This window comes from Xiphophorus maculatus, chromosome 5 (assembly GCF_002775205.1).
Source record: "Xiphophorus maculatus strain JP 163 A chromosome 5, X_maculatus-5.0-male, whole genome shotgun sequence".
In the NCBI taxonomy this organism is placed as follows: Eukaryota; Metazoa; Chordata; class Actinopteri; order Cyprinodontiformes; family Poeciliidae; genus Xiphophorus; species Xiphophorus maculatus.
Window position 1 is genome coordinate 1,994,136 of NC_036447.1, and position 144,179 is coordinate 2,138,314.

The 144,179-nt window shown below is 39.7% G+C and overlaps 4 protein-coding genes across 7 annotated transcripts in view; 3 read left to right on the forward strand and 1 right to left on the reverse strand.

The window, feature by feature from the left end:
* Positions 1 to 511: 511 nt before the first annotated feature.
* On the forward strand, positions 512 to 39,578 carry LOC102219454 (sodium/potassium/calcium exchanger 3-like). Its single transcript, XM_023334705.1, has 17 exons — positions 512 to 1,472; positions 6,231 to 6,353; positions 20,486 to 20,562; positions 24,547 to 24,621; positions 26,044 to 26,128; positions 26,809 to 26,912; positions 31,132 to 31,206; positions 31,443 to 31,468; positions 31,545 to 31,598; positions 31,676 to 31,809; positions 32,788 to 32,948; positions 33,029 to 33,287; positions 33,534 to 33,700; positions 34,967 to 35,081; positions 35,224 to 35,336; positions 35,449 to 35,514; positions 36,568 to 39,578. Exons 1-17 carry the CDS (start codon positions 1,286 to 1,288, stop codon positions 36,718 to 36,720), a joined length of 1,974 nt encoding a protein of 657 aa, XP_023190473.1. The 5' UTR covers positions 512 to 1,285; the 3' UTR covers positions 36,721 to 39,578.
* Positions 39,579 to 40,554: 976 nt separating this feature from the next.
* On the forward strand, positions 40,555 to 76,909 carry rin2 (Ras and Rab interactor 2). 3 transcript variants are annotated; one of them, XM_023334023.1, is made up of 13 exons: positions 40,555 to 40,675; positions 48,754 to 48,868; positions 54,906 to 55,000; positions 56,839 to 57,028; positions 57,112 to 57,220; positions 58,567 to 58,639; positions 59,170 to 59,261; positions 63,382 to 64,668; positions 69,465 to 69,547; positions 69,643 to 69,868; positions 69,947 to 70,078; positions 74,066 to 74,229; positions 76,023 to 76,909. In XM_023334023.1, the coding sequence occupies exons 2-13, from the start codon at positions 48,800 to 48,802 to the stop codon at positions 76,347 to 76,349; spliced, it is 2,847 nt and encodes a 948-aa protein (XP_023189791.1). In that variant the 5' UTR covers positions 40,555 to 40,675; positions 48,754 to 48,799; the 3' UTR covers positions 76,350 to 76,909. The 3 variants fall into 3 exon arrangements, with proteins under 3 accessions (XP_023189791.1, XP_023189792.1, XP_023189793.1); XM_023334024.1 differs by having other exon boundaries at positions 74,066 to 74,269; positions 76,023 to 76,109; XM_023334025.1 differs by lacking the exons at positions 40,555 to 40,675; positions 48,754 to 48,868; positions 54,906 to 55,000; ... (2 more) ...; positions 58,567 to 58,639; positions 59,170 to 59,261 and adding an exon at positions 60,516 to 60,711.
* A 1,350-nt stretch (positions 76,910 to 78,259) lies between these two features.
* Positions 78,260 to 92,039, forward strand: aimp1 (aminoacyl tRNA synthetase complex interacting multifunctional protein 1). The gene is made up of 7 exons (XM_005797625.3): positions 78,260 to 78,359; positions 82,245 to 82,375; positions 84,376 to 84,489; positions 86,317 to 86,478; positions 87,379 to 87,587; positions 89,444 to 89,612; positions 91,765 to 92,039. Coding segments are annotated over exons 1-7 (954 nt in total). The 5' UTR covers positions 78,260 to 78,357; the 3' UTR covers positions 91,932 to 92,039.
* A 33,230-nt stretch (positions 92,040 to 125,269) lies between these two features.
* Positions 125,270 to 144,179, reverse strand: part of dkk2 (dickkopf WNT signaling pathway inhibitor 2) — a 20,163-nt gene continuing 1,253 nt past the window's right edge. The window contains exons 2-4 of one of the 2 annotated variants that reach the window (XM_023333230.1): positions 130,952 to 131,102; positions 127,264 to 127,395; positions 125,270 to 125,967 (exon numbers count right to left, since the gene is read on the reverse strand). In XM_023333230.1, the coding sequence (XP_023188998.1) occupies positions 125,717 to 125,967; positions 127,264 to 127,395; positions 130,952 to 131,102 (534 nt within the window). In that variant the 3' untranslated portion in view covers positions 125,270 to 125,716. Of the gene's footprint in view, positions 125,968 to 127,263; positions 127,396 to 130,951; positions 131,106 to 144,179 lie in introns of both variants that reach the window. The other variant, XM_005797655.2, reaches the window with a different exon arrangement.

Genomic DNA, 144,179 nt, shown 5'->3' on the forward strand with positions numbered 1-144,179 from the left:
ATGCTAAAGCAGAAGTTCGGATTTTGCAGTACTTCTGTTTAAGCAAAACGCTAAAATGGAAGTTTGCAGAAGTTTATTACAAAAAAATGAAAATAAAAAAACAGAACTAATATAAAAACGGAAGTTAAGCTAGAAAGTTTAGCATAAGTTTGTCATGTTCTGTGTTTTTCCTGTGTATTTATTTAGAGTTTTCTGTGTCCCTGAGTCTTCGTCTTGTCCTGTCTTCCCCTTGATTGTTTCCCAGGTGTGTCTTGTTTCTGTGATTACCCTCCTGTGTATTTAATGTCACCTGTGTCTCAGCGTCGGGTCCTTGTCAATGTGTCTTGTCCATGTAGCCTGTTGCTACCAGTGCTGAGCCCTAGCCTGCCGCTCGACTGTGCTGCCAGGTTTTGTGGACTTTGGAATTTATTTTCACCAATAAATCACCATAATCATCTTATCCTGGGTCTGCTGCGTCTGCCTCACCACCATTCACCACACCATCTCATGACAAAGTTGTGTTTTAGTGGCACATTAATTTTAGCATAACTTCTTTTGTTTTGTGGTTTTTGCATTTTGTCATCCCTTCTGGGTCATCTTAGAAAAATGGCTTTTGTTGTTAATTGCTGCTAAGTAAATGAACAGGATAATGACCTTTGTTAATGCTTGTAACATTGTAAATCAAATTATTTACATGCCCATCATTGGTCTGCATGTGTATCGAATTACATGTGTTAGAACATTCCTTCAGTGCTTCTAACTGGTTTTAATGTGAGTGAGTTCATTTCTGGGTTGGGCCCCAGTGAATCCTAGGAACGCCTCTGGAAAGAAAACCTAAAACACATGTAAAGGTGCTGAAGGTTGAGAGAGACAGACAGCGGCCGGCCTGTGAGATTTATTGTTTCTTTGTTTCTTTATTTATTCGCAGCAGTGCTCAGCCTCCAGATTATTGCGTGCCTGTGAGAGTGCGCGCTCCCCGCACCTCGCTCTCCCTCTCTGTTTCTCAGCAGCAGACACGCATCCATGGAGCGCTCCCGCAGCCGCCCGCAGCCTCCCCGCCTCGGAAACCAGATTCTAACATGACATTAGGAGACAACCCGGCTCTCTGAAACAGGAGCTCAGTTCGGTTCGGCCCGCTTTGCCTCACAGAACCTCCCCGGTATCACTGCCCAACTTTTTACCCCCCTCTCCTTCACTTCGGGGGGCAGAAAGCTGCTTCCCTGGGATTACCGGAGCTCCTGCTTCATCCCTGCTCTGGTTCTGTGGCGGCTTCAGGCGGCAGGAGGAAGGGGTGGGGGAGATTCGTATGGATGAGGCAGCCGAACAGGAGATGTCTCCGCCGGGTATCCGGCGCCGGGATGGAGCGACGCCGAACCGGAGGAGGATGAAGGCGAGACGGAAAAGGCGAAAGGAGCTGGTTTTGATCCAGATCTGCTTGTTCGGAGGATTCCTGCTGGCAGCGAAGGGCTTGTCATACTTTAGGGAAGATCCAGGTGAGAACTGAAGATTGATTATTACACTGTGTCCTTTCAGCATCTCTTCCCCTTCATGTTCAAACCCTGAATCATTTATTTTCTATCTGTATTTTTAAAACGAGAACAAACTTCATGGATCTCCGATAAGAAACAGCTGAGAAACATGATGAAATGAATCATCTAAAAATAAAAATGCAAAACAGAGATAAACAAATGAAAAAAGCGTTTATTTCAGTTCATTTAAATGATTAGAGCATAGAGCTAATAAAACCCAAACTAGAATTTTTGGTTTGGGTTACTGGTTAAAAAAAAAATCCCTTTAACATAGAAACTGTATGTTTTACAGCAGGGACGTCAAACTCAACTCGTTTTCATTTTGAGCCATATCAAGATGATAAATATCCTCAAAGAGCCAATTGTGGCAGAAAATACTGAAAAAACCTGCCAACAAAGTGAAAAATATGAATAATGGCGCACTCTGCATTCAGTGAAAACATCGTAATATTTAATAATTTTGAAAATCTTTTCTCGTTGATGTAATTTGGCCCTATACAGAAAAAAATCAGCTTCAAGCTAAACAGCCACAGCTGTTTACCTTGAAGGTTGTATTTATGTGGCCCTTTAGAGTCACATGGCGGGCCAGATTTGGCCCCCAAACCTTGAGTTTGACACATGTATTCTACTCAGTCAAGACAGGTCAGTAACACCCTGCACAGGGAGAGGTGGTCACAAGAAGAACCAAATTAGTCACAGAAGGGCTTATCCAAGCACATGTATGGAAAGTTTAGTGGAAGGAAAAACTGTGGAGATGCACAATCATGATGGATAATCAGAGAGTAGAATGGATAGTAAAGCAAATATGTTTTTAAGAGTTTGAGGGAGATTTACCAGAGATGGACTGGAGTCAGTGCTTGAGGTCAGACCTCACAGACAAGTCAGCGACTTGGACTAGACCAGGGGTCTCAAACTCCAGTCCTCGAGGGCCGCAGACCTACAGTTTTTAGATGTGCCACAGGTACAAAACACTGGAATGAAATGGATTAATGACCTCCTCCTTGTGTAGATCAATTCTCCAGAACCTTAATGACCTCATTATTCTATTCAGGTGCTGCAGCAGAGGCACATCTAAAAGCTGCAGGACTGCAGCCCTTCAGGACTGGAGTTTGAGACCCCTGGACTAGACCCACCAAAGTCCTTGAGTTGAGCCACTAATGGACCAGAGACAATGTTAGAAGCATCTTAGCTAAGGAGAACCAGAACTGGTTTGAAGTTCTCTTTTCAGATGAAAGTGAAGTTTGTATTTTGTTTGTAAGTCAGGGTCCCAGAGTCTGAGGAGAAGTTTCAGTCAGTGATGATCTGCTGGTTCTGGTCCACTGGGTTTTCTGAAGTCCACAGTCAGCCAGGACATTTTACAGCATTTAAAGCTTCCCTTTGCTGGCAGACTTTATGGAGATGCTAATTTTATTTTCCAGCAGGACTTGTAACGGGTCCGCATGCCAAATGGACCGTACCTGCTTTTATGACCAACCAATCACTGCAAACTCACCTGAACCCGACAGGAAGTCGGTGTTACATCACCTGCCTGCCTCAGCAGAGCGACACGCTGGGCTCCTCCGTGTCACACTGGATGGACGCATTAATTCACGCAAAAGCAGCCCAGTCCAGATATTAAGTTCATTCTCTGTACAGAACTTAGTTTTCTGCACAGTTTTCTGTATTGGTGTTTGTTTTATTCAGGTGTTTTACCTGCAGAGCTGTGAAATCAGGCCAGACGAACACACTCTGCAGCCTGATTGGTTCCTGCAAACAGATCACACACAGCTGAAGTTAACGACGCCTTGTTGTCCAGATTGTCTCCATCGTCTCTCAGTTTTCCTCCAAACTCCAAACTGGATGTGAGTCGGCGGCGAATCGCGTCAGATGATTTTAACATTTTTATGGTTGGGACAGCAGAATAGTTGTGATTTATGCTTCATCAGTGAGTCCAGCTTTACGGCCACAAGTTTCTGCAGTGACTCATTATTATTGGATTGCAATGCAGGCCGATCGCATTAATATGAAATTATTGCAAAGAGCTTTATTGGCTTGTTTTTGTTGTTGATTTCTGGATTATTAAGAATTTAAAGTTGAGATGTTCAGCTGCAGAGCAGAAGGTTTCAGGATGTCTAAGATGTTCTTGTGAACTCCTGGATCGTCTTGTTTGTGTGACGTTACTTCTCATCCAACTTTTCTCAAACATCCAGGAGTTTGGTGTTGATCTGTGTGTTTTTCACAATGAACTAAATCAACCAAAGAACACTGAGGTTTTAGACCTGTGGTCAGAAAACTCTGGAGACCAGGTTTTCTGGACTTTCCATGAGATTTGAAGAGTTGGTTCTGATTTTGAATGAGCCGAGTTTATTTGCGTATCACATTTCATCAACAAAGGAGTTCAAAGTGCTTCACAGAATGAAAACCACCTGTGAAATAAGCAGCAAACATTTCAAAGTCATCAAGCAAATATGCAATATATTGATTAATGTTCCAGTTGCATCAAAGGTGGTAGAGTTTTAGTCTTGATTTAAAGGGTCTCCGTTTTTCAGCATCTTTGCAGTTTTCTGGCAGTTTGTGCCAGACTTGTGGTGCAGAAAAGGTGAATGCTGCTTCTCAAACTTTTTTAAAGACTGAGAAAGTGAAAAACATGCTGCAGGTTTAATTATGGAAGAGATGGCAGTTTTAAAGAAAAAATGAAGGAATTCCAGGATTATTCCCATTTAATCGTCGAACCAGATGCAGCAGAGCACAGACTCCAGAGCAAAGCTCTGAGACTCGGGTCCATGTGGGTCAGGAGGAACACAACTTCAGGAGGAAGTTGTGTTCAGGCTGCAGAAGGTGAACCGTTCATAATTTAAGTTTAATTGTTTCATTTCACAGTTTATATTGTTGGGGCCACGGTCAGTAGTTGCTGTCACCATTGAGAAAAAGTTACATGGATTCATCAGCTTGATGTGTGATGGCACCATGTGGATTCTTTGTTCAGCTTGTTGAATATTAAACTGAGTAAAAATTAAATGATTTTAAAAACTGACAGGAAAAATAGATTAGAGCAGGATTGTTTTTGATGGCGTCATCAAAGACTGAGGAAAAACTGATCTCTGGTGAATTGATTGGTCCATCTCCGCTTTAACCCGACAGAGAAGCTCAGGCCTGGACCCAAAGAGCAGGAGGAGAAAAAGAAGCTAAAAACACTCCAAGAGCGAAGATGTTGGGAATGTTTCATCATCAGAAAGGGTTTGGTCCAGGAGTCCATATCCAGCTGGTCAGAGTAAACTGCAGAAGTTATGAAGTAGCATCAGCGCTGGTAACATGGACTCTTCCAATAAATTCCTTACATTTCCTGATAAATTAGTTTAAAACTTGAGGAATTGTTTAAATTGTCCTTCAGTAACACGGAGAAGCACAAAAATGTAGCATTTATGTCACGTCTGGCTCCCCTGGCTGTGACTCTAAGCGTATCAGCTCTGCACACATTTCCAACAAACCCGATGCGCTTTGTTAACCAGCTTATAGGAATATAAGTTTAATATTTATGATGCAAATAATAAAGTTATGCGGGAGTACAGCACTCCTCGCCAAACCACTCTAATCATTCCCACTCCTCCTTGCGCTCCGTGCAGAAGGTCGGGACAGATAGGAGGAGGGCGGAGCAGCTGAGCGGTGGCCTCTGCTGCGTTTGCTGCGGCGGAGGTGAAGATAGGTGAGGAGTTCACTCGTCCCCCCAGGCTTGTTGAGCGGCTCCTTCACTCCGGCTGAATCCCTGTTTTGGGTTGGGTCTGTGGTTGGCAGGGTGGAAAAGGGCAGCGCGCTCCTGCCGGGCTCATGAAGGATGAAACGAATTCTGTGGAGCTGCTGCTTTCTGGAAGAATGTGCAGATGTAGCCACAGTGGGAGCCGCACTTTGTGGGCTGTGCTGTTGCTCCACTCCCCTCCCAGGAGGATTTTGTTTTGGAAAATCATGAATTTCCCCGTTTAGTGAGTGAATTAGCAGGTCAGATAAACCCGAAGTATTCCAGCAACTCACTTCCCACACAGACACAGAAGCCTCAAGGCATCCATCATATTTTCCTCTCAATCAATCAGAGCATCTCTGAAATGAGTTTTGATCAACAGTTCTGACTAATAATGAGAGAAAAAGTCCAGAAAGGCCAAGAAACCCTCTAAAAAATCTCCAGGAGCCCAAAGAACTCCTGATCACAACATCTGTCTGCTGGGGAGGAAAGCAAAGTGCTGTGGAAAGTAGTAATTTTCCTTCAACACATTTCTTCAGATTTTGTTATTCTTAACATTTCATCAAACAAATGTTAGATATCATGAAAACCGGTCTAATATTATGAATGACTGGCCTTTAAATCCACTGTATTAGATTCTTGAAACAGGATTTAAACACCTGCACAGAAAAAATGGTAATGAAGAAGTTCATCCAGAAGGAAACCTCCAGCTTCCCTTTCTGTAGCGATTCCTATGTTTATTATGCTGATACTTGGTTTTAGCAAGAAGAAGCCAGAGCAGACACAGGAATACCACCGAAGTTCTGGTCCAGAAGTTCTGATCTATATCTGATGACCAGAACTTGCTGCATTACTGCAGGCGAGTCTCTGCACTGCCATCCTCTCTCCTTCTCTCTCCTGCAGTTAAAAATCATACAAAATGTCCCACCTGAGGATGTGCATTCAGGCTTTCAACTCAAAGCGTTCTAAACTTTATGTGAAATTAAATGTTTAAAAATGTCTTCCTCCAGATTTTCCCGCCTCGGCTGAGGGCCAGGAGAGGCGCGTTGGACGGAAGCTGCTGCAGGAGACGTCCAACAGCAGCCTGGAGGAAGAGGAGATTGATGAAGAGCCGAAGAACTGCACCGCTCCAGGTAAGGCAGGATGAAAGAAAGAGGACACAAGTGTTCTCTGCTTTCCTTTGCTCCAGAATAGAGAGAGGAGGCTAAAATAAGAAAAGTGAAAAATGGGAAACAAATCATTCTCCCTGTTTCTCTCGTCTTCGGTTCCCCTAATGTAGACTAACCTAGTTTGGACGGTCATATGATTTCCAGCAGGCGGTGACGTTCATGCTGCTGGTTTTTCACAGTCCCCAGCACTTCACTGGGATTATTCTCACCTTCTACTGACTGTCTCCATCTCACCTTGTTCCTCCCTTCATGTTTCCACACTGATGCTGGCGCTACAGCGAAGTATCATCCAACTTTGATGTGTTGCCATAGGATTTCAGGTGTTCAGGAAAATCAAAGCAGTGTATGGTTCTGAAGTGGAGGGATAAAAATAATTAATGGTTGAAGACATTTAAACAGGATTTGCCAAAGTGTCAGATCTGAATCAGGCATTCTGATACCCAAAATGAATAACAATCCCAAAGTTAGCTAAGATGTAGTTAATAGCATGTGGGTAATCACTGACTTACATTAACTCGCTCCATTCAATATGCTAGCCTCAGTTAATAGTTCAAAAATTAAATAAAATGCTTAGTTTAGCTCTAAGGCTAACATTAGCATGATAGCTAATCACTATCATGTAGAGCGACTAGCATGTAGACATAACCTACAGAATGTGTCTCTGGCATCATTACACATCTGGATGTCAACATTTCTACCCATCAGTACTTTGGCTAACACCGTTAGCTCATCCAGATTGGATGCGGAGCGTATGTGCACATCATTTTTTAATTCTTCCTCCAGATTCTCAAGTGAACCTACATTCAGACTTTGACTAGACTGTTCTAACACATGAATGTACTTTCATTGAAACCATCTGTTTAATGTGATGCAAATGTATTTACTGCGTGAGCACAAAGCTCTGACCGCTGGCATTTCCTTTTATAAAACTGACGCTCTCGCTGGAATATTTTGCTTGCTTTAGTGGGCGGTAACTCTTCTGATTGATCTGATTGGTTGTGAATAAATACGAACTATGCGCTCTGTTGGTTGTTAACAGAGTTGAGCAGGAACTAGTTACATTTACTAAGTTATATTGACTTGAGTAACTATTTAGAGACAAAAAATGTACTCCTCTTCATCCAGCTCAGTCTGCTGGTTTCAGTGAAGCTCTGCTAACTGTGCTGCAGATTCACATAAAAGTTTCAGGCTGGGACAAAATGAAAAATAAAAAGTTTTAGCGTTGTGAATACTTTTGTAAAACTAAAACAGGTTTTTGATGTGTGAACTTTGAAATACTTAAATGAAGGAGAGGATCGGTCACCTCTCTCAAGAGTTTGTGTCGCAAAATCATCAATCTCCCGTCTCACTTTCCAAGGTTACCTGCCTCCATCTATAAACGGAGCGAGGGTCAAAGTTCACCTTACTCTTCTCCCTTGCTGATGACGCAGGAGCTGCTCTTTTCCTCCTCTTGCTGCTAAATTTAAAGCGGCCCAACCCGGCGGCTTTAACCCGCGCTTCCCTCCTGAGGACAGCGCCGCTCCTGCTCAATAACCTCCATTTGCTCAGAGTCCTGTCCTGCTTTGGTGGTCCATCCTCTTGAGACGGAGAAACACCTGTTTGGGGGTAATTGTCATCCTTCACCTGATAATTAAGAGAAAGTTAAGGAGATATTTAAAAACCCATGATTGAATGAGAAGAAGGGTAAAACAAGCATCTTATTGTCGACAAAGCTGGTTTATTTGATGGAATGTCCTCTACTGGGAAGACTGGGAGCTGTCTTAAACGTCGTCCTCTAGTTAGTAACCGTTGTCTCAGCAGAATGATGGATGGATTTCAAATTATTTGCAAGCAGCCAGAAACCCTTCACAGATTGATGGACAGCAATTGCTGCTAAAGCTGCAAAAAGACAGAAGTCCTGTTTCTATAGAGACTCACACTTGATCAATACTCCTGATTAGTGTCACCTGACTTCTAGTTTCCATCAAAAATCCCACAGAAGTAGCTAGGAGTGGCCTTTTTCATCTTAACTTCTTTTATACAATTGCTGATCTGAGTGTGTTTTTTAAATAAATGTTCCATTTGAATCTCCAGTTAAGAATGAATTGATGACCAAAGTAGATGACAATTATTTCAATAGTTGATTAATCATGATCAATCGTTTCAGTCCAACATTATTATATAAATTACTCACAGAAAATTTGCCTATTGACATATTTTTTGTCCTAGAGTAAATCTAAATTAATTAAAAGAATTAAGAGAATTTGGTTTCCTTGGTTCTGATTGGCTGAACCCCAAAGATGTTAGCTTCTGTTAGCTCCACAACAGTTTCCACTGGGTGAATTCATGTTTTTTAAAGTATTTTTGGTGTTTGAACTATTAAAATGGATATTTTTAGACAGAATTTCAAGTATTTTAGCAATTAACGAGTGGTTGTGGTCCTAAACACCCACAAATAATTTTTTTAATTCACCTTTCAAATCAAAAAAGTATTTTTAAACTGAAATATTTGAATCCCGGGGTGCGCTGTACTTTACTGTTTTTATCTCATCATCCACTGCAGGCCGACTACTGATCTTGTTTTTATTCATTACTAATAAAGTGATTGTGCAATCATACATCTGATCATGTGGCATGCTTCATATGTATTTCCTGAGAGTGCTAGTTGATGATGCGAACTCTTCACCTCCAGCTGATTGTCGCCTGAAATTAGAAACCTGCTGATCAAGAGCTGGGAAGCAGAGGGGAAGGAAGAGCTTCTCGTTTGCTAATTTTTCTCCTCTCCAAAACGCCTCCATGAGTTTGATCATGAGATCCCCGCTGCTTCTGTTGATTTCAGGCTCTTGTTTATTGTCTTCTCCTCTTCATCACCGCATCATTTATCAGTGAAGATGGAAAAAAGAACAGTTGTTTCTGGGAATTTGTTCTGGGAGTTGCCGTTTTCTGCTAATGAAGTGATATTTATGAGCTTTTGTTTAATGTTGTAAAAGTTGTTAATTTTAGCACTTCTGAGCCCAGATTTGTCTCAGAAGGGTAATGTTTCTTTATCGAAATATTACAATAAACTGTAGGTCCCATCTGCAGTAAATAGTACTGCAGAGTTTTATTCTGCAATATCTGACCATTGTAGATAGAAAAAAAGTTGTAAATTTCTGCCACAAAATCTCATTTGAAAAAAAAGGAAATTTCTGAGCCATATTTTTACTAGAAAAAAACAAATTTTGATATTAATCTTAGAAATAAAAAAAACACGGAAATTTCTGAGTTTAAAAAGTAAAAAATCTGCTAGAAAAACTCAGATATTTTGAGATTAATTTCATTTTTAAGAACAAAACTTAGAAATTTCTGAGTCACAAAAGTCAAAATATTTTCACCTTTGAAACTCAAAACATTTCCAAATGTCAAACATTTTCTGAGATTAATCCCAAAACATTTCAGTTTTTGACAGAAATGTATTCCTATCTTTCCTGTCTTTAACAAGCCGTGGTAGAAATCCCATCTAAATGCTCAGCGGTGAACCTGCCTGTGCTTCGGCGGCCCTCCTTCCATGTGACTGCTCTCTCCAGGGGTGTTTTCCTCCTCTGTTATTAAAAGCGAGCTGCAGTGACTTAATCGGGGCTTCCCTGTGAGGAATGCGGTGTGTGTTGGAGCGCCTGAGGTTTTTGGCTGAAAGTTTTGGAGCAGTATTGATTAATGCGAGGGAGCTGCCGGGTTCTGCAGCGAGTCGCAGAGCGCGTCGGCGTGCTCGCCTCGCTTCACGTGGGATTCCTCCAGGCTCTTCCTCACGTGTCTGCAGCGAGCGAGTGTTTGATGAATTAATCAGAAGACGGAAGGGGTCTCACCCTCAGCCCGTCATCAATCAAATCTTAAGCTGACCCACAGAGCGGCCCGGACCGGCTTCCTCTGAGGAATCGGTGCTTTGGTGTTGCAGTGACATCACTGGGCTGCTGCTACTGATGATGGCAAAGTTCTTTCATAACTGCCAAACGTGCAGCTTGGCAAAGTCATCCTGTTTTGTTATTGCAGGATCAGGAGCTTGGAGCTCAGGGGACCTGGACCAATCCATCACTGCAATTAGCCGAGCCGAGTCAGAACCTTCCCTCTACATCAGCTCCTGCTGGTTCTGGGCTTGTTTTAGTGGCTGTACAACATTAATCCATGGTGACATTTTGTTTGTTTCTCACTGCTTTTCTTTTCATTTTCCTCCGGTTTTTCGCTCAGGGATGTACAGGCAGGCATGACCAACGGTTTTGCCTTTAACATGCTTAGTTTTTAAAAAAATATCTCTGTGGTACACTGATAACACGTTTTAAAGGTTTCTGTTGGCAAATATGTTAAATTTATGTGGAAAAATGTTCCTTCAGAGACACACAGAGGAATCAGTGAAGTTATGATTAGTAATGCGACTCAAATCTGACTTTTTCACGGCAGACTGAACGTCCTGATTCAGATCTTTTCACCCTAAAAAACCTGATGCGCGCTACTTCTATATGTGGAACTAAATCAGATACGTAATCCTCCACAAAAGGCCGTTGCTATGACTTGTTGACGCTCTAAAGACAAACGCATGGATGAGTTTCTCTAGATCTTGTTGGGACATTAGTCCTTTAATCCTGGAAATGTTCTTCAAGTGATAGAAGGCTGACTTTGTAGTCGTCTTTATGCATTTTGAAGGTTCAGGTCCATCATTACATCCAGATTTCAGGCCTGATCTCCAGTTTCTAGCAGTGATAACTGAAGCTGTTAACCAGGGAACACACCTTAGCTGAACGCAACATAACACCCCTCAGTGTGGAAGCTGTTACTATGGGAAGAAGACAAAGTTTGCTATTTTCAGAATCATTGATCAAATCATCAGCAGAACAAGAAAAACAACAGTGACACTTGAGAATAATAAACTTCAGAGATACATATTTTGCGCTGATATTCTAGTGAGTCATTATGGAAGCGTTTAACTGCCAGAGATAGAAAATTAATAATTCATCAGCAGAATGTTACTAAAGCAAAAAATGGTATTTCTATAGCGAGATACAAAATTCGCTAAATAAGAAAGTTTATGGTTCTATCGAGATTTATATCTTGTTAAAACCAAAAATATGTTCTTATTTTATTGCTATGACCAATAGTGGAAACATTTGTGCTAATCGGCTAACAGGAGAGCTACATTAAAATCACTGTACCATCTGTACTTTTAACTCATTTGTTCATGCACTAAAGAAAATAATTCTACATTATTAAAATGTAGATCTGCAAAGCATGGCATATTTATTTGTGATATTAAATAATGACAATGTTATAATTATCTTAAATGTGGTCTTAGAACATCTTCTTACATTAGCATATTTTTCTTAGCTCTCTTTTATTGCACTACTGTTTCAGTTGTTACTTTTGGTATACATTGTTTGTTTCTTTTTACCTTACAGTGAAAGGCCATTTTAAATAAAATGCATTACTATTACTATTACTATTCATTAATAATAATAATTGTCATACTTAAGCTCAAAGATTATAGTTCAGTAGAAAATCGGACCATTTTAATTCAAAGTGATGATCATCTAATTAGACTAACGTTGTGATTTCAGCTCAGCTCCTTCCCAGCTTCACTTCTGCCAACATTCTGACCTTGCTGACTGAAAGAAATATTTTAAACCCATAAATTTCTTTGCACTGATTTAACATTCATCTCATCACTGCACAGCAATTCAAAAATTTAACGGAAGCACCAAGGTAGCAGCAAAACACAACACAGGAGGTTTTGCCCTCTGAATTATGGAGCTCTGGTTGTTTACCAGGAGCAGAAGAGACTCAACATGCCTTTAGAGATTTTTCCCGCTGCTGCGACTGCGAGCGATGCCGAGACTTTCCTGAGTTCAGCGGGCGTCGTCCTGTTACTGCTGCAGTCCCAGGAGCTTCAGAGGACATGCAGGCTTCCACACACAGTGTTTCTGTGAGCCTCCATGTTTATGAACTACTTACAGCAGTGCTGACATGAACAAGCTCCATCCAGACTGACTCTCTACATTTCAAACAATTTTAACCTTTAAATCACAATGTTGTTAGTAATGGTTCCAAAATGTCATTAACTGCCTGACTAACTGGTTTTGATGCTGTTTTTGTAAACAGATGAATTCTAGCAGCAAAACCAATGTGGTCCCATGAGTATTTTGTTTTTACCTTTAAAATGCAGCATTTTACTGTAGAGTCCCTCCAAGCTGCAGGAACTCCAGTACAGTCACTAATTTAAACTGGGAATAAAGCCAAATGTGTTGGGAAGCGTTATGATCTCAGCTGGTCATCGATATTATAAAGCAGCAGGTATATTCAGTGGCTGTTTCACTGGATGCAGACATTCGTCAAATGGGCTCAACTGAGATATCTGCTGCCATCTACTCAGTAAGGAAAGTCGCTATTCGCTGCAATAAAGTTATTTAAATTTGCATAATTGGTCATATAAATAAAATAAGCAAGTAAAAACACCTTAGGTATGCAGAAGCTCATTACATGTGAAGTTATTCATCTCGATGATGTGCAGTTCTGCATTTTTAATCTTATTATGTGTTTATTTATACATTCCTTTCATGCAGTATGCTATAATAATTAAAATGTTTTTATAATATTTCCCCAGGCTTTTCGAAGATGGTTTAATAAATTGTTTTACTCTTTCACTCTTTGGTCTGGTGCATTTTCAGAGGATTATGATGAAAATGCACCATGAATAGAACCATAAGCTGAAAAGTTCATAAGTGCAATATGAACATAACTGCTGTTATTATACTTCGCTCATCCTGCAGTGTCCAAATATTTAAACATTTTCAATCTTTTCTGTTGAGTGCTGCTTGCTTGAACAGCATACAGTACGTTGCTAACACAAATTGCCCACAGACGCATACAGATCAACTGGAAAAATATTGAATTTTATAATGATAAGATCATAATAAATAATAACGTCTACATTTCTAGCAGATATCTTTGTCTTTAACCTAAAGGTGTCTCAGCAGAAGTATTTATTCACTCAGTGTGACTAAATGAAAATGTTTAATTGGTAAATTTTCCTTCCACTTTGCAGTAAAAAGTACAGGAGCTGATCAGCAGCAGGATGTCGTCTCTCAGGTTCTGTGTCAGGCGTTTCAGAGTAGGACTGTCTCCTTTCCTTATTTATTTCAAGCACAAACTGCAGAATATTTGGTCATGGTCAGGTTCAAAGCCTGCACTGACAACATGCAAAGTAGCCAAAGTCCAAGAAGAAACTCAGATTTTTTTTAAGAAGTGAAAGTTGTTGGAAGTGAAAGTTTAAATTGGAGGGAAAATCCCCATCGTTGTTGTGGACGGTGATATCAGAGCTGGAGCCTCGTCAGCAGCGGCCGTGAGGTGCAGCGCTGCGTCCTTTTAACACAACTCTGCAGATGTGTCAGTATTTTCTTTTCAAAGCTGAGCGGGCGTCCTGCTGAGGTCATTACAACGTGGGATTAATGTGTTACTGTAAAAAAGCCAAAAACGCCCATATATTACTGAAGTTCTCTTTTAGCTCATATCCAGATCCTGCAGTTTCTTTCAAAGCATTTATTTATAGTCTCTCTGATGACTCACCACGTTTCACAAACTCACGGCCTTCATTGATGCGTCTTGTCACTTAACTGAGTTTAGATCACCACTCTGCCTCGCCTCATGTGAACGCTGCAGTCACTTCGTCCAGAGATGAGTCACCCGGAGGTGAGCTTTGTCCACAGCCAGGCTGCGGCGCCTGCGTTGCCATGGTTTACCGGTGATTCACCGCCGTTACGCCGAGAGGCCGGGGTTGTGCCCGGACTCTGCCACGTGAGCACCGACTGATCTGGTTGTTGTGTGTTGAGAAATGCAGCATAGACGCTGGATGCGGTTGCCACGGAAACAGCTTCTAACAAAACACGCTCCGATGCTTTCCGAGGTAGAGAGCTCTGCTGTTTTCTGTGAAGACACAAATAACTTTACAAGTTTATCCCTGAGGAGTTGCTTGTTTTGAATGATCATCTTCAGACATCCGGAGGTTTTCTGGCATCATGGTGCAGGAAGCCACTGATGAGCTTCAGAAAACCAAACCACTGCCTCATACAAACTGCTGAGGAAACATAATTATTATGCTGGACACCGCTAACTAAAAAATGAGATGCGCTAACCCTAAAGCACTACTCATAAACATTAGTTGTAGCTAATGCTAAGTACTAAACTTTCTCTAAGTTTAGCACACTTAACTTAGGAAAAGTTAAGTGTGCTAAACATTTTCAAAATTATTCAAAATGCTAAACGAAGACTTAGCTCAGCTAACAGCACATTAGCTTCCCTTTAAGCAGAACATGGTGGATGGACATCGTCATTTCATTTGATCTCTGTTCAGAAGTAAGATGGACTTTCAGTAAAAATGGACACAAAGTAATGCTCAGTGTATTTTTACCATCCATCATCATCCATCTTATCATTTCACTTCACTGCTGCTGCAGCTGTGCATTCATAAACTACGACTCCACACACGTGACGACCGAGGAAACAGAGGGGAATCTGTCACATTCACGCCGGGCAGAAAGGAGCTGCATCCTTGCATCAGCGCACGCCGCATGCACGCCGCGGGCCGCAAAGAGGAGACTGAGGGGGAACAAAGCAGGAGTCCTTAAATGTCAGACATTACTCAGCACGGTAACTACGATGGCGTGTCAGCCCACATCATCGTCACACACCCAGCACCCCAATGAGCATGTGCAGAACAGGCCCCCAGCCGTCCATGTATGCTCAGTATTTGCATGGGAATTGCACGAGGGGGAACTTGTAAACAGACCCCCAGCAGTGGCAAAAGATGCTTTAATGATTTCTTTGTGTCTTTGTGTGTTAACGCCGGCCCTGCTGTTCCTCTGGAAGGGGTGAAAGGTCGGCAGCAACATGGCTGAACTTCAGAAGACGTTCCAGACTCTTCAATTTACGTTAAATCACTATTTTCTTTTTTGTCTTTCTCCAAGCTGAAGGATGGAAAACATAAAATTCTGCAGCTGTTGGAATAATCTGTCATTTTCATCCAGATGAATGGATTGAGAGAGCAAATAACCGGTCTCCCCGATAAACACAAACTGCTGGATGTTTGGAGATAAATTTGTTTTTCCAACAGCTGCGTGACGCTTCGGCACACAGCTGTTGGAAAGTCAATATTAGTCCTGCTCTTCTCTTTTTTTCTGTCCTGCACGCTTCAGCGAACGTATTCTCTTCGGATATAAAATAAGCTTTCTTGCCAGCTGTGGCGTATATTTATGCATCATTTAGACATGTGCGTTTTAGAGCCGCTGGAAAATGTTTGCACGGATGTGGGTCCTCCTCAGGGTGATGAGACAAATGCAAAAACAGGGATGAAACGATCAGAATCTGACAATTCTGTCAAACAGAACCTCGTCAGCTTGACTTTAAATCACTCCGAGGTTTTATCAAGAAGGAGAAACATTTACAAACAGTTAATAAGCCAGAACTCAGTGGCACCATTTGGCTGCTTTCTGTCTAGCTTGTAAATGTTTGTCTGGGTCCACAGACATCCCGCTCCTCATCAACCTCCTCCAACCCATCCCAGGGGATTCTGAGTCATTCCTGAACCACCAGTGATAAAGAGTCAACTTCCATTTGTTCATGGCTTTTCTGTGCACCAAAATATGTGCTGAAAATTCACCTATTTATAATTTTTTTTTAATATCCAAAGGGAAATGCGGTTTGAGAAGATGAAATACCTGAACTAGCAAAACAGCCAATTTAGGAACACTATTTAAATGCTTGACCTCACAAAGCTCCACCCATTTACCCATAGCTCCTCCCCAGCTCAGCTCCGCCCACAGAGTGCCCCTCCCCAACGCTTCACCATTCAACTTAATCACTTTTGATAACAATATTCAATTCCCTTTGTCATGAAATGATTAAATGTTTCTTTGTCATTGTGGAATAGAAATACCGCATCTTTATTCTTTAGACTCTTAAGTGTGATTAATAATAAAATAATTCTTGATTATGTTGATGAACATAATCATCAACTCAAGTGTTGACCCTAAATAAATTAGAAATAATAACAAATCTCTCAATGCTTTTGTTTCTCAGACCTTCACATCTGATTTTTGGTTTGTGAATATTAATACATTTTAATCACGTTCTTCTAAATCCCATTCTTCATCTTTCTGTTGTTTTTTATTGTTATTGTCTTATTTTATGTTGAAGGAAAACACACACACAGATACACCCCATTCTTACTCATCCCTTCTCCCCTCACACCAAATCCAGCAGTGATACATGTCCATCTCCATGGCAACAATCAAAAAGCGTTATGTCATAACTTAGAGTGGAGTTGTGCAGGATTTACTTTTTCTTTTTTTTTTTCACTCTCAATCCTTGACACACGCGTCACACACTCCCCCTCGCCGCTCCGGCGGAGCACACGGAGCCTCGGCGGCGTTACGTAACAGTCCTGCTTACCGAGAAGCGATGACATCATCAGCCGTCGCAGAGATGATGGGCTGGGCAGCGGTTGAAAACATTAGGAGGGATGAATATCCTAACCCTCCAGCTCCTTCAGTTTAATTTTTATGGCCCATTTGTGAATATAAGATTTAAATTTTCCTTTCATGAATTTTCCTTTCAGTTTAACTTCTTTGAGAAAATGAAGAAACTTGTTTTGTTTGTTTGCTGTTTAACCTTTAAAATAAATATTGGCTTCCCTTTGCCATGACCCTGAACCAAAGTCATGCTCTTCCTCTTTATTTTTCTTGCATAAGTTGAAGCTGTGAATCTCCTGAGAGGCTGGAAGGTTTGATACGTCTGCAATCTGAACATGATCTCTAGTCCAGTTCTTCTTCCTGCTCTGGCACTTGGTCCTTCATGCAACATGAAGCAGAACAGCCCAGAGCCGTCATCGTCTGGGGGGAAATCTTCTGGCCTCTTTTGGGAGCCTTTGAGCTACCTCAGCAACCTCTGCCAGATTGTTGAACTCATCTGATGGGAACGGTTTTGTTGTAGAGTCTTGCGTAAAGCAGAAGCCAAGGTGCAGCATACGTGAGACGCTGAATAGGAGTGATCCAACAGAGACGAGGCCATGCTGCATCCTGATTCGGCGCTTGTCCTCTGTGGCTCACAGCGGCTCTGCTAAATGAGGCTGGGATGATGCTGGCAGCAGGGAACGCGTTCCCCCGTGAACCGATGCCTGATTGCTGATTGATACATTGACGGCAGCTGATTGTGCGTCACGAGGAACGAGGAAGCCGACCCGATTGGAGAACAGGAAACAATCTTGCTGCTCTTGTTTGAGTTTGTTTCAGGGAGTTCTGAGTTGTTTGCTTCAGGCAGCAGGAGTCATTATCAGCAGCTGAAACTTCATCCCAGTGACCCCATTCACAACTGCACTAATTACTGATTAAAAAACTTCAAACGCTCTGATATGTCAGCAGGAAGACTGAAGGAATATTATCAGCTGAGCTGCTGTGTTCTGGTAGCATCATTAGCTCTGGAAGGCCTCATCCATCCATTCATCCCTCCCCCTCTCTCTCTCTCCTACCATGAATAATCCACAGACATCGTGTATTTCCTCCGGTCTCCAAACATCATCCATAATGCACCACATCTTGGCCTCGCCTCTGCTTGTTCTACATTGACTAACATCACTAAGTGTTCGTCCTGGCAGCTGTGGCTGCAGCGTTGGAGCGACCCCCTTTTCATTCTGGGCCCAGCAGCCTTTCTCCGTCTGCCTCCAGGAAACACTCGCTCTATTCTGACCTGCTCATGTTGAAATAAATATTATTTCCTAAAAAATCTGTCTAATCTGAGATTAAATGGTTCAGTTAAAACCCAAATTCTGCTGCAAAGTGAGCTCTGGTTGCTGGAGATTGTAGAGAACGCTGTGCTTTGCAAAAGTTTTCATACCTATTGAACATTTTGCACATTTTGTCACATAATAACCACTAACTTCAGCGTATTTCATGTGAGAACAACAAAAAGCATTGCATAGTTGTAAAGTAGAAAAACGGTACAATAATTGGCAATAATATACAATAAAACTGGAACTCTAAGTGGAGGAATCAAAAGAATCACCATCTGCAAACACAAATGAGGACATTTCTCAAATCTCCACTTTGGTCACCATGAAGAAGTTTGGTTTGTATCACTAAACTGTACATATTAACTGCATTTGTTAATATGTTTGGATTTATTGATATTTACTGATACACTCATTGAACAAACAGTGGAAAAAATAGTTAAACTAGCAATCACAATGATATGGACATCATTAATGGTGAGAACGACAAATAAAAATTCTTCTCACAATGCGAGTTTTATCATGATAAACGATACGATAAATGCCCCCTCCCTGAAATCAGAGGGAATTTATGTAGGAACTCATAAACTGTTGCCTCTGACTCGGTGAAGGGGAACCTGTCAGTGTTGATGTGTATGAAAATGTCTTGAAGGTTCGGTGGGAATCTGCAGCTCTTCCCCATCACTCTGGCTGATCTCCGCCGGGACTCTGGGCTTCACGCTTTTTGGAGACATGATGAGCTCTTTGGGATTTAGCTTCTTCTCAACAGGATTTTTCCTGAGTGTTGAGTTGAATTTTGTTTCTTGACTCTGTGATGTGTTTGTTTGTTTGCCAGCCTGGTATCTGGGCTGGATGGAGCTCACACCGGCTCCTAGCAGTTAATATTAAACACATCCAGCTGTCACCTTTAGACGACTGTGTGCTCTGCGGCTTTTTACAAGCTGCTCTGGGTTGTTTCAGGCTTGTGAAGTCTTCAGCAGAACATAAAGCCGAGGAGGGCTGCAGAAAGTTGGAAGAGTGGGAGAAGAAGGCAGTGGGAAAGTTGTAAACTATTCTTTCTGTTTCATGTTGGAACTGAAGGTCCATGAAAATGGAGGTGAAATAAAAAAAGCTCTCTACACACAAACAGATTTCTTCTTTCAGTCTCATCAAAGGTTGATTACGTTCACCTTATGGGCTTTTAATGTTCCAGAAAGAACCTGGTGTTCCTTCACAGCCTGTAAAACGCTGGAATGTTTGCAGTTAGATTATTTTCCAGATCAACGCAAGTAAGAAAGAAGAAACTAAAATGTATGGAAACATCCATCCATCCTTCCTTCCTTCTAGTGCTGGGTCTGTCGCAGATGTTTCACGTGTTTGAAGTGAGCCGGCTCCTCGCTCAGCGCCGAGGGAGGGGCTACGAACACATCAGCACAGCGAGCCACAGCCAACAGGACGGAGAGAGAAAGCGGACATTTTTCTCCATTTTGCTGCTCAGCTCTCCCTCTCAGTGGCTCCGCCCTGCCTTGTTTTGATTGGTAGCATGACAGCTTTGTGGCCAATCACATGTGAGGATGTGGGATCATACCATTATGTGAAAACAGAGAGGGGGACGAACCTGCCAGTTTTTTATTCATTTATTTTTGTGTTGAACAAAAATTAAACGTTTGACTGAAATATTATTCAAAAGTAAAAATGCCTGCTTCTAAAATTGAACAAATAGATATTTTTCCATCCTACCTTCTTTTTATCTATCTTTCCTTTCCTTCTTTCCAACTTTCCTTCCTTCCTTCTTTCTGTCTTTCCTTCCATCTTTCTTCCTTCCTTTCTTTCTTTCTTTCTTTCTTTCTTTCTTTCTTCCTTTCTTTCCTTCTTTCTTTCTTTCTTTCTTTCTTTCTTTCTTTCTTTCTTTCTTTCTTTCTTTCTTTCTTTCTTTCTTTCTTTCTTTCTTTCTTTCTTTCTTTCTTTCTTTCTTTCTTTTATTCTTACCTTCTTTAATTCCTTCTTCCTTCCTTCCTTCCTTTTTTCCCACATTTCAGTATCAAACCTCAGTTTTGGACTCATGCAGTCTGAGGAATGATCTGATTTTCCAATCCAGATTTAACAGGATTAAAAATCTTCACCTGTTCCAAACATTTGTTTTTGCAGCCAAATAACTTCATTTATTTTTTTTTATTATAAAATAAAATCCCTCCTAATTTCTCCCAGGATTTTTGTTGTTCCTTCCTGTATTATTCTTTCACACAGAAACATGTTCCTCTGGAGAGAAACGTTACGAATAAGCCTGTTTCCAAGGGAAACGTTTTCTGTTCTAACTGCAGGTTTCTATCTCTTCCAGCTCTACACGAGTTTCCAACCGACTTCTTCACAAACAAGGAGAGAACTGAAGGAGCTGTGGCTCTGCATGTGCTCTGTGTAAGTCCAGTTTCATTAGCATGAGCTAACAAACATCTTTTCTTCTCAAAACTAACATAAAGGCTCAAACAAGCTGTTTTTTATAGTATAGTAAGATTCCTGAATAATTAGTGGATGTCTGATGAAAAAGCAGTAAAAGTCTGGAGGATTCCTGATTAAATGGCATCAATGGAAGAATAAGGCTGTAAGATTCTCTCAGACATCTTTTCACTGAGTTAATTAATAAGTCTGGAAATATGAAATGCAGGCATTAATTAATGAACTAAGCCGTTTGTCAATAAAAGCAAACGTTTAGCAGTTTGTTTTGTTTGGTTGAATATCCATTGGTCTCTTTTTCAGAGACCAATGGCATAAGAAATGCTATTTTGTTTTCCATTCAGTGAGTTTTTTTTCATTAGGAGGAAAGAAATCAAAACTTAAGTGAATATAAATAGAAAACAGTCATGAAAAACATTTTATATACTAAAAGCAAAGTCTTAACTGCTAAGCATCTTAGCAGGTTGAGGTGTTTTGTAGAATAGATTTTACTTTAAGATTTTATTTTAATTTTTGCTCTAAAACCCAGAGAACAGAAAAACACTGTTTCTTTAATTTAACCAGAAAACATACATTTTACAGCTTATTTAGTAAAACTGCAAACATTATTTTCCGTTCTTTGAGTGTTGTGTTACTGTAGTTACAACTTGATGCTACACGTTTTTTCTTTGTGTTTGATCTCGGTTTGTTCTCAAATTATTTCTGATTATTTATTTTTAAAGTCGTCCGTTAAGCTCCGCCCCCTTTCCCAGATTCCACTGCCTGAACAGCCTCAAGGCCCCATAAAACCTTCAGTCCTTTCTTTGTAATTCCAGTGTGTTTTTTTTAAAACTCGGTTTAAAGTGATTTGCTACTAATCTGGAACATATTTATTAACCTTTATTTATTCCTCGTTTTTAGAGCTTGATCTGTTATCAGTTTGGACCTTCATCTTCACTCTGTTGCTTTTTTTGAGTTGACAGGTGATCTAAATACTCATATTCCGGGTTATGCCTAATTTCTGCCGGTTCAGATATTAAGATTAGGAGTCAGCAGAACGTGAAAAGTAAGAATGGTTTATACCTGTAAGGCAGAAGTTTCTGTGTTTATGCAGAAAACTTGAAATGCATTTAAAGCTCCTCTTTCCTGTGGAGTCTCCTCAAGGTTTAACTCTTGGCCCTATCTTTTTTTTTGTTTTATCTTCTCCTTTTAGGGTTGATGGGTTTTAAACTTCATTTGGATCCTTTTTATGATAAGGTCTTTTTTTTACTGGCAGCGTGTTTTTCCAGTTTGCAAACCATGTTGGCAGCTCTTCTTGCACCTACTGAGTCACTTTATTACTGTTAATCACACAGTAGCCGTGCAAATCCTCTGCCTGTTAAACTCGAGATCCTTAAAATAAAAAAACAATCCGGCTTTCTGACCAATCAGAAGCAGGATGTGGGTTTCTCTCCACCTGCAGCTGCTCGTCTCCAGTGAAAACCAAACGGCACCTGGAATGCTTGCATCCCTGCTAATTTAGTGGATGAAGATGGAAACAAGCAGGCATTTAAAGCCATGGAAAATAACATAAATGTGAACAGATGCCACATCGCTGCGCAGCTCATGTGGCCTGAATAACGTAGCATTTGCTGCAGCATATGGTCTTTGTTAGGGATTTTGACTCAAACACTGGATTGAATCCAGATGCTTCCATTTTTCTAAAGCTGCTATTAAGAGATTTTAATAAAGACGTCTATCCATTTGTTTCTAGAATTACAAAAAAAGAACTGCTAATCTCTGAAATGTAAAGTTCTCCCTTCTTCACAGCTGAAATTCAGAGCATTAAAGTTTCCTTCAGCCGTTTTCACTGTGCAGCCATTCATTGTGGTATGACTAGTGTCCGAGCGTCTACCATCTGACCCAAACTGGTGAAAGGAAACTGCTGAGGATGTTCAGGAAAAACTCAGGAAATGCTGATAAACTGGAAACTTTTGGAGAAGTTAATCCTTTCTCCTGAAGCTCCACCTTTAAACTCAGCTGACATTTTCAGCCTAGATAGACCAGCTGAATGCCCTCTGAAGAGAAGCTTCTGAGACATTTGGCCAAACAGACAAGAGGCTTCAGAGAGAAGAACCAACTGTCAGGCATGGAGGTGGTGGTATCATCCTGAGGGCTTGGTTAAGTCTAGTGAAACTGATGCATTGCTGGAAGTGAATGGAATTAGGGTAGAATCTAATAATCAGATTAATCATCATTAATTGGTTATTGAAATAATCAAGTAATTCTCTAATTGATGAATCATTAACGTGTGTACATAAAAAGGCCAATTTGATGAAACAACATTCTCAGAAGCTGAAGCTTTACAAAATATTACAAACATTTCGCATTTAAAATGAAATTATAATTACATCTTACTGAAAACTCCTCGGTTTTAGATTCAAATTGTGTAAAAGAAAAATCTCCTATTGAGTGCCTTTTGCTTTCCAATTATTAAATTGGCTAATTGAAAAAATGATCAACAGATCATCCCTGCACTCTGTCGATGTGAAGTCCAGCAGAAAGGCCTGAGCTTTTCACATGTTGATGTTACAGGTATTTTTTAGCTGCTTTGCTACAAATGATCAAGTGTTTGTTAATGGGATGTTTATTTTATTATTTAAGAAATGGTTTGAATCATTCTATTTGCATATGCTTATTATTTCTACTATTGTATGACGAGTACCAATTTTTCTTAAATCTGATTAATCATCATAATAATCAATTAACCTGAACTTCACTGAAAATATGTAAACTATGCTTAAAAACTGAATCATCAGCTGGAAACTAAACAGTTTAAATGAGCTTCAACAACTGGGCGAACATCTGACCAGGATGATGCCAGACTTTTGTTGATAACAAAAAAAAGCGTTTGGTCAAGTAGAAACTTTTTAAAGGGACATTTGACCAAATATTAGAGAAAAAAAACACAAAAGCAGCAGAAAGATTTAAATAAATCTTCAAAAGCTCCAAACTAAGGTCAGACTCTGACTGGTCATGAAGTCTTTGATCTAAATCACAGGCTGGTGTTAAAGATTTGCTTGTTGTTCAGGATAAACCTGAACGTCCATTTCCCTGGATGCTGCAACATCCTTACTCCTTTCCCACATGCTTGACTCTCACACACATCTCACTCAGGTGCTGAGAGCTTCAGCTGTGCTTTCAAACCTGATGACTCTTCATTTCTCACTAACGTGACTCACAGCTAAACACAGTTAGCAACGCTCCCTCATGTTGCCAGTCCTCCTGTGAACAGCCTGTGAAAGCTTCTTACTGCCATGTGTGTAAAAATTTAGATTCCTCTGTTGTTCACATTTCCTGTCTCTCTAGAACATTCCCCAGGATTTGTACTTCCTCATCGTGTGACATTTATCAGTGTGTCCAGGATGGACGGATGGATGGATGGATGGATGGATGGATGGACATAAATAAAGTCTCGTGTCATTTCCTTATATGGGCGTCTCGGAGCTCTTGCTGCTTTGCTTCTTGACAGTTTTTTGGGGAATCAGGATCATGTCTATAAATAGCTCCCCCTGCTGGACTCTCACTGCCCAGCAGGGCATTAAACTCAGAGCTGAGTTCCTTATTTAAACTGTGTGGGATCGTAGTTATGTTGCTCATTCAGTTTTACTGATCCATGAACGATGAACTTCTCTTAACTATGAAATCAGATCAGTGACTCATCAGTCTCACTGAAACAGTAACAGTAGGAATCCAGATGTTTTTCTCCACTGAAACATTCAGTTTCTTCTTCTAAAACGCAGAGCAAAGGTTTCTGAATATGGAAAATATGACCATTATAAAGCATCAGCTGATTCAGAGGTTTCCTCAGACAGACTGTTATGGAGCTCGTCTTCATCGGGAGTTCTCACCCGGCTTCACGTGGATGAATCACATCTCACATGCTTCTCACGCTTCGCTTCTTCCTGTAATATTTATCTCTCCTCGCAGACCGTCTACATGTTCTGCGCTCTGGCGCTGGTCTGCGATGACTACTTCGTCCCTTCCATGGAGAAGATCTGTGAGGTATGAAGCAGCAACACTTTGCCACACAGCGCCGATATGTGGAAGAAAGTTTGTCACTTATTAAACAAACTGAAAAACTCAGGATTTTTCTTCCTTAAATCTAAAGGAATTTAGATTCTGAATCTAAATTAGAAATGTAGAATTTAGATTTAAGGCAACCTTGAGAAATCATTTTTCAGGTTTTCGACAGATTTCTAGAAATGAGTAAAAACACAGCTGGAGCTGTGAAAGACCTTTATAACTTCAGGGACAGATGGATAGGAGGGACAGATTTTTGATCAGCCGGGTCTCTTTGAAGATTAAAAACATCTCCAATGAGACCAGAAGATCAAATACATTTATCTCCTTTTTCTTTTGATTTTCACTTTGTATGATTTTGGGTTTTCGTTCCCATAAAAGGTGAAAAATGATTCCACACTAAATATCAAATTTGTAATAGAATAGGTTAGAAACAGAATAGAAATTCCTTCTATTTTCACACAATGCAGATTTTTTTTTTTTTTGCAACAGCAGCAAAGTGACTGTAAAGAAATCAAAGCCAGAAGCTTCAACAAAGATATGCAAACAAAAAAAACTGAATAAAGAATAAAACTACAGTAAGGGCCAAGTTTCAATGCAGAAACTGTGCATTTATTAGAAATAATGTACCAAACCCATAATCCCCTTCATGAGACTAGATAAACAGAATGTCTTCAGTCAGTCTTCTTGAAATTCACTGTAACACAGACTGCTACAGGAGATCCTTTCTGCCCACAGACATCACCATCTACAATAAATCTTATTTCCCTTTGAGATTAATAAAGTATTTTTGAATTGAACGGAACTGAAAAGATTGTGCAACTGGGATGAATTTTAGAAACAATGTTCAAAATGTGCAAGTTTGTTTGGGTATTTAAAAAAACCTGCAGACTAATTCCATAAGTGGCAATAAAACTGCAGAGATGTGCAGATACAGGCAGAAATATGTAAAATGAGTAAAAACCGTTCAAATAAACATGTAAATTCAACCGTGTGTTTGAATTTTTATTGAGTTTTTGGAGCATTGATGGATCTGGGAGAAAGATCGGCAGTAAAGCTCCTTTGTGCATCAGTCAGAGACCACATGGTGAAATCTGTGTTCAGGGAATGAGGTTAATATTATTTTTAAAAACCGGATGTGGCTGACCTCCTGGTTTCGTGTTTCTGGGCCTCCACCTGGCCGAGGAGGGTTAGCTGGCATCAGGAGAGTTTGGATTGGGTCGTTGCAGTCATGAGAGCAGAAATCCTAACATTTCACCACCTGGTTTTCTCCAGTGTCAGACTCATAAAACCCCGTACTGCTGCACGTTTCCGCAGGACTGAGCTCCAGTTAGATTTCATCAGAAGAGTTGAAGTTGCAGCTGTTTTTTCCTAAATGCTGCCTTTTGTCCTGCTTTCCCTCAGCGCCTCCATCTGAGCGAAGACGTGGCGGGAGCGACCTTCATGGCGGCTGGCAGCTCGGCTCCAGAGCTCTTCACCTCTATAATCGGTAACATCAGGGAGGTCCAAACCTCCATGGACCGCCACACACTCTGCAGCGTTTTCTGGCTTTAACTCCACATTAACCTCGTCTTACGTAACGAGATTCACTGATGACGTCTGATGTGTCTGACTTAGAAACAACAGAGAGCTAAGAGTCCCTGACCTAATGTTCAAAGAGACGAGTTCTTATGTGTTTTTGGATGTTTATGGAAAATAGTTCTGGAAATCTTTTGTCCCACTCATCGCTCCCAGCTTCATTCATTAAAAGATTGTCTGAACTTTGTGTCCCTAAAACAGGAGAGTCTAATCCACAAAGCTCTCGTCAAGTTAATAGCATCTTTTCATGCTCATACCTTTCACCACATTTAAATGATTAAACCACCAAGAGTACCCAGAAAGAACCCAACATGCACAGGGAGAACATGTAAACTCCATGCAGAAAGACATCCGGCCGGGAATCGAACCCAGGACCTTCTTGCTGCAAAGCATCAGTTCTACCAGCTGCCCCACTCTGCAGCCCGCAGAAATAATTTTCTAGACTAAAAAATTTTAACATATTTTGTGTTCTTTTTATCCTGGTGGGACGTATTTTTTCTGAATTGGGAAAAAAATCTCGATGTACAAACGTTGACCAGCTGTGCTTCTCCATGAATCCTGCTGGAGTCGTCTATGTTTCTGCCTCCTCAGGCGTGTTCATCACCAAAGGAGACGTCGGGGTCGGCACCATCGTGGGCTCCGCCGTCTTCAACATCCTCTGCATCATCGGCGTGTGTGGCTTCTTCGCTGGCCAGGTAGGACCTCACAGCCGACCTGGTGGCGTTAGATAAGAGAAGTTAAGAAAGATTCAATCAAAGGTTGTGTGTTTATATGTTGCTTATGTGCCTTTGGATGATTGTAAATGTGACCTTTTGAAGAGCTATAGCTTGAAATCAAAGTCGGTGGCCCCAGTACAGTAGAAGTAAGAAATACTGCCACCTACAGGTGATTTGTACGGTGGCCGACAGGTGCAAATGCGCAGCAAAAGAGAAAACATGCAAACAAAAAAGAAGACACCCCCGAATGAAATGCAGCAAATAAAAAGAGAGACGCAAACACCCCCGAATGAAATGCAGCAAATAAAAAGAGAGACGCAAACACCCCCGAATGAAATGCAGCAAATAAAAAGTGAGACGCAAACACCCCCGAATGAAATGCAGCAAATAAAAAGAGAGACGCAAACACCCCCGAATGAAATGCAGCAAATAAAAAGTGAGACGCAAACACCCCCGAATGAAATGCAGCAAATAAAAAGTGTTGAAAACGGAAGTGCTCCAGACCACTAGGGGGAGTCAAAGAAAATAGTATTCATTTCTATGGGACCAGATGCAAGATTCAGAGAAAGAAATTTGAAAGAAAGTAAAGGTATCTCTCTGAATCTTGCATCTGGAAAGTGTGATTATTGTGAGAAGTCTGAAACAATAGAGCATGTTATTTTAGAGTGTTGTAAGTATGAAGAAGAGAGAAGATGCATGCTGAGAGAGTGTGTAGGTATTAAAGAAAGGTTTAATTTAATAGAATTTTTGAGGAGAGATTTCGGGAGTAGACATATTCAAATAATTATTCGGTATCTTAAAAAAACAAAGCTATTTCATAGGATATGAGTAGAGCAAGTTGGGTGTGAGTGTGTAAAGAATATCAAAGAGGGGTATATAAAGTTATAAGCAAGTTGGATAATATAAGCAGGTGTGTATGTGTGGGGGTATGTTTAATCAGGAGTTAATGGAGGGAAAAGGTAGAAAGTGAAAGTTTATAGACCATCTCGAACCACACTCCATACTGGTAAGTGGCGGTAATGCTACTGTAAGTTTGTTGCCAACCGCCAATAAATACCAAGAAGAAGAAGAAGAAGAATCTTGCATCTGGTCCCATAGAAATGAATACTATTTTCTTTGACTCCCCCTAGTGGTCTGGAGCACTTCCGTTTTCAACACTTTTTATTTGCTGCATTTCATTCGGGGGTGTTTGCGTCTCTCTTTTTGTTTGCTGCATTTCATTCGGGGGTGTTTGCGTCTCTCTTTTTGTTTGCTGCATTTCATTCGGGGGTGTTTGCGTCTCTCTTTTTATTTGCTGCATTTCATTCGGGGGTGTTTGCGTCTCTCTTTTTATTTGCTGCATTTCATTCGGGGGTGTTTGCGTCTCTCTTTTTATTTGCTGCATTTCATTCGGGGGTGTCTTCTTTTTTGTTTGCATGTTTTCTCTTTTGCTGCGCATTTGCACCTGTCGGCCACCGTAGATTTGGTTTGACTTTAGTGTAATAAAAAAATTAACAAAGTTATGTACAAACAAAGTACATTTGTAATACAAGCACAGCAAACAAAAGAACAGAAGTAAAGTATATTGATACATTCAAACTCAATGTTTTTGACCAGTTCTGTGGAAAATGATGCATTTGTGCGAAAATATGCAGGATTCTGTTGATTTTGTGTGAATTTCTGTGATTTGTGAAGAACTGGAGCAACTGATTTGATGAGATTTCTGGGAAGATTGAAAAATGAGCTCTTTGGCTGACTGATCAGCAGTTAGAGTTACTCCTCTAAGGCCGATATGTTCCTGCCATTCTGTTCAAACACTCGTTTGCTCCAGACAATCAAACCAGCAAATCGTCTGCTGTTAAAGATTCCTGACGCTCGGCTATGAGGTCCTTCAGTTTCCATAAGACGGGATTTGTTCCACTTTGCTGCTGTGTTTCAGCACAACTCTGATCATTTTAATACGGACACCGTAAAGCTGCTTGCTTTTGCTCATCTCAGCTTCCACATAATGGGGATCATGTTAATATTTTTGAAGTCCTGATGTATAAACGTGATATTGTAGGAGATTTTATCATTTTTTAGCACGACTACCTTCCTTGCATGAGAAGTTTGCCCAGAGCAGCTTCTCTCTGATGCCATCTGACGCGCCACTGATACGGAAATGAGTTGAGCTCAAGGATAAGCTCTCTGCTCTTAAAAGTATGTCTGAACTGCAAGCAGTGATGCAACTGATTGCATATTATGTAACTGTGCTGAGATAATGACCGTCTAATGGAGCTGGGATGGTTCAGTTCAGATCCAGGTTCTTCCCTGCTGTCCGCTCTCCTCGCATGTTTTCAGTTTCTCTGCTGTGCAACAAAATGCAATGGAAGCACATTGAAGATTTACTATTATTATTGTTCTTCCTCGACCTGTGATTTCCCAGCTGGGAGTGGAAGGTTCAAAATGTGACGTTTTTCCCCTTCTCTGATTCGCTAAGCTTTGTGTGGAAGATTTATCCTCTTCATTGTTTGGTCCTCTGTCCTGTTGGGCTGCAAAAGGTCAACAAACTCACCAGCACTCCGATGATTCAGAGCGGGTGGCTTTTACAGTGGTGGTGCTTTCGGGGTTCAACGTAAATCTCAAATATGTCATCAGGCGCAGGAACAAAGGAATCAAATCCAAGAACCAGCAGAAAGGAGTAAATTCAGCTGGGTGAAAATCGCCAGAGCCAGGATGAAGGCTGAAACGCTGGAGGCAAACTGGCACAAGAAAACCGCACAGAGGGGCAAACGGCAGACAAAGAAAGACACAAGCAGCTTTTCCATTACTGAAAAAGCTGTCAATATTCCACTAATGTTGAAAAAACACAATTTCTCAATTGTGGTGTTTCCATTAAATAAGAAGCACAATTAAAATCACATGTGAATACATTTGTTCACGCGATAAGTCATTAAAAATATGCAGTGTCATCATCCTCCTCTTACTATTAGTGATGCAGCCAAAAAAACCCCTCCTCATTCAAACCCAAACATTTTATTGGAAAACATGGCTTTTTTTTCAAAATTGGCGAGTTTCCTCTGAGCAAATTTATTTTTGTAATTCCAATTTGCACAATTATGTGGTCAATGGAAGCACAGCCAAAGAGACACAGTTGGACAATTTAGGATGATTACAGGAGGGAGTTTTGAGGTTCCATTTGTAAAGTTACTGGAAAAATGAACAGCAATAATTTGGGTTATTTAATCTTTCATCAGAGAACATAAAGCTAGTTGTCGCCATGTTGTTTATTCATTTCTAAATGTCACTGTTTCAAACCAAATTTTAAGTTAGAAAGCTCAATGTTTAGTAAACCAGCTCCATTCTTAGCTAGCTCAGAACATGTCCAACATTTCAGCTTAAATCAAACAACGAGCCGTTTTAGTGGCAGCACAGACGTTTAGAACTGTGACATTTATAAATGAATGAATAAGCGAGTGAAAATATGACCCCCATTTTTCCCTCTAAGTTCTAAAACAAATTTTTTGGCCTGAACCATATTGTGATAAAACAATTTGCTAGTCAATTCTTTCTTTTTTCACAAATCTGTCCATGAACTGCTTTATAAACAGACAGGATGTGAGAAAGTAGAAGAGTTTCTGCAGCTCTACGTTTAAATCCACAAACTGTGAATCCTTCACTTCGTTGCAGCATTCTAACTCTCACCCGGTGCTGTTTTATTGACACAGCTGTTTTAAAAATCAGAATTATAAATATAAGCAACAGCTACTGAACATTAAACAGACAACACCCAGAACAAACCCGAACTTTGCTGCTGCGCTCACAGGAGGTTTTTGAAGAAGTCGTCCAGGTCCTTAGATTTCATACCAAACATATTTTCTCTACAAACCCTGATGCAGAGTCCCATCAGGTGAGCTGGTGATCCTTCAGCACTGTCCATTACACGCCTGCTTTCACACTGCAGTAACAATTTAACCTCAGGATGGGTCATAGTAACCAGATAGAAGGGCTTCCTGAAACTTATGAGAAAAACATATCATACTCAAAATTTCAATAAACATTTTAATTTACAATAAATATCTCTATTTTGTCATTTAAAGTTGGCTTAAACTTGTTAAAAATGTAAAACAGTGAAACGTTTTAATGTGATTAAAATCCCCAGATTGTGACTGAACCCAGGATTTCTCTGTAAGATGTTTCAAACCTTCTCGTCGCTGTGGTTTCTGTTTCCGTCCTGCAGGCTGTGAAGCTGTCTCACTGGGCTCTGCTCAGAGATTCCATCTATTACACATTTTCCATCATAGCGCTAATTGTGGTAAGATCTTTTTCTGTGGATTCTTGTAGACATAAACCTGGTTAATCTGGAAACATAGCAGCATAACTTCTAGACCGTTTCATTTCTGAAACTGGGATTACTGGGATTCTGTAATCTGAAGCAAGTTTGATGTTTTCACAGTTGGATAATAAAGGAATCAATAGATACACTATAAACAAATACTTTGACTTGTCTCTAAAATGCCACATTGTTGTCCCTTTGTCTCCCCTGCTTAGTTCATCTATGATGAGAAGGTGTGCTGGTGCGTATCATATTCACTCTGCAACCAAAATTACACTGACGGACGGTGTGTAAATGTCTAACTATCATGTTTGCAGGTGGGAATCTCTTGTTCTGATCCTCATGTATGCCGTCTACATCCTCATCATGAAGTGAGTGTCGTTAAAACTGCAGCAGCTCCGTCAACTGACTTTTTATGGTAAATATCGGAACGCATGTCGTGTTTCAGGTTCAACGGAAAGGCTCATCGTTACTTCAGCCGGAGGAAGAAAGGTTCTGGGAACCTGGCGAACGGGCTGACAGGAAGTACGGATCTGGAGGACAACGTCTCGTACGACGCAACGGCAGTTCTGCTGAAGAAAGGTACCAGAGCTGATCTGCAGACGCTTTTCTGTCTACAACTTCAGTCTTCTAAGGATTCCTAAACTTTTATCATGTATAGTAAATATTAATCTGTGTTCATGCTAGTTGTGCTTTATGTGCGTTAAACAGTATCTTACCCAGAGAAATTTACTACAATATTGTTGCAAATAAACAACACATTTCCAAAATTGAAATTTAAAAAAAAAAGCATTTTGAAAAAGAAAGTTTGTTGTGAAAGTATCTTACAATGGGTTTGCAATAGTTGAATGTACATGTATGCATTTCGCTATTTTTACTGACTTTATGGTTATAAATAATTTTAAGATTTTATTTTTAACCTTCTTTTCAGATTTTATTTTTCTTATTATTTTTAAAGATTATTTAAATTATTTTTAAATGTTATTTTCATTATTATTTTTCAGATTGATTTTATTTTATCAAATGCAAAATTAAAACAATTTTTTAGAATTTATTTCAGATTTTTTTTTTTTTTTTAATTGAGACCTAGTGGAACAAATTGCATTCTGGAAACCAATAAAAATGCTGTTGCTAAATGCATCCCTCCTCAAAAAGTGTGAAACGTAAAAACAATTTGTTAAACTCAATCTCAAAACGTTTTGAAAAAATTATTCGAAACAAGCAAACATAGAATGTTTACTGCTGCAAACATCGTTCTCTCCAAATGTTTATTTTTATTTTTTTTGGTTACGTTTTTTAAAGTTTCTTTTTTAAATGCATTTTCTTATTTTTATTATAAAAACATGTTCTTTGCTTGCAAACATATAGGAATAAATTTCTCTCCATACAGTAAACTAACTTGAAATAAGTGCCATGTTTATAAGCTCTATAAATCAGGACCAGCTTTACTCACCAATTTTGTGCTACATGTTATAAAAACCAGTCATAATCTGCTGGAGGGATTATTTTTAGGGTAGTTTTCATAAATTCAGCAGTTAGACTGTTTGTGCTTCTTTGCAGCTAACTTTCACTGTCCGCCGTCGGTGCTGATGGTGGACGAGCTGCTCTCCGCGTACCCCCACCAGCTGACCTTCTCTGAGGCCGGCATGAGGATCATGATCACCAGTCATTTCTCCCCCAGGACTCGCCTCACCATGGCGTCCCGCATGCTCATCAACGAGGTAAGAAAGACTGCAGCTAAACTAAAATAAGGGAGGATCTGGGCAGGAGTCGTATGTTATCATCTGTGTTGACGTTCCAGAGACAGAGGCTGATCAACACCACGGAGACTCGGGTTAACTGCATCACCAACGGCGACTCGGACTCTGCCACCCGAGGTCTGGGGAGGCGGGGCCTAGAGAACGGGATGGGTGGAGCTGAGCAGGGCTTCAACGGGAAGCTGCAGCGGCTGGAGTCAGGCAACGAGACGGAAAACGAGGACAACGAAAACAACGAGAACGACGAGGAAGGAGAGGGAGAAGAGGAGAACGAAGGGCCGCTGGTGCCATTTAAAGTCCCAGGTACCAAACTGCACCCAAATGACACTCATAGTTGGCATTCAAGACGCTTTCTTAACACAACCACTGCCACAGAATAACAGTAAAGATAAATCACAACTTTACATGCGGTCTGTCTGCATGTAGTTTTCATTTCCTGTGCATGTGTGGGTCCTCTCTGGGTACTCCAGCTTCCTACCCCACACCAAAAACATGACTGTCAGGTCAATAGGTCTTTCTTCCACTAACCCTAACTGTGTAATCCTCCAGCGGGCGTCTGTAACAAACTCAAGTGGCTGCTGATGTGGCCGCTGTCGCTGCTGCTCTTCTTCACCATCCCAAACTGTGCCAAGCGGCGCTGGGAGCGATGGTTCATGGTCTCCTTCTTCACCGCCACCATCTGGATCGCTGGCCTCTCCTACATCATGGTCTGGATGGTGAGTTAATCCACGCAGAGCAGCGTTAAACACACGGATCGGCTGCTTGCCTGGTGTAATCTCAACATGTTTCACTGAGTTGAGGTCAGTTAAGGTCATCCTTCTCTGGGATGTTGTGTCAGAGTTTCAACCATCTGGACATTAATTTGATGATGTTTCTGCCACCGTTCTTCAGAGTCGATGCAGTTTTCTTGGTCTGAAAATCTCAAACATGATTCATGCCTCTCAGTCGTTCTCTCATCGAAACATGAAACTTTTTTTCAGAAGACATTCGACTCGTCCAGGTGGGAAACTGTGAATTTCAGTGAAGTTTGAAGTTGTTTATTTTGAAGCAGTGGTTTCTTCCTTGGTTGGTGCCCTCCCAGTCCATGGTAATGGGAAACTGGCTGTTGGAACTGGCACTCCACAAGTTTCCAGTGTATTGCAGGCTTGGTTATTGGGTTGTTCCTGAACATCTTAACCAATATTCTTTAATACAAGGCCATAAAATGTGGTTTAGAGGATTGAAAATTGGATGTAATCTGGCCCAGCTAGAAAATGATCCCAAACATACATCAGAACTGGTTTTCAAATGGACAAATTGGGCTTCAGCGCGGCTTTGCCAAAACACTGAGCTCAACCTTTCTGAGGTTTGTGGGTAAACTTAACAGCCAAAGCCCTGCCAAAAAATGAACTCTGCTGATTCTGCCAAGAAGGGAATTGAAGAAAATATCCAGCCAGGATTATAACACAGGACAAGTAAAGAAAGTCTGTCAGGAAGTTCTGATGGAGCATTTATTTAGGAAATTATTAAACCTGCAGAACACGGGCCCTGATGTATGACAGAGGATTAGGGACAGAATAAGAGATTTGCATATAAATTACAGGAATAATGTAATAATATTAGTAGAATAAAGGTACAATATTACCAGAAAAAAGATGAAAAATGATGAGAAAATCATTTTTTTAATGAGAGCAAAGCTTTGATAAAGTTACAAGATCTTTATACTGGAAATGTTATTACTTTATTCTCATATTACTTTGACTTTATTTTTGTGTTATTCCAACTTTATTCTCATTTTGTTACAAGTTTATTCTCCCATAATTACTATTTTATCTTGTTTTATTAAAACTTTATTCTCAAAATAAAAACAAAAAAGCTAAATTCATCTCGGCGTACCTGAACCCCTGCAGACCGTTTCTCAACAGAAGGGAGCAGAGAAACCCTGTGGATGTCCTGATTTCCGGATCCGAACTCTGAGATGTTCTCTGTGTTTCTGCTTCCAGGTGACTGTGATCGGCTTCACTCTCGGCATTCCCGATGTCATCATGGGAATCACCTTCCTGGCGGCCGGCACCAGCGTCCCAGACTGCATGGCCAGCGTGATCGTGGCCCGCCAAGGTACGAACACCTGAGGGGACCGTGCTGCTCATCAGCCAGCCCCAGGCTGTTGCTCTGGTGCCTGTTTCTGTATTTTGATGCCTGCCTGCTGCAAACCAGTTTCCCTCTGGGATGTGAATAAAAGTGAAACTGAATGTCTCAGGTTTGGGAGACATGGCCATCTCCAACTCCATCGGCAGCAACGTGTTCGACATCCTGGTGGGTCTGGGGCTTCCCTGGGCGCTGCAGACGCTCTGCATCGACTACGGCTCCAACGTGAGTGTTTGTGACCCAGAATCACACTGGATCGGATCAGAACAGATCAGGAGGAGTTTTCTTTAACATTCAAGCTCATTCAAACCATTTTGTGTAACATGTGTCCCCTCAGGTCCTTCTGAACAGCAGAGGACTCATTTTCTCTGTAGGAATTTTACTCGCCTCAGTGTTCTTTACAGTAAGTCTATGTTTTTCATTTTTATGCATTATTTTAGGGGAGCATTCTTCTTTTTTACCAACTAGGTTACAATTTTTGCAGAATATTATTTTCTCTCTCCAGGCTTTAGCTGAATTACAACCTCCAACATGAATGTCAAAAAGAATATATAATAGTCCCAGGTTATTGTGGAAAAATCGATGTCAACACATCCACGCATTTTTTTTTCATAATTCATAACTGTGAGTTTATCGGGCAGCGAAAAGGACAGCGAAAAGCAGATATCTCAAAATTCCTTTGACATATTTCTAAACGCAACAGAATCAGTTGTTTTGATTGCTTAAAACACACACACACACACACACACACACACTCACACACACAACTCAGAGACTAATAGAATCAGATCGCTGAGAAGTCGCAAGAACAAACTCAAAACCCAAACGTGCTTCTTGACAGGCTGAGAAAAGTTCAGAAAAAATGTATAAAAAATGTCAAACATTAAAACATGTCAGCCTTCTTTAAATCCTCCATCTGCAGCTCCAACCAGAGAAAAGCTAAACACAGAAGCACTGGGCCAGGAGATCTTTCTATGAGAAAGAAAAAAACTACGAGTAAACAAAGTTGATACCTAAATTCTCCATCAGTGGATCCACTCAGGGAAGAGAGAAAACTGGACACATTAAAAGCTCCAGCAACTCCTCCAGGACGGAAACTCAGAAAAACAGGAACGGTGAGCCTGGAGTACTTCCTGTCAGGAGGAAACAAAGGGAGCACAAAGGGAATGGTTAGAATAATTATTAAGATGGTCTTACCACAGAATGGTTCTGGAAATATTTTGTAGAAAAACTACATTCTGGAGGAAGATAGAAAGTTTGCTTTGTGGCTGGAATAAAACAGTTTTCAGCTCCTGCAGTTTCTCCAGATGTGGTTAAACATTAGCAAGAATCCAGGAGAGACATAAACTGACAGCTGTTTGTATTTATTCTCCTCATTCAGACACTGTTTCTCCAGATCGCGGGTGTTTTTACAGGAATGGTTGAGTTGAAGTTCTTGCGTCCCTCCGTCCTGCAGGTCCTCGGCGTCCATCTGAACAAATGGACTCTGGACTGGCGGCTGGGCCTGGCCTGCCTCGTCATGTACGCCATCTTCCTCTGCTTCTCCGTCCTCATCGAGTTCAACGTCTTCATCTTCGTCAACCTCCCCATGTGCAGAGACATCCACTGACCCCCGCCGCCCCTCTGCCTCTTCCTCCTCATCCTCCTCCTTGTCATCGTGCGCTGGCTTGCGGAGGGAGAGAAACTCAACCTGGCTTCCGGTTTGTCGGCGCCTCGGAATCGAGTCCGACCTTTTCTTTGTTTAGGAAACCACAGCTTCGTTTGAAACGTCTTGAGGAAGACGCGGAAGGTTTGGGTTCGCTTCTGGAACCGGATCGGATGGCCAAAGATGGCGCCCCGGCGGCGGAGGTTGTTGCCAGTCGCGAACCAACCAGTTTCGGCTGAACTGAACAGCTTCATGGCGACAGTTAGGCGAGCAGCTCCTGTTATGTAAGAGAGGAATCAGCGATTTTTAGCATTTTTACAAGTTTGGGTTTAAGCACAAAATTAAGGTATTTTTAAGTGGAATAGAGATTTCTCTGTATATATTTGAGGATTATATAGGAACTTATTTTAGCTGTTGAAATTGAGTCTTTTCTGCACAACTGAAGGACCCGAGGAAGCAGTTAAGTGATATTTGGTGTTGCTTCAACTTGTCCTCCGTTGCATGCTGTTCGCCACAGCGGTCGCTTCGCTCTCACAGAGAATCTACACGTTTAACACTTTTAATATTTAGGCCGTTTTCTTCCATATCCAAGTAGATGTGGTTTTACCAAACCGACGAATGAAAGGGACCTACTCCAGCACTGTCACTTTAACCTAGAGAAATCTATTTCTGTAAGAGCGGTCTGCGGTTTTCTGGAAGTGTGTATCTGCTGCCTGTAGACCTCCTGTTAATCTTTTAGTTGTTGTTTAAAACCAAAAAAGTATTTTTAGGGTAAAGGTCATAGATTGACCGTGTGTGTGTGTTTGTGTGTGTGTGTGTGGATACCACTGCTTCTGGGAAGACATCATCATGATTTATTTATGAATTAACTTATTCAAAGATCATGTCTGAACAGTAGTCAGTGCTCTCCGAGGCGCACGGTGAACTCTGCGATGCGCCACACCTAACATTTAATCTAACTACTGATGTTGTTTTTACAGATCTTTATAATTTATAAGTTTTGTACAGTTTAGTTCAAACACATGAGACATCGTGGAGCATCCTCCTCCTCCTCGCGTTAAAATAGTGATGAACTGTGGCTGTAAAAGATTGGTTTAAGGAGAACAGGAAGTGACGGCATGCCAGCGTTTGAGCTTTTACAGCGTGTTATTCCTCTGCCGTCTCTTATATTTCAGACTTTAATGCTAGAGGCAGGAGTTAAGATGCATTAATGTTATATCAGCTTTAGGGTTTTAGGGTTTTTCTTATTTATTTGAACTTTGTTTTGCTTCTCTTCTCTTTTTCTCAGGGTGGAATAATGAGAGAACATTCAACTGCAATTATTTTTGAAAAGCAAAACCTGCAGTAATTTGAATATATTGTAGATTTTCACCATTAATATTTAATCAAATATCTGCATAACTTTGGCTGAAAATATGTGATTTTCTGTATCTCGTAATGCAATAAAGCATCAAGAAAGCCCTGCAGAGGATAGTGAGGGGAGCTGAGAAGATCATTACCTGCATTTCTATTGACCATATAATTGCACATTTTGAAAATAAACTAATTTGCTTAATGGAAACACACCAATTTAAAAGAAGCTCTTGTTTTTTGTTTAAAATAATGTTTGGACATTAGGACGAGCTGCTTTTTCGCCGTATCAAAATTGGTTTATTTCGCTAAACTGCAGTGGAAACACCTTTTCACATCACGAGTCACATGGTCAACAACCGGATGTTTCCATTGACGCAAACCATGAACACGACAGGAAGTAGTTGGAGGATCATGGCGTTTGGGTCATATTCATGTTGTTTAATGACTTATTGCAATTATTCACATGTGATTTTATTTGCTTTTCTTATTCAATGAAAACACAGCAATTGGAAAATTGTGTCCTTTTTGTCGTTAGCAGAATATTGACAAAGTATTTGAGGCAAACAGGAACCTAAAAAAATAATTTAAAAACTACAGTAGTTATTTGAATCTGAGAAAAAAGGCTGAGTAACAATTTTCCCAACTAAATCTACAGTTTTCTCTAATGTCATTTCACTCTCACTGTTTTGGATATTATTGTGTTAAGCTTTTATGCTGCCAAAGAAAGAACCAGATGCTGCCATTCAGCAGTTATTCAACCTGGTTATTTTCAAATTAAAATACCTGCAGAGCTAGGTGAATGTATGCATATATTTGAGTCAGAGTGCATTTGTGCATTTTTCTATGTTGTCTTCAAAAATCACTGCAGTTTTTTGACGTATAATTATTCCACCCTAGAGAAACTCTGATAAATCGCCAAATGCCTAGAATGATTACATGATGAATACTGTTTAGAAAAAAATTAAAGATCCTTTTTACAGTATTACTTCTGTTTCCGCATGTGTTTAAACTAAATATGGAAGTATTTGTTGCTATTTATTTTTATGAGATTCATACCTGAAGCATCTGATGGATGTGCAGCTGCTCCCCCAGTTCCCACCAGAGGGCGCCGCTGAGCATCTTTACACATCCACTAAAGCAGCTGGATTGGTTTTATTTTCCAACACAGAGACAGATGCTTTTTTGCATGCCTCTATAACTATTAAAGTTACTTTGTGTGATTTTAACGCGTTTCTAACACCAGGTAGGCGCTGACTGCTTGGGTTATGCTGTACATATCAGGGGGAAGTTGCTACTTTAAAATCTGGAAACAGATTTCTTTAGAACATAGATCTGCAGCAGTTAGATCTGTTTATTATTGTTGTCAAAAGTCTTTTGGATAGTTTGTAAAAGATCCATTTTTGTTGACCTCTGGGAAGAACCAGAAGGAGAAGAAAATGTTCTCGCAATAAACTGACTTGCATAAGCTAGAAGTGTCCAGTTTGACTTACTGCTTGATTTCTTCTTCTTTCTCCTTGTTGTTGGGCTTTTTTTTTTTACCTTCTCAGACATCCTGTTGCTAAGCAGAAAATGGATAAAAGTATCTAAATATTGTCAGAGTAGAATAATGATTGTTCCCTCTGAGTCAGAGTTCGTCTCCATCCAGGATTATTGTGATGGCAGAATGGAGCAGAAGACGGATCGATGAGTTAAGGTTCAGGAAACGTTCCTGCATTATAGCGAAAGAAAGAAGTAAAACATTATATTCAGAATCTAAAAAATCATAAACTTCTTTATAGTAACATCCCAAGTTGATTTAAAGCAATGCTCTTACTGGTCCATCAGTTCAACATACTACTTTATATATATATCAAAAATCAAAAAACATATTTTGACAAAATAAACATTTTCAATTCAAAACTATTTTTACTGCCAGATTACTGAATAAACAGATATATGAGCTCATAAACAAAGATATTATTGTTCTTAATTTGGTTATTCAACTATCAGGTTGATGCAAAATGATATTATACCAACAGTCATTATCCATAAATTAAATGTGTTCCAGTGAAACTCATTTGTTGGACGCCTTTTGAAAACGGACAACCCTAAGCAGGTATTAATCAAACATTTCACTCAGGCTACATTTCTATATTAAATTGTTTTTTTATCCATGTGATGTAATATTCTGATTTTAAATGTTTTTATTAGCTGTAAGTGGAAAATCATCATAATTAACAGAAATAAAGTTTGTCAAACATCCCTCTGTGCGTAATTGTTTCACTTACTGGTAAAGTTTCTTAAATAAATTGATTATTCTATAATACAATTTATTGATTGGGTCTTTTTTCAGCTTCTAGATGTTGGACATGAAAAGTAAAAGAGAGAAAGCGCAGTCTCTGCATTCAGCCAGCAGGGGGCGACATACGCGCCTGTTCTCTGTCTCCTCCTCCTCTCTGACCCTCGGCTTGCCTTTGTGTTTGTCTCTAAACCATGGGACTGTCGGTGTTTTGACCAGAGGCGGACCTGATGGTTTTCATCCCGCACAGCAGCGCAGAACAACAACAGGAACTCAGAGAAGTTTCAGGTGAGTGGAAACTGCAGTTTTCCTGCTTTAGTCTGAGCAGAACGGCTCATTTCCAGCCTGGAGCGAGTCAGATGAGCTGCGTGTTTACTGGTCCATCAGGCAGGTTACTGAACTTGATCGCAACACTTTAAAGTTCAACATAAAAAAGTTACTATTTTCTCCAATATCTCTCTAACACGCAGGGTTTGGCTTCCTGGTGAAGCAAATACAACTGCAAAGGTTTAAAAGTTGGTATAAAAGTTTAAAATAGCCTTTTACCCTCCAATTAACTTTCCCCTGAAAAGAGTTTATCGAAGAAATTTGCAAAAAAGCAATAAAAATTCAAAGCTAATCTTTTTATAAAAGGTTTCAGAAATTCTGGGGAACAAGACTCAGAACTCAAAACATCCCAGAGTTTTTCAGTTCTTCACTCTGCCCCTCCACAGAGCTATGAAGCATTAGGTCAGTTTTGAGCTTTAAAACTAAACTTTTGTTTTCTTTGGACTCTCTTGTACCTTCACTCCTCCTCTGGACTCTTACAACGTCCCAGAAACAAAAAAACAAAGAACTTCTAGTCATAATTGTGCAATACAGACAATTAGTCCACGTTTCCTTTTGAACAAGATAAAAATCTGGATTTCTAAACACTAATGCTTCCGTGTGGATTAGATCTAAAACAGCCATATTACTCTCACACAGTGACTGGTTTTCAATATTTTAATGATGTTTGGAGCTTACAGACATTAAGGCTCCAACAAGGGTAGAGATACCGAAAGTACATTTTCAGAATTGCTAAAATGGCCAAAATGTCTACAAAGAAAAGGTTTAATCTGGACAAACCTTTTAGCATCATCCAGACTTACGATTTTTACAAAGAAATTAGAATTAGTACTGTTATAAATTTGTGTTTTAATATTTGGAGAACATGGCAACCCCAGTATTATCCCCTTTATAGAAAAGAGGCAAGACGAACGCCAAAGATAAGTGAAACAATATAAACTGAATTGTATTGAACTGAGTCTAACTTCTAAGTAATTTCTCTATCGTGTTGCTTTTTTGTTTAATATAGCAGTAAAAAAAGTCCCTCTAATCAAAGCCAGGCTCTCCTCTGCTCGTTACTTTCACGTGTTTGACCTTTCAATGAGCCAGATTCCAAGCTCTCCTGGATTTTTCCCATTCCGACCTCATTCCTGCTGACACTGAGAGATGTTTTCCTGCAGAAACATGTCTGTACCTGACTACCTGTCATCCTCTGCGACTCTCTGCACATTTATTAGACTCTAAACTTCCTCGATTTGCTCATTTTAACCCTCTATGGAATCTGCTGAAGAGATTAGCTAAAGAGAAAAAACAACATTTGGCTCAGAGAGCTGCAGTTCCATCCTGCGATGGGGAAAGACTCAGCGGAAAGGCATTGAAATAAGAAACATACGTAACTGAGCTTGTTGGTTTTTGGGTCATGAAGCTGATTAGTGTTTCTTTCAGGGTTTTGATGGCAGCTTTCTTCTGTTTTCCTGCTAAAGCTGCTTCTTTCTGGGATAGAACCGAAGTCTGCAGGTTTATGAAAAGTGATCTCATTTTGGTTTGGAATCAGCAGCTGCAGTTACAGAAAACTGACCCTGTGGGGAATGTTGAACTGTGCAGACGAACATGTAATCAGGCCGTCTGTTTACGGTCAGTCTGCAGGTTTTCTGCGGGTTTAGAGTCTGTGGAGTCAAATGGGTCACTTTGTGTCTGGAGAATCATTTCTGCAAAGAGTTGCTCACATGTTTTCAATTATTATCCTTACAGAAAAAACAATGATGATCTATTTTCAGTTTTCAGTCAGAGGTAGAAATATTTTTATTCAAAAATATTTGACACTTTTCAAAGAGTTTGTGACAAGGTTCCCAGGCAGAGAAACAGGCCCGCAGCATCATGGATCCTCCACCATAATCACCAATAGGCTATCGGTGGGCATTAATCATATCATATCGTTTATTATTTATGATAAATTTCTTTTTATGAGCAGTATTTCTGTTTGTGGTGCTATAAACAAGCAATCATATCCATACATTTCCCTAAAAATGAATGAATAAATAAATAAATAAATAAATAAATAAATAGTTAATTTTCATTGTTATTACAATAGTATCACTGAATATTATGATAAAACATTGGAGTCCATATTGCTAACCCCACATATCCTCCACTGTTCCAGTTAGAGTCTCTGTAAAGTCTAGTAAACTCATAATGTTTAACATTTTCATGGCAGAAAATACACAGGTCCTCGGGCTCAATTAGATCTTTCTCTCTTTTTTGCTGAAATCTGATTTATTTTTTGCGTGGTCGTTCATCTACATAATCTGACCGCAATCAGGGGTCTGTGTGAATCATTTCTCTTTGGGGAATGATGGCAAACTTCTAAAACTCCGAGCTACGATCAGTTTATTCTGGCTGTAACTTTTCCCTCCTGTAGAAATGTTGCTTCACTGTGAAGTTGGGATTTGAATGTAGAGGATCTTCGTCCAGTCTGTCTGTTTTCTCTTCTGTGAAGAGACGATTTTCATCTCCACCTTCTCTAGTCGTTCTTCTTTCTTCTTCTTTTCTTCCATGAAAATGTGAATAAAGTCCAGAACTAGATCAGAGCTCAACCTCATTCAGAGATTCTGAAGCAGATTTAAAGAAAAGTTGTTGACAAAAAAGGATCCAAGTCTTTTCTCAGCTGACCTTCAGTGTGGAAAGTTGGTGCTGGTGGAGGGCGGTGCTGGAGCCTGACATAGTTTCCAACCATTATTTAGAGCAGAAGTTTTCTTATTGCATGAGCAGCATGATTTATAATGTGATTTATTTTCAGTTTGCTATTATAAGAGCCTGAAAGCTGTAATTAGAGGTTAGAGTTGGTTAGCGTGGTGTTTGATGGACAGAAGATGCACAAACAAATCTTGGAAAACCCTCCTCTTGTATAAAACTGAGTGAACACATTCCTGAAGTTTTTTCCTTCCTAGTTTAAGCAACAGCTTCAGCTGGGCTCAGCAAGAACCAGTGACCCACATTCTGCTCTGCTCACTGACCCTTTCAGAGTCCGTACCCCCTGCCTGGATCTGTTTGCTGTTTCCTGTGGATGCTCACATCCACAGCGTCATCTGGTTTGTTTCAGACACTAACGGGACCCATGTGGGAGTTTTTTTTATCTGCTGCAGGTTTATGCAGCTGTTCTGACAGCAGCAGGGAGTCAGCTGACCTCCGTATGAAAAACAAGCCCCACTTCAGGCTCTTTGCAGTTTAAACAGGCATTTATTGGATGTAAGTTAATGCCAAAGCTGATGAATTGAACCATGAGGCAGGTGGAAGAGTCTGGTAGGTCGGTTTCAGGGTTTCTACACACTTTGGTAAATAAAGTCGTGTTTTACAGACATTTAGGCACAGCTGGCTGATGAAGTGCTTTACATTCCCAGCTGTGATGAATTTACCTGTTTTCAAAGCAAGACTCATTCCTGGAGAATGAAGGTTTAAAATAGTTCAATTGGACCAACAGATGCTTAAGGTTTGGCATGAGAATAGCGATTTTCTAGTGGTGGGACACGATTAAAATTTTTATATGGGTTAATTTTAGGATCAATGATTAAATAGCCACAATTAGTCACATTTTATTGACAAAATAAGCAACATTTTACATAAAAAAACCAAACATTTCTGCTGCTAAATTATTTAATAAATACACATATGAGCTCAACAACAAATATACTGTATTTATTTCTTCTGGTGCAAAGTAATGTTATTGTTTCATGGAGCCACTTTAGAAATGTGGACTGTGGTCGATGATATTAGCATTAGCAACATTTTTACCACTGAGATGCTATTTTAGACTTCAAAGCTTTTGTGAGACAAACTCATTTTAGTACAACTTGAACACATCACCAGTCTTTGCCAGTCTCAGATTGGTTTCTGAAGCACAAAATCCAGAGAAGCAGCTTCATTGATCATCGCGGATGTCGCCTGTGCATCAGATTTACAGGTGTACCAGAAACAAACAAAAACAAAGGTTCCTTCCTGGGAATTTTGCAATTAATCTTGCTAAAATTAATTAATTTTGCTAAAAATTTTAATGCATTAAAATCTACATAATTAGTTCAAATCATTGACTCATGGCACTCACTCCTCCTGGACCAGGACGTGTCGTTGACTTTACAGCAGTTCATCATTTTGAGCATGCATGTAGTGACAGTGGAGAGGAAAACAGTCATTCACTAAACTCAAAATGAGTCAAAAGCAATCAGTCTTAAAACTTTTGATTAAGACCACTTTTAAAGATTACATAACATTTTGGCAATTTGGAAGACAATTTTTTTAAGCTTTGGAAATAAGTGGTGCTTTGTTAAGGTCAAGTTTGCTTTTGTGGCGACTTTTTTGTCGCCACGCTGTTTTCTGTTTGTGGAAATGAAACTGTCAGTGCAGACTATCACTTCATGTCTGAAATGATGAGGAAACAGCAGATAGGCCTTTACAGTAGTAAATATCAGCTACTGTGAGTGGGATCAGCAGCTGTGTCATAACTCATTGATAATCTGAAATTAATTTGTCACTAGAATTTATTTTATCTGAACAATGACCTTTTTAAGAGATTTTTATACCTTTATGATTAATATGTAAAGAATCAAATAAGGCAGGTCAACTAGGTAAAATAGCATGCAGGTAATTAAGCTGTTGTAAGTTTGATTGCAGTTCATTCCAATAGTTTTCATTTATTTTTATTGCTTCCCAGTCTCCCTACCAAATGTTTAAAAATCTGATTTAGAAAATTAAAAAGATGCCTGTTTAGACATAAGTTTAACCTGACACCTAAAAGTTATCAAAAATCTTGTTGATTCTGAGATATCAAGAGAAAGAAGTTCACCGACTGCTTTCTCCAGGTAGATGGTTCCACACCTGGGAATGAACCACCGCAGCTCCAACCACTGTGGTGGTAGTTGGAGCCACAGCTATTTGTCTTGGAACAAATAGCAGCTTAGTGGGTCAGCATGGACCAACATTGTTTAATTCTTCTACAGCAACGAATCCTAGGATGTCAGCTTCTCACTTTGAGCTCAAAGTGGTTTTGGTCTGGTGGTTTTTTTAAAGCTTGTGTGAAGTGCTTTAAAAAAACCACCAGAGGCTCAAAAACATTTCTCAAAGTAAAACCAAAAGATGAATCTTCACTTAGAAGACAATCATTGCACCTTTACACCGTATAGGTGCTCTCACTGCATGACTGGGTCCTTTTGTCATTTTATGGACAAACGTTTCCAAAGAGTTCAGTTCTGTGCCTTCAAACAGCACAACCTCTCGCTGGCCGAAGTCTCTGGGAGAGGAGCCATCACATGGGACTCATCGTCCAATCAGAAACAGTTTTTGGTGTTACTATGGTAACGAGTTCATGAGCTGTGTTCACACTGCAGCCTGAAGGGACCCATTTCCGATTTTTTTTTCTTCTTCCCGCTTGTTCATATCAGGACGCAGAATAGTGAGATTTGTCGAGTATCAGTGACGTTCAGGTCAGATGAATCCGACCTGGAGGTCACATTAGGTCACATGTGAATCGGATACCCAAGTGACCTGGGTCACTTCGAAAAGCATCCGGCTTGTGTTGTTCAGACTGTCATGAGAAGATTGGATACAAGTCGCCTTACGTTTAAAAACAAACAAACAAACAAACAAAAATAAAACTTGGAATTGGGTCACTTCAGTCTGCAGTGTGAATAGTTAACATTGAGTCTCAAAGATGTGGACTCTGTTCAACTTGCCTAATATTAATTAAACTGAGTTAAAATTAAATGCAGTTGGATAATATAATCATTTTCAAAATTGATGAGTAAAAATAAATTATGAGAAGATTTTATGGGCCCCATCAGTAAAGCGAGAACCATTTCTCATTAGTTCAGTTCTTCAGGATTAGCCCGTCTGGGTCAAGGTTATTGCATGACGTCATTTACGTGATGACGTAACGTTCAGTATTTTGATTTAGAAAATATCCAAGATGAGGCTGCACAGTGGCGCAGGTGGTAAAACTGTTGCCCTGCAGCAAAAAGGTCCTGGGTTCGATTCCCGGCCCGGGGACTTTCTGCACGGAGTTTGCATGTTCTCCCTGTGCATGGTGGGTTCTCTCCGGGTACTCCAGCTTCCTCCCACAGTCCAAAAACATGACTGGTAAATTGGTCTCTCTAAATTCTCCCTTGGTGTGAGTGTGTGTGTGCATGGCTGATTCTGTGTTGCCCTGCAACAGACTGGCGACCTGTCCAGGTGACCCTGCCTCTCGCCCGGAACGATGGCTGGAGAGGCACCAGCCGCCCTCCCGACTCCTCTAGGGGACAAGGGTGTTAGAAAATGGATGGATGGAAAATATCCAAGATGGCGTCACCAAAAAAACTACTAGGGCCAGTTGCAACATGTGGAGAGCTTTGAATCAAAATAAAAGTAGAAAATACCTCCAACATTCTGAAATAGTTGACCACACAGCATGAAACTGATTTGCGTATATTTAAAGCGTTTGATAAGTTGCTTAGCAACAGCGATAACTTGAGGAAGGAGCTCAGCGTCTTCTGCCATGAATGTCCCAGGTAAAGTTAAACTTCTCCACCTCCTGGTTATTATTACTGTTGGCTCTGTATTGTATCAATAATCTGCATCTCGTATTAACATTTACGTGTCAAACATATTTTTAATTAGGCCCACATTTCTCCATTAGGAATGTTTTTAATTGGTCTGGTCTAATATTCTAATCTTAAATATGTTTTCAGCAAGAAATTATCATCTTTAGTATAAATAAAAGCTTTAAAATATCAGTTCAACTGGAATCGGTAATTTTTATGAGCTGAGTTACTGAAATACATGAACTTTTCATTTATATTCTGATTTATGGAATAAGAGGTTAGTAGACGATTCAAATTGTCTGCACAGAAACTGTTGATGTGTGAAAAGTTGCATTTTATGTTAATATGTTCATTTGACAGAGAAATTCTTATTTTTTAAGCCAGTTTTAATTTTCCTTTGAATCAAATACAATGTGGTGCATATTTTGAACTAAAGTTTATTTCCTACATTTTTTGAGAATCAATTACAGAATCAATAAGTGAGATCAATAATGAAATTGATATAGCTAATTTCTTATCAATTCCTATCCATACCCATAGACAGAAAGTCTGTCTGAGACAAAACTTATCAGATCAACAATCACATTAATCAGATTGTGGTGATTTTATACAGAGCAAAACAAAACAACAGTCAGAAAACTTTTATTTTCCAGTAATGGTTAAACTGGATTCCAGTGTCTAGTCCAATGTTTAGTTTACGCTACATAAGTCGCTGCTTGTTCAACCACAAACTGTAAACTACAGTCAACTTTGGTTTTTAAAGCCCGTGGCACATAAATCATTTGGAGATTTAGTTGCAAATCCTGCAAAACCAAAACCCTCCAGACTTTAGTGGCACATTTACATCCCTGCAGTCCACAGCTGAGTTTGTGGAGATGTTGCACACTTCCTGCCTGTGTTAGATGAAAGCATCTGTGTGGATCAGTGGACAAATGGGCCGACTCGTGAGCTCTGTGATCCTCTGCCAGGAAGGGAAGGGCTGCGTTAATGGCTTCAGTCTGGCTGGAGAGGGAATCAAACGCATCTCAAGGAGTCATTTATAAACATAATCACAGAGAAGAAAACTGTAAAGGCAAAAAGATGTGAAAAGAAAAAGTTGTGACTTTCTGAGTAAAGTTATGTGTTGAAATGCATTTTGATGTCTGGTTCTGTCGATGGGTGGGGGGAGAAAGCAGCTTTGCTGGAATACAGTCTGAGATGGAAAATGAGTTTAAAGGAGCAGAAAGTGGGAATGAAGTGGCAGAAAATGTGAAGAAAAACAGAAACAGGTAACCAGACGGCAAGACCAAGAATCAATGAATGAAGCAGTTATCCTGGATCGGGTGGAAAAAGAGGCGGATGCTCAGAGAGCACAGTGAAAGAAAAGTCGGTCATAATAAAGTCACCCGAGCTGGGCAGCAGCTTCACAGAGCCGACTGTGGCTGAAGCAGGAATTTCCTCAGGCTGCACCACAGCTCAAAGCGTCTGAGTTGAAATGTTTCTGACCCACAGATCTCCATCTGCTCCGGGCTGGAACGGCCGCCGACAGGAAGACGACATGGACTCTGACTCGCCACCAGGAAGCCCTTCCTGCGGCCTCACCAACCGGAGCAGCAGCTTCTTTAAGGTAAGGCCTGCATCAGAGCAGATGGCACTTCCTGTCCCACAAAATGTTTGTTTTTCTAGGAAGATGTGACTCAACACGGAGGCTGTCTGGAGTAAAACAGGAAACAGGCTGTAAAACGGAGCCATTTCCCTTCTGAAGAAGTAAAACCAAAACCAGACAAATTCGGTTGATATCAATCAGTAGGGGGTTTCATTAGTGCCAAAAATATGTTTGTGCACAAGTATGTATTAGCTTGATTTTCTAAAAGTTGTAATGTGAAAAAGAAAGAAAATCCAGCAACAAAACTGAACTTTATCAAACTATTGAATACAATTTCTAAATAAGTTTTCTTCAACGGTCCATCTTGGTTCTCTGTGGTTCCCTGGGGTCCCAGAACCTTAAAGGGCCCTTAAGAAATGGGTTGTGAACCCTTTCTGCACTGATGGATCACAAGGACTTTAATTCTCATATTTTCTTGTTTTGTTTTTTGTTTGTTTGTTTTTAGCTAGCTTTAGCTTCTTGGAATGCTATATGTTTCTTTACATATAACATATGTAAAGAAACATAAACTTTTAAAATGTTTAGTGTTTTTATTCTCAATTTTATTCATTGTTCAATAAATATTACATTCATTTAGCATAAATTCTGCCTCATATCTTCTGGTTTTAATGGATCAGAAGTACTTTGGGTTTTCTGCAGCAGTATGGCTGCTGGACATTTCCTTCTGTCTTTTTCTTGACCACAAATTTCCCCTTCGAGTTTGCTATGCTAGCTTGAAGTAGGTTGATCATTTTGACAAATGACATTTCAGTAAATTTTAATGTATGTTATGTAAAGATAATTAAAAAACAGATTATACATAAAAAAAGAAAATTATAATTGAAGATTTATTATTAGAATTTTGTTTTGGTTTACTTTGTTTATATGTTTGCATCTTTTTCCTCATCTTCTCTTCAGCTTTTTGAGGCCCCTTAGCGCCTCCTGGTGGACACCTCTTTTAAAAGCAATGTTTCAGTCTACAGTATGTCATGTTGTCAGACAGGTTCTGCTTGGTGGATTATGTAATTCTACCGGTCAGCTGGTAATCAGTTCTGTGTGTGTGACAAAAACAACAGACATTCAGGAGGAAGAAAATGCTTTTCACAGTATTAAATATCCATATTTATATATATTTTTTAAAAACACTGATTTAAGACAGGATATTACAGTCAGTTTTGGACAGATATTTATCTATTTATTGTAACTTGTGTCCTATTTTCTCATTCTCTGCATCTTTCCAGCATATATAACAACACAATGAAACCCTTGTAGGTGTGCCTCCTGGGTGAGGTTTGGGATCCTTCATTTTTCAAAGAATTTATGATCAAATAGTAACAATGAACAGACCTTCTGCACACAGTTAGTCCCTTTAAAGTCTTTGACTAGTGACTGAAGATGAAAGCAGGAGCAGAGAAGAAACAGATTCTCCAGAAACAGCAAGTTTTAAGTGAAACAAAGGAATCTGGTGGAAAACAAGCCTGATTTAGTGCTAATTAGAGACATGAACAACAATATCTGGGATGTGGGAAAAGACAAAAATGATGACAGGAAAGGGAGCCAGAGGGACGGAGGGGGGAGGGACTTTCACAGCTTCTCTGAGAGGGTTAGAGATCTCCCACAGCTGGCATCGATCTTTTCCAGCATTCATTTGGTTTGTGGCACAAAGTGAAATAATTCAGTCAAGACAAAGCTCAAACTGAACAGTTTCAGAATCACTGCTCTGCTGCAGATGGAAGTCCGTTCTTTAGATAAAACCATGTCTCCATCTTCCAGCACAGAGCTACTCTGTAAACATGTTTCATGCTTTTTTGTCTATTTTTAATCTCTCATGTAAACTAGTTTTTCTTTTCTCAAATTGCTATTTTAGTTGCAGTATAAAAATAGAAATCTGGAATCCAACACATAAAGCTACATTTTGATTTGAGGTTTTGCTTTCTGGTAGTTTTGCACGGTTGTCAGTCTTTAGCTGAGGTCTTTGCAGAATGTCTGCTCTTTCTGTCAGACATTTAAATTAAGTTGCAAAGGCTATAAACCTACAATGCCTTAAAGTATTCATATGTCTTGGTGCACAGGTTGACTTTTATTATTTACTGATATAAACATCAAACGTGGCCTGAGGAGTTGCAGTTAACTTTCATATTTTGCTTGGATTTCTGTAGACTGACACAAGTGGTGCACAGTTGGTTTGTTGCTGGAAGTCTTTTAGGGTCTACCTGCTTTACAAGTTTAGGGAATAAAATTCTTCCCTTCCTTCTTTGTAGAACAACACCTTTCACTCAATCTATTCTACTCTGCACTCCTTTTACATTTGAAAGTTTTTTCTGATCATCTAATATAGCATACTATTAAATTTAATGACTTCTTCATGTAAAAAGATGCATTGATGGTAAAATAACCAATAGTTTTTGTTATAAATTTGGTTTGCAGACATTGGGTGAGTTTTAAATGAAATTCAGGCGACTCTGTAAAAGCCTCATGAAGTTTGTTTGACGCAGTCAGGTTTTAATATTCCTGAGTTAAAAGGATGACAATATTTCCTTTACAGCTTTTTTTTTCTATCTTTACCAACTTTGACAGAAGTGTCTCTGTACGCGGGTCAAAATCAAACTCATAGTTTCCCACTGACTCCATCTACGGCTCCAGCAGCCCAGACAGAGAAACTCCTGCACAGACCTGGAGGAGCAAACAGCTTCTGTGTTTCTGAGCGCTGCAGCTCTATAATTAGCTCTGTTTAGCTCTGCAGCTCTCCTCCTGACGACTGACAGTAGAAACAAACCCAGAAGAACGATGGTCCATAAATGTCAGTGAAGTACAAACCTTTGCTGCTGAGTTCTGTTTATCAGAACCCAGATCGAGTCGTTTAATGTCCGCTGACCTTCACGTCATCTATCAGGAACCTCCCTCATGTTTTCCACAGACTGATGAATCGCTCCGTCTCCTGGCCAGAGGTGGAAGCTGTCACCCTGCTTCACCTGGCAGAAAACTATTTAATCCCCAAACAATCTGTAGACAGAGCGTTGACTCCATGTTTTCCTGGAAGTGTTTTAGTTAAATTAAAAATGTATTTAAACTCACACCTGTTACAGAGTGGATCTAAAAGATGACCTGCTACATATTTACTATCATTAGAATGACAATAAAAATGCCATTTTTTGATTATTGACACACAAACGGATATTTTCAAGCTTTTATTTCTGTTAATTATAGAAATTTTGTTGCTTACAAACAATGAAAGCACGTTTAAGATTAAAATATTAATCAAGACCAATAAAAACATTTTCATGCAGAAATATAGGCTTAATGTAGATTTAGTAAGTTTAATCTAATCTTCAAATTGTAGCACATAGTAGATTTAATTTATGTAATAACTGTATCTCACACCATACTGTTATGACATAGTGATAGTTTTATTTAATATAAAAGTTACATACGGCTCCAATAAGTGTTTACATCTCTGCTCACATTTTTCACTTTTTGTTGCAGTATTTTAGCTTTTTTTTCTTTTGCTCTTTTTTGTGCACAGATATTCAAATTAAAATCATGTAATTTTTATTTTACCTTACTCAGTTGCACATTGCTTTTGATCTCAATATTTTATTTTTAATTACTGTACAGTTTGTTTTATACTTTAACTTTGTCCTTACTATTACCTATTTTTCTTTTTTTAATCTTGGTTTGATTCTACATGTTTCCATTGTCCGTAACTTTCTACTGGGACTGAATTCCCACATTGTGGGAAAATAAATTATATTTCTATTCTATTCTATTCTACAAGCTCTATTTAAGGAAAATGAACCCGTGCATGATGCAGCCACAGCCTTGCTTCACTATGGGTGTTATGTTCTTTTAATGATATGGAGGCTTGACTTTGTGCCAAAAGTGATTTTTTTGTCAAAAAATCTGTTTTGCCTCCATCAGATTTGCCAAAGTTATGAAGCATCTGATTAACTTGCATCTCTTTGCTGTTGTTTGAACTCATGAACTCTGCAGTTGTTTACCAATGTCTCCCAGCTTGTGTCCATCTCCATTTCTCCTTCAATCTTCTTGAGCCCAGTAACTTTTTATGCTGCAGAGACAAAATTACCTGCTGCAATCAGTCCTTGTTTCTAAGCAGAGCTTGATGGGGTTTTTATTGCCTTTTTTATTCATCACCGCTTATAAAACATAGAGGTGAGTGTGTAATACTTGAGCCTGCTTGCATAATCTTTTTTCTAATCCTCTATGGGGATTAGAAAAATAATCAACAAAAAACATCCAAAACTTCTGCTCCTCATTCTTCATTATCAAAGTTAACAATTAAAGGCCTAGAATGATTGTTGCTTTAATGCTCAAGATGAGTGGATATGAGCAGGTTGCAACTGTACATGTCACATCTTTTCAGTTCATGAAGAAGTGACGCTAAAATGACAACAGTGACAAAAATAGCAGCTCAGGAAGTGACAGTGTGAACGTGTCTGCAGCTCATGAGCAGAACAGAAAGACGAGCAGATCTGGTTTGTGATCCTGCAGGATTCTCGCTTTTTAAACGACCTCTTTCGGTGTAACATCTGGTTTTAAGGATCTCAGCTTGTAGCTAAAAAATTGGGTGGCTGTGAAGTTTTGGTTGCTTCTGCTCAGGACAACTCATCACTGGTCTCTTTCTTGCTGGTCCTAACTGGGCTGCTTGAAGCTCCCAGTAAAGAACTCGGGTTGGGAAATTGAGTTCTTACCTGCCACTGAGCTGAGTTAAAGCTCAGTGGAACCAGCTGAGCTGTAACTCAGCTGGTTCCACTTAGTCCTGCGTGGGGAGGTGACTGTGGTCTGGCTTCAAGCCTTTGTTATTGGTGAAAAGGCGCCTCCTTGTGGTTAAAACCTGCAGTCGCCTTATTGCATCGTTTAACCGCTCTGCTAATTACTGTTGGCACATGAGAGAAGGTGTCCTTGACCCTGATGCTGGCGTTCATGTTGTGATGAAATGGGAAACTCCAGGGTGTGGAGTTTGTTTTCCTTCCGTCTGGAAAAGCCCAAATACAGAAGCAGGATCTGATATTTACAGATAAATGCTGCAGTTAAACGCCAGCATGATTTAAATGATGCTACATCAATGAAAGCATCTAGAAATGAAACCTGGCAGAACAGGGAGCAAAGTTTTTCTTGCACCAAGCGAAGAGTTTAAAACATATACAAAGATCTACTTTAGAAAACTACAGCAGAAAGTGACATTTTAGGCTCATAAAGTTTGTATAAGATTTAGTAAAAACACACAAATCGAAGAATAATGTCTGCCATCATAATAAAAAGAAACACGAGAAGTTTGTGAAATTGGCCCCTAAACATAAAGCATCAAACAAAGAGTGAATTATGTTGTCTTTAAGCTCTGGTGATGGCTCCGTCATGCTGTGGGCCCGTTTCTTTAAGATACAGAGACATTTTAAATAAAATCCAGTGGAAGTGAGTTGTCATCACATGAGAGGATCCACAGAGAATTGTTCACCGGAGATAAAATCCACCTGGGTAAAAAGTCATTTCCGTCTCAGTCTCACCTGTTTGAGAGCATCAGTGAGATCTGGAGAAGTTCTGCAAAGATAAATAATCAAAGTTCCCTCTTCCCAGAACAGTTACCGTAATAACTGAAAAGATGCACCAAACATGTCCAGCTGCAGCCTGTCACTGTTACACATCCAGCCTAATTGAAACTTTGATTTAAACTCATGATGTTAGTTCATGATGACATGAGATGAACCTGTGAAACCTGCCTGGCCTTCCTGTCCCAGTGTTCATGTTTCAGTCTCTGCAGCGTGGGAATGCCCCCCTCCACTCCTCCGAGCGTCACGCTGCTCATTTCGTTGATGATTCTCCGTCTCCATGTTTCCTGCCTGGAGGAAACGACACAGGAAAATGAATCACTGCTTCCTCTGTCCCACATAAGAGTCTTTGTGTTGTAAACTTTGTTTGTGCAATGCCTTCGGTTCGTTTGCTCCCATTCCTCGTCTCCTCTTCTCCTCCGTCAGTCAAAGCTCCTCGTTCTGTCCGTTTTCAGCTGATTGACACCTTTGCGCTGGAGATCGGGGAGCTGAAGAAGGAGATGGTCCAAACGGCGCCGGCTCTGGACAAGGAGCCACTGGAGATACAAGGGTAGGACTGATCCTGTCATCCTGATGGCATGTGAAAGGTTATGCTTGGTTTATTTTATTAATGTGATCACATTTTGACAATTTAACAGGGCTCTAATGAAACATGAGTGAATAAAGTTTAGCAGTTTCTCAAAGGTTTCCTCCTGCAGTCAGGAACTGCTTTTCATCTAAAGTTAACTTAGTTAATTATTGAAGCAATGCAGCATGAAAACAAACTTTAATGTGACAAGTTATTGTTTCCAGTCCCACAATATCTCTTTTAAAAATATAACTTTATTTCAACCTGATTCTTTAAGTGACAGATGTTTAAATTTAACTATTGAATTAGTTATAAAATTAAAACGTAGAAACAGAATAGTAACAGATTGAATGAGAATTTGTCAAACAGAGATAATATGGAGGCAAAACCTGAGGTGAAGGAAGAGAAGTTTATTGGTATAGTTTGTGCAAAAACTCTCCTGTCTAATAACAGGACAGAAATCATTCAGTTAAAGGAAGAAATTACAGTACATGTTAGTTTGTGCTGTTTAATGCCACCAATGTTTCCATTTTAATTTAATATTTTTGTAGTTTTGATGGTTTTTCTGCAGCTTATCTTGAATATTTATATTGTTCTAACCGTTCTGGAGAAGAGGGCCTGCTGTGTAACCTCGGATTCAGGGGTACAGGGTGGGTTTCTTCCTGGTCATGGACACTGGACCGGCTCTGGACCCTCAGCAGGGTCCTGCAGGGTTCATGGGAGTTCAACCAGTCCAAGTGTTGGGCGAACTGGAGTACCAGGTCCTTGATATGTCAGTTTACCATACGACCAGTGTTAGAGCATCATGGCTTGAGAAAATACATTTTGAACTCAAGGTGTCCTGGTTGGTACTGTCCACCAGGTCCACTCATCCCTTTTTGAATCCATTTTGTAGTCTGGACTAAACATCTCTCTCTCTCTCTCTCTCTGCTGACCTTGGTGTCAGGTGTGACTCTCATCTCACATCTCTCTTGTCTTTCATTTCAAAAATATTTTAGGTCTCTGTGAATTGTCCATGTCTTGATGCTGAAAAATTGTTCCATGCATTCATTTCCTCCAGGCTAACCTGCTTTAACTCATTCTGGTGGTATTTGAAACAACAGCCATCAGTATGTTCATGGAAGTGTCTCTAGATGACTCACAAAAACTAAAAAACATGATTGTATTACGGCTCAACTTCCCAACTTCACTGCCTTCCTGCCAGAAGGAATTAAAGATCTGTATTTCTGCTCACCGACGCGTCTACAGCAGATAACTCCTCATTCTTCAACTCGTTCTCTGCGCTCTCATCCTTCTGTTTCTTGTTTTGCTTTTTATAGTTACAGTGTTCATCATAATTTGAAACAAATCGTCATCTTTAAGCAACATAAACTCTGACTAAATGTCTACAAACTATTACAAAAAAATCATTTCCAAAATGAAATGTTTTGAAATGAAAGATTGTGTTTCATGGATGACGAAGGGACACATGACTGAAATGTTGGGTAATTATTTTGAGGACCGTCCCACTTTCCTCACTGCCACATCGTGTCGAGCGTTCACGTCTGCCGGTTTCCTGCATGGATTTTTGTTTTCTGGAGAAACTTTCTCACTTCTCTAAAGTTTTGATCTCCACTTTCTCTGGACGCCGTCACGTTGTGGAGTTCTTTTAGACTCCAAACCTGATGTATGTTTCAGTTTACGTTGGTGAGACGGGACATTAGTGACTCCAGCTCACGGATGACGTTGCTTCGCCTACGAGTTTGTTTGCAATATTTGTTTTGTTTGTGCCAGCTGATGTCAAAGCTGCTTTGGGCCGGCTGCTTTTCCCTCGTCTGCAGGCTGCATGGCGGTGCTTTTCTGCAGCCGCCGCGCTGCAGGGGGTCCGTGGGGGAATGGGACTCTGGTTACGACTCGCTGCGGAGGAGGATGAGCGTGTTGGAGCGGCTGACTCAGACTCATCAGGTCTGGCTGCTGCTGGCGGTCAGCGAAGACGAGGCCTCCGACATTCTGCTCAAACAGCCGCCAGGGGTGAGAGGTCAACATCAAGCATGACTCTTTCACCGTTATCAAGGAGGATTTTATGGCTTATGGTGTTTTCTTTCACGGAGCAGGTGTTTCTGGTCAGGAAGGTTCTGCAGAGGAAGGTTCTGTCCGTGCGTCTGGATAAGGATCAGTCAGAAAATCCCATCAGCCACTTCAATGTCAGAGAGAGTCAGTACTGTAAGTCGCTTCTCTTTGCTCCATTAAGAAAGAAACTGAGATCTGCAAACAGAAAAATGTTTCATTGTTTTTATTCTTCACCTCAGTCCTCAGTTCATAGTGAGTCAGTCGCTCATGCCACTTCCTGTCCGCCTCTGCATTAGAGTTCAGAAATAATCACACAAAAGAGAGAAATGAAAGCGAGTTCACAGGCTGTTTGGTCAACACGTCTTGAGTTAAAACCGTAACACGTTATTCAGGGCTTTCTTAATAAAATTGTCTCAATAACAGCGTGAAAAGTTTCATATCAGCTCAAATGCACCTGACTCATTTTGTTTCTGATTTGAATTGTTTTTACAGTAAAATCTGAGTCAGGTTTTGCATTTTATCTGAAACTCATGTTATTAAATAAAGTAACTCTTCAATGTTTCCAGCTAGTGACAACAAAGCAGAGAGCAGGTAGGAGGAGACTTTGACCTTCACATTGAGGTCAGCAGATCCTCACTCACCCTCTGCTGTCATCAACTCCACATTTACACGTTGTATTCAAAAATTACAATTAAGAGCTTTAAAAAAATCATCAACTTTGGCTTTACCTTGGAGTTTTCCACATTTTCCTCCAGGAAAACCTCACTGAAGAATATTTTTTATTTTATTTTATTTTATGTGACAAAACAATGAAGAAAAACAAAAGGAAGAAAACAATGGGAAGTTTAGAAATTTAACAAAGAAATCTGCAAAGTGTGGCATGCATTTGTATTCAGCCCAAAGTCAGTTAGCTCAAACTGGGTGTTTCATGAGCTGTGATCATTTTCAAAGTCAAAATTCAAAAATACTTTATTAATCTCAAATGGAAATTAAATGTTGTTGTAACTCATTAATTCAGATTCTTTGAAGAGTTTTTGAAGATGGTGACTCATCCATATTCTGACGTATTTCTGTTGCAAAGGCCCGACGTCTAAGAATAGCTTACAATATTCAACAGGGTTGAGGTCGTGCTATTCAGGAAGCTTGGTGTGAGCCTTCCAGAATCGCTCTGCTGAGTGTTTGGGACACTAATCTCACTGAAACACTCAGCTGTGTCCAGGTTTCAACCGTCTGACCCAAACCCGCTCAGATAAATCAACAGACTCTGTGTCCCTCAAAATGTTTTGTTGTCCTCATTACTGTCTTCAGTCAGAGGCTCCTTTAGAACCACTGTAAAACAGACTGCTACATGATATTCTAATTTAACTGCTCTCCCAGTGTGGTAGAGTTATCGGCTTTTGGTTTTAGGCTCCATAAACATTTGGTTCTGATCAGATTTCTGTCATGAAGGTAATTCTGGACATTTTTCTTCAACTCGTCTGCGTTTTGTTTGCTTGCAGCCTTTTCCATGGAAGGATCTGGGATCAGTTTTGCAGATCTCTTCCACCTAGTGGCCTTCTACTGTGTCAGCAGGTAAACAACTATTTTCACTGGCTTCACTGAAGTTGAGACATTTTATAAGAGGACGGAAAAGTTATGAGTAAAAATAATGTTTGCAGAGTCAGCAGTTTCTTTAACGCTCATAAGAATAAGAGAAAAACAAAACAGGCATTAAAAGATGCAACAGGAAAAATGGTAAACATGCACCTTGTTTATAATGAAATAAAATCTAGTGAATATCATAAATGCTCAGAGCAGTGGTGAATTGTTTGGAAAAAGTCCCAACATATTTAGAGTTTCACATCTGTCTGCGTAATGGAAACAAAGAGTCGGTAAAGTTCAGGAGTGTTTTCACTTCTCAGTGTGTGGGTCGGCTCTCTGGGTGTTTTTACCAACAAACTGGTGGGATCAACACTTTTTTTATTGAACCGGATGTCCGTGTCATTTAAGGACTGTGGGCTGTAATTAGGTCAAAAATATGCTGTATTTCCTGTTCTGTTTGTGTTTCTTTCACAGCATATTTACTAATTTTGAATTATTAATGAATTTATTTTTATTTTAAGAGACATCCTGCCGTTCACGCTCAAACTTCCTGAGGCCATTTCATCTGCAAAGACGCAGAAGGAGCTGGAGGAGGTGGCTCAGCTCGGTGCAGGTAATCCCATCTGCAACCAGCTAACGCCCAACACGCTGCTGTGGTTTCCTGCCCAGATGGACGTCATACTCAGACCACACATAAACCTGCTAAAAAACACAAAAACAACAAACAAAACAAAAATACTCATTTAGCTTCAGTTTGATTCTGATTTAAAGACAAGATATGATCCAGAATGAGGGGAAAATCCCATCATATCTTCATCAGGTCTTTTCAGGCAGGTGTGTGGTTATTATTTGTTTTCTAAAAGCAGAAAAGAAATGACAAAATTCAGAATTTCAGCTTATAAGTCATAAAATTAGACCCTTTCCATTTATCAGCTGAAACAGCCTGTCTACCAGAGCAAACAGCTTATTTAAGTTGATCTTCCAGGTTACTAATCTTTGACGTAAGTCTTTGTCTCGTTCCCCGGTTGGTCCACTTCCTGCTTCCCTCTTGTTGTAAACAAATGGAAGCCATATAAGTTTATGTCTGTTGTAGTAAATTATTGTCATGGACTATCAGTATCCAAATGTGAATGAAATCACAGATCAGTTTAATAACATACTTTGAAAACTTTAGTATCAAACAGTTTTCACTTTTGTTTTGGTTCTGATTCTGAGTCAGATTCCCACAGGATGATAACATGAGTAAAATTACCCAGAGTTACAAACTAGTCTAACATATTAACTCACCTTGTCTTAGGTAAAAGTACAGAACATACACAAATGTAGTAATTTTCTAGTTTTTATGTATGCAGGCTGTACATTGTCTTATAGCTCTTTGACATTCTGGTATTTATGAAATAACACAATCTTGTTTTTAGTGGTTTATTGATGATCTTCTCTGGTAGCCTGAAGTTCAGAGCTTTACGTAACGCTGGCTGTAGTTTTAAAATCAAAGAATGAAAGATGGCACTTCTGTAGCTCTTCATCATATCTGACATCTTCATCCAGCAGAGCAGCAAGTCTTCATCAGCAAATTTCTCTGTCATTCTGCTAAAAGGACCTTTTATACAATAAAGGAACAATATGACACATGGTACATTAGTAATGATCACCACATCAGTATTTATATTTATTTGAACTAAAAATAGATGCCATTTAAGTTTTTAAGAAATGTTTCTCAAAGCATTTGTGACTTTGCTGCATCTGCTGAGTCATTTCAGCCCAGCTTGCTGGACGAACGCCTCACATTACGCCTCGGTGCTGTAGGAAGGGATGTGATGAGTGGAAAGCTACAACATGTTGTTTAGACACACAAATAGCATCACAACAGGCATGACGGCCCGACATGAGGAGCTGCTTGACTGCATTGCTCTGGGTGCATGTGGGTGTGAGCGTGCACAGTCTGCATTTTTATCTGCTTCAGCACTGGAAGTCCTCTGTTTACAGACCAGAGGAGGCTCAGTTGAACTCTGCTGAGTTCTCACTGATCACTCTGCACATTATTTACCGCTCTCCGGGTCACGGTGAGTGCTGTTCTAGTGGCTTTGGGTCTGCTGGGAATACTCCTTTCATAGTTTGAATGATTTGTACACTGTAAACAAAGAAATCTTGTGAGTTTTTGATTTTGAACCTAAATGTGTGAGTTTGAGAAAGATTAATGTACAGCAGTAAGTTGAGTTAACTTTTTATTAATCGTATCTCCAAACGAGGATTTTTAAGTTAGAACTGTAAAGTAACTGAGAAGAAAGAGGCGGGAGTGGGAACTATTTGCACCATGAGTGAGATGGAAGTTGGAACTTTGACTTGTCTTTGTGTTTTAAGGCAAATATTCATTTTAAAGCAACTGTCAGTTTGCAATAGTTGAGTGCAATATCTCATCAAATTGCTTAAACTCTGTTTTTGAGCAGAATTCATTGTGATGTTAAATGAAATGCATCATCAGATATTTTGTTCATGCCTGTTGCCATGATGGTTGCCCTTTGTTTAGAAGTTTTAAAGACAAAATGTCCTGCAGAGCTTCTGTATTTCTCTCTGGATGTAATCTCCAGAACCACAGGTCTAACGTTTTAGCCTCTTCTTTCAGTCAGTCTCACGCTGCGTTTCTCCTGGCGTCCCTAATAGAAATAGCTTAAAGATGCTTTACTGTTGGATCTAAACAGGACTTGTCTAAGCGTTCAAGTTTTCTTCTCTGGATAAATGATCTTCCAGATTTCAAGTCTGAAAGTCTTGACCTGCAGCAGATGTTGGTTAAGCTCTGCGCTGGAGGCTTCGTGCTTCTCCAGTAGATCCTGCTGCTTGCTGTTCTTGGTGACCTAGAAAACTGGTCATTCAGGTACAATATTTTTAGCAGCAGTCAAAATGGCATCAAAGACAGAAACTTTGACGCCCTTTTCACGCAGAACGATGACAGCAGCTCGCTTTTCTGACATGGGAAGTGTTTTCTGGAACTGCGCCGCTCCTGGTGGCAGCATGCGGGAGCAGCTCTGTTACCTTAACTCTCATTTCTTCTTTATCTGAACTTTCGTTCATCACATTTCTGGTTGAGGCGTCGAATGTTTGGACAGTTTTTTTTCTGGTCCTGGATACTGTGTAGCTGGAAAGATTTTTGGTCTTACATTTTTTACTTTCAGACAGTTGATGCGTAACCATGGAAACATTTATTTTTTATCACTGCTCTAAGTGAGAAACAATAGTGCACCGATTCATACTGGCTCACTTAAATCCCTGGTTTCTGTTAGCAGCTAATTAGCATCTAAAACATTGAAACTATCCTTGAACTTTGACCCCAAATCTCAGGGGGTTTGAAAAAGAGGCTTCCTAGATGAAGAGCAGGAACAAAGAGTAGAGAGTTCAAGCCATCCCTTCCATCCATCGTAACTGATCTTATCCCCTCCTCCAACATCTTTCTAACCATAGAGTCAAACAGAGACTTAAACAGGAGCGGCAAAAGCAAATGAGGTGGATTAGCAGAGCTTGCTTAGTCAGATCTTGACACGTGACAAAAATGATTCTCAGACATTGGAGAAGACAAATACGAGTCTTATTAGACCATGAACTCATCAGGAAAACAGCAGAGAAATGTTCATTTCCATTTGATTTATTTGAGTTGTGATCATCCATTTTTGAAAAATACCTGCAGTTGAAACATTCGGTTTAAACGTAAATTGTCTTTTTAATCTATGCGATGCAAAAAAAAATCTAATATTGTTGAGTGGAAACTTTATTTTGAAAGAAAAGTGTGACAATCTGAAGTTGGCAAAACACAACATTTATATCTCCTCTGGTCCTTTTAGAGCAACAAAAACATATTTCATGTTTCTTGATTTATTTCCAGACGGAACAAAAGTTGAATCTAACTGTCCATATAAAGTTTTTTGTTTTAACATTTTCTTCTGTTTTCAAGAATCAAATTTCTCCGTTAGAAGACGGTGAGGGCTGATCTCATCTCCGACTAAAGAATCAACAGTCTGGTTATTTTTTCACTTAGAGAAAAGTGGATTCTTGTGTGCGGTGTTTAGTTTGTCTCTCACGGTCAGCTGCTCACATCCACCCGTGAAAATACCGCAGGCTCATGTTTACACTGCGGGCAGGAAGGCATCATCAGACAGCTGGAGAAATGTGAGAGTGGATGGCTCCATTTTTAGACGGCAGCATTAGTCCCTGCTGCGTCCACGCCTCTCTCTGGTGTCATTACAGCCCTGGGAATTAGAAGCTTAAGCCTAAATACAGAATAACTGCCCTTTTCAAACAGATTACTCCAGCATGTGTTCATACAGAGGGCAATGAAGCCATAAACTCAGTGAAACACCCAGAAAGGGATCCTGAAAGTTGAGTGACGCGGATCAGGAAGTGGGGAGTGGTGGAACTGGAACTGCTCTTTTATTGGCCTCCCTCTCTGTTATTAGCGGGTAACTCCCTCTTTACTGGATCTGTGTCGGCATTCAGTCAATCAGAGCCAGCACTCTCACCGGGTTTCTGCTCCAGGCAGAGGAAAGGCTCCGAAGCAGAAACACATGGCAGACTCAACAGCTGGAGGAAACTAATGAGTTTTCTTTTAAAAGTTGTAGAAAATCCAGCAGAGGTTTTTGTTCTTTAGGAATTTCTGATTGAGGTACCAGTTTTTTTCTCTGTTTGTTTTCCCTGCAGTGATTCATCTGGTTTTCCTTCATGCTTCGTGTCTCTGTGTTTTCCAGGTTTCTGGGACTCTGCGCTGTGCAGCCAGCGGCGCTGCTCGACCCCCCCTTGCCACCGCCTGAGCCGGACTCTCAGCCCCCAGCGCACCAAACGGACCGCTGAGGTGGAGGAGTCGCACCAGAGCGCACCTCCCACCTTACAGCCGCACACAGCCCCCCCCGCCGGCTTCCAGGACGCCGCCCCCCCCACTGGACCGCTGTGCTTCGTGACGCCCCTGTTCCTCCAGACCCACAGCCGCGACCCCGACCCCCCAGAAAAAGTTGCCGACTCGCCGCCGCTGAGCAGCAGCAGGTGCGCCAAGCCGGACCTGGATCGGACCAAGCTGAACGGTAAACCGCGCTCCCCGCCTCCTCGTCCCCCTCCCCCCCGCTCAGCACCGAGCAGGAGGCCCGCTCCGCCGCCGCCTGGACCTCCTCCGGCAGTTTCCAGAACCAAGAGCATGCCAGTCGCCGCCAAGGGGCAGCAGCCGTCCAGCAGGAGACCCGCACCGGCACCGCCAGCACTGGGCGGCAGAACCAGCAGCTCAACCAAAAGTACCTCCTCACCAAACCGACCGCCTCCTCGACCCAAAATGCCCGATCTGGAGGCTCACCGCTGCCACATCGCTCTGGATGATGAAACCATCGCCAAGGCTCTGTCCCGCGCTAACCTCCCCACCTGCCAGCCCCCACCTGTTGCTGAGGAGCCGTCACGGAGCCTGTCCGGTCCTGATGAGAGGGGCCGGCAGCGGTTCAGCGACATGAGCATGTCGACGTCGTCCTCGGACTCCCTGGAGTACTCCCGGTCTCCCGGGTTCTCCCTGGCCCTGGCGCCCAGCCCGCCTCAGCACCCGGCGGAGGACACCAGCGAGGATGACGAGGACGCGGAGGAGGAAGAGGAGGAGGACTACGGCGTCGGAATGGAAGGGGATCTGGAGTCGCGCCTCCGTCCGATCCTCAAAGCCCGCAGGCGACGTGTCGGCGTGAGCCTGGGCGGCAGCTCCTTCGTTCTGCCCCGCTCCCTGAAGGGACGCTTCAGCAAGGTGGGCGGGATGCTCAGCTCCCTGATCACGCCGGAGAAACGGGCCGTGAAGCGGATCGCCGAGCTGTCCCGCGACAAGAGCTCGTACTTCGGCTCGCTGGTTCAGGACTACATCAGTTTTGTTCAGGAGAACCGCAGCTGCCACACGTCGGGGATGGACTTCCTGCAGACCGTGAGGCAGTTCATGACCCAGATGAAGGCTTACCTGCGGCAGAGCTCTGAGCTCGACCCGCCCTTAGAGTCCCTCATACCTGAAGACCAGATTGGTGAGTCTACCATCTTCTGACTGCTTCTAGGAATGCGCGATATATCGGCACTTAATCGGTATCGGCCGATATTAGTAATTTTTACAAATATTTTGTATCACTCTGATGATTAAAACTGGGCCGATACTAACTACAGATATTTATTCGGAGAGGGAGACAGTTGGTCGTTTGGTATTTGTTTCATGATGTGACAGAGTTCATAAAAAAGCAGTGCAGCGGAAGCAGTGGTGAATCAGCAGTTCAATGTTAGTGAAATATGTATGTATGATATATAGAATATCAGTAATCAGCCATAGTAGCAATATTTACTCTGTTAGCTGAATTTGACTTTTCGTACTATCCTATCTGTGAAAACACCGTTTTTCTTGTTTCCATTCTTCCTCATGGGGAAGTAAAGCTGAGGGTAGCTTCTGTGGAGAAACTCGTCAGAATGATGTCACTCTTTCATAGCCAGAGCATTTTAAGCTTCCTATGCTGAGAATCAAAAATCTACTGTCAGTTTCCATCTTAGTCCTCAACACTCCTGGCGATTGGTTACAGAAAGGCCAGCCTACAAGTTATTTCTGATCGGAGGTTGTTGGTGTAAGTTTATTTTCATTTTGAACAGTTAACCTTTGATTTCCTTTATGTCACATAAGATCTGGTCTTGTAACCAATAGAAATTAGAAACCAAATATTTGGATTTCACTTCAAGGATAATTCATTGCCAGTTGATTTGGATACCATCCATTCATCCACTTGGTGCTTCCTTGCTCACATGGCCCATCTCTGAAAATCCTAATGATCTGATGGTTGGTTTATAAAACTCTTCATTTCAGCCAGTTCCAGTTTCTCATCCGAAGTTCCAACCTTTGGACTGAGCAGATCAGAAAATGCAGGAGTGATTTCATAGTGAAAATCTAAAATATTTGAAAGAAGATGCAGAAACCAATCAATGAACACCATTAATTTTCATGGTGCTGATTGGCTGTAGATATTAGCTTCCACAGTTGTGCTAAGACAGTTTCCACTGAACTAATTCATTCACAACGAAAGAAACTGTGTTTGTGTCTGCAGCAACATGTTAGATTTGCTTTTTATTTTTATTTTGCTATTTTGACGTGATCAAATCTATAGAAAAAACTGCTCAATTTAGATCAATTTGCTACTAGATCCTACTAGAGTAACAATATAAGTGGCTGATATTAGCTGGTTGCTTAGTCAGGCTATCTGCTCCAGTAGCTAGTCTGCAGTTTGCAGCTTTACAGAGATGCTGTTTGTAGTTTCAACACAGCATTAATTTGATAACTTGCCTGTTTTTGTGAGCAGAGAAAGTACTAAGCAGCTGCTGCACACTGCCAGCCAGCAGCAGAAGCCCCACATCAAGGCCAGAAAACACAAACAAAGAGCAAGAAACGTTTTACTAACTCAAGGCACTGCTGGTTTCTTTTCCATCTGCTATTGTGGCTCAGTTCACATTCATTTTGCATGAATAATGTAAGCTGGTGTGGTTGCACACATCTCACATCCCTTGTTCATTGTAAACAATAACAGCCAGGCCTTGTTCTCAGACGGAGAAGTGATCCGTCCTTTCGGTGCTAGCAGGCCACAGATAGTAAAGCTTGTCACGCTGGCAGACGTTCCTCAAAGCCTGGAGTTGACTTTGAGCTTTCTGTTGACATCAGATGGAAACCAGTCAGCTCTTATTTGGTTCTTTTAGATAAGCCAGAATCTGCTGGTTGTTTTCATGCTTGTATTCCATGCAGCTGGCAGCAAAAAGCACCTTATCCCATTTTAGGGAAGTCTGAACAGCTTGCAGGTCTGATAAACACCACTTACAAACACTTCTGTGTGAATGGAGGAAATGAGCCCTTCTGGAGGGACGAGGGAAATCCAAGGTTTAAAAACACTTTAATCAGATCGGAACATTGTGTGCACTCTTCAAGCGTCCCACTTTGTTTTTGTTCCATTAGAGAAGAGCCAAACCCTTCTCAGAAGGGACCTGCAGCGCTTGTAGAGACCTGAGGAGGATCGCGTGGAAGGGATTCAGTCGGGCTCCTCTGACTCACTGCTAGGAATTCATTAGAAACAAATGATCCGTTCAGACTCGTTCTGGAGTTTATGGAGCTGTTGCAACAGACACATTTCCCTGCGTGCATTGCATGAAAGTGGCATAAACTGTGCCTGGAGGCTGGGGATGAATACACAGCATTAATAGTTGCGTCAGTCGTTCTGCAGAACAACAAAACTCGGTTGTGTGGATGCAGCATATTTGAGGTAGGCAGGAATTAATGCAGTGCTGAATGTGTGTAGGTCTGACGTACAGATTGAGCCTTTGTGAGGTTTCATGTTTCTCAGATTGATGGTAAACAACTGGGTGGCTCAGACTAAATGCTCGACTCTTAACGAATCTCTAAAAGTTTATGGGGACAGTAAATATGGATTCTGTGGTCTGTTGTGTGCCAATGTCTCCAAAAGCAAACTGATAGACAGGACTGTCAGGTTGTGAGTCTCTTTCTCCACTCCAGAACATTTTTTTCTGAAATATTTAGTTGTTTTATTCTATTCATAATGGCTGTAATTAAATAGAAATGGGCTACACTGTTATCCAGTAATGGTTACACTACCGCTAACGCCCTAACAGCGAGGACAGTTTTTTTTGTTTAGCAAATTAGCGTTTATGCTAACCTTGAAAACATTGAGCGCTTTTAGCGTACCCTAGATACAATTTTCTGGAAAAATTCTTCAATGTGTTGAAATTTTGGTTATTGACTGTTGAGAATTTTTTGAGTAGTAGTTAGATGCTTATATTCATGTTCTTATTTTGAAGGGAGTGAAGAAGTTTTTTCTCTGTTTTTGTCCCAAAAAACTATATTGAGCAAAAGTCTAATGTAGCAAACAAAAAAAATCAGAAAGACAAAGGAATACAACACTTACATGAACAAACAACCAGGGGTGTTAATTAATGCATACTTTAGCACTAGCTAAAGCACTAACGCAGTTAGATGTAGCGCTTTAGCATTTGTGGAACTAATGTTTATGATTAATGCTTTATGGTTAGCACAACTAACAAAGTAGTTAGCGGTGCCACCTTAACTGCAGCCTATTCATCCATATCTTCTGTTGTATTTTGATTTACAGTGTTAATAATTACAAATGCGCCCCCAGATGAGTCCCTTCAGCTCTATATTTCCATTCTTATTGGCTGCAGAGCCTTTGAACTTGAACTGCAGACAGTAAAGAGCTGAGAAAACCAAGGAGACCCAGAGTTGAAGGACAGGTCATTTCCAGCTTTGCTTCGGCCTGCGAAGTCGGGTGAATTTTAGATTCTGGAAAGTGGTGAATATGGATAAGTGGTGTCCAGTTCCAGTTCTCTTGGGTCCATGTGCTGCAGATGGTGTTATTAATCCCTCGGTATGAAGGCCAGTGAATGACTCAGCGATTTAAATCAGGTCTCCTGGAGCAGAGTCGAGTCTGAGACATGTTGGACACCGTCCCTCAGACCCAGGCTGCAGAGCTGTTTTTCTGCAGCCTCTCAGCATCAAGGAACTTTGAGACAAACTGGACAAAAAAACAAGCTGCACATTTAACTTTTAACAGACAGTTTTTATCATGTCTGATGTTTATCTCCTCAGTTCTCATTAAGTTGCAGCAGAACTTAAATTCTTAAACCGAGGTTTATATTACTGTAAGTCAGTTGAGTAAATGATAACCCAGTTTATCATGTGAGGTCTGTTACCTATGTAAATAACTGGTTACCATAGTGATCCAATGTACAGTACAGATGGGTGCCAGAGTGAAAGAGGTCTAAAGCAATATGTTCTGCATCCCAGCTGGGTAAGAACTGATGGAGGGTGAGTACCTTTTCCGAAGAAGAGAGGTCGGGTTAGGAAAGACCAGCTGAGCAAAAAAGACATTTGTTTTTATTTTCTTTCAACTTTTATTGTTGTAAAAGGTAAAGGTGTACAAACGTTTTGCCACGTTTGGTGTAATTATAAAGCTGAAAGTACTGACAGATCACAAATAATCTACACAAAACATATATTATTTAGTTTTTTTTACCTTTATGTCCAGAAAGCAAAAATCAAACATGGAATATTTTAATGAGAGAAATGAAGTAGTTTTATTTTTGGATATTTAGTTCATGTTAGATCCAAAATATAAAAAGTGTCTCACACTTTTGCCTTATTAAAATGAAAGCATAATGTATAGTTTCTGACATTTTCAGCAGTAGTGCCATTTGTACCGTTCTTGAACTGCAATCAGAGGCCACACAAAGTCATTCCGAGGGCCACAAATGGCCCAGTGCCGCACTTTGGACACCCTGGACAATTGGATCTGTTCCTTTAATGGTGAATCACAAAACTAACAAAAACCCTCCAACTGATTTTCAATTTTCAAAATGTTCTTAGTATTTGCTTTTGATCTAATAAACCAAAACTCCTGGCCCGTTAAACTGCGTTTTTTTTTTTTAGCATTTTATACAGTTGATTACATAAAAACAAGATTTTATCTCGGATTGCCAAACAGTGACTTGGTCTCTTTCATTCAGTGTGTATCTGGTGCATTCAAAGGACTCTTGCATCATAAGTTTCAGGAACTGGATCGTGTTTTGTCTGTTTGATGGCTCCTTGGAACAAGCTAACGTTTTCACTGTTAGAGTAACCGCTCCAGTTTGTGGAGCTGCGCTGCCAGAGGTGTTGTGAACCTGGCAGTGACGCAAATTAAACTTGTTTGAAACAATTTTAACGTCTGTACAGTGGTTTGTTCTGGCGCTAACCTGTGGTGTATGTTTGTGTGTCTTTAATCCTGCACAGACCGGGTTCTGGAGAAAGCCATGCACAAATGTGTCCTGAAGCCTCTGAAGAGCGTCATTGAGGTGATTCTGCACGATTTCCAGGTGAGATTTCTGAAGGCGGTTAAATGCAATGGATTTTATTTTTGGGTGTCAGAGTAGAGGGGGTTTTCTCATTGCCTATCGCCTTTGTCCTGCAGGTGAACAGCGGCGCGCTGCAGCAGCTCAGAGAGAACCTGGCTCTGGCTAGGACCAAGAAGCCCCATGAGCTGGGGGTCGACGGGGCCGTGCCCCCCGACTCCGTCGCCATTGAGAAAATCCGCCAGAAGTTCCTGAACATGAGGAAGATGTACTCCCCCGACCAGAAGGTGTCGCTGCTGCTGCGAGTGTGCAAACTCATCTACACCATCATGCAGGACAACTCTGGTGAGCAGAACCACCGTCTGCGGCTTCCTGCTCCGCTCTCCAGCTGACCTCTGACCTTTTCCCTGCTTTTCCTCGCAGGGAGGATGTACGGGGCCGACGACTTCCTGCCCATGCTGACCTACGTTGTGGCTCAGTGCGACATGCCGCAGCTGGACACTGAGGTTCAGTACATGATGGAGCTGCTGGACCCGACGCTGCTGCAGGGAGAAGGTTGGTTCTGATCGTCTCTGCAGAGACCCAGCTGAGATTAAATCTGATCTAACCTGCTGGCTGCCGAGTGTTCAGGCAATAAAATGTCTATTTTTTTATTTAAAAAGGATTTTAATTAAATTGTTTCATATTTCCAGCATTTTCCAAAAATGGATAAATGAAAGTGTGCCAATTTTTTATCCCTTTGTCAAAATAATCGATTAGGGTTAGGGTTAGGGGTTAGCCCTAACTTTAAAAAGTATTTAAGTTCATTAAGTAAAAAAAAAAATCCCATCTTTGCTCCATTCCAGATGCAGACGCATCTCCATAATTTAGAATATCATAAAAAATTTAATCTAAAAAATGTATTTAATTTTAAAAATTTAACTCCTATGCAGCTTATTACATAGTTTAGTGGAAGGAAAAAGTGTGCTAGTAATAGGTGCATCAACAACACTGACAACTATCAATCCATGCAAATGAGTTAAATTATTTTAGCTTAATTTCTGAAATAAGTAAAGTTTTGATGATATTCTAGTTTGAAATGCAGCTCTAGAACTGCAGCTTTTCTCATTTTATTTGATTTCTCTTCTAAAGAGTCAAAAAAATCACTGATTCTCCAAGCTTATGTTTCTCATCAAATACAATTAAAATACAATAGTTTAACAATGTGGAGGACAGTCTTAGGAGCTGAGCTTTTTGACAGCCTGAGGCAGAACGTTGAGCAGCGGTCCGTTGGTTCTGCTGCGGCGCTGTTCGCCTCACGCCAGCAGGACAGGAAGTTCATCAGAACGCTCGTTTCAGTTTCCTCAGAAAGGAGACTTTCCACTGAGGACGGCCTTTCACAGGAACAAGACCATTTCTTATACTGAAATCGTTTGTATGAGCAGCTGACAAATATCTGACCGTTATGGATCCACCTCCATCTTAGTACAGAGAAGATTTCTGCTGAAATCAGCCAAGCAGAGGAAAATCCTCCTCAACTACATGTGACATGAGTATTCACGAAGTTATTTTGCAACAACTTCTGTTTTCTACTGAACCCAAAAGCTTTCTGGCATCTTGTTTCTTTTTGTTTCTATTTAAATGGGCAAATTTGCATTTTTTTGACTGAGTCACACTGATCTGTTTCCAAAATAACAGAAACTCCTGATTCCCAGATTTAGTTTAGCAGAAAAAAAACTGCCAGCCATCTGATTTATGAATGAAAACTTTATCCCAGGGTTCCAGCTTCCAGCTTCTGATTCACATTTATTGGTAGATTCTGTTGAACTCAAATCTGCAACACTCTGAAAATATTTGTTGCATTTGTTAACAAAAAAAATGTTGTTTTATCTAACATTAATTAGATAAAACAAAACATCTTAACAACCTAAATGAAAATTCTAATTGCGCAAAATAATTTCAGTCATGCAAACAAAGTGCGTTTTTCTAATTCACTTCCTGGTAAACCTGCACAAAACATAAAAATATGGATTACATACAATAAATGTGCAGAATATTATGTGATATCAACTCATTTCCTTCTGCTGAAAAACAGAATCAGCAAAAAACAAAACAAGAAAGAAGAATTCAAATCCAAAACAAGTTCTGTCAAACATAAAAGCAACATGAAAGTTGTTTTAAACTTAGTTTTATTTTTCATACCACACTCATGAGAACTTTTTTCTTCTAAAACGATAAAGTTTTAGAAGTTCTACCGTACTGCATGTGATTCCTAAAGGAAAACTCTCTTTAACAAGAAGAAATCTCCAGCAGAAGCAGAACGTGGCGCAGTGTAAATGAACCATCTGTCATGACCGACTGGGTTTTAAGAGGACAAAACACGTAAAAACAGAAAAACACAGGCGCGCTGATCCAGGAGACAGCTGAAAAGGAAAAACCTGAGACAGAACATAAAGTTCAATTCTGAAATAACAACACATAATACAGAACTGGAGAGTTGTATGAGAAAATCATGTTTCCAATCGTTCCCATTTTTTCACAGGGTTTCTGAAAAAGCATTGCTCAAAAGAGCATCTTTTCTGATTTATCTAAAATAAATTATATTCTCAAAATATTTTCACCTTCAGTGACACTGATCAGCTGCAGCTCTGTGTAAATTAAAGAAGAGTTCAAGACTTGCAGCATTTGTTGCTTGTTGCTTTTATTGGCTGAAGAAATAAACACTGTGTTTTACTAAAGAAACTTGAACCTTGAGAATGAGACAATAAACCTGTCTAATATTCTTAACAGCTGTTTTATGAGTATTTGGAGTTTACAGCAACAAAAGTTCATCACCTCCAAACCTTTACTTCAAATAAAAAAACTGAAACAGTTTTAAGTTGCTGGGCGTTTTTTACAGAAATGCGTTTGAACCTACCATTAACTCTGTTTGGAGGCTTTTCCATGTCCGGTTTATTACGTCGCTTGAATTTCATTATTTTCTTTGACTTTTTAAACTCTTTGTAGTTTTTCCTGTGATTATTCGATCTTTGTTCTGCCAGATGATTTAGTGAGAATATCTGAGGTGTGTGCAGAGGAAGGAAAAGTTCTGAGCGTGTTAGGAAATACCGTCCAGTGTTTGATTTGAATAGACTGGAACTGATTCAGATGAGAAGGAATGGGCGTCGACCTCGCATGGTGAAATATTTTCCTATCAGAGTCGACCTGCGTGGCACGAAGGCTGATGTAAGGAGCTGGAGGTGATACGGCCTCAGACAGAACCATCAAACAGTTTCTGTTTGGAAGAAAAAACCTTTGAGCTTTTATTTCGTAATTTATGCGTCATCTGATTTCATTTCTTTGTAAATTATCCGGTTGAGTTGTGGGTTCCTTATTTTGAGGCAGAAATTGTACAACAAAAATATGAATATAGAAAAAACATAAAAAGAGAACCACCTGCTTAAAAATAATTAAACCCTAAAAAAAAGATGACAGGTGAAGTCAGAGTGCTTTTTATGCTCACCAAGAAGAAGATCTGGGATGAAAACGTTTCTGACCAAATTTTTAGTGGAGCTAATTTTTTAGCTTAACGCTTTTCAGTGGTGGTCACCGCTGACTAAAAAGTTACTAATCATCAACATTAGTTCCACTAATGGAAGGTAATGCTAAAGCATTAACTTCAACCATGTTGATTCCCACCAGATGTCAAAGACAAATCATGTCCTACTATGTGACCTCAGCAGGATCTCCTTTGAAATCACACACCTACCTGCACGGTTTGCAATGTTTCTTTTTAACAGACCTTCACTCATGGGTTCAGTTGTTTAAGTTAGCTAACTTAAAGCTTACACAGTTTAAGTTTGAATTTTTAATTGAATTAATAATAATACAACATAAAATCTGATATTCTTCCTTCTTTCTAGACTCATTTTTCCTATTTCTCACTAAATTCTGAATGTTGCGCCAGATTATTATTATTATTATTATTATTATTATTATTATTATTATTATTATTATTATTATTATTATTATGAGTGCTCTGTGTTCTGTCTTCAGTTAGTCACTGGTTCAGAGTAGAAATGTAAGCAAATCATTTTCAGGATATCCTGTTTTTCCTGTCAGAGGAGACTAATGTGAAATTTCCCGCCTGATAAACTCTGCCTATTTTTGTCACTATTGTAGGATTGCTTTTGTTTTCTCCCTTCTTAATTACATTGAAAAGCTTTTCAACTAGTTTTGAGCTATAGATGCATTAGTGTACTGTAACATTTAATTCCTGTTCTAGCAAACTGTAAATAAGTGAAGCGACGCTAAGCTGCTTTGAACCTGTTATATCTGTTCTGCTTCAAAAGTTATTTATTTTGAACAGTGGTGTTAAAATCTGTTACTCTGAAATAATTATTGAACCTAATGAGAAAAGGTGCTGCAGACTTTGATGATTTTACTCCTCCTAATGAACAAAGCATGTCGGGATTATATAGGTCACTGTGACCAATATAATCTGACTGATCTGTTCAAAAGATAAAACTGACTCTGGATATAAAGCAGAAATATTCATATTCTTGTGTTTCCCTGCTCCTCCAGGTGGTTACTACCTGACCAGCTCTTACGGTGCCATGGCGCTCATCAAGAACTTCCAGGAGGAGCAGGCGGCCCAGGTTCTGAGCTCCGAGGCCAGGAACACGCTGCACCAGTGGCACCGCCGGCGAACGTCGCAGCACTCCGCCCCCTCTGTGGACGACTTTCAGGTACCTCGCCTGACCTGAGCCCACCTTGAACATCCAGGCAGTGAGTCCAATTTATACCGATTTGAATCTGAACTTTCTCTGCATCAGAAACGTGCATGAATGATGCTGTGTTGTAACTTCACTAACACAGCACCATGTGGATCAGATGATCTGCGCTTTGGTAGACAGCACCCCCTGGTGGAGTAACTGCATGCAGCGCTTTTATTTTGGTGTTCCTGCATGACAGATGGAAACTGCCTGCGTCCCAAAAGCATTTTGGATGTGTGTTTGGGATCATTTCCTGCTGGATCACCCAGCTGTGTCCAAAGTTAAACCATCTGGCCAAAACTGTCCCCCTGAGAGGCAAACGGGTTAGGATGTTCAGAAACTGGAAACTACCGGATTATTAATGCCAGTTTCCAATCTTTAAGTCATTTAAAGTCATTAAACACTGATCACATCAAGCTTGACTGAATTTGCAAATGTCCACAGAGAAAATGCAAATGTCTTCTGGAAAAATGTTGACCAAAGGAAGTCTATTTGAAGGTGTCAACACTGTATGTTCACTGTCAAGCATGGCGGTGGCAGCATCATGCTGTGGGGATGAAGAACAACCTTCAAATTAGAGATGCGCCGATCCAATATCAATATCTGTATTGGTCCCAATAATGAAACAAATTCTAGATCAGATGTCTATGACAATGTGCCCAATCTATAAAGACAGATCTATTGAGTCTAATTCTACGCTTTGTGCTCTGAGCGACTTCATGCTTTATTATTTATTTTATATTTAAAATTCCTTTCTGCACTTTCTGAACCATTTGAAAGAAGATTTGCTGCAGTTTGCATGTTTGACTAAAGCAGTCAACCTGTTGTTTTTGTCAGTTTCAGTTTCTTCATTGTTTATTTTACATTGGCTGTTTTACTCCTAACTGCACTGACTGAACTAATTCAAGTTGATTTTACATGTTTGACCAGCTTATGAAGATATTTGTGTTTTTAAGTGAGCTGCACTGGTGCAGAGTTATCAAATAAATTTCTAATTCGGTACTTTTGTGTCTTTGCTGAAAAAGAAGAAACACTTTCGGTCAATTCAGCTGTTTTTCTGCATTGGATCGATATCGACCGACACTAAGCCTCAGATATCCGTATCAGTACTGGAAGTGAATAAAGTGGAACGGTGCATCTCTACCCCAAATCCTTAAAGGTCTCATCAAACCAACAGTTAGCACTTGCTTGTTCCAACAGCACAATGATCCCAAATCCAGACCCTACCTAAACTCTCCTTTGCTTCTCCATCAATCAATCAATCAAATTTTATTTGTATAGCACATTTCAGCAGCAAGGCATTTCAAAGTGCTTTACATCATTACAAACACAGAAACACAAAGCAATATAGAATCAATAATCAAAACACGACATTAAGTCAAGTTCCATCATTAAATGTGTAATTAATTACTTTTCAAATACAATCTTAAACAGGTGGGTTTTTAGTCGAGTTTCATCCATAAAGGTTTACCTGTTACACTCCTACTGTGTTATATGGAACAAAATACCTGCTGCTATTTTTATTCCCACTCACACTCACAATCACACAGTTTAAAACGATGTAGACGCATTTTAATGGGCTTCTGGCACCAGGCTCCTCTTTCACAGAGTTTCGAACTGGGACTCCGCCGTCCCTCACGGAGTTTTGTGCAATTCTATGGTACCTGTTAGTGTCTAGAATTTACAGGGTTTCCGTTATGCACAATGACCCTCAGTCACTCGCCGTTTTTCTTCATGAAGCTATAATGTGAGTTTTCCTTCCACAGAACTTTCTCCGAGTCGCCCTGCAGGAGGTGGGTTCGGGCTGCACGGCTAAAACCCTGCAGGTGCAGCCGTACACCACGGCGGAGGAGGTCTGCTCCCTCTGCGCCTACAAGTTCAAGATCCCCGACCCCGAGAACTACGCGCTGTTCCTGATCACCGAGGAAACGAGGCAGCAGCTCGCCGCCGACACGCACCCCCAGCAGATCAAAGCCGAGCTGCACAGCCGGCCGCTCGCGCACGTCTTCCACTTCGTCTACAGGAGGGTGGACAACCTGAACCTCTGCGTCCCGACTCACATCAACAATGGGAACTGCCTTCAGATGAAATAGGGAGGGAAAGATGATTTGGCTGATTTGGAATGTTGGTGAAAACAGATTTGAGGATGTCTGGTGCTCTGAAGGACCTTTAAATGTCTGCTGAAGCTTTGAAAGAAGACATAAAGTTGGATATATATGCAGATGGATGTGGATGAGGGTATGAAGGCCTCCTCTTTAAAAGTTACTCTAACTGCTGTCCCCATGATTCCTTATGAAAAAACCGAACACACTGTATGTTACTGAGAGCGGGCCCCAGATGAAAACATTAAATGTTTATTTAATAAATGAAATGATCTTTTGTGAAACTTGTTTTTATTTCTCCACAGTTGCAGGTCAATTGTGGGTTATGTTTCTATGTCTAATTATTTTTATATTCTTTAAAGTGACTAAAAAGATTCTTATTCTGATGTGATGCAGGGGCGTTGATAGGATCCTGAAACGTTGGGGGGCTCTGCCCAGAAATAGCTGCTTTTCAACAGCAGAATAGATTTCAAATACTCCCAACATGTTTTAGATCTCAGCCTGCTGCTTTGCTTTTATGAATATTAATAAAACAGAAATGTGTAAAATGATTGGTCTGGCTGTTTTTATTGTCTGAATAAAGAACAAAGAAAGTACATGTAATAATTCAACAAGGAATCAATGCTGACTAACTTCATCAATATTCTTTATAATTAATTTCATAAAGGCCTTACTTTGATTCCGTCTACATATTTCATATATGTAGATTGTAGGCATGTCTATTTTGTCTTTTTTCTTCATCATAAAGAAAACTTTAGGGAGATCTTCAGTTTAACAGATTGTAGAGAAGGTTTGACTCCTTAGAAGAAGAGGAAAATATCATTCAGTAAGTAAAAGCAGTATGCCTTCCTGTCCAACCTTCCCTGAAATAACATGTCTTTCTAATGTTGGATATTGTATAAAAAATAAACATAACAAATGAATTCCTCACTAAACACACATTTAGGTTTTTTTCTGTCACTGATGGAAGAAATTTGGAAGATATAGACAAAATTGAAAGATGTAAGATCCAACATAAAGTATTCATCTTTTATTAACCACACATGTTTTGCTTTAAATTTCTGTTGGTAGTAAATGCTGACCTCAAACATTTGTGACCTTTACTGAAATTTAGACTTGGATAAAACCATTGAGAGTGAGTCTTATTCTGGTCTTGTTTAAATAACACAAACATTAACATTCTAGACAAAGATAATCAACCTGAGAACATTAGGACACTGTATACTGTTTTTAACCAAGCAAACTCTCTTTAGTGTATAGATCTGCAGTGATTTACAGATCCCTTTTCTACATATATCAGATTATTCTTCAGTAGGCTAGACTTTGCTTGTTTCCTTAAAATAATATGTGTTTAGCTTACGGTACAGCAGGTAAAATGTAAAAAAATAAATCAAAAAACATCAATTTTGTCACAATCACCCAAGAATTTCTAATTTGCCAAAGAAGATGGACACTTCGGAATCTTATAAAGTCAGGTTTATGATTACGTGATTCTTTGTATTTCTGGCTTTCAAACGGCACCATCTGGAGTCACATATTAGGGGGCAACACTCTTTAGTGTAACACCTGTTCAGAGGGGAGGGGTGTTAGAGAAATTAGTATACTGAGTGACGTTATTTTTGTGAGACAAAGCAATACAAGTACATACAAAAGAAAATCCGCAGAAAGTTGTGAATGAAATAAATTAGTGTCACCATAACATGTTTTTTTAATTTTATTTAACTGATGTGATTTCATTTTAAGCACAAAAGAAAAACAGGCAACTTCCGCTGCCTCCTTCAGTCAAGCAGCACTCATCGATTTTCACAGCATCCGGATGTCCGCAGGAAACGCCTCACTGTGGAAATTCCTTCTTATCCGGATAGTGTGGAGATCTACACACGCTGGGGACCTAACAGAGTTTTCCGGAGCTTCCTCCGACATGCCTGCTAGTAAATCAGTAAGAGGCTAACTGTGCAGCTCCTGCTGTCCTTAAAACGTGCTGGGACTGCAGTGGTACATGTAAGTTTTGTGTTTTGTTTTTATTGTGTCTTGGTTACGACACTAATTACTGTAGTGTATGATAAGCCTTTTGTAACGTTCAGCTAATTACTATCAGTTCTAAATATTGTTTAAAGTGAAATAAGCTGATTTAACTGACGCAACATTGAGTGAAGTTCACAATTTTAGCCTGCTAAGGAAATGTTCCAAGTTAATTCATGTAATAAACAAAATACCGTTATAATAGGAGTAAGAAGTGATAGTATAACTTAAACATAGACATGATTAGTTTGTGCTAAAATACCAATCAGTGACACATTACTTTCAGTTTCATGGAATACCTTTAGAAATTACAAATGATTCATAACTGTCTACATGTTTTATGTAAAGTGGCCATAAATGACAATAGATTAATGGCGATAATATTGGCAAACATTGCAATGACAGTATCAGGTGCGATTTATGCCTGTTTTCTTCTTTCTTCTTTGGTTTGCTGTTTCTAACCTGTAATTCTCTTTGTAACCTTTGACATTTTTGGCATTGACATTTGTGTTTGGTGTGAGCGTTTGTGGCCGTGAAATGAACTCGGTGATTGTTCCTATGGAGAAAGTAGTCCCTTTTTGCCGGTTCCAGTCCCCATCACGTCCATCTGTCATCGTGTCCCTGGGTAAGACACTTCACTGTGGCACCGGCATCAGCCTCGGTTCTGTCAGACTTCCTCTGATAGATTGATGCGACTACAGTCCAGTAGTTTGCCATCCTAAAGTAAACGTGTCTCTATACAACTTTTCCCTTTAAACATATACCGATATTGCAGCTTTGAGTATTGTCCGATACTGACACAATATCATATCAGCACGAATCATACTTTTATTACTTATTTTGTAGTGTGAAATGTTAGAACAGACTTGATCAAGTGATATTACTCAGAGAACAACAGTCAACCACAATAGGTATGAGAACAACTGACCCATTTAATAATATCAACCGATGGGTCTGCTGCAGGATAGAAATCATGGAGCAGACTAAATACTGGAGCGGAGTGCTTCTGTCAGTGTGCTTATATCGGAGATTTCACATGCAGATCGATATATTCTGATACTTGTTTGACTGATATTGGACCGATTTCCGATATCAATATTGTATCGGACCACCTCTATTGTAAAGTGTCTTTGAATGACCTAATAAGGTTTCATAAGTCTGATGTCATTTCATTTAACTGGTTAAATATTACATTTAGCATGAAAAACACAACTTAAGAATCCTTAACATATATTAACCAACAATTATTGCACTCCAAACAGTCCTTTGCTATGTGAATATTGGCCGTATGGATCTTGCGATTGCAATAGATTAGCGATATATTATGCAGCCCCAGTTTAGATGTTCTTCTGGTTAAATATTGATGAGCTAATTAAGCTGTGACAGAGCAGGGACACATATAAAACATGCATACTGATTATTTCTAGTTATGAAGTTATAGTTTGAGTTTAGATTTTGCAGACAGAAACTGGAAGTCGTAATGACCTGAACTCATTACATCAGTTTGTGCCTCTGCTGCTACTTCTTTGGTGTGGTTGAGTGCCTTTAGTTAATTTTAGTTGTATATATTGTTATTATTATTATTGTGTGTTTGTTTATTTTACTTATTGTATATATTTGACTTTTTGCACGGGAGTTGCAATAGAAATTTCGTTGAATCCTGTTCAATGACAATAAATGCTATCGATCTATCTATACTGACAATGACATAACGTCCAAATGTTTTAAAAGTGTCGGGTATTAAAGGACAGCCGGGTTTATCTCCTGTGTCCAGGTCAGTCTGACTCTTGGCTTCTTCTAACTGATTACGTGCGGAGCCTCCTGAAACCTGTAGGTGGCGCTGGCTCTCTGTCTCCATTTTGCCTGGAAGACAGGTTGTTTGGTGCATTCCTACTGACTGTTTCTTCTCAGGAAGTGAACCGTAAATCTGGAAACACTTCCACATCCTGGCAAAAAAACACTAAATAAATGTGGCAGTTTTACATGTTTAATCTGAACCGTCTGTGTGGGCCGATTTTTAGCTGCGCAGTAACAACTAATAACGCCTAATACACAGTTTATTGCTCAGAGGTTCACTCGTTCTTTTTTTTATGATGTCTTCACCACTGGAGCTGTTTAATTCAGATCAGTTTCTGCTTTGATCCCTGATCTGATCAACTCCAGCCCTTCTGTGTTTTTAATTTCCTCAGTTTTCATCTCCAGCCAGCTTTTGTTTTTCCTGTAATATATGAGACGTTTTCTGCTCCACGCTGCAGCATTGGAAAAACTTCTTCCGCCCCGACTCGAAGTCTATTCATTTCTATTTCCCAAAGTCAAACTGATCTGCAGCTTTGAATTAACACATTTTTAATTAAATTTGTCATTATTCCACTCATTTCTCCAGAACTTTATTTTACATACTCAGTGCATCTATAAAGCTTTCACATTGCTTCACTTTTCACACATTTTATTCCAGCTTTATTACAAATGGTATTAAATTAATCTCTTTCCTTGGGAATTTATTCACAAATCAGGATGATGTGGATTTAAGTTTTTGAGTGTTTTACAATTTTTTTTAAAAATAGAAAGCCAATAAATAAAGTTTATGTAAGTATTCATACCCTTTGAGATGAAGCTCAGACTGGAGTTTCCACTGATCATCCTGGAAATGTTTCTGCAGCTTAAATGGAGCTCAGGCTTTTCACCATAACATATTCTGCTGGATGATAAATTGTTGTTTTGAGACGTTTTTCAAATAATATATTGATATTTGGCATAACATGGCAAATTCACACTCTCAAAGACCAATAAACTTAAATTTTGTAAAGAACACTTAAGACTGGAACTGAAAGATATTTTAAATATTCAAAATAAAACCCTGCGCGCACACACACACCTGTCTATATCAGATCCAGTAGTTGACAGAAACACGAAGCATGAATTAAAGGAAATATGTGCAAACCTGAGAGACTCAGATCTGGGAAAACATCCAGAAACATTTCTGCTGCTTCCAACATCCCAGAGAGCAACTATGTTGATATATTGGTGCATTATTTATGCGCAGGACCCTACATCTTCTTTTTCCCAAATATCCACTTTGGTCTGAGGTTTTATATATAATCATTTGAATGATATTTAGTGGAGTTTTTGTGTGGATTAAAGGCCAAAACGCATAAAAATGTATTAATTTCCCAGATATCCAGCTACGTCTCAACTAGCTTTAAGTCTGACTGTGATTAAAAATGTTTCTCAATATTTTCTGTCATTTGTAATTTCTTTTTTAGAAAAGAAAGTGAGAAAAAAAATTATTAAAATTGTAAATTGGATTTTATTTATAATCTGTCACACAGCTCTAATTACTGTTTTTTTTTTTTTTTTATCACACATCATCTCCTTGTGGCAAAATTCACCAATATTATTGCATTCACCATTTGTCTTAATAGCTGACAGCTCTAATTACACAAATAAATTCCTCTGCTTCATGTTCCATATTTCAGTTATGATATGTGTCCTGCAGCCGGCCTGTGAGTCTGACCAGTAACAGGAGACTACAGCATCCGTTTTTGTTGAGACTGCCTGAACTCAGCAGACGTAACTCTGTGGTGATTCTGTGGTGAAGCGCTTCTAAAATGTCAGCTTTGGAGCTCAAATGTTCATCTTCCGCTTCTGTTTGTACACTGAAGTGTACAAACACTAAAGTGTACAAACAGAAGTCACTAAAGTTCACCCTGCGACTCTAACCTCACTGTTCACCGCTGTTTACTACAATTCAAAACACTTTATTTTGTTTTTGTTTTTTGTTCTTGAAGCGCGTTCAGCTCTCTGGTCTGCAGATTTCGTCTTGTTTCATAAACACGGCTGTTTGTTGTTTCTGTTTCCTTCCAGGTTTGTCGCTCGCTCCCTGATCAAGATGTCGACTCCCAATCCGCTGATGAGGCTGGAGCAGCGAGCGGCTGAGGCCGACCAGATCATCGAGTTCCTGAAGCAGCAGGTCCAGCTGCTGAAGGAGAAGGCCTGTAAGAAGCTCATCCTCACGTTAGCAAACACAGTGATGGTGTGAAACTCTGTTTGCACCCGTCACGCTTTCCTATTATCTGCATGTTTGTTCCACTTCTGTGTTTCAGAACATCAAACTGATTTATATATTAGTCAAAGACAACACAAAGAAACATAGAATGTCTTTATTATTACGCAACAAAAAATCCAAACCTTCATGATCCTGTGTGAAAACAGGACTTAAGACTTTTAAAGACCATTATGGATGGAATTTAAGACCTGTATCTCCAAAGAAATATTTTAAAGTTTGTTTAGCAAACAAAGCTAGCTAGCTAACAAGAGTATGTTAGCAGTGGGTCACAGAACGTAGTGAAAACCCCCAGAAAATATACAATTAAATAGTCCTGCCAAAACAAACTTTAAGACCTGTGATTCAATATTTAAATGAATTTAAGACATTTTAAAGGCCTTTACTTTATATACATGAATTTCAGACTTTTTAAGACTTTGCACCCTAAACCCAGTAACTGGTTGGGTAACTCTTGGCAACAACACCTGCAGTAAAGTGTTTGTGATAACTGGCTTTGAATCTTTCCAGCTTTGGAGGAATGTTGACCTACTGGATGAAATGTTGTGATGTTTTGAGCAGCTCACCTTCACACTGTTTATTCTGTTTATTTACTTATTTATACAGAGACAATGTGCAGCATTTCATGAACCTTTTAGTAGGAGAGATGCAAAAAATGCTGATTTCCACCAGCATAAAGCCTCACAGGGCTGGTTTTTCACAATTGTTTTATTTCTACTTTAAAGGATTTTAAAACTGCAATGTCTATAAATAAATGAAGAAAATGTGTAAATTTCTTCATTTAAGAAAAGTACACATTTTCTTAAATGTGTACTTTTAAGAAAAAGTGGTTCAGCGTTACGGAACAAATAAGCACAACTGAACAGTATAAAATATTTTCAGCGTCCTTGTTGAACCAAAAATGTTTCCAAATGATTGATAACCCATTTTTTTGGGAATGAGCGTCTCCTCTTCCTCCTTTTCCTCCTCGACCGGCGCTTCAACATTTGAAAGTTTTTCATTTCTCTCAGCCTCACCGTCTCTTTCACTTCTTACAGGCTGCATAGGGTGAAGTCATGTGACTACAGACTGTACACACAGCGCAGCGCCTTAAACAGACATGAACAAACTTTACCTTCATAAAGCCAAAAAGACAAACAAATTTTCTTTTTTTTAAAAACACAAAAAATACTTACTTGAGCAAATTGACGTTGGTCGTCGTCATAAATTTCAGTTTTGGTTCATTTCTAATTTGAAGTTGGCCACTCGTTTTTTTTGCAGAATTGTTGTCATTAGAGGATTGGAGGTCATCACTCTGCCACCCCCGTGTTTCACTGCTGGTTTGACGTTCCTTTTCTAAAATACGGTGTTACTTTTACACCAGATGTAACGGGAGACGCACCTTCAAAGACTTAAACTTTTTTCCCGACAGTCCAGAGACTATTTTTCTCAAAGGTCCTGGAGATCATCAAGATGTTCTGGGAAAACTGAGACGAGCCGTAATGTTCTTCTTTCTCAGCAGTGGTTTCATCTTGAATCGCTGCCATGCAGGCTGTTTTTATCCACTTTTTCACAAAGACACATGCAGGTTAAACACTTTCATTTAAAAACTGACTTTCTGTTTGCTTGTGGAGTTTTTGGTTAATGCTTTTTCACATCACTCTAAGGGAGCGGTGGGCTCTGATTCAGATCCGGAAATATGATTTCACTCTCATTTTAATTTAAATGAAAGCATCACAACATACTCAATGTGTGCAAAATGATCATTTTATTTAAATTTAGAGTCATAGTGCAGATTTGTCTAGAAAGAAAGGTTCCAGCTTTTGATTGAAAATGGACGTTCTCTACGTCTATTATTTGATGAAAAAGGTTGAATTGAAAGGTGAGCAACTTTTATTTTAACATCCAAACCCTTCTACGTAATTTATATATTTAAGGTTGTTTTTGTTCCAGCGGTCCAGGCCAGCGTGAGAGAGGAGAAGAGACTGACGGCGGAGAACGCCAAGCTGAAGAACGACATCGAGGGGCTGAAGAAACAGCTGCTGGAGAGAGAAAAAAGGAGAGGAGGTATGTTGACTCGGACTGATGAGGACAACATGTCCGCCGGTAGTTGTGCATCTAACATGGGTCGACCTTTTCCATGAAGGATTTGCGGGAATGAAATCGGTCTGGAAGAAATAAGTTGTTTAATTGGGTAAAATTGGAAATCTTCAGGAATGTGTTCCAACACACTGGACACAACGTTCTTCCAATCGGGACCATGCTTGATTGCTTAGCTCAATCACACATAGATAAATACTGTCAGGGCTCCTCTGATCTGGTTTAAAGATTAAAAGACTAACTTTATAACCCGACTTCAATGCCCTGCAGGGAAATTATCCATCGGTTGCTTCAGTAAATCCTCTTGTGATCAAACAGGGTTTCAGTTCACAGAGAAGTCCGACTTTGTTCCATAACTTTAAATCTAGAGTCAAGTAGCGCCTTGTTAAAATTTCAAACTCGATGCAATACTAAGAAAAGTACTAGACACTTTTTCTCCCCAGTTGAGAGCAAGGCCTCGATGTGATGCTAATATTTAAACAGATTGCATTAGCTCATGTCATCTGGGAAGATAGATTAATTAATGCTCTTTCTATAAAATTACAATCATGTTTTAAAAATGCAGAATTTCTGTAATTCTGATGTTTCCTCCTCCCACTTGTTTTACCAACTCCATAGAGTCTTTGCTGTTTTAAGAATGGATCACAAAACAAGTTCATCATGAAGTTATCTTTGAAATATTCACACCAACAGGGGAACTTTGGTGTATTTCTTTTACTTTAAGCTCCTTTTAGATGCACATGTCTTGACATCCACCAGGGGGTGCTGCGGCGCCCCTGCATCCCAAAATCTCACATCCAAACTTCAACTGTTGAGTGTGAACTGTTTGAAGGAAAAGCTCTGATAGTTTATGTTTTATGACTGAAGTTAACCCAAATCTGGTAATATTATGGGTCAATTTAAGAAAAAGTATTGTTTAGCAACTAAGTAATATGCACAGCTTACAATAAAATTTTACAAGGAGTGCTCATGAAAACACATGAAATCACAGGTTGTGATTTGGCTAGCGCCACACCCTGAAGATTCAAACTTATGTCACCAACTCAGCTCAAAGTTTGCATCACTTCAGTTCTTTTAAAGTCTTAAATCTATAATTTCCTCAAACTAAAAGGAATAAACCGCAAACCACCAGTGTTCAGTGTTTGTTCCTATGTCGACTATCAGTGGGTTTCTGGCTTGACTCCAGTGCATCAAAGAGTCACAAAAGTTGAGTAGTTCCTCTTTTTTGTTTTTGCCAAGAAATAAGTTTCTATTAACTGTCAGCAAAACACAGGAGACCTGAAGCTTCTGCCTGCAGTTCTAGTGAACCGGATAGTTCAGATCTTAACATAGAATTAAGGTAATTGAACGCATCGTGGCGACGGAGGCGTTCTTGCAGACCGATGTTTGTCCGACTCCGGCTCTGCATGTTGTGGTAGTTCAAACATGAGGCGCCCCAAATGACGGGTCATTTCTCCTGGAAGGCTGAGCGCCGGCCGCCGCTCGTTGTTTTCCGTCTTCGCTGCCCTCCGCTCCATCAGCGGCGACACGCTGTCATTTAGAGTGTTTGCTTCAGGCAGCCGTCCTCCCACTGCCTGAGTAAATAAAACCGCTCTGGGTCATTTAGCTGGTCCGGGTGGTGCAGCCGTCTCTGCACCGGACTGGACTGACTGGACCGGATTGTCTGAACCGGACTGAACTGACTGGACCAGATTGTCTGAACCGGACTGGACTGACTGGACCGGATTGTCTGAACCGGACTGGACTGACTGAACCAGATTGTCTGAACAGTCTCTGCTGTTGTTCTCCCTGCAGTGCGGGACGTTGCCATGTCGACAGGTGACGCCAGTGCTGATGTGGGTTCGAAGCCCGCTCCTCCCAAACCGTCTGCTGCTCCACCCTCTGGTTCCCCGCCCGCTGCTGCCCAGAACCCCCAACCCAAAGACGAACCCAAGAAGAAGAAGCAGGAGAAAAAAGGTTGGTGGAGGAAAGTGGAGGAGATTGTTGGGTTTTGATCAGTGGAGATGATTGATTATGGCTGAAATGACTAATGGTCTCAGCTGCTGTTGGTTTTATTTCCTCTGTTTGACTCCAGGAAGGAAAACAAAACATCCAGAGATTCTAAGATCAGAGAAGCTAAGAGCAAAAAAGTTTCGTTTATTTATTAATGTTCAGATTTATGATCAGGCAACAGATTGTTACAGGCTCCGTCCATTCATTCGTTCATCCCTCCCTTCCTCCCTCGTGTTTAACAACTATCCATATATCAATCATGAATTCACACTGAGTCTATTTTGTTTAAACATTATATCTGAGTTAAAAAGGACTGGGATCAGTGGAAACATAAATTGGGGAAAGTCCCGGCGTTCAGTCAGTGATGTTTGGTTTTGTTTGTGTTATTCAGTTTTGTTTGCTGCGTCTCATTCTGAACATTTCTGACGTCTTTACCATCCTGAAGATCCCAGCCTCCAGACTTCAGTGTGATTTGTGCTGGAAGACCTTCTCTCCCCCGGCTGTGTTCAGGTGGAGACGTTGTTCTGATTATCGTCCTGGAAAAGGAACCGCTGAGGTTAACACAAGGCCTTCCTCCGGCCATTCATCAATCCGGTCTGGTTCCAGTTCTGGGAGGAAATTTAATCAGATTCCAACAAAAATGTCCTGCATTGTTTCAAGTGGTTTTTAATTTCTGTGATATGTATAAGGCCAGTATCAGTTTGGGACCCATTCATCTTTTTAAACAAATATTTGTATTGATATGCACAATTATAGAGCATGAAATCAGCCCCAGCTGCTCGTCTTTTGCCACATTCAGGCCAACCTGACCTTCCTCCAAACCGCCTGGTTTCATGGTTTTTACTGGAGTTTTTCTGCTTTCAGGAGGTGAGAAAGCAGAGAAGAAGGCAGCGGCTCCGAGCCAGGAGGACGCCAAGGTGGACGTGTCCCGTCTGGACCTGCGTGTTGGATGTATAATCACAGCTGAGAAGCATCCGGATGCCGACAGCCTGTATGTGGAGCAGGTGGATGTGGGCGAGGCGGCGCCCCGGACCGTGGTCAGTGGACTGGTCAAGCACATCCCTCTGGAACAGGTACGCAGGCTGAACCGACTGCCTGATCCTCGTTAAACACAAACGCTTTAATAACAGTTATTAAATATTCATTATCATAACTCCAAATTATTCGGAGGATTGAACCCAAACTGCTTTGAACAGATAAGTTTATGGACTTGAAACTATTAAAGAATTGAAGTAATTTAATAATTCTGAAGTACTAAAGTGTCCTTTATAACATTTGTGTTGGTCTAAAATAAATTAAATTTGGCTCTGCATGTACACATCTATAATTTCTGAACTTCTAGCAGGTGCCTGAACATTTTATGCAGTTTATTAAACCACTAAACTTTGACAAATCAGACATTCAGAGATAAATCTGTTGGTCATCTCCTGGGATGAACCTGAATACAAAACGTACAGAAATAATTATGATTCCGTCCAATGATAAATATAAAGCCTAGGGCTGCAAGTAAAAATTATTTTAATAATCGATTAATCTGTTAAATATTCTGACACAAATTGACACATTTTTTATTTAACCACTTTATCTTATTTTATACAATATTACAAATACAATAAAAATCCAAATAAACAAATCAATTTAACTACTTTTTCAAATAATAAAATAAAAATATTTTACTGCCTAGAATGCAATAACATAGCATTAATTCAGAGGCACGAGGACAGCTGACCAGCCGGGTCTTTGTGTTGAAATAATGTTGACAGGAAATGTGAAAATATGAGGTAATTATGTTACTGGAAGACATTATTTATAGATCAAGTTGCCTGAGCCAAGTGTGTGTCAGAACAGTTATTGAGCGAGTGTGTGTGAGATAAAAGTCACAAGCCACACAATATTCTTTGTTCACAAATATAAGCGCTAACTTCTTCCTCAGTGGATCTTTGATACAAACCTCTGAAAGTGGGACTGTAAATCAGCTTTTAGAGTCGCACCAAGCAAGTGGTGAAGCTTTAATCCCTGGAGCGAACGCTGGTGCAGTTCTCTCTGAAAACAGCCGTCACAGAGGGACCACACGGTGAAAGACGGCGTTCCCGATCCGATGGACACGTTGGAACTTATTTAACTATCCGGCTTTGTCGTTCATCACAATATTTTTATTAAAAAATACTAATTAATTTTGATTAATTCATTACATTTTTTATGTGTTAAAATCTATGTAATGAATTAATCAAAATTAATGATAATAGTTTGTTTCCCAATAAAAGTTCCTATTATTGGACAGTTCTTGTCTCTGGATACTTTTTGGTTCATTTAACAGTATTTTTGTTGCCAAAACTACTTCAGGATGCAATCTTCTCTGTTTCTTAATTATAATATATAATAATATTTTTCTGTGTTGCTGCAGAGACGCAGCAGACTGTTTCTGTCCGGATGGTCTGCGGATCAGTCGGTAAATCTGCAGCGAAATTCCTGTTTGACATCCTGGTGGACAGATTTAGATAAACAGCTTATTACCGTCAATCTGTCCAGCTACCAGCAGTCAGAGACAGGAGGTGATACATCACTGGTTTTATGTCTGTTCTGCTGACCATAATTAAATTATTGGCGTAAGTCTGGATCCCAGGACTTGGACTGGATGATATTGGGAGGAGTGTTTGGGGAATTTTCAACCATTACTGCTCAGTTTAGAATATCTGGTGTGTTTATGCAGCCAAAATTGTCCACAGAGGAAAACACATCAGTGTTTTCAGATTTATGTTGTAATATCTGAAAAAATAACATTATTTTATGAAATGTTTTGTCTCTGCCTCAATGAAGGACATTTTGGGAATGTTTGATAAGTTCCTGTTTGTTTCTCCTGAAACGGGGCGCGGACAGAACCAAAGAACTGGGTTCCAGATTTCACTTTCTGTCTCGGTTTCCTCTGCAGATGCAGAACCGGATGGCGGTGCTGTTGTGTAACCTCAAACCGGCCAAGATGAGAGGCGTGGTGTCCCAGGCCATGGTCATGTGTGCCAGCTCGCCAGACAAAGTGGAGATCCTGGACCCTCCGAGCGGATCCGTCCCCGGGGACAGAGTCAGTGTCCAAGGCTTTCCAGGTGTGTGTCCGTCCAGAAGAATGGGAATCTATGGGTCATCAAGCCTTCCTCAGTGTCCACAAATACTTCCTATCCTTAGGAAATGAGGGGTGCCATTAAAGCTTTCAGTTGGCAGAAATGACATCATGAGTTTGAACGCTTGAAGACGCCACAGAACGGGTCTCTAAACCCATCTCAGGGTTCTGTTTGCTGCTGTTTAAATGAACTGTGACTGGTGGGCTTAACGGCCAATCAGACTGTAACCTGACCGTCTTGTTGCAGTTTGCTGAGGAAATGAGCGTCCTAATTATTTCTTAGGTTTGATCCAAGTGAACGAGTTTTGAAAGGAAACCACGTCCCGTTGACTTCCTGTCTATTAAAGCAACCTGCAAAGACGACAACAGGTGTCCATGCCCTCCATCCTGCAGCTTTTAGGTGCGTCCCATCTCCAGCACACCTGAATTCAATTAACAGCGATGGAATGATGAAGGAATTCCTCCATTTAATTCAGGTGTTGGAGCAGGGATACAGCTGAAGTTGCAGGATAGAAGCTTTCTAAGAGAAGGAGCAAGCTTTGTTTTCAGGATGAAACCAGGAAGTTGTGATCCCTGCGTTTCCAACTGCTTCCTTTCAGGCTGTTCTTCTCTTCAGCTGATACTAAACACATGAGGAAGCATCACTTGTAGTTGCTCTAAGAAAACAGAGATCTTTGGACTTCAGCCCTGTGAGTTTGCAGAAAGAGCAGCCAGATGTCATCAGTCTGGTTTATTAAGATGAAAACCAGTAGTGGGCACCGTTAGCCAAAGAGCTTGTTGCACTCACCCTAAAGCCCTAATCATAAAAAGTAGTTCTGCTATCGCCAAAGCACTCCACCAACATGACATTTAGCGAAAGCTAATGCTAAAGAGCAACAAAAACATGGCATTTATTGAAAGAAAATTCTAGACTGCTTTGATTTTGTTGTAATTAAGGAAAGCTAATGCTAAAGCACAACACCAGAATGGAATTTAGATAAAGCGTTATTTTAGCCGTGTTTATACCCTCCGAAAGTAACGAGGTGAAGGTGACAAAAGGCTCTCAAAAAACTTCATGTGTGATTTTTTCTAGATTTCTCCATGTTTTTGTTTAATTAACACTCCTGGCTGTTTGTTCATGTAAGTGTTGAATTCTCTGCATCCCTCATTCTTTAGTTTGTTGTTTACACACCACTTGCTCAATAAAATTTCTTGGAAGAAAAGAGAGGAGGACAGGAGAGGAAACGGAAGTGCTGCATAAACAGACTTCAAAATAAGAGCATGAATATAAATATCTAACTACTCGAAAAATTCTTAAGTGTACAGAGGAAACTTCAACGTAGATGTTTAGCCAACCTCAAGTTTACAAAACAGCATTTAAATTTGCGCTTTACTTATGGACAAATTAATTTAGGGGAATCATTCTCATGTGAATGATTTAAAATCCTTCTTTAGTCATGTTCTCATATAATAACTGTAACAGTCTCTGGATGTGACTGCAGACTCAGTTAGAACACACAGCGACGTTGCCATGTTGTTTAAGCTGCAATTTTTTTAGTCAATAGGAAAATTACAACATATTTAGGCCAACATGTTCAACTATTTGGATCCCTCCATGACTCTTGTAAAAACAGCAAAAATACATGGAGGGTTTTTGCTCACCTCCTGTTTACTTTCTTTTCCCCCAATAAACCCTGCAGTGTCAACACACCGTCTATAATTACTCACATTTCCCAAAAGGTGAGCGGTTGCAGCTCACTTTTTCTGCCTGAAACGGCTGAGGATGTCTGCTGGAACCCAAACATCAACACAAGTTCCCAATTAGAAACTCTTTCAAGCTTCTGATTTGATTAGCTGCAAGCCAGCCTCCAGAAATGAAACACGGTTACATGAGTTTTGACAGATGCTAAAGAAGATCAGAATGGTGGGATGAGAACTTCACCTCTCCGTTGGGTTTCCATGGTTTGGATTACCGCTGAGAACAAACAGGCGTTTTATGAGGCCGAGGCTCAAATGGAACATGACGGAAAGTCAAACTAAGTGTATTGAAGTTGTGTTCTCTGCAGGTTATACAAGGAGGGGAAAAAAGTTCTGGTAGCAGGAACCAGCTGTTTGCTTCAGGAGAACTTGGGTTCAGACTTTGTTTTCCTCCGTTTCAGGTGAACCAGACAAGGAGCTGAACCCTAAAAAGAAAGTGTGGGAGCAGGTTCAGCCTGAGCTGCGCACCGACGACCTCTGCGTCGCGACCTACAAGGGAGCCGCCTTTGAAGTGGTCGGGAAGGGAGTATGCAAAGCCCAAACTATGAGCAACAGCGGAATCAAATGAAATAGCAAAGCTGCCTGGAATAGCTCGGTGTTTACTCTGCCGATGACCGCAAATGGTGATGAATGAGAGGAAATGCTTTTAAGATGTTTAATAAAGCATTTGGATTGAGCTGTGCTGAGTTTGTGTGTCCCAAGAATCTGTCCCGTCACTGTCGCCTCCAAACTGGATCCAGTCATGGCCCATAAAGTGTAATCAGGACAGCAGCATCTGTGCATGAAGTCTTCTCTCCTGAGGAACATCAGCCTGATTGGGCTTTGATCTTCAGGCTGTAGGACCTAATGAAAGAGACCAGGGAGAAGTCTCTGGGCTATTGGAACAGATTATTTACATGGCTCTGTGTCCCATCTTTTCAATTTCCTCTCATACCGTAATTGTTGCAATACTTAGACGATCTCTGAAACTGCAGCGCTTTGTGCTGTGATGATGGACGGCGCTCCGTAAGCCGGCCTCGACTCGATGGCACCTGACGTAGAAATATACATGAAGCTTTCAGATGTTTTTATTTCAGCAGCTCAGTTTAAATCTGAATTATTTTTGAAATACTTAACTATTTTAATTTGAGGACATTTATTGAAAGATTAAAATACAAGAATAGAGTTTAATCCAATGATTTACTTTCAACAATTTCTATAAGACAAATGTCCCGTTGAAAGTTTACACACAGAATAAAAAGGCACAGATATTTTTTCCTCACTGCCTGAAGTTAAATCAGATCAATCTTCTCTTTTTTTCTACCAAAATTAGTTTTATTTGTTAAACAAATGACAGAAAACTTTGCAAGAAAATTTATTTAGATTTTTATTTTATGCATAAGTTTACATATATTTCCTCAGTTTTTGCCTTTTAACTGTATGATTAGGGTCAAACCTTTTGGGTTTGCACTGAATTGAATTACTTCCATTTTTGGTACTGGAGGAAAAATCAACTAAGGTCCAAATCCAGCAGCATGGAGCCTTCAACCAGCCCAAAATGCTGCTCAGCTAATCCGATGCTACAACACTCTGGTACTGCCCTGGTGCATTCAGGTACATCCAGTCAATCATAATTCCTGCTTATCATCAGAAAAAATCTAAATCTCCATTCAGCTCTAGTGGCCACTTTTTATTTGTTTCTCCTAAACGAATCAAACTGAAAATGAACCTCTGTTCTCAAACGATGGTTCTTCAGCTGAGTTTTCTAGAAGTTTGCAAAGGAAGAAAATAGTTTTTATATTTGTAATGCAACTGTTTATGTTTCATAAGCAAGGTAACCATGCAGGAGTTTTATGGATGAGATCAGCTGGAATATGAGAAACCGACAACTTTCCAACGTCTGCTGGGAATGTTTATAAAAGTTTTCAACTTGTGAGTATAAAATGAGACAAACAAACCGCAGTCTTTAACCAATCGAGCTCTTCCACTGGTATATATCCAGAAAGGCATTTATTTGCAGATATGCGTCATTATAAATGAAAAGTTTTCCCAGAGCAAACGTAAGCAGGAAAACTAATTAAATTAACTTTAAATTCTGACTGAATATTTTCTTCATATGGATTCATATGGAGTGTTTGTCAGTCTGTTTGGTTCATATAGCTGTAGGTGTGAAATAACTGAAGCATTGTTTTTGGAAAAATAAGAGAAGCAACATTCATACACACAAACACACACACATGCAAAGATCTTGAAGTAATCAAGATTTACACTGATATGAAAATCTTTATAGATTCATATTGTCCAAATAAGATTCTAATTTTTTATCCCAGATGTCTTCCCATAAATACCTTCTCTTTAATTTCATGTTTTTTAAAAAGCAATTTGGCTTCGGAAATGGAAATTGCATATTAATCACGAGTGGCATTTCATCATGTTCTAGCATTGGTTAGGGAATAATAAAATAAAATCTGTGTCAGCCATAGATACCAAATCTTGCTTTTATTGTTGGGCTCTGCTCTGTCACATCACAGAGTTGGTGAGTTTTTCCAGAAGTTCAACTTGTATGGTTCCTCCTCCATGCATGGTTGTTAAAATATATTTTTCCCTTTACTAAATATAATTAAAGACCAAATCCATCATGGTTGCTCAGAGTCGCCTAAAACAAAAGGGAAAAAGGAAATTAAGTAATCACACATGGATGGCAGGGCTGAGATTTATGAGTCCAAACAGTTCTGAGATGAATTTTCTAAACATGCAGTAAACTCTCATCTGCATCGCAACACTTCATGTGGTCGAAGAAAACCCCAAAAACAACAGCTTGGTTCATGCGACCGAATGTTTTAGTTTCACTTAGGGAAGTGTGTATGTTGTGTAAACCAAAATAAGAGGCTTAACTCATGGAGGATTGCACAAAGGGATTGTTAAAGTAGCTGCTTTTTTCTTTTCCTTTCAAGAGGGGTTGTGTGATGTAGTCCTGAGCAGGCAGTATCTTACCAGGTTGTTTAAGTTACTACTGTAAGTAGTAACAACTCACTGTGATCTCAGTTTGGAGAATCAAGGGAAACGCCAATAAAGCAGCAATAAACATTCAAGTACATTTCCAGCATTAAAAAAGTTCCTCATCACTTTTGCATCAGATTGTTGTTTAAATATGTTTTAAAATTAACTTTTATAGTCAGATTGAGGTAAAACCAGCTCCAGGGTGCCCCCTGCTGGCCGGGGACATCTAAGAAACCCAAAAGACTGACAGACACCCAGTGAAGGAGAGTCCAAAGTAAACAAAATAAACACATGGATGAGTTTCTCTAGATCTTGATTGGACATTAGTCCTTTAATCCTGGAGGCTTAAAACTGAAGGTTCAGGTCAGAGTTCATCACTGCATCCAGATTTCAGCCTGATCTCCAACTGCCAGGTGTAACAACTGAAGCTGCATGCAGACTTTGGATCTTCACTCTGTAGGTCCAAAGATAAAACTTCAGATTTGTTTCTGTTCATCTGGAGAAAGTTCTGTTCAATGATCCAGAGTCACCTGGTGACAGTAATGTAGAGCTGTGCATCATCTGCAGCTGGTATCTAAACTTATTTCTTGTTCTAATCTGAGCTGTCAGGAGCATGTAGGTATTAAACAGGAGGGGACCCGAGATTGAACCTTGGATTACAACGCATGTCATTCTGTCAACTCCAATGGAGAAGTTCCTGTTGTTTAGGTAAGACTGAAGCCAGTACAGAGAGTCCTGGACACAAAACTCTGACAGCCTAGAGGACAAATTAATTAGAGGCTAATCTTTAAAACTTTAGTGATTTGAAAGACAACAGCAGCAGCAGACAGTGAAGATGGTTGGTAGGAATTTTCCCAAGCAAACCTCACCACGATGCTGGAGTTTACCGGAACGAACTAACGCGGAACAAATGATAACAATTAGAACAACAGCTTTGTTGGTTGACGGGTCTGAGGGATGAAACCCCTGCTGCTGCGTGTGGAGAGAAAGATGAGCCTCTGCAGACGGAATCTGGCTGCATTTGAAAGAGAAGCTGCTCTCATGCTCCTCGCTCTGCGGTTTGAAGCTTCAGCGACGTTCACGAAGAACAAATTATCTAAGCTGCTTCTTCAACCGAAGGAAATCTGTTACCCGAGTGATGAGCCGCGGCTCAGACGAGTTAAAGTTCTGGTTTCACACATGAGACGCGTTTCCCAAACAGACCGAAATAGAAATTGGAGGCGCTGAATCAGTTTTGGACAAACAGCGTGAGGAAGCGTCTCTGTTTGGCTGTGACCTGCTACCAGCACCGGGCTAAATTAAAACAAGCGACCGGCTGGTTTCTGCTGCAATCAACAAGAAACAAACATGTTGGATTTATGTTTACAGAGCAGACTGAGACAATCCAGGATCTTTTAAATATAGAACTAAAAGAAAAGTTAGTTTTTGTGATGCTATCATGTAAAACTAGTGGTACATTTCTCAGTTTTATTCAGTGTCTTTGGTGCATTTCTCGAATCATCTTCAGTCTTTACAAAGCAGTAAGCGAATCTCTCAAAACAGAAAAACGCCTGCAATCGCCCGTCTGCTCAAAATCCTAGTTCATCTCAAAATGAAATATCTGTCAGTGAACATGTCAGTGCCTCAAATGACCAGTTTTTGTTTCACTGTTGGGATAACAGCTGCTTCATCATGTTGTCAGTATAACTGCACTCTGGAGCGACACTGCGGTAAACTATGGCGAAAGTTTTGATGACATTTATTGTAAGTTGTAATTGTGGGAGATTACGTATTGGACAGATTTACATTTAGCCTTTTACTGTTTGTACTGTAATTTGTTGGCAGACCATGTTATTGCAAAGGAAAAGTAAAAATTGCAGAAATTAAAGGGGAAAAAATAGCAATTAGACTTTGCAATTTAACGTCCTGTCTCTTTAAGAAGCTTCTGCTCTTTCTGACTGTCATTGACATAGTGGTAGCTGCCATTAATTTTGTCCTCTTTGTTTTCCGTCCGTCCATCTTTGTTCCTGCAGAATCCCAGGGGTGAGACTCGGGGTTCATCCTGATTTGGTTTTTCTGTCTGTAGATCGTTCCTCTGGCCCGGTGCTTCGGTGTTTAGCAGAGTTTCTGTTCTGGACAAAGCCACTGAAGAACCCGTTGCTGCCTTTGGTTTGCTGAATCTCCTTACTTGTTTACTGTGTCATAGAAAGTACTCCTGGTTCCAGTTCTTCTACCTGCTTTTCTCCCTCTCATCCTCCAGCTAGTTGTGGGTCAGACTGAGCATGAGTTTGACTTCAGATCTTTGAGTCCATTGTTTGATCTGCTGCATCTGAATCTTGTGAATCTGCATAACTGTTTGAGAAATTGCACTTATTTGTCTTGTAAAGTCCTGTGACATGTTCTATGTTGTTGGCCCAATGTTGAACTAAACTAAACTGAATATTTTATATTTAATTAGATTCTGTTTGTGAATCTTGGTGTCTCTGAATTCATAAAAAGTTTGATTACTGATCTGGAAATCGATTGAAGAGCAGCTAGAGTCCAGAAAAACCTTCAGAAACCGTGAATAATCCGAATGAAATATTTCAAAAAGGTCTTGAACCGTAGAGACAAAGTTTGAAGGATATTCAAATAAAGTCAATTCAAAAATACTTTATTTATCCCAAAGGATGACGTTATGCTGTCATAATTCATATCATCCATGTATCATTGTGGATGGTAATCTCCAGAAGCAGCCAGTCTCGCAAAGAACCTGAAGAGGCCTCTGACTGAAGACTGTTGCTATAACAGTCTCATGACTATAAGACATGCTAACAGCTAAATTAGCAGCAGGATTTATATTCAACAGTAACATGTCAAGCTCTGCTCATCCAGCTCATTTGTTTTTGCTGCTCCTCTTTCAATCTGTCCGGTTAGAGCCGAGCAGAGAGACGATTGGATGGTTTGAACTTCCTCCTTCTCTCTCTGCTCTTTCCTCTGCATCCATGAAACCTCCTTTTTTTCACTCCGCTGGGCTTCTGGGGTCAAAGTTCACTTCATCCTTCAGCTGAAACCAGTGAATGTGGCTGAGCTGTTGACATTTACTGCAACGTCCACAGGAGGGCAGAACCATCCACTAGGTTAGGAATTGAACTAATGTTCTAATAAAGAGCAACATGTGATTTATTAAACTGATCTGATAAAATGTTTATTTTAAAGTTAGAATTTAGATCAATATAAATAGCAGGAGGACAGAAAGATGCAGTAAGAGGATGCAGTGAAGCAGGAAGTATTATGACTGTATAACTATCCAGCTGAAGAAAATGCTTTCTTTTTGCTTATCTGATCTGTGTGCGATACTGATCCATACGGGTCGGTCCATCTCCATCTCTTATTGATGAGTTAAGTGATGAAAGCCTGGATTGGAAACAGAGATCTGAGTTTCTATCAGAGTAAATAAGGATGTGGTTAGTCTCATTAAATGCCGGACCTGATGCCAGAGAAAGGAAGAACACAAAGAGCTGGTGAAACATGTGTTTCTAGTTGCAACCTTACTCCCCTCGTTTGTCTTCAGAGATGACTCAGGAACAAGAAGTCAGAAGGTTTGAGCCTCAGTGCTGATCCAGGATCAGCTTGGTCTTAAAATAAAGCACCTTGCTTTATTTTAAGCAGTTTGGGTCGTTGCTTAAGAACGACCCAAACCGACGACCGCAGAAAAGAACAGACTGAGTCCCAATCAGTACCGTAGAAGAACCACAGTTCTGGTTCTGTTGGACCTCAGTGTTGACCATGACATTTTACTGAAGCAACTGCAGAACTGGATCAGACTATCCGGTCCAATACTGGTTCCAGTCTAATCCAATGAACAGGAATTTCTTTGTGTGTAGCTTCTCATCGGAACAGGCAGAAGTCACATGTGGGGTTCATCAAAGTTCAGCCTGGGGCCCCTCCTAATATCTATATGCTACCACTAGCTCAGGTTATAACAGCAAAGATTAGTTACCATGGTTACGCAGACGATGCACAGCTCTACAACACGATGTCGCCAGGTGACTCTGAACCGTCCAATCTCTGGCCAGATACTTAGAACAATAACTGACAAAACTTTCTCCAGATCAAGTTATCTCTGGGCCTAAAGAGAAACAATCTAGAGTTATAGATCTAGAGTCAACGTGCAGCTTCTGTTATTCCAGCTGGAAACTAGAGGCTGAACTCTGACCTGAGCCTTCAAACTCATAAAGACAGTTACAAAGTCAGCCTTCTATCACGATTAGAGGACTGATGTCCCAGCGAGATGTAGAGAAACTCATCCAAGCATTTACACTGGCGCCCTGTAGATAAAAAATACTTTAAAATAGTTTTGTTAGTTTATGAATCACTGAACAGCTTCTTAGCACCAATAAGGACCTACTGTTGTTGTATCAACCTTCCAGACCTCTCAGGTCTTCTGGTTCTGGTCTGCTCTGCATCCCGAGAACCAGAACCAAACCTGAAAAAGCAGCATTCAGCTTCTATGCACCACAAATCTGAAGCAAACTCCCAGAAAACTGCAAAACAGCTGAAACACTGAGTTCCTTTAAATCAAGACTAAAAACTCAGTTGCCTTTGATTGGTAGTAAATTGAACACTGATCAACGTATTTGATGTGTATTTGCTTGATGATTTTGATAATAATGATTTTAATTAGATTTCACAAAATCTAAGGTTTATTGCTTGTTTCAGGATTAGTTACTGTTTGACGTTTTTTCTGATGTAAATCACTTTGAACTGCCTTGTTGCTGAAATGTGCCACACAAATGATCTTGACTGACTTAAAGCGGTGTCTGCGGACAAGAAACGACTGAGTTTGTGTTCCTGATGAGCTCATCCGTCTCTCAGCGACCTGCAGAGAAACTCCGACATGCAGATAAGAGACAGCTCAGACTCGCGTCGGACCTGATGAGTCACTCTGAGCCTTAGACGTCTTGGAGGCGATGGGGGAGGGAAGTTCCCAGGGAGAAACTTCAGTCAAACGCCGTCCCTTGTTTCCACAAACGAAATCCAAGATTACAGTGAGCAGAGATGTGATTGGGACTCTTCCCTGTTTTGGTTTTTCTGATTTGTCGTCCACCAGCCGGGGTGACGGTTCCGACAGTTAGAGGTCAGCTGACAGCTAGAAGTGTGCGGTGAGGGTAATTTTTATCCCCGCCCGGCCTGTGAAAGCCGTTATTTGATTTACAGACAGAATTGGACACAAGGAGCTGTTGTTTTGCTGTGGTTGTTGTCTTATCATGCAGAGAATCAGTTTACCTGGCGGGGACAGAGTCCAATTCACCAAACAGCTGATGGCAACGAAGAGTGGCCAATTACCATATGTGAACAAGGATCCAGTGATGTTGGTGAAAGGTAGCATGTAATTCAATGTTGGCTTGGATGACATGCGGTGCAGAGAGCGGAGCATCTGTTTTAGGTATAAACACGGAGACGGCCACAGCTGCCATATTACAGATAATGTTCCCGTTGTTTGTTGCTGATTAGTTGATTTATTCACCCGTAGCTTTTGGGGAAAATCCCTCATTAATGGACAGAAGGGGAAGTGCTGATGTAGGACTTTCACATCCTGCTGAATCACTAAACAACCACATATGGTGCACAAACACACAGTAAAGTAGCATAAATATTCTGGGATGTTCAACAACTCTATCCAGATTTTCTAACAGAGCTGCTGGAAACGCTGGCAATCGAATGTGATGCTTTCAATCATTTCTTTTTCTTTTACTAGATTCATATTTAGTTTGCATTTCTCCTGCTACTCGGTTTCTATGAGAGTACTAAATATAAATAATATTAGTTATATACTAGAAACCAAATTCAATACAGATGGATAAAAAACGCCTCATCCTAGCACCAAAACCTTTTTGTGAAAAATGTGAGGTTTTCTTCTAAATTGCCATGTTTCCATTAAGCAAATTTATTTTCATAATTCCAATTAGTGCAATTGTATGGTCAACAGAATTATGGTCGACAGAATTATGGTCAACAGAACGGTGTTGCAGGTTTTTGGGATAAATATCATATTTGGAACATTATTGTGACTTTTCGTTCTCCTTCTCTGTACAACACAACAAAATTATTTACAGCTAATTTAAATCTGATTTAAGGTACTGAAAGGGTGATTTTATCATTTTTGCTCTTTTTTAATATATATAAACAATATTTATATTCAGAATGACCAGAAATGTGATGATCCAGAAAGACTGTTTGAATTGATCCTGTTTTATACGAGGCTCTGAATTCATATCAGTAGAAAAAGCCTGAATAACCTGAATAGCAGCTATCAGTGCGTAACTCACACAGATGTGAATAATTGTGCAGCTTTTCTAATGTCTTGGTGAGCAGATGTTGTGGGGGAACCTTATGCTGAAAAGCAGACAGCGGACAATGGAAACACTGAGTGTGAATGACTTCAGGGTTTCCTACCAGTCGGCCTGAAAGCTGAACTTCCAGCTCATAACAGTCGTCACCTGAGTTACCAGCTGAGTAACTGCTCTGGACCCCGGCTGTAAACGTGACTCAGTACCAAACAGGGTGGGCTCCGCTGGGACAGAAAGCACCGACACCGGGACAAACCTCTCATTCCGATTCCATCACCTTCTCCCCAGCTGATGCTTTACTCACACAATAAACTCAAATGTGGCGTAGCAGTGATGCGTTTTTTGGATGTTCCTGTCTGCCTTACCTAAAGCAGATTCACTAAAATGCCGTGAAAAAAGCCAAGAACAAACTGAGATGGGTTTCAATTTTTTCCAGACCTTTGTCCTGTTATTTTTTCACTTGGCTCGGTTTTTAAAGTATTGAATTCACTGACATAAAATTCAATTAAGACTTCATAGTTTATTCTTTTTCTCTGTTAAAGAAAGTTTTTGAAAAAGATGGCCGCTTATTAAACTACTGAAGTTTTATGTTTTAGTACTTGTGTGCATTAAAGCCCATTCTAAAGTGTAAACCCTTAGACTGTGAGTAGCTTAAAGACACTTCACTGAGAGGCTTAGCACCAAATTACATTAAAATACATTAGACATTAAATAATGTTGCATCAACCCTCCAGACTGCTCAGCTCTTCTGATTCTGGTTCTGTTCTGCATCTCCAGAACCAGAACCAGAACCAAACATGGAGAAGCAGCATTCAACTTCTGTGCTCCTCTGACAGCCAAACACTGACTTTCTTTAAACCCACCTGCTTAGAGCCAGTTAATAATAACTTTTCATTATTTCTCCTCATTCTATCTCTGTAATGTAATGGTTCTTTTCACTTTGTTTCAAGTAAAATCTTTAGACACCTCTTCTTTTAGAGATGTGTGTGTTTCTGTGTTCGCCAGCTGTTTCTGTGTGAATGAGTGTATAAGGTGTGCGGCGCAACTGGTGATTGTGTGAGAAGATGGATTGCATGGGAATTCAGGATGTGCAGTAAAGAGTGTCATCAGCCGGTCCCGTGGAGACGCTTGGATAAACACACAGCTAAAAAGGAGGGAGAGTCAAGTTGCACCATGAGGTATTGGTAAGAGAAAGGAGGAGAGAAAAGCTTTGTGGAAGCATTGTAGTTGCTCTATTTTCTCTCCCCTTCCAACTTTGTTTGCCCCTTCTCTGCAGACCGGACGCCCATAATTTTCTAACAAACACACAACAGCCTGGAAACAAAAGAGCAGGAGACCCGATCTAATAATTTGAGTTGGGACAGGGTGGTGGGTCTCAGGAGTCGGTTATGACCTGAGGAGACAGCAGGACCGAAGGGTCTTTGACCAGGTTGATGCTCACTGCGGTGGGAAACAGTGAAAGGTGGAGACAGTTGGAGGACGGAGAATTCACCAGGATGATGGTTTATTGTTTAAACCACAGTGCAAGGAGAATGACATCCTGCTGCAGCTGAGGGCTATTTGAATTATTTTGGTGATAAATCAAAGATTTTTATTTGATCACTTCAATCTTTTTTGTGCAATATAAGAAATATGTTAAAAGAAGAAAATAAGAAAAAAATAAACATTTTATTTCCTAAAATGCAACACCATAGCATTCCTTTAGTAAACATTTGATCATTTGTAGCAAAGCATCTACAGCTAAAAATACTTCTAGCATCAACATGTGAAAAGCTCAGACCTTTCTGTTTGACTTCACATCAGTTCAGTGTAGGGATGATCTGTTGACTGATTTTTGTTTGGAGATTTTTTGGTAGGATTTTTTTTCACAGAATTAAAAAGAACCAGGTGAAGCCAAAACTTCCCCCACTTGCCTGTGGCGGCGCTCTACAAAGGACCACTGAAGGAAACAACATGAAAACCTCTGAAGAAGACAGACAGCGCAACGAAATGGAAGCAAACATGGCGTTAGGTTTTAGTGGTTGTATGATTTCTTTTTTGTCTTTGGCAAAAGGCAATGAGACATTTTCCCTGCTAGTGCTAGCCTAGCACGTTTGTTTTGGTTGTACTTACCCAGAATGCCCTGCTCTGTTGTCCACTTCCTGCTTTTGGAGAGATCACTTACGTAGGCAGACCAGAGTTTGATTTTTTGGTCCACATCAGTTTGATAGCATTCACACTTTTCCAAAAACAAAGCAGAGTTTAACTACAAACGGACTGTAGTTCAGTCTGGCTGAGGTTTTTTGTTAAACACAAAAGAGAAATCCTAAAACCATTCAAATCTGACACCACTCCATTCTATTTACATTTCATGTAGTTTTATTCAGTGTCTTCTTCAGATGTTTGTAAGTTGTTTCCTTCAGTAGTTCTTGGTAGAGGCCCCCAGTGAGGTAGTTTCAGCTTCACATGGTTAAAATTTTATAAATAAAAATCTACTGTTAGTACATTAATTATAAAAGGAATCAAAAAATCATCCCTACACTGTGTTGGTATCTTGTTTTTTGCGAGGCACTATTTATGTTCACTGAAGTACTTCTGTGACAAAGAACAAATATGTGGAAAATAAAACCAGATATTTTTTGTCAAATTTGGATCTCTATGATAAAACAGACTTTTGAACAGATTCCCAGATAAATGTTTCTGTATCTAATTAATCAATAATCGCATTTCTGAGCCAAAGGAACAGAAAGTCCTCATTTGTGATGGCTGCGTGTGCAGAAAAGGCGCCAACAACTCATTAATAACGTGCAAAGATGCATCCACACAAAGAAAGCTTCTCAGCATCGTTTTTCTCCAAACAAGACAGAGCTTCAGCTTCACAGTCTGAGAGCCTCGAAATGCTGCGTGCGCCAACTAATGCAGACGAAAACGCACATGCGTGAAACCTCATCCGCTGGTTTCAAGACCTCTTACGCCATTCATGCAGTGTCTTCTCAACATTTACAGACTCCATGTCTCTTACTGTATGTAGTACATTTCTTGAGGTATACAAAGTTGTTAATTTGTTTTGACAGTGCAGGATCAAGTTTCTGATAAAAGATCCAAATTTCAGCCAAGTAATACACGACTCGTGCAGCGGTGCCTCCTACTTGGCCGCGCTCGATAAACAGAACAATGTTATTTCTGGTTCAGGTTTGCAAGATGTCAACGAAAACTTCTAAATAGATGTTCAGTTGTGTGACAAAGGCAGGTTGTAAAGTGAAAAGGAATGATTTACCCTTAATGTGCATGTGGAAAAAGTGAAAGCAAAGATGCGTCTTAGCAACAAGGCAGCAGCTCACAGAAGTGGTGGTTAGCGCCACTAAATGAGGCCTATTAGCAGCTTTTATGTGTGCAACAACTCATGCATATCAGACAACTGTGGTTAGCACAAACACAATCGACCTCCCAGGGGCCGCCGTTTCAAATAAGCAGGAATCATTTCTTTTCAAGCGGTGCCAGGATCTCTGAAAAAGAAAAAACACAAGATGATTTTTCCTAAAAAGCAAAGAGAACAAAAGAAGAACTACAGTGTACACAAAAAGAGGAGTGAAATCATCAGATCATAAATATCCCATAGTGTCTGTGGTACCCTGGTATCAGGAGTATGTACAGCCATTAATCTTGCATTGCCTTTGATGTCTGCTGCTTTAATTGTGAATACTCGCTGCTGAAATGAAACACAGAGACAATAATCAGAACGTTTTAAGAATAGATTTTTCATTCATGAGATTCCAGGACAGACTGAGTCCTTAATGGTAAATAAACATGAGGGCGACTAGAAGATAAAACATTCTTTGTTATAAGAAAAAACTCCTCAGTGGAAGGTGAATCATGTTACAGCAGATTATTTCATACACAAGAAGTAAATTGAAGGCCGATACAAAGGCGCTGAAGCTGCCAAGAGTCTCCAGTGTGATTGTTTGTTCAGTTTTTCACTTTTCCTGTTTTGATATTTCATCTGAGTTGGACTGTTTTTGTTTTCTTTTGTGTTTAGTTGTGGTTTCTTTCTGACATCAGAGTATCTGGTCATGCAGCTTCACACCAGAGTGAAGCAGCGTCCTGGATGATGTTTCCTTTCCAACAGATTTAACGTTTCTTCTCGATGGATTTCTGACACATCTGACTCTGGAGTCCAAAACTTCTTTACTTCCTTCAATGTTTGGTACCTCAGTGTCCCTGAGACACTAAAGTCTCGTTTTCTCTGATCAGAACGGGTCGGTGCAGTTCGGCTGCTGTTTTATGGTCTTCATATCCAGGAATGTTTTCTCTGTCAGTTGGACTCTCACTGGGTAACGTAAAGTCATAGTGCGACGGTAAATGTGATGAACTGGCAGGTCTCATTCTTGTCATAAACTGTGACGTTTTGTCCCTCAGTCAGTGGACTCTGTTGAGCAGCTTTGCCATATAATCTTCCTTTGGCTTCTTCCTCCCTGAGTTTCAGTCGTGTTAGTCAAAGTCTTGTATCATTGTGATTAGCCAACATTTTCATCGAGTCTTCTGGTTTTGTTCTGTGGTTGGTTCACACATTTTCACAAAAACACACCAATGTCTGGGACACAGAATCTTCCTGTACGGTAAAACTGACTGGACATTTCGGTGATGTTTATGCTCCCATATCATAGTTTGAACACATGGATGCAGAACTTGTGCAGATCATCACTTCTGTTCCTGATATCTTGGCTGATTTCTTTTGTCTCCCATGATGTCACACAAGCAAAGAAGTTTGCAAAGCCATCAAGACATAACGTTCATGAAAGGCTAATTTACTGCTCCTGTTTTTCCGTGTGTGGTTGCTTTGTTTACTCTACAGTCATCTGTCGCAGCTCAGCTTTGTGCGTAAATGGTTTTCGACATAAAACCGACCCTGTCATTGGACAGTGAACATGCATTGTGCGTGTTGGAGCAGAGGAAAGGGGGGAAGGGGCGAGCTGTCTTTTTAGATGAGCGGAGAGAAGAAGGATGTCTCCAACCTCGACTGTGGCGTCCCTTTGTTGTTCCTAAAATCAAAACAAAAAGAGGAAGAGGATGAGAGGGGAGGAGGGAAGAGAAAGAAGACAACAATGAAGTCTGCTCTGTGACAGAGACATGATGTCACGTCAGTGGAGTCCAGGCTGTGGGAGTGGGAGGTAGTTTGGCTGGGTGGAGTCACGCCTCTGTCCCCCCCTCTCCCCATGAGCAGCTCCTCTTCTTCTCCCTTTCTTCCAGTGAATGAACCTTGGGAAACATAATGAGCCGGCCTCGCAGCTCCACTTCCGCTCATCCGTCAATTGAAACAGTGAGATTTCCAGGTCATTCATTCATGCCGGATCCCGGCTGAGGCGCGCTCGCAGAGAGCGAGGGAAGCCTGGTAAACGATCGGCCTCCAGGGACCGCCTGGGAGCCTGAGTGTGTGTGGGAGGGGCCACAGGTGGGGAAGACACAGGAGGAGGACGGGGATTTGTGAATGAACAGATGAAAACAAATTGCTCACGTTACACTTGGAAAAAAGTCTGCCAAGTTGAAGGAAACAGTTTTGGCAATTCTGGTCACTTTGACAGGAGAGGGTTCTGCTCTTACTCAAAACTGGAAACTTGAACGTCAACTTAAAATACAACATTAATATTTTTAGTTAAGAACACCTGATTTCCCTTTGGCCGCTGTTTTAACTTGTGAATTACTTTAAGAACGTTTGGGTTGTAAATAATTTGATGCTCTAAAAAAATCCATTTAAATCTCAACTTTTTAATTTTATCACATCACAACCACAAACTTTAACCTTTTAATGAAGGTTTTATGTAACAGGCCAACACAAAGCAGTGAATAATGGTGACTCAGGAGGTCAATCTTACATGACTTTTACATTTTTCCAAAGAAAAGTTTGAAAGGTGGAATGTGAACTTAGCTTATCCCTGTTGGGGTGTTGGAGTAAGTAAGTCCAACACCCCAAAATAAAATGCAGCAGCTCATTCAACACAGATTTCAAAATATGATATTCCTAATTTTAAAACTGCTTCAGTAATGCTCAGCAACGATGGGCAGGTAAAAATGACAAAATGTCAATCAATTAAAAAACGGAATCAGATTAATCACAATCTAGTGCTGATTAACTATGATTAATCACAAGGCTTTACTTTCTACACTTGACATGTCAATATGCATGTTTTTCACACCAGGAGGAAATGTCCAGAATAACCAGGAAAACAAAATCTGGTTCGTTAACCTTCTACACTTGACAAGCCGACCAAATGTGTGAGCTATGAACAAACCCTTACAAAGAAAAATGAAGCTAAAAAAGACGCAGCTTTAAATAAAACGGCTGAAATGAAGGATCCTAAATGTTTACAAACTCAGATTTTCATTAGCAACTTCAACTCTTGAGTTGTTAATGAACTAATAAAATTTGATCACTTCACACCCTGAGCTACATGTTAGTTTGGTCTCGTCCAGATCTCCAAGCTGTTCCTCCTTCCAACATTTAACATTGTTAAATTAGCAAAGGAAGTACAATCTGCCATGCGAGGTCATCGTATTAGTTTTAATTTGAATGGTTTGTGTTTCAGCCTGCTCTGGCATTTCCTCTCCTGCAGACGCCTCCCGCTTGATTAGGAGGAAATATCTCAGCTTTATAAGCAAACCTGCACAAATTCAACCCATCCAAACTCACACTGAGCTTGTGTAGAAACACCTGGGCCGCTGCTGTTGCAACAAGAATTAGCTCACAGGACTTCAGTTCTATTAATAGCCTAAATTAGCTGCTGTGAATGATCAGGCACAGACTGGGAATCTGAATCCCAAAGCTTTTCAGACTAATTTGGAGCAGGCGGGCGGAGAGGGAGCAGCCGAGCGAGCCACCCATCGAGCGGCCGTCGCTAAATCCAGAACAGCCTCGCATTTCAGGAGGAATCAGCTCAGAAATGGGGTCGCTAGTTCTCTCCATTCCCATCATGCCTTTTCCAATTTACAGAGAAACTCCCATCTCTGCTTCACAGCAAGTGGCAGAGTCAACACTGTGCTCAATTAGGTCTACATGGAGTGAGGGCCGGGGGATGGCTTGGTGTAAATAAATAGTAAGTAAGTAAGAGCTTGCATGACTTTAGGGTTTTGCATGTGTTTATCTCATTTTCCTGATTGCTTACAGAGTCAGCTGGCTTCTGCAATTGCTTGGAATATTCCACTATCTTCACCACGAAGGAGGAGAGGAGGAAGAGGAGGAAGGAGCCCCTGACTGACTGCTGTAGGTTTTAAACAATAGGGAGACACTTGGGCAGAGAGGCAGGAGATTACAGACAGACAGACAGACAAATAGAGAAAGGCTGCATGGATCCTTCATGGGAAGGTTCCAGTAATCGTTGGAGTTTATTATCTTGCTGCAGGAAATTGTACCCTTTGCCACCCACAAGCACTCAATGGTAACTATCAAGTTAAACTGCCAAAGTGAAACATTGTGACAAAGCCTCCTTTTAGGGATGAGGGATGACAGAGACGGGGCCGGGGCAGGGGGGTCAGGGCCCGTCCTTTGGGAGTAGGAGGGGCGGTGTCGCCGCTTTGAGCCGCTGAAAGCAGCACAATGAGGCCCGGATCGGGTTCGCCTGTTTGACAAATGGATCTCCTGCTGCGATCGTGGCAAGCGTAAGAGCTCTTATCTGTTACGGCGAGGACGGAGATAAATGCCAAACATGTAAACAGGAATCTTTGCAGTGTAAAAAACAACAGCTGATACCTCGGTCTTATGTTCTGCACAATGCAGGAATTCAATTAAAACACCTCAAATTTCCCCGTTTCCTTCCTAACCAGAGGAGCTTTCGTCTCTAGACTAGTTTTAATTTATGTTTTCTTTGATGACAAGAGGTGAGGTTATGTAGCATGTCCTTATATGATCTCAGGAAAAGTGGAGGACAAAGGAAGAAGTGTGAGGAAATCCATTTCCAGCAATCTAAAGCTGTTTCCACACTTGATAGTCTGTAGACTCGGTTTGATTTGGGATCAAAACGGCATCATTTGTTCTTTTTCCACACTGCACTGCGTCAAACAATCCAAACCCTTAACAAAACCCTTTTCCTTACATTTTGCGAAGAAGGAAGTTTCACTCAGTGTTTTCTTCAAACGTTTTTGTGTCGTTTCCTTCAGTGACTCTTGGTGCAGCGCCCCCCACAGGCCAGGAGGGGAACAGGTTTTTCTAAGGGTTTGGATCGTTTGATGCAGTTCAGTGTGAAACAGAACCACAGCAGCTGGAAATGTTACAAATGTTGTAATTTTGTTCCCCAATTGAACCGCGTCTACCAGACTATTCGGTTTAAAAACAAACTCAGAGTGAAGGTAAGGACTGTAACTGAGTAGAAAAGATGCCAAAGAAAAAGAACCTTCAGAAAGCTTGGAGAGCAATTTGTCAAGATCACTTAAAAAAATTACAGGAAAGCCGCACTGCTTGAAAATAAAACATCAATAAATGTGAAGAGTTTAAGAATTTATATACTAATTTAATTACCCAAACTTCTAGTTGTGAATAAATCACCAGCTGCATGTCTGTGGTCATGGTGACTGAGCAGCTGAAAGAGTGATGCCACTATACCCCTCACACAAATCAAAACCCTCATTACTTTTGACGATTAGAGGAGTCTTGGCAAAATAAACCTGAACTTTTTTTGTTTGCGTTTAATCACTTTCAGTGTCCCAGCGTATACAGACGTAAATTAAAGGAGTCAACACCTCAGGAAAGTCAACTCTAATGCATAGTTAGGAGACATTTTTGGGGGTATATTTGCTAGAAGCAAAACATTTTGAACTTTTTTTCATATTCAAAAAGAAGTAAATAATGAGCTGTAGTTGTGAAAATGGACAAAAATCCAAAGGTTTGGACCTCACACTGTGTTTTCTGCAGTTTTTGACGCACTTGCTGATTTAAGGAGGTTGGCGTCAACAAATACATCTAGAGCGCAGCGCCTCGCCACACACAGGCACACTTTATTTAATGTCTGACCTGTTTTGACAAACCTGACCACGAAGCGAGCGCGGTCTCTCAGCGGTTGACGAAAGCACACCCTTTGAACTGCAGAACCACCATCCCTGACTTACTTTCACCAATAAAACCGCTCACAAATCTTCAATCCAGGCCTGTAAATCAGGGTGAGTGCTGATCAAAGAGTGACTGTGAATCTTACATGACATACGCTGCATTCCTCCCTAAACACATTCACATGCTGGACTCCAAATGCAGCACTTGTTTGTTGTTCCCCCTCCATTCCTTGCCTGAAGCGCACAACTTTAATTTTTAGCGCCCACATATGTCAGATTTTATGGCCTGCTGGATAAAGGTGAATTTCAAACATGTTTTGTCAGTTAAACCTCAATTAGAGTCAGTTATTAGAGTAAATTAGAGAAATCAAAAGTCTGGGGGAAATAAATCTGACTTCTTTTTATCGTTTTAGCAGAAAATCAGATTTTCCTTCTGAAATGATTTCTCCTCTTTCAAATTTTGTATCTTTTTCCCTTTTTTTACACTAAAGGGTCCTCGGTTAAATTCTAACGTTAATCAAAAACAGCTGGAGTGAACACAAAACGTACTTACTAGATGATAATTTTCTTCAGATGGGGAAGAAAGCAAACCAACTTGATTCTTTATGGAAAATAACTTCCTCTATTATAACTACTAATTTGGTAGAATTGTTTTAATTTAGCCTCTCTGGCGGGTTGCTTACAATGTCCACACTACACACCTGATTTTAGACACAGAGAGCCTTCATGCTGTTGACAGAGCGTGCAGCCGTACCTGCATGAACCACAGCAATCAAAAACTATTGAGTAGTCTGTTTTAATCATGTGACCTAAGTCACATAATTAAAACACAATGAAAAACACAATGGAAAACGTCTTTCTGAAACATACAACTAAATTCAATCCCTCCAAAATTCTAAATCTATATTTATTTATATTTTTGTTGGATGGATGGACGGACGGACGGACGGATGGATGATCTCCCTCAGGATTTTCCACAGGGATGAACCAGATGCCGTTTTCTGGCTGATCACCGATTACTGACCTTTGAAAAACTGGTCCTGCTGATTCCAGTTTGGGCCGATACCCTTTTTGGGGCTGAAATGTTGCTAAATATAGCAGGAAAGTCACTGAGTTGGTAGCAGTGAGTGACTATTGTTACCTACAAACGTGCAGACATGACCTGGTCCATCAGCCAGCCGCTCTCACAGAGGTCGATTTTAAGACCTTTACTGAGGTAGATAAATCGGTGGATAAAATTTGCTTCACATATAAGTATTGGTCGATCGCCGATCTCCCAAAATTAAGGAAACTGGTTGGCTGATCAATCAGTGCTGCCCTATCTTACCTCCACCATGTTGATTGCTGGTATGATGTTTTTCTAAAATTCTAAGTTATTCTACACCAGATGTGACAAGATACATCACTTACAAAAAGTTTCACTTTTTCTCATCCATTTGCAGAATATTTTACCAACGTTTTTGAAGATATTTCTTGGCATGTTTATGTTTTAATGATCACAGCACTGGAATTAGAATGAATGTTTTCATAATATTAAAGATACCATTTGTCTCTTATTAAACTATCAACTGAGACACGTAAAGAGAAATTACTTTTCAGATGCAACACAAATCCATAATGCTTGAAAAATGATCGTCAAGCAAACTGTGCCAAAAGTTAGTTATTTACTTTGCCTGTTTCTTTCTTTGTTTCTGTCTCAATAAATGTCGAAGGGACTTATTAACGAAATTAGTAATTTTGATCAAAACTACCAATTCGCAGCATCAACTGATTACCAGGAAATACCATCCAAACAGTTTTCAGTCTTGTTTGTTGTCCTGTTAATATTCCCCTGGTGAGTATTGGTTATAAATAATAATTTATGAAAGATTAAGTTCAGCTCTAAAGTTCTCAAACAGTAAACCTGGACACAGGAGAGACGCAGACAATTTCCCTACAAAACATAAAAATGTACCAACAAAATACTTCAACCATTGGACTAACATCCACTAAACTACTAACATTCATTTAAACTACTAACATTCATTTAAACTACTAACATTCATTTAAACTACTAACATTCATTTAAACTAGTAAGTAAAATGAAAGAATGAAAAAGTAGAAGTTAAGCGATATAACAGTCTAGTGTTTAACATTAGAATTTGTCTTTAAGATTCGGTTAGTCAAACAATCAGTTCATTAAGTAGAAATTAAAACCTTTTGGATAATTGATTTTTAATGTTGTGTTAAACTGTCACCATGGTGACGGATTGACTGGATTTCCAACGTAGATATGCACACAAATCTAAAAACGCTGTTTTATCATCTATATGTTCAGATTCTCATTTTGTTCTGTAGCCGAGCTTCATATTCACAAATATATATTAATGTAAAACAACAGATGAAATAAATTCCACATAATTTCTTCAATAGTTTTACTTTCCTTTATTTCTTCATTCAGTCGTTTCACAAACTTATAAGCACATGGATTTAAGATGGAAAAAGAAATGCAGATCCAGTGAAGCATGCCAGATAATATCATGTTTTATCCTCTTGATCTGGAAAATAACATAATCACAATAATGTTCTTTAATATTTCTGAGGTCTGTTGTTTCGACCGGATCGTGTCACAGCTGTGATTTCTGTCTTTCCTTTGGTACAAATTAAAACAGCCTTCTGAACTTTCTCTGGGAGTTATTATTGCATGTTTTTGCCCGGGGTTGAAAAATGATTATTTAATGAAGAACCAGTACCGTTAGTGTTGAAACTGTAGAGAAGTTGACCTCAGACTGACTCAGAAACAAAAGCAGTCTCAGCTTGTAAACTTGCAAAGCTCTTCTGTTCTTTGTTGTGAAACGTAACAGAAACCAAATTGATATCCCATAAACAAATCCTTGGCATTGAAATTAAACATGATTACTAATTAGGAACAGTGTCTAACATTAAACTTGTTCTATTTGAATCAAACTGACTTGTTTTGTTCGCTTCCCTGATTGTTTTCTGTTCTCTGTCTCGTCTGACTTCCAGAGCTCTGATCTGAATGTTTTTGCCATCGTGTGCCCTTTGTCTTCTCATTACTCTCTCTTTCCTTTCCCTTTCATTCTTGTGCGGTTTCTGGAATAGAAAATCAGTGTGTATACCTACAACAAGCTCCCAGTGGGCTTCTAACATATTTTAACACTCCACAGTTTGGCAGGGGCAGAAAGTCAGTGGAGGCCCAACCAGATGTTCCCAAACTGGAAAGCCAGAATTAAACCCTGAGTCTGAACCTACATGTTCAATCAGCCTCCAGCAGGTGTAAAGTAGATCATCGTCCGGTGGATCCCTGCCATCTTGTATTAGTGTATCTGTATATCTGGTATCAGTATTACCAGATTAACCTTCTCATAGATTTTCCTGTAAAACCAAATTTGTTGTAATTTCGCCTATTCGTTCCTTGTTTCTCACCTGGGAAGGAAAATGCAGCTTAGGAAGTGGAAATACTTAAACATTTAAAAAAAATATTGATTTGGACCACCCAACATTTACAATAAAATATTATTTCCTACAGCTTTGTAGGAAAGCTACAAAGCTGTCAACTGGAAGGCCAACTCCATTCCAGTTGACAGGAAAATACTCGTACCACCGTTCCGGGTTTTCCTTGTTACCTACAACAAGTCACATGATCCAAGCATAAACAGCAAGGTGAGTCCTGGCTGCTGAAAGCTAAACAAGGTGAAGTCAGTCATTCACATCTCACACTAGCTTGTGTCATCATGGTTTCGTTGCAACTCTGAAAATAGAAATTCTGAAGCACCAAGTTACTTGACTGTTTACTGAGCGTTCAGTTAAATTAAGTTCAACATCTGTGTTGACATTTTGGCTATTGACTGTTAAGAATTAGTATTCAGATTAGATTAGAGATTAGATTAGATAGCATTTATTGTCATTGAACAGAATTCAACGAGATTTCCATTGCAGCTCCCGTGCAAAAGGTCAAATATATATAGTAAAAATAAGCAAACACACAATAATAATAATAACAATATATACAACTAAATTAACTAAAGGCACTCAACCACACCAAAGAAGTAGCAGCTCTTATTATATTATGTATATTATATTATATATTATATTATATCATGTTCTTATTTTGAAGTCTGTTTACGCTGCAGTTCTGTTTCCTCACCTCCACTGGTGATGCAGTGCAGGAAATGATGTTTATTCTGTACCCAGAATATATTTTGTAGTTATGTCCTGCATGCTTTTTAACAGAAACTCACAGGGGTCTGTTATACTAAATCTAAATACATTTTTTAAAAATCCCTTCCTGTAGCACAAACTGTGCAGGAAGGAGAGTTAAATTTTACTCTGTTTTAACTCATGTTGTGTCGTTGGGCTCAACACGGTTGATTTTAGCGCTCTAGCATTAGCTTCTGCTAATTAATATGTTGGTTTGGTGCTATAGGGATAACGAAACTAACTTTTAACTTATTAGTGCTTTAGAACTGGAAGTGATCCATAGTTAGACTTATAACAAAGATTGCTGGATGCTCATTTGCCCTGGAAATTATTGTGATCAAAATTATAATGTTGTCATTTTGAGACAATTTTCAACTAAGATAATAATGCATGTTTGCCCCCTGAGAGACTAATCAAGCGTTTTGTACAGAACACCTCTACTGGAGCTAGAAGATATCTTAAATATCCAAAAAATAAAACACAAGAACAAAAAACAATAAATGAAAAGAAAAGAAAAACCATAAGTAAAAATGGATTATGTACTTATTGTGACACATTCCTGGGATGATTATCAGCTAAATGAAATGTTTCCGCTTGTGAATAATCTTCCTGTGAGTAGAACGATGAATGTTGACGACCTCATTTCCTCTTTCTCAGACTGATGGGCAGCAGTTTAACTAAGGTCAGTGATATCTCTCCATCCTTCACAGAGCGGCAACTGCTCACAGTGATGATGATGATGATGATGATGATGATGATGATGATGATGATCAACTAATAAAGTACAGCTTATTAGCAACAGCTGGGTGCTACTTTCCCTTTTAAATGTAAGGAAAATTTACTTTGTTTACTCCAATATTGCTGACACTGAAACAAGAGTCAGAGCCGCTTGCAGAGTCCAATTTAACGCCTCGTTGAACTTAATGGATGGTTCAGACTGTAAAAACGGTTCCCAGAAGGACTGTAAGGTTTCATCTTAAAATAAGGATGAGAGTTATGAATAACTTTGATCTGCAGTGACCCTTTCTGTAGGGGAAGTGGGAAAATCAGAAAACCTCCAGATCTCCAGACCTATTAGGACATTAACAGAATGTCCTACTAGTTCAGGACATTCTGTTAATTTATCCGCCTCATCTCTTCAGAACCTCCCTGCTTTGGATGCACACGAAGCCCTGGAAAACAGGAATCCTTCCAACATGTTGTAAATTCATACCTTATCTATGACATAACTGCGCCTATTATTTGGAAGTCCCGGTAAATGTCTTCAGGAACCGAGAATCTGAAGATACACGCTGACAGTTCCCCTGATGTTCCTGGTTAGCTTTGGATGTCTCATTACCTTTCTCTTGGAATAAAGCAATTACAAAGAAAGCAAAATAAAAACTAAATAAATATGCAAAGAAAGGAACTGTTGAAGGTTTGGCGCATCGGGCCGAGTTCCTCTGCGCCTCAATCTGTTTTTGATGGGAAACGTCTCTTGTGTTATCTTCCTGGACTGCTTGATCCTTCCCAGATCCACAACTGCTGAATTTTTAAATGAATGCTAAAACAAATATCAAACTGGCTCAAGCTTTAAGGTGATTTACTGAAAGATCTGTCAGCCATATGATCTGTGGCTGCGTTGTGCAATAAAAAGAAGCTCTTAATATCTAGAATTAACAATGCGCAGCTTTAAAATCAGCACAAAACTAGCAGGGCAGCTTTATTTAGGTGTAGCTATATGTAGCCAAATGTTAACATGATATAAAGTCATGACACACCTTGTGTGGAATGTCTGCAACAGAAAGTGTCCGGTTTACCTTTCGGTTTCTGTGTGTTTGTTTATATAAGTTCTCATTGGTCGGATCAAAAGCAGCTTGGAGGCCTCGTCGCGCGCTAATGCACAATTTAGTACAACGTGGAAACACGAAACCCCCGGCTGTAAACACGCAGCGGCGGGAAGAAAACTCCCCAACATCTTGTATCATTCTGTTTGCATATTTATTGACTCTGAATTTGCTTTTAAGAACGTGTCAGTAGTTTATACAATCTTGCGTTTCATCAGACGGACTTTGAAAGAAAACATATCTAATTAAATATTTACAGAAGTCTGTCTGTGGCAGAAACAGAAAGTAAGCAGTGAGATGAAAGCAGTAGCTAATTTAGGTAATGATTCCCTCTTAAAAAATTTTTTAAAATGTGATTAATCCTCCTGCTTTTCTTTCTTTTTATTGTGTAGTCAGGCATAAATTACTGACAACTTTTAAAAACACAGAAGTTGCAGCCAAAGAAACCTAGAAGTGTTTCTCTTGTCAGATATCATTCACCTTGCTTGCTTTGTGTGTTTATGGTTCCTAGACTGCAGTTATGCTCTTAAAGAACAATATTCTGGGTAATGATGCTGGAGCTCAGATAAATCGGGACAAATAGCCGGAGTCGATCCAGCAGGGATTCAGAAAACGAGGTCTGGCAAAAATTTCATCTTCATGAATCAGCTCTAAAGTAAAGTTGATGAAAAATTGTTCTTTTCTTGTACTGCACGCTGTTGCAAACAGAGGTCATGGAACATTATCAGAGAGCCCTGCTGTCTTTAGAAAACTGGGACTTTACATCTGAAATGACTGTAAGGTGATGACCAACCTCTGCATTCTCCTGCTACTCTCCAATTTTGCATTATTTGCAGGTATTTCAACTTTTGAACAGGGGAAATTATGTATTTTCCAGTCAGATTGCGCTATTTTATAATTATGTTACTTTCAATTTTAAAAATGCAACAGATGTATAAAAAAAACTATATAAATGTGTTTTAGCAACATCAGTGTAACCAAAGTAACTCTAGTTACACTTTCACAGAAAACTGCCAACAACTTTCAATGTTGATTCCAAAAATATTCCACAATACTGCAGATATTTTTATCCTTGGACAGATCCAGTTCTGGGTTCCAATTGTCTTTGTGAACTGCAGAGATCAAGTTGATTTCTTTATCTTCAGTTGAATTCAGCTTTACTTCTACTGAGAGCCAATTTGCACTTTGTAAAAGTCTAAAGTTTCTGCTGAATCTTGAGGCTGTTTCATCTCTGCTGTAGCGTCACTAAGCAGATTTCAGATGCAAACACGTCTTTCAAGCAGATGCAACCGATTTGTCCCAATTCCACATCAGGTTGCAGTTTTTCAGGGAAGCACCTTCTAATGAAATATTAACAATCCCAGGGTTTGTATGGTAAATTTGAAAAAGTAGTAATGGTATTTAATGCAAAGCTAAAGCAATTTATGTCTAAGGTACAGAAACAATGAAGTGATTATCTTTGGACCTAAAGAGGAATGATCTAGAGTCAACACACAGCTTTAGTTATTCCAGCTGGAAACTAGAGATCAGACTGAACTCTGGGAGTAGTGATGAACTCTGACCTGAACTTTGGGAGCCACATAAAGACAGTTACAAAGTCGGCCTTCTGTCACCTGAAGAACATTATTGAAGATCCTTTTTCTACTTCCACATCAAAAGTACCCCGTGTGAATCAGACATTTTTTAAATGATGCAAACATCGCTGATCTTTGAGATTTGAAAGCCTTTTTTCCTACTTGTAATTTTTACAGTAGATTTTGCGTAAAATCTGATTTAAAATATGTCTGCAAGGAGAGTGAACACAACGTCAGGAGCTCACTCTCCTCAAGTTTCAGATCTGTGCTTTTTTCTTTCTGCTGCGTTAAAATCAAAACTCTGGATTGAACTTCAATAGTTCATGCAAACGGCTACATGAATTAGCCTAAAAGTGTTTTTAAGTGACTCTTGGAGGAGATGAGACTCATCTTGTTTCCATCTCAGTAGCTGTGTTTCCATGACAAAAGTGCACAAATCTTTGTTGATATTCTGCTAATGTCAAAAAAACACAATTTTGTATTTGTCATGTGTGATTTTAATTGTGTTAAAATCACATACGAATACGCTTGTTCACACATTGACATTAGCAGAGTCATTAAAATTCATGCTGCGACGGATATAAACAGTTACATGAGATCCATTCATTAGTCGGCCATGGCGCCGTGTATTAACATTTGCAGCGTTTTGGGGAAATTGTAGTTGACGATTTTACAGAAGAGCTGTGGATTCAACGTGTTGGAATGACAACTTTTTATGGACCGTGATGCGGTGAGAGCTGTGGTGGACACATTGTCTGAAAACAACAAAAACAAACCTTCATCCTCCCACCACTTCCTGTCGTCTTCGTTGTTTTCGCCAGCAGTATCATCCTGCTGTTGATCACAACGTCTCCATTTCAGTTTTGCAAAATACATCTATTTTGACACGGCTGGAAAATGTTTTGTGGGAAAACTTGAGTTTTTGAGCAAATTTGTTTTTGTAATTTCAGTTTGCATAAGTTCCACAGTTAATCGAAAGGGAGTTAACCTTCTCTCTTTTTGGTGTTTCAGAGCTGAATGTGGCAAATGAGTGCATTTTAATTGAGCTTTCCTCCTTCAGCAGTTCTGTAGAGGAAAATACAGAACTGCCTAAACCTGGCAGGAGAGAGGAGCTGGCATGGCTGTGAGCAGAGCTGAAGTAACGTGAAGCTCAGGAGATTTATTGCTCCTCAGGGCGGACAGTATTACACTGCCTCACATGTCGGCCATGCAGCAGGTTAGCTCTGCTGCTCTCCCTCCCTGCATTGTTGGATTTCTCGGACTCCTCCAACTTTCTCACATGTTTCCAGTTGTTTATGTTCTGTTCAATATCAGGCAACAGTTTTATATGAGGCAATTTCATTTGCTCCACTAACAACAGTAAATGTTTCACACTTTGATGCAGCAGCAATAAAAAAAGGGTGATGTGATTTGGATGGAATATATCACTGACAGATGGTGAATTCTGCAGAGCAGCTGAGTATTAAAAGTGTCTTTAAGTATTTGTCCTGAGGTTAATCAGTGATTTTTCTTGATCTGTCCTTGTGGGACGACTGGGACACTCTAAGCAGCATCTGATCTAACAGTTGCTGTGGATTATGTTTTGCAAAAATTTCAAAGTTTTATTTTGTTTGAATTTTTTGCCTCTTGATTCTGTTAAAACTATTCAGTGACCGAAAACATCGGTCCACGTTTGTTGTGGCTGTGATTGAAATTTCTCTGCAGGGCTCTGTTCGGCCTGGCAATGCTCAGAATTATTTGTTTTTGTGGTCAGAACAGACATGAACGCTGGAAAAAAGCCTTAGACAAATAAAAGTCTCCTGGGAAAACTGATGACATCTTCATTTTCATCGACTCGCAGAAGCTTGAGTCCGAGCCGCATGAGAAAGCAGGATAAAATCATGACAGGACTTTCCCTCTCTGTCACAGTAAATGATATGAGCCATACAGAACCAAATTACATTTATGATTTACATAACGCCAACGCGGGCACGAAATCAAAGCCTCCACTGAATCATTTAGCATATTTATGTAGCTGGCAGCTTCATGGCAGTCAGAGCTGCATGTCTGAACCCCCTCATTTGTATTCATTTGTATTTTCTGCTGACACATGCTGGAAAGGGCAGACACGGCGACAGTCGTTCGCTCATTAGCAGCTTTTTGACGGAGGCTGAGAAGCTGTGGGTGGCCTGGAACGAGACAAGAGGAGAAAAGTGCTTTCTTTCTGTTTCGATCTCTTCTTTCCATGGAGACCTGGACTCTTTAGTCATTCTGAATGCAAAGTTTCTAGTGTCTGTGGAGATTACACGAAAGCATCCAATGCTTTACCAAATGTGAACCAAATCCAAGCTGAAGGTTTGGTGAAGTTATTACTTTTAATCAAAAGAACATCTGAGGAAAGAATGCGTTGGGAAAGCGCAACCTCACAAAGTGTACCACCAGTTTGGTCAAAGAATGAGAGAAAATTATTTAGTTATGTAATCATGGGGAAAAGAACATGCCTTTCTGCTTTTATAGGATTTAATAAAGAAACTAAGAGCCAGGTGCACTTGATTGATTAATTATCATAAAAACAGCAACCTCTGTAAAAATGTTCAGGTCTGAATGATAAAACTGTGCTAATTGTGTTTATTTCTTTAGAGAAAGGTCACGTTAAAAAAAATCATTTCAGTTCAATCACACATACATTTCAGTTCAGCTCTCGATTTACCGGTCGATCTACGTTCCCACCCTCATCTATGGTCATGAGCTTTGGGTCATGACCGAAAGAACGAGATCGCGGATACAAGCGGCCGAAATGGGTTTTCTCCGTAGGGTGGCTGGGCTCTCCCTTAGAGATAGGGTGAGAAGCTCAGTCATCCGGGAGGGACTCAGAGTAGAGCCGCTGCTCCTTCACATCGAGAGGAGCCAGTTGAGGTGGCTCGGGCATCTGGTCAGGATGCCTCCTGGACGCCTCCCTGGTGAGGTGTTCCGGGCACGTCCCACCGGGAGGAGGCCCCGGGGAAGACCCAGGACACGCTGGAGGGACTATGTCTCTCGGCTGGCCTGGGAACGCCTCGGGATTCCCCCGGAGGAGCTAGAAGAAGTGGCTGGGGAGAGGGAAGTCTGGGCCTCCCTTCTGAAGCTGCTACCCCCGCGACCCGACCTCGGATAAGCGGAAGAAGATGGATGGATGGATGGATGGACACATACATTTCAACCGATTAAATTTATCAATCATTAAATACATCAAATTAGTTTAAAAGGTTTTCTTCTGTCTAAGGAAACCCTCCATGTTGCATGGAGTCACCGACCTGCAGCCTTCACTCCTCCTGGATGCAGCAACTATCGCTGGCATGGTGTCGTTGACTTTACAGCAATCCCTCATACCAAGCAAGCATGTAGCGACAGTGGAGAGACAAAACTCCCCTTTAAGAAGAAGAAACCTCCAGCAGAACCAGAACCTGGATTATCTGCCACGAGTGACTGGAGGTTTGAGAAGACAGAGCAGAGAGAAAAAAACAGATGAGCTGATCCAGAGCAGTTTCTGTGGAAGTGAAAAGTAAAAGGTTAGCAGCAGGAGAGTGAGAACAATTAGTTGTTGGCAGCATTATTCAATTGATGCCCTCCTCCAAAACAGAACACCAGACCAGATGGCGCTTCAATGAAGAAAAGATATAAAGTTAACAATAGAAATAACGCAAACTGGAGAAAAGTAGAAGAAATTGAGGAAAATTGGTCATCTTGTCCTCCAGTTGCCAAAGACTATAACAGCAAAACTACAGACATAGCTCAGGATAACATAAACCACTTTAACTATCAGACACGGTGTCTGCCTGAGAAATAATGGCTCCCATTTTATTTTAGTAACCAGCAATAACCCTGCAGTCTGAGAGCAAAGTGCTCTCTTAGGAAAAATCAGATCAACCAGCAATGACCTGAGAGAAGCAACTATTGTTGTCCTTCAATTTGGTAACAGTTCCTCATCTGTTTTATCTTATAGAAAATTCACTCCAAGGTCAGACTCAGGGAGCAGCTATGTACTTTCTAAGAATACATACATATTTAGTCTCTTCTGCATTTTCACCAGCAGTGGTCAGACTCAGCATGTTTAATGTTGATGGATGTTTGAAATAGAATAAGAAAAATAACAAACATGTTTCTGAAGGATTGAAAAGAGGAAGTCTCCTCTGTCTACAAGAAAATAAAGGACGACAGATTGACAATATTATACATTAACGATCATTTAATACACAGCATGTAAGTACAAACACTACGCACCACCTATGAAGCACAGTTACTGAGTTCCTGTGATTTGGGCTTGTTTTGCAGCACCTTGCAGACGGTCTGTGTAACAGAAAATTCTCTAGCTGAATGGGAAAGTTGATCCAAACTGGGTCATGGACCGGACAGTAATCCCAAACACAACTCAGAAAAGTTGTGCAGATCAGAGGTGAGGCTGTATTCAGTCTGATCAGGCACATCCAGAGCCAGCCCAGGTGTAACCGTCAGCTGTAGTATGATCAGGCGGAGCCCAGAGCGCCTGACAGTCAGTCAGAATCAGTTGGACTGACGTTGGTACCGCTGGGTATTCAAAGACAACCACACAATTGAGTCAATAAAATGTCTTTAATTTCCGTCATGTGTTGTTAGACTGACAACATGTAATATACAGATTTGTACAGAACCACAAAGTGCCCTGCACATTGTTCGTGGGATGTTGAAGGAATTCTGTGACTGGATGACATCTGCAAAACATCAGCTCATTTTGGCTTTCATGAGGTTTTGTTTGTACTCATGAAAACATCTCAGCTGCTGACTCTGTCACTTGGGGTTTGATGAACCTTGCCTTTATAAGGACAAAAACCTCTACTGACATGATACGGTTATCCAGCAAGCCTTTTCACTCTCCTCTTTTGTTCATGTTTAATTTGAAAGACAAACAGATTAGGTTTTTTTCTGACATGAGTCCAGATCTGCTTGTTATAGTCTACACCAATACATCTCATCCTTTTAGTCAATTTAATGCCTAATGTCATTTACCTTTGATTCTTGCATGTTTATTAAAAATTAAGGAATAACTAGTAGGGCTGCATATTTGCTGAATATTTCCTTCCATGCTAAAGGACTTTCTTGTGATCTTCTGAAGTGGTTTTAATCAACAGTTCTCAAGGATTTCATGGGAAATTTCCCAGTTTGTCTTTTGATTTTGTTGTTGTTGTTTTCACACGTAATTTGTGAAATACGTGCTTAGAAAAATCAGAGAAGCAGACAAGGAGATGGGAAGGGAGCGCATTGTTCTAAACATGAGTGAAAAATCAACTAAAGTCCAAACAACTAAAATGAAAAGACTCTCAGAAATGCCAGAAAGTTGTTGACCAAAATGACTACAGATGAAATTTGGCTGCTGTGAAGAAAAATATAAAACACAAGGAGCGTTTTAAATTTTAGAGTGCTGCCTTTACTAAGGATTTAACAGTGAACTGAGTGGTAGCAATGACTTAAAAAGCAGATAAAGACTTTCAACTACTAAGTAGTGTGTTAATAAAGTGTCTGAATCTCTTTCTTGCTAAAACTTTCTAACAGCAATAAATGCATTTTATGGCCTCAGGGATAAAAAGTCACCTAGTTACTTTCCCTAGGAGTCCATATTTTCATTTTAATTCATTTATTTAACCTTTATTTGACCAAGCGAGTTATAAAGAACAAATTCTTATTTTCAGTAACATCACTGATAGAGTAAATTCTTATACTGAATATTATTTTACCACATGGTTGGTACTATCATATAAAACTTTTTGTATTCCACCATTAATATTGAATCACCATCTTCCCCTTCATATTGTATTGTGTTATAGGTAAAATAATACTTAATTGTATTATATATTATTATATTATGATTATATTTAATTATATTGTAGCGTAGCAACATCCAGTATCGGAATGAATCATATTGTATTCAATACATTTATTGCTGAATTTTGTCAAATGTATCGTATTGTATCATATCATACTGTTGTGCATTGTATATCATATCGTATCGTATGTTGCATTTTATCATTTTTTCACCATTTTAAAAACACAAATCAAATCGATTTAAAATATTGGCAGTGATCATTTTTATTGGTTCATCCTGCACATCTTCACACCAGTTGCACAAAATATTTTTTAAATTGTCATTTTTATTCATAGTACCATTTATGTAATGTTATGTAATGTTATTTCTACAATATCTTTGTGTTTAGTAAAATACCGTATTGTGTTGTATTACATATAATTACTTTGTATCCTCTTGTTTTGCTGTGTATAATTTTCTGCTGCATCTATTGTACCGTTTTATATAAATTATAATATATTGTATTATATTGTTCTGAACTGTGTTGCATATTTCATTTCTTTAATCTGCTGGTTCTCATTAACGGCATCATTTTGTGGCAGTTCACAGTATTTTTATTGTAACCTAAAATGTTTTTGCTGATCATTAAAAATCAACTCATTTAAACTGAGATTTTTAATTAAATGTAATAAAAAGTATCTTGTTTCATCACTGATACAAAATACATTCCTTTTATTCTTCCATTATCATTTTATAAACACAAAACAAATCAACGTACAATATTCACACAAATCATTTTAGTGGGATATGCATCTTCAAACCATTTACACACCATTTACACAAAATATGTTGGAAATTATTGTTCTACCTGTAACAAGCTGCAGCCAGTCTGTAAAATCAGTCAAACCTACTCCTCTCTGCCCTCCTCTTCCTCCTCTCTGCCCTCCTCTTCCTCCTCTCTGCCCTCCTCTTCCTCCTCTCTGCCCTCCTCTTCCTCCTCTCTACCCGACCGTTTCGGCTATAGCGTTCAGGATTAATATGTACACGATATACATCCATTCTTAAATACATTGCTTCCAGTCTATTTACATAAAAGAGCTTATTGATATTTCAAATGATTACAAGATGTGTGTTTTAAAGTGATACTATGAGTTTTAAGGTTAGAGCTTTTCAAAAAACATCCAGAACAAAATTTAAGTTCCATAATATGTCATGAGAAGAAAGTATGCAGTCATATTTAAGAGGCTGAACAACAAACCAGGCTGTGAGCCACCCACAAAACAAAGAAATCAAACGGCAGATTCCCTTTGAACACATCAGCTTTATGTAATCAATCTCCCCACGTCTCCATTCCTACGGGCTTCGCAAATGGAAAAAAAAACCCCTAAGTTCCTCATATCCTCGAGTCTCGTTAATGTGATTGGGAAAGCAGAGCGGCTTTCCGTCTGGTACCGGTACCGCTGAGTCTGCAGCGGAGCTCCACCTCACATACGACTGTGATCCCGGCGGATCGCAGCTGGATCTGACAGATCAATGAGGGCTTCCAAAGCCAACACAATCATGCTTTATCTCTCGTGCAGCAGATGAAACTCGTTAACTGCACTGGGATTGTTCTGTATTCTTTGGTTTAGGCGTATGTGGCGTTGGATGAAAGCAGCTAAAGCCATTCGAAAGATGCAAACAATAGTTTCCAAAGATAAAGCATAAAGGGGCAGTATTATGTGTTTTTCAGGCACAGTGTCATTTTATAGCATAATTAAGTAAATATGTTCTGTTGTTATAAAAATGTTGTATGTACCAAATGTGACTTTAAAAAAATTTTGCTTCCTAATTTTGAGCCTTGAAATTGGGCCTCTGTCTCTTTAAGAACTCCTGCTCTTTCTGAAACTCCGCCCTCAGGAAGTCATCCCAACATGGCTCCTCTATTCACCCTTTAAAACGTTTTTACCAGCGTTTCACTGAGAAGGAGCTCCTATAACGAGCTCAGCGTTCCACCAGGTGATTGCTAATTCCTGCTGGCTAGTCTGAAGGAGCTGCGAAGGTGTGGCTAGCTCCACCCAGGTGTTTTACTCAACTGAATGGTTGCCATGGAGATTAAAGGATTTTTCAAACATGTAAAACAACACTCCGGGTTGGTTTTTGATGAGGGAATAACATCATAAAAAGTTACTTTTACATAATACTGCCCCTTTAAGAAATATTAGAATAATGACTTTAAAATATTGATTTGAAATTCTTGTAATGAATATTTGTTTTAATGTATTTTAGCTTAAAAAAAAATAAGTTTGCTACATCAGTTGTCTCCACCTTGACAAAGTCCACATCCATCACAGCATCCGTCGGCTCTCTCTGTGGCTCTCTGAACATGTTGTGTTTTATTTTGAAGCAGGGAGAAAAGCTCTTCCATCCCTGTGTGTCTGAAAGATGCGTGCCTGAGCGTGAGAGCGGTGGCTGCGGCTCACGGCGAACACATCAGAGCGTTTCCATTCGCTGTCCGCTTGCAGGGTTTGAAACCCACGCAGCAGCAGTCTGTTCTGTCTCTTGTTAGTCTCTGTCTTTTGCTCCCTCTCAGTGCAGCCACAAGCCATTCTCTCCCTTAAAGCTTTCCGTGGCAGACGGAGACCGAGGCCTCCGCGCCCACAGCAGCTGCCTCCGCTTCAGATCTTCTGGCACATGTGCAGCCTGGACTTGGACGAGGAGGTGGCATCTTTCCACACCTTGCAGGAGAGGCCCTTGGCGCAGTCGCAGCGCTGGAAGATCTCCAGGCCGTGGGAGCCTTTCTTCCTCTGCTTGGTGCACACCTCTCCCTGCCGCAGCACCGGCTTGCAGATTTTGGTCCAGAAGTGGCGGGCGCAGCAGTAGCCGTCCGAGCAGTCGGACGAGCGCAGGCAGGGGTCGCCCTCGTGACCTTAGAGAGAACAGGAAACATGGTGATGAGTCAACAAGCAGCCAACAGCAAAACAACAAAAAGTACTCACTGGCCGGAAACCATTTTGGATTTTGTGAACTGAAAAGTGTGGAGTGCATTTGCATTGAGACTCCTGTACTTTAGAGAGCCATCTTTCATTCATAGTTGTAGGTGTTTGGGGTTTATTATCACTGCAGCAGAAGTCTGAAGAAAATCTCAAAAAGTCCGTAGAAGAATTAAACTTTCACACTGTAAAACATTTGAGCTGCATTTTGTTGTGTAAACAAATCTTGCAAGTTATAGATTTTTTACTGACATGTTTGAGTTTGTGAAAGAGCAACAGAGCAGTAAGTTGCGTTGCTAACTTTTTATTAATTTTGCCTCAGGGTTGAGTAAACGAGGGTTTTTGAGCTAGCACTTAAAAAAACAAATAAGGAAAAGGCAGCAGTGGGAACTACTGTATATCCCAGGATGCTTAACGGCAGGTTTTTATATCTTGTGTACTACATTGACCTGCTGCTTGTATGTTAAGGCAAATGTTCATTTTAATGTATATTTAATATATTAATATGTATATATTTAATATGTCAGTTTGCTGTGGTTGAGTACCAGGTCTTCTCACATTGTTTAAATCCCGTTCAAAATAAATGTTTCTGAGAATTTAGTGTGATGTTTCATAAAAAGTATTATCAGATATTTTGTTTATGCAAGTTGAAACATGAATTTTAATTCTTCTGACTTAAAGTAGTTATATTAATTTGAAAATAAATGCTTCTTTGTTCTATTTTTTAGATACTTTTTCTGACATATTAAAAGCAGCAGGTGAACCTTCATTTTCAAGCTGAGCCACTTTCACATGTTTCCACTTGTACGTCAGTATTACAAATATAAAAGTTGGTTTAAAACTTTTGCACTATTTCTTTTCGGTGCGTTGTGTGTTCAGACGTTTTTGTTCCAGAGTCTCACATTAACATAAATCAGGTGACATGAGTGCTAAGCTGGAGTCTCAGTGACTTATTAGCAATAAAGAATCTAACCTCCATTCTGTGGTTGTTCTTGTATTTCACATAAAGTGTGCTGCTCCCTGTGAAACTGCCATCACGGCTCCAACTAGGTGCAGAAACAGCTAAAGCTTTGTGGTTTCGTAATGTTATGCTTCGGGTACACCATTGCTGACACATGAGCAGAAAGCCAATTATCAACATAGTTTGTGGACTGGCAGAGTCCATGAATACTTCTAGACCTCCAGAAGGGGAACAACAGACAGATTTAGACCCCTTCAGGCTGAAATCTTACCCTTTAGCACATGCTTAGGCTGGCCCCTCCCTTTCTTCCTCCAGCTGTGGTCTTTGGTGGACAACACGTTGGGGTTATCTATTGCAGAGATGTGAGGCGACAGCACGCTCTCAGAGATGGAGATGCAAATATCTGCAGCGAAAAAGAAAAAAATAGACATCAAGGTCATTAAAAACAGAAGAGTTTTTAATCTGTCTGCTTTCTTTGGCGGTTTAACAAATCGCAGATTCATTGGAATTTATTTAGGTCACATAATTTTTGTTTTGCAGGACTTTTCCATGGAAACAATAGAGATTCTTAGAAAGACTCTTCAAAAGACCAGAATGTACTGCAGACCAGAATGTGCTGCAGGAATGTACACGACTTTCTGGAATACTGAGCACTTTGGGAACTCAACAGAAAACTTTCAAAAGATTATCAGAAAAGGGATCCTGAACCTTTTTCCTCTCTTCCCAGGCCTGCTGCTGTATTAAAAACACCCATTATGTTGGTGTAAAGACACAGGATTTAAGAAGATTTTCAGGACACATGTCAGATGTCACATCTTTGAAGTATATTGGTTTCTGATGCAGCCCTGGTTTGAATAGTGCATCTGTATTGGGATGAAACGTGTGGAAACCACAGTGTTCAGCTGCATCAAGACATATGTTTTCATTTGGATATTTATTGATCAAATATACGAGGGCCCCAAGTGGTCAAAGAATCATTTTCTGAGTCATAATGTTAATTTCAATTTCAAGCATCCAGCATGCAGAAGTGAGTGAAGTATATGGATGAAACTAGGCTATCTTGTTATTGTTGCATAGATTCTGTAGCAGCGCTGCATATGTGTGTGACTGAGCTGGTGATGAAGTTTTCTGATGAGTGTTAAAAGCTGGAGTTTTATTTTCCTGTTGCTTTATGAAACTGGAACAAAAAGTAGGTGTGCAAGAACAAAATGCATTTTGGATGCTTTCTGGTAGCACAAGAGAAGTTCATTAAAATGGAATCAAGAATTTAAATTCTTCTAACTTAAGATAAGTAGTTACTTTAACTTTATAATGTTATTGAAAACAATATAAAAATGTGTGCTTGTTCAACTGGGTGAGGACAGTTTTCCTACATAATGTGAAATAATCATTTAGTTTAAATTACTGTATTAAGTCATAATAATTCACAATTTAAGAACAATGAAAAATCAGAACTTAAAAACAATGTTTGGACAGCTTGTTTCTTGTTAATAATTTGATGAACTTTAATTTCTAATTTTAATTTTCACACCAGCAGACTAACTGTCATTTTCAAGTTGAGCCACCTTCAAATGTATTTTATGTATATTTATTGAAAATGCAGCATTAGAGACACTAGTGCTCACTGCAGATTTCTGATCCGGAGTTTTGGTTTAATTAGATCTTATCAGATAAACTGGATCAGTCTGTTCAGTGACACACAACAAATGTGCACTTGATTAGTTTTGTGTTTTTTCTCATTTGATTGAGCCTAAACCTCATTATAGATCGGTGTTTATTTTCTAATGTGCATGCATGTTAATACTTTCTTTCTGTAACTCAATCTTGTGCAGTCTTGCAGTGTCTAGTTTATTTCTGTTTGGTTCATTCGCTGATTTGTTTAGATGGCTCTCAGAAACACCGCTCCATCTTCTCTGGTTTCCATCCAGCCGGCCCACGGAGAACTTTTCACTGATAGGAGAAAAAGTTTTAGCTCAACTCTAAACGTCTGAAGGTTGATGGAAACACTCAGAATATTTTTCATAACACTTAAAACCAATGATGTTGCAGGGTTGGTGCTCCACGTTGGGAAATTTATTTATCAATTATTTATCACTGTTGCCATGACAACAGTCATTTACTCATTTTTTCTGCTTTTCTCATTTCTTCTACCTAATTTTTCAATAAAGCAGCATTCTTGGGTGGCAATGTGTGTGAAAACTGAAGATTAGACTAACATGAACGGTTTTTATCCAAACTTTATATCTTAAAATTTATTCTTAAATTTTTAATTTCTCACTAAGTGAAAAACATGGTTTTTAGTTTAAATTACTGTTTTAAGTTATAATAACTCACAATTTAAGAACAATAAGCTATCAGAACTTAAAAACAATGTTTAGACAGCTTGTTTCTTGACAGCTTCGTTACCCAGAACTCTTTCTGGGTAACGATAAAAGAGAATGTAAAAGAGAAGTTTTATTATTCTGATCTCTTTAAACTAACTTAAATAATAAACTAATGCTGTTTGATAACTAGGATCAATTTAAATGTATCTTTGATTAAAATGAAATGATGTTTTGTAAATTGAGTTGAATATGGAGAGAGGTTTACTACCATGTTTCAGATACTCTGTCCAGTAAAATACAGAAATACTGAACTTTTTTCCAACATGTTGGGAAGAGTATGATGTATAAATCTGTTGATTCACTCACAATAATAAATCTTTATGAGTGCGTGAGCTACAGGATAGTTTCTGTAAGAACACTGCTTTACAACAAAGGCTGAAACCTTCACCAGTTAAGGTTTGACTCAGTCATCTCAGCGACGCATGCTTCAGGTTTTTGATTTTAACGAACTTACTGCAGCAGCATTTCAATCAAGACAATGCTCACTCACTGTGTGAGGTTTTAAATATCAAACATTTTAATTTCCTGTCCTCTTAGTGTCTGCAGGGAACACATAAATCCCTCTACAATGTTTTAAACAGTCATTGTATACAAACATTATTTATTACTAGCGATGAAAACAGGAGTTATACACAAAGTTTAAATCAGGATTTCTAAACACCAGCTGGTGATATGTAAAGATCTAACAGTGTTTAGAAATTCAGCTGTAAATAGAGGCTTTGAATGCAACTCTATGCATTTCCTTCACTCATAACTGTTGAGTGATATCAAAAGAAACAGCAGGAAGATCAGAAATATTTTGTTATTCTACAGCTAACCCAGTATTTAGGAATACAGAAATTGTTGATATTTTTTGTCAAACTGAAAGTGAAGCGAAGACTCCACACTATTTCATCTTGGCAGCAAATTTCTTTGGTGCATGAAAATGTGCAGCTTTAAGTAAGTGATGTTTCATTATTATCATTCTACACGTCTGAATCTGTAGCAAACATGATAGGATTTCTAGCTAAGCCAGGTTGCTGAGGATTGTTTTAGCAACTCAAAAGGCTTGAGTAGCTTAGCTAATAGGTTAACTCATTTTAGCACAATGTGAACACAACTCTGTCTTTTTCAACGTCCAGTCAGATTTTTTTTAAAGCAGAAACGAACCTCAGTGCTAAGAGAGAAGCAGCTTTAGCTTTGCTGTCTATTGCTGTTTATTGTGCATCAGATTTACAGGAGTACCAGAAACAACTGAATACAAAGGTTCCTCCTCAAAACATGTATGTAAAAAAAGTGATTGACACAAAATCTATGTAATGAATTAATCAAAATTAGCGTTTTAAGGCCCTGGCCCGAGTTTTAATTCTTGTTTTATGTCTTTTATTTATCTTATTTTTGTACAGTTTTTGTAAACTTGTTTTTTAAAAGTGCTTAATAAATAAACTAGACTTATATTTGATCCAAAACAAACATAGTTTCCAGTCTAAATCAGTTTGGTTGCAAAACGCCTCAAAGAAAAGAAATCCAGTTCTTGAATTTAGTTTTGAACTTATGCATAATTAAAATGAAATCAGATGGCAGTGTGGTGCTCACAGTTACTGCAGCGGTTCCCAGGGCAGCACATGGCGTCCCGGTGGCAGCGCTTCTTCCTGCGGCGGCAGGACAGGCAGCGCGACGAGGCCTGCTGCGGGCTGTGGCAGTAGCTGCCAACGCTGCACTCCTTGTCATTGCTGCAGGGATACACCTGCTGCAGACACAAACGACAATGTTGTGGAAGTATTAAACTTTATATGGTGCAACAACACAAAGTGTTAAATATTTACATTTTGTTTATGAAATCTTCAACTCTTTCTTTAAAAAACTATTTTACTTTAGTGAAACAAATGAAACGTAAGGAAATTCTTCAGCTACTTCTATTAGAATATTAACAAACCTGTGGGTTTCACATTAAAACCAAAGAAAAGCACTGAGGAGAAGTTTGATTTGAACTGAGAAGAACTCGATAAGTAAGTACGGCTTTAAAATAAAAATTAAACGTCAGCAAAAAAAGACAGTAAAACTGGACTGTTGTTTTATTAAACAAACGTAAAATCAGTTTCAAATTACAACGTATAATTAAGTATCAACACTTTAACATTAAACTTCAATATTAGAAATGTTAAGTATAAATACTCCCCAAGAAATTAACGTTTGAAATTTAAAAAAAATAATAATTTTCTTATTTTATTTAACATTTTTTGATGATCATTAAATTCAAATAATGAGCTAAAATCTAAAGAAGAGAATCATCAGCATATAGGTGACAGGAAACTGTGATGTAAAAGAAAAATGCAATACTTCAGTTTAAACATAAATAAATAAATAAACCCAATGAAAGGCAAATTTAAGTCATCAAACTGGTTTTGTATTGAAAAACAAATCAGAACTGAACCTCTATTTTAATCGCCATAAGAATTGAATGTTTTTCATTTATTGAAACATCAATAATAAGAATCTAAATCCATTTCCAGAATGGAAATCTCATCAAGATGAGATAATCATCTTGATTTGGTTCATTTTATAAATAAACTGAATTCAAGGGATCATGTCCACTTTTGTAATCACTGAGTTATAACACGTTTATTGTGTAATAACCTGTAACCTGTAAAAATAACTAATAACAACTGAACTGCATCTAGAGTTTGCTCAACAGATGTTCTTCCTGTTCCTGGCGCTGAAAGCACCAACTCTGTCCTCATCAGAGCCTGCAGAGCTGCGAAATGTTGCACTTTAATTTGTCACAAAGTCAGTTTAATATCAGACTGACCACAAATACTAAAAGTTATTTCTAATTAACTTGTTCAACAGGGAATTCAATCAAGCCGAACTGATCTTGAGTGAAAGCAAAATGGATTTCTTTGGATCCAGAATCAATAAATCATCATAAACAGAACCCATCTGCCAACATGAAGTAGGCTACAAGATCTCGAAAAGCAACACATGATGACATGAGCTGAACAAATTTAACAACGGATGAGAAACAAAATCACGACCGAAATTAAGAAAAGGTGATAGTGATTTCTAAAACTTTGGGATTCCAGTGAGCCGCAGAGAGAAACATGATCTAAAATGATGAAAACATGGACATTTCAATCTCTGCAGACCTCAGTTATCCTTGCAGGGGTCAGAGGTCATGATTCAACCCAAAAAGAACCCAAAGGTGAGTCTAACGCCTGGTTCACACTGCAAGATTCAAAACCTAAGACAACACACCACAGAGGAACCGATTTCACTCACCAACATTCAGATGGCAAAATTGAAATCTCTTAAAATCTCTCGAGACCAAACGTGACTTCAGAGTAAACAAACATGGCTGACCAGGAATAAGCAATGGCGGCAATTTGTGGATTATTTTTAACAGAGAAAAATGACTCAAAAATACGTCTGGTCCACCCTGCAAGTTGTTTGGTCTTCTGCATTTTGGATTCCTGAATTTTGTTTTTGTCACTTTGCTCTCTGATTGGCTGCGCGTCACATTCACCAGGCTGCGTTCTCGTTTGTCGTCGGAAAAACGCCGCACACGCTGCGGGCCAAGACAATCCGACATGGTGAATATCCCCGATCGGAGCGGTCCAAATCACTCTGAACACACTGCAGGACTATCTCTTCTGATTACCTTTAGAGTTGTCATGATAATCGCAGGATCCTCAAGATTGTTGGAAAATGGTGTTAAAATTCTGAATAACTATTTTTCCATGTGAACCAGACATTCCCAGAAAACAAATTAATGACCCCAAAACATTTAGAAAGATATTCTGAGGACTGATAAGATCAACTAATGGCTCAAAAATAAAACCAAATGGAGATTTTGTAGTGGTCTAGTTAAAGTCTTGACTTATATCTACTGCAATGCTGTAAAATTACCTTAAACAAATTATTCCTGGCTGAAAACTCTTCAATATGGCAGAATTAAAACAATGCAGCAAAAAAGAGAGAGCCAAAATTCCTCTGAGATGTAAAAGACTCATTATCGCCTGAGGGTGATTAAACCAGTTTCGAGGTGGAAGCTGTTTGATTAAAATAAGAAAAAAACATACGGAGCGTGTATTTCTACTGTGTATATTTGGTAGAAATACACAGAATAAAATAAATACTGTAGCATCGCTGCTTTGACTTCATCCTTCCAGAACAAAATGAAAAGTTGCTCTGATAGCGTCAATAAAAAACAACCATTAAACTAAACCTACAATAACTGGTCAAACTGGACAACAAGGCTGTGCTCCAGTATATGGCTTTGCACCAAAGTAAATCTTAGCCAAACACAACCATGTGTGTTTCTACATGATTTATTAGAGATAACCGCACCAGACTCTCACTGTTCTTGAGTATTTTTATACTAGCTTTTAGTCCCAACGTTTCTTTTCTACATCAAAATAATCTTTATTGGAATTGTTCTTTCCCTAAACTGTTGCCTGCAACTGAAAATAAATGTGATTAGGAATGCTTCCCTTTCACTCAGGCCTCACAAAGTGCTCAGAGTTTTAATGATCTGGAACTGAAGGGAATTTTAGCAGGCAATCATACTCCTTCATAGTTCATTTAGCTGAAATTCGACTTTGTTTTTTTCAGAAAGAGTAAATAGACTACAAAGTGCAGCAGCAGATATAAGGAGCTGAAATCACTAGAAAAACAAAAAGACACCTTAGCAGATACAGCATCCACATTTCCACATACAGAGAAAAGTTTTATTGGAACAAGTATCTTTATATCATTCCTTTCACATGCAAGTCCTTTTGTTTGTTCTTGGACTTGGAGCGGGAGCAAAGGCGCTTGGTGAAAACGCACCACAAATCAAATAAACTTTGTAGATGTATGAAATAAAGGGATTGAATTTACACCGAGTTAATAGAGGAATAAAGATGTGAAGACTCCGAGGCGAAACACGCTGACATTCACGTCCTCTTGTTATTATTATTCACATGTTTAGCTTTCAAAGTTTGAGAGATGATCAAAGGTGTAAAGTTTTCCCACCAGATTAACACAAAAAACATGCTAACAGCGGGGGGGGGGGGGGGGAGGAACCGACATGAACGGCGCTGAGTTTCAGACGAGCGCGTTTGGCTGCTGCACCGCATCCACATTGAGCTGGTACTGCGCTGACAGACCTGATTTACTGCGGCTCACCGCTGACAAACATCAACTATTCAACACGGGACTGAGCCTGACATGCCCCAACTGAGTCTGGTGAGATAATTACATCCACACTGTTAGAAAAAGAGAACCTGGGTTCAGCGTATCATGGCTGGTCGCGCCAAACAAAAAACTGGGAAAAAACTAAACAAAACGGGGATCAGTTCAGACAAAAATGCTTAAATCAACAGCATTAATATTCCAGTATGTTATAATTTATTTCTTCTGTGCTTCGGCTTTGGAAAATTAAGATGATTGGAGCTTTCTGGACGGTTGCCAGTCTGACTCTTTGAGAGCAGATGGAGTCGCTGACGGAGCCAAAGGGAAATTAGCTTGAATTCAAGCTGAATGCTCATCCATCATCATGTCAGATTCCAAGAAATCAAACACTTAACATGTTGATGAAAGTAACAGAGCCATGATGTTTTATAGATTTTCTCTAATGCTTCTTAAAGGTGGTTATTAGAGAGGCTTTATGTACTATAATAAAAGGAAAAAAGAGGGAAACAGCTTTTTATTAAAGCTTATCCTTTCATCCGTTTCTCTATACCTCATTATTAGATATATTTGCACATAATTAAATCTTTTTTCATGGATTAAAATGCCATAAACTTTGGCTAAAGACAATATTCCATAAAAACAATAATGACTTGGATTTGATTCTGTTCAGTGAAAGTTTTGCCATTTCTCCCGCCACAGCAGCTGGTTTGGAGCTTAACAAACTTGCTGGCTCACAGACACCAATTAAAATGTCCTGAGTGCCACGGTTTAAAGTTACGAGTTTGTGTCACTTTTACTGTGTGTTTTATTTCAAAACAAAACGGTAAAAATAAAAAGCTTCAACATGGATTACAGAGCTCTGCAGAGAGCTGCTGCGCTCTGGATTTATAAATGTAAAGATTTGTTCATTTACTCTGTTGGCTCTTTTAATATTTTGGGGTTTAAAAATGCAGCTTGAAACAATCAACAGCAATATTTAGAAACACAAAACCCCAGCGAGGATTTCACAAACAGCAACTGTAGTTTAAAGCAGCATTTATAAATTAGACATCATCAGTGTTTGTAAAGCTACACAGTCGATATTTTGAATTATTTAGCCTGTTGCCAGAGAAAAATATGAAGGTTCTTTTTCATATTTTCACATATTTATACAGTTGTTCATAAATGTCACAGTTTTAAACAAAATATTTAACTAGGAAGTTAATGGATCTAACAAATGGATTAAATATTGGCTTATTGATCAAAACTAAACTTTAGTTTGGATCCAAACTAAATATTTAGCTAACAAGTTTTATATCAATAAATATCTATAAACCGAATATTTATTTGAATTCATAAGTATTCAAATAAATATTCTAATGTGGCCAGTAATAAAAAATCAGACCTGGAGGAATTTATTTATCAACATTTGGTCAACAGCAGGTTGTATTTTTCCTGTTAAATCCAACTGAGGCAGCAGGATGAAGTTAATGTATGTTTTCCTGTGGAGAAAATCATTTTGTGGATCAAATTCTACTGAAAAAACAAACTCTGATCCGCCTATACACGGTTTTGGTTCTGTTGAAGTCTGAACACATGTGTGAACACCAAATGGACGGGAGACCGCTCCAAAAGCAGGAAGTGGACTACAACGCAGGGAATTCTGGGTAAATAAAACCAAAACACCGCAAGACTCGTGGTCTTCTGGCATTGATAAAAGAGAAATCCTACAACCGCTAAAATCTGACGCCACTCCATTTTTATTTCCTGAAGAAGGAAGTTGCACTCAGTCTCTTCTACAAATGTTTTTATCCCGTTTCCTTCAGTGGTTCTTGGTGCAGCGCCCCCACAGGTGAGGAGGGGAACAGGTTTGGATCGTTTGACTCAGAGCAGAAAAAAAACAGAAATCTTTTTACAGTTTTCTCAGTTTTAGCTCTTCATTTAACAGAGAAGAAGTTTCCCATTCGTGCAGTGAATTTATATGCATTTTCTTCCATTACAGACTGCAGCTCTGCTATGTTGCATAACACATTACAAGTCATTGAAGGCAGCTAATAATGCTGCACACCTGGGTGTAATTTTAAGTAGATTTAAAGGTATTAAAAACTGAGTGCAGCCAGCCTTCTTGTGCCACATCTTTCCTGTTTGCCGAACAATGTCTCTGTAGAAATCCATCTTTAACAACCTTCAGCTCTCTCTCAAAGCACAAACTGCCATTTAACATTTCCGTTTGAGGACAGATTAAATGTGCAATAATCTGGTTTGGAGTCTCTGGTTTTTCGAAAGGACCAGGTTGTCTGCCGTCGTGCTAATCATCCCCGGCTCCAGCCCTCTGCCTAATGAACCGACATTAAGATGGTCCTCAGACTGACAGTCATACTCCTTAATTAAAACAATCTGTCGTAACTCCGGTTACTGCCTTAATCTGATGTGATACTTCATAGATTTTGTGAAAATAGTTTTTTTTCTGAATTAAAGCATCAACTTCAAAGCTGGGCTCTGTTTATTAAGAGAGATGCGTACATTCCTGAGGGCTGCTGGGGCAAACACAAGCAGATGAATTTGTTGGAAATATGAGGAGAAGTTTGGGAATGTGCAGCTGGAATTTTTCTCCCCCGACAAGAAAAATGTGCTGTTATCTAAATACGGAGACAAGCGGGGCCAGCCACATGCTGGGCCACTTCAGATCTGTCCGTCCGGCTGAGCTGCACTTTCAGATCAGCATCAATGAATCTGAAAGGCTGGCGCAGACCTGAGGACACCTCTTCCATCAAAAACCAAACTGCAAGACAGATCTGAGCGATACGGGACCTCAAGCCACAGCTGATAATCTCAGTTTTAAAACACCTCGTCTCACTTCTGAGGGACATTCGGATGCATCGTCCCCATCTCATATCTGCTCCCTTATTTTTGCCTTCACACATAAAAGCGAGGCCCCTGGATCTGCGCAGGAAGTGTGTAAACACGGTGCGTCCTCTGAGCCCTGCCCTGCATGCTGGTGATAAACAGACACAGGTCCATATGGGAAACCGCGGGTCTCGTGCCGGTGAAGACCCGTTGCTTTGAAGAGAAACATTAAATGTGCGGGAGCAACAATCTACAAGGGATTTACTGCAGGATCCTTAAACAATCCTTCCCGTATTTACCTCCATCTACCCATTCCTCAGTTATGATGTCATTTCCAAGGAAGTTTTCCGTTACGCTTATAAATAACAGCAGGAATGTAATTTCTACTCGGGTCTAGTCTGCATAAAAACTCTAAAAAATGTAACAATGACAGCAAAAGAACACATCATTCTAACAGAGCCATCAGTTTCAGTTTAATTAGTAAAGATTCTCCTCTGGCTGCAGAATGTGTTGGGATTATCATGGTGAGGAAAAACTGAAAATCCAGATGTAGTTCTCACTGCTTTCACAGTTCTCTGCATGATAATGATGCTGTAATAAACCTTTGTAATAAATCAAAGGTTTATTACAGGTGAAATGATGTTAAATCGGATTAATTTCTTTGTCTAGTAAAAACCTCTAGTTGGTCATGGCAGATGGATGCTCACACTGAACCCGGTTCTGGTTCTGCTGCAGGTTTCTTCCTGTTAAAGGAAAGTTTTCCTCTCCACTGTTGCTGCATGCATGCTCAGTGTGAGGCACCACTGTAAAGTCAACAACACAATGCAAACGATTGTCCAAGAAAAAGTGAATGCTGTCCGGCTGGATGGATCGGTCCAAGATATCGAGACTAAGTCAATATCAGATCAATAACAGTCAGACTGATACTTTAAAGTCAGATTTTACTTTATTTTCTTATTGTCGTTTCTGAAATTAACCTCAAGAAAAATTTTGTGTTGATTTGCTCTCAAATTTTATTATTTATTTGCACTTAGTTGTATAAAAATTGCACAAAATTTGTTTTGTTTTTCTAAAGTTTCTATTTATCATCTTAATATATGATTTAACGAGTTTCTTTATGCACCTTTAAACTTTGTCCAAATTCTGTCCCAGGTTTTAACAAAATAATAATAATAATAAAAGCACAAAAACACCTGAGGATCGAAAAGCTTTATGATATACGAAACCAAGTCATGTCAGTAAAACTTTTGACACTCGTCCCACTATGAGTAACTTTAACTTCACTGAATGAAACCTTTTAACTAAAAAAAGTTGGTTAAAATAACTTTTTTCATCTCTTGGTTTCACTCCAATATGAAATCAAGATATCATATCGGAGTGAGACCTCTTGTTTATACACCAGCTTTGTTGTTCTGATGTCACAGGAAGTATTTTATAAACGTTTCCTACTGTAAATATTAGTTTAATAAGTTTCATATTGGGGAAAAATTATTTACAAAAGTGTTTTTTATGCCTGAAATAGATTAGGGTTTTTTTTGTCAGTATATTGTATAGTTATTTATGCTATAAAAGGAACTGTGTGCCTAGAAAATACATAATACCCTCTACATGAGCCATAATTCAGCTGTAAAGACCAAAGTCCTTTAACATGGAAAGGTGAAATCTATACTTTTCATGATTCCTCTACAGTTCAGCCGTGTTTGTCACTCTGTCTCATGATGGCAGGAGGAGCGTCAGAAACCTGAAGCTATGAATGGTGTTAATGAGCACCGCGGGCCTGAAGGAGTCAAATAAACAATGCGGCTGAGTAAACAGACTTCATGCCCTGGAAGCAGAAGACGGCCAGTATCGGATAACATGGGGATGACGGCGCACCAGTCACTCACACCGCCTTCAAACGCCGCTGCTTTCATCACTAAAAACACGTGTGTTTACAGCCAAGACGCTCTGAGACTCCAGGAACGGCGGCGTCTTCAGCTCCACGCTGATCCCACACAAAGAAGAGGAGCTAGTTCAAAGAGCATCATGGGAAATCTGGGCCTGTTTGCCTTTTTAAGATAAACACAGGTCTCCTCTGTCACCAGAGGAAACACCACACATGAGGGTCCCTAAGCGGTACTTCAGATTGTGTGAAGTGGGGTTAGGCGGAGTAGTCCTGAGCGGTTAGTATCTTACTCTGAGAATTATCTTTATATTTTGACATTTATTTTTGAGGGACCTTCTTATCTTTGTTTTATTGATTGTCATGTTAAAGTTTGCGTGAATGAGTTGGCTGTCAACACTACTTGATGCAAATGGATTGTCCTTCAGGGACACAATAAAGTGAACTGAATTGAATTGAACTGAGAGAAATTCTCCCAGAGTAGTTTATTTTTTTAAAACACATTTTCCATCAGATTGTTACTTTGACTGGGACGCTTAGCACAAACCAAGTGTTGCAAAAACTCACAGACTTGAGTGTAAAAAAGCATATGAAGCAAATCTGGTGTATTTATCATATTTTTTATCATTCAAAGTGATCATTGTTGTCATGATAAGAATTTTGATTCATTGCTGCCATAATAAATACCAACCAATAATGTTTATAGCCCTCTAAAACTGTCTGTATTGTCAGGATTCTTATTTTTACTCATTTTTCCACTAGTTGTTTCTGAGAGTATCAATAAATATCAATAAGTTTAACAAATATGATGAAATACTTTGTGCTTTTTAGTGATATAAATCACACTTCTTTATGTGACTCATTAATAATGTGAACGTTTTTCAACAGAAGGATTTGTGTTTGTTTGGCTCTGATTGCCAGACAGTTACATAATAAAAGTGATAAATAGATTTTATCAAAAATATTACCAGACAATATTGTAATAAAACTTTAAGTTCATATCACCCACCCATAATCTGATGCGGAGTAAGATTGACAGGATAACTCAGAAATATGTTTGACAGATGTTCATTCTCAATAATGCGATTTAGTGTTGACTTGCTTTTTTTCTGTGCCTGAGCCAAATGAAGGAGGGAAACATTAGCATTGACTAGCATAGCCAGCGCTAGCATTTTCCTGTCTGGAGTAGGGAAATGCTAACATGTTTGGGTGTCTGTTCCTCCTCTTCACTCATAGAAATATTGTTGTAAATTCTCTACATGTCTCCTTAATCAGTAAATAATCGACATGGTGGCATAAAAAAAAAGAATATTGAGGCCTGAAATCTAAAAAGAAGAGAGAGAGTTTCTTAGGTAGTTTTCACACCGTATAGTCGTTTAGACTCAGTTTGATTGGGAACCAAAGTTGCAACATTTGTTACATTTTCAGCTGCTGCCGTTTATGTTCATATTGCACTGAGTCAAACGATCTCAGCCTTTTGAAAAACCTGTTCCCTTCCTCGCCTCTGGGGGCGCTGCACCAAGAACCACTGAAGGAAACAACCTGACAACCTCTGAAGAAGAAACTGAATTCTGTTTGAGTATGTGTTGTGGTAGTTTAGCTCGGCGTTAAAACAGCTAGAGGTTTTTATTCACCTTAAATGAGAGGCCAGAGGAAGTTTCCTGCAGAATGGAGCGAAGCAGTGCGACCCCTCCCCCACCTCATGCTGCCATCATTCTACAAGAAAATCCTCAAACTTTTTCCTGTTTTGCAAGTAAACTGGTATTTCTATGCATTTCTAGTTCTAATATAACGCAGTCAAAGAGTAGCAATCAGACACCAGCAGTGTCTGTTCTCACATCGAAATGAATGGATAAACTTTCTACTTCCTGTCCTTTTCCTTAACAGTCGCCTTCTGGAGACAGAGGAATCCTAAATGGACATCTGCTGCCCAGATTGTTCAATAAAGTTAATCTTTGTTTTCACCAAATAAAGTAAGTGGTCAGATCTGATGCTTCCTGCCTGGGTTTATACACACACGCCTCTGAAGTCTCTTCTCAAAACTACTAAGGCTGCGTTCACACAGCAGGTCTTCATGCTCAGTTCCAAGTCTTTGATTAATTTTTTTTTTCATGTGGTCGTTCATATTACTGAATGATGACTTCTGTGTGAACGGTTCAAAATCCCAAACAACCTGCATGCGAAGAAGAAGAATGCAGACGTCACACAGCAGCGCACTGTTTATGAAGGAAATAACGGACGCCGATAAAATGAAAGCTGATGAAAAGAAAAGCCCAACTAATAGCAACAGAGATTACTGGAGCATTGACTACAGCTTCTGTAGAGAAGTCTGTTTGTTTGTGGAGTCAGAACTATGGGAGGTGTAAGGTGATGCTTCACCAACTTCACCTCTTCCTGAAATTCATAATGATAATTTTCAGCCAATGTTTACGACCAGATTCGCTGTCTGGCTGCGTCTGGTGCAGAATTATGACGCATGTCTCACAACAATGACATAAAAGTCGGATAAAATGCAACATGAAAGTTCAGACTGCAGACTCCTTGAAAACTAATTGAGTTCCACATATGGAAGTGGCACAAATTGGATTTTTCGGGGAGTGAAAAGATCAGAACCGGGCCGTTCAGACTGCCGTGAAAAAGTCCAATTTGGGTTTTCCTGCTGAGGGAACGTAGCCAAACTTTTCAGAACCACTAAGATGATACCTAAATCCTTTGACTGGTGATTCAAACCAACAATATAAAACTGATTTATTTGAAAACCTTTTCACCTTCAGATGTTGGCACCCTGGGTGGAGAGCCATAGTGCAGAGTGGTAATATGTAGCTCACTGATTCACAGTTTGAGCAAACTGTTCCAAATCTGTACCCAAATCTTTAATCACAGTAATTAGCTTCACAAATGATGTTTAAACTTCCACTGTGACACACTTTGGAAAGAAAATCCTGCAGTTTTAAGTCCAAAACTAAAACTGCAATTATTACCTATATATAAAACTTCATGCACTGCAAAATAACAAAATCCACCAAGTATTTTTGGTCTAATTTCTATCGCAAATATTTTAGTACCCTTGGAATAAGACAAAACAAACTCATGGGTAACTTTTCAGAAAGATGTAGGAGTTTGTTTGAAGTCAATAATTCCTTAATATTGATGAAAAAGTTCTAGTTCCATCGGCAGATTATTTCACGTCTAACAAAGACATTTTTCCTGTGTTGTAGGTGAAATAAACTGCCAATGAAACAAATACTTTTTCATCAATATTAAAGAATTTTAAGATTTAAAACAAGCTCCTACATCTTGCTGAAAAGTTTTGTAAGTTATTTTTTCCATTTGCAATAGAAACTAGATCAAATTACGGTAAGATTTTGTGTTTTTGCAGTGTGATGAAGAGATGCAGCAGGCACCCCGACCTTTAACCTGCCATAAAAACTGTGGCATCCTGATCCTGTGGAAAGCCACCGTGGCATTGTGGTGGTCTCTGCACATGCAGATGGTTTCCCCCACAGTCCGCTCCTCCGGAACCACCAAACGCTGCGGCAGTGGCACCGCCGGAGCGGCCGCTCAATTTGGGGTTTGGCGGCGCTGCTTGAGGTTTCCACACTCCGCAGAGGAGCGAGCGGCTTTTCCAGCAATTCCCGCGTCTGGGCCATCAGCACTTAGCAGGTATTAAAGGACTTCAACCGCAACAGCAAAATGATGCAGACAAGGTGAATAAGACGGATTTCAGTCATCTAAACTGAGATGGAAAGCTGCTCAGAGAGGCAGATTTAACCACCCGGACTTTAACTTTTGAGTCCTAGCAGTTAGATTACAATTTAAAAAGAAAACCTGAGCTGAACGCATTCTGAGCGGGGTTAACTTAGCCCCCAGACGCCCCGCAAGGGCCCCATAATCCCAGCAAGCGTCTGGACCACTTTAACAGCACCAAGACCCAGACAGAAAATTACCTCAAGTGTTAACTTTTTCTCACATTTCTGCTGCATTAATGATTTACTGTGGATGCTAGCAGCTCCCGCCAGCGGCGTCAGGTTGGAAAAGGCAATTAGGGGTTTACGAGGGGTCCGACGCTCCAAATTCCCACTAACGATTCGCACATGACAGGAAGAGCTTGTTTCAGCTTTTATTCTGTGATTTTTGGAGTTCGATCCTGAATCATAAATTCCAATTTGAGCACTTAAGTAAAGGGCAGTTCCGCCGTTTTTAGAGAGCTAGAACTGCATTTGGTCAGCAATCCTTTAAGACCTGGAAAGTAACATTCTACTCTAATCAAAGAACCTTTATAATAAAGTTTGTGATGTCTTAAACCGTCATTTAATTCATTTTAAATTACAAAAATGTGTCATTTTCATGGATTCTCTTTGCCATTTAGATCTCTTCAAAGGGAACAAAGTGTGAAAGCAACAATTTTTAGACCTAAACTGGATTATACTTCAGCTTATGGTCTCAGAAATGCTTATTATATTTATGAATATACTCAAAAATGTCTATTGCAGTGGCTTAAATGGTGCCTAGATTACAAACCACAGCATTTATACTAGCATAACCTGAATATTATCAAAGAATCATAATTATTCGGAAGTAAAACTTTTACTTTTTATGTGGAAGATAATAAAACAGCGTCTCAGATGTTTTGGGAGCATTAAACCCATTTTAGACAGACTGCTGCTCTCTGACCACTGCAACCTAATTACAGTGCCTAATTATCCCACTATAAACAGAGATCTGTAACAGTAAACTGTGATTTATGACACCTTTATTCTTTCTGCAAAACCACAAGAAAAGGAGTCATTTCAATGCTTTCAGAACATCAACAGTGAGTAAAACTTTTTTTTATAAAAGTGGATAAAAATGATAAAAGTAGCTACAGAGTAATTCCTTGGCAATCTTTTCTTCTGCGTGTGAAACTCAGACACTTTTCAGGACTTTTAGAAGATTTTAACTGTA

Excerpts from the sequence above, each read along its gene's own strand:
- LOC102219454 (XM_023334705.1), top strand. The coding sequence starts at position 1,286 with ATGGATGAGGCAGCCGAACAGGAGATGTCTCCGCCGGGTATCCGGCGC. Across the intron at positions 26,129-26,808 it reads GCTCTTCACCTCTATAATCG|GCGTGTTCATCACCAAAGGA; the intron begins GTAACATCAGGG and ends CTGCCTCCTCAG. Across the intron at positions 35,337-35,448 it reads GCATCGACTACGGCTCCAAC|GTCCTTCTGAACAGCAGAGG; the intron begins GTGAGTGTTTGT and ends GTGTCCCCTCAG.
- rin2 (XM_023334023.1), top strand. The coding sequence starts at position 48,800 with ATGGACTCTGACTCGCCACCAGGAAGCCCTTCCTGCGGCCTCACCAAC. Across the intron at positions 48,869-54,905 it reads GGAGCAGCAGCTTCTTTAAG|CTGATTGACACCTTTGCGCT; the intron begins GTAAGGCCTGCA and ends GTCCGTTTTCAG. Across the intron at positions 69,548-69,642 it reads TGATTCTGCACGATTTCCAG|GTGAACAGCGGCGCGCTGCA; the intron begins GTGAGATTTCTG and ends TTTGTCCTGCAG.
- aimp1 (XM_005797625.3), top strand. Across the intron at positions 84,490-86,316 it reads GAGAGAAAAAAGGAGAGGAG|TGCGGGACGTTGCCATGTCG; the intron begins GTATGTTGACTC and ends TTCTCCCTGCAG. Across the intron at positions 87,588-89,443 it reads AGCACATCCCTCTGGAACAG|ATGCAGAACCGGATGGCGGT; the intron begins GTACGCAGGCTG and ends TTTCCTCTGCAG.